We start from the raw sequence: 144179 nt of genomic DNA, 5'->3' as shown, positions 1-144179 counted from the left end.
AAAAAAAAATCATTTAGTAAGCTTTTGGAAATGAATTTTGATCTGTATTTAACTTCTTATTAATTTGTTTGTTGGGATCTTTATTTTGCTAGGAGAAAATGTAAAACCCTTTTTCCAAGTGCACATACTGGATTCAATTTAAAGGAGAAAATCCGGTAAATTACATTTTTAATCTTTCATAAAAAAGATAATAAGTTAGAGGAGTGGGTGTTGATATTCCTGAGTACCATTAGTTGGATTCTCCAGGTTTTTTTTTTTAAACTTTATTTATTTTTGAGACAGAGAGAGAGACAGAGAGAGAATGAGTGGGGGAGGGCCAGAGAAAGAGGGAGAGACAAAATCCCAAGCAGATTCCAGGCTGTCAGCACAGAGCGTGATGTGGGGCTTGAATCCATACACGCTGAGATCATGACTTGAGCCAAAACCAAGGGTTGGATGCTTAACCAACTGAGCCACCCAACTGCCCAGTTATTTTTTTTTTAATATACTTGTCATATAAATTTAAATTTAAGGTGTACAGCATGTTAACTTGACACATCCATGTATTATAATATGGCTGCCATTACAGTGATGATAATTAACACCTCTATCACATTACATAATAAACATTTATTTTTAGTGGTTGGAATATTTAAGTTCCACTCTTTTAGCAAGTTGGGAATTATAATACAATATGCACAATTCATGATATAATATATTCATGATAGTGTGCATTAGATCTCTAGGATTTATCTCTAGGAACAAACTCATTCCAAGTTTGTTCCCTGAAACACCATCGGTTCTACCCTTCAATCCCCCATTTCCTTATCAACACCATTTTTACTTTTTGTTTTTATACATTTTTTTAGATTTTAAATATAAGTAATATTATATAGTATTTGTGTTTTTTGACTTATTTCACTTAACATCATGTGCTTAAGCTCTATCCATGTTGTCAAAAATGGCAGAATGTCCTTCTTTCTCATAACTGAGTAATATTCCTGTGTGTGTGTGTGTGTGTGTGTGCATAGATGTGTGTGTACACACACACACACACACACACACACACCACATCCTCTTTATCCATTCATCCATTAATGCACATTTAAGTGTTTCCATATTTTGGCTATTATAAGTAATGCTGCAATAAACATGAGAGTGCATATATCTATTTGATATCTTATTTTCATTTTCTTTGATTATACACACAAAAGTGGAATTGCTGGATCACATAGTAATTCTATTTTTATTTTTTTGAGCCACTTCTATACTGTTTTTCATAATGGTTGCACGGATTTATGTTCTCAGTAACTGCACAAAGTTTCCTAAAACACATTCTCACCAATACTTACTGTCTCTTATATTCTTGATGATAGCCATTCTAACAGGTATAAAGTGATATTTATCGTGGTTTGCTTTTCATTTACCTGATGACTCGTAATGAACATGTTGGTCATTTGTTTCATGTACACGTTTGTCATTTGGATGTCTTCTTTAGAAAAATGTCTCTGCCATTTAAAAAAAAATAATGTGTATTAATTTGTGAAAGAGAGAGAGAGCATGAGTGAGAAGGGGCAGAGAGAGAGGGAGATACAGAATCTGAAGCAGGCTTCAGGTTCTGAGCTGTCAGCACAGAGCCTGATGTGGGGTTTGAACCCATGAACCTCTCAATCGATTGAGACACCCAGGAGCCCCTCTCTGCCCATTTCAAAACTGGATTTATTGTTGTTGCTATTGATTGGTCTAAGTTCTTTATATATTTTGCATATTAACCCTTTATCAGAAATATGATTTGCAAAGATTTTCTCTCTTCTGTAGGTTATCTTTTCATTGTGGTAATTGTTTCTTTTTCTGTGTCAAAGCTTTTTATTTTTATGTAATCCCATTTGTTGATTTTTGCTTGTGTTGTTTTTATTTTTGGGATCATATCCAAAAAAATATTACCAAGACTAACGTCAAGGAGCTTCTTCCAATTTCTGTCTCTTGAACACAAGTCAGCTCTTTGACTTTTGCCAAGTCTCACTACTCTTGTAAGGACGGGAAAAATGAAAACAATGGAAAGTAAAAAGTGCTCAGGGAGTATATAAGACTCACATGTACATGACAAAACAGATAAAATAAAACTTCCAGCAATATTTCAAATTGTTTCAGTAAGGACAGACACTTGATCTTTCATTTCCTTGTTAAGAAATGATGGTTAAACATGATGAGAAGAGAAGTTGGAAAAACTGAGTTTCCGTACAGTGTAATCTCAACCAATCAATCCCATGAAAGAAACAAAATTGGAGATAAACAGGAGACTTTTGTGCTTTAAGGTTCAGTTTGGCAAAAGAAATCTCAAACATTATCTGGAACAAGGTTGTCATTGTTAATGGCAGAAGAGATGACTTTACCAAACCTGAATCATCATTGATCTATTGTCATGGGTCATCATAATATTTAGAGATGAGTTATCCTTAATCAGAAATCCAGCTTATTTAATTAAACAAACAGAAACAACAACAGGCACTAACTATATGTGAATATTCCTTTTATACTTTTCAAGGTATGATTTTTTTTTCCAAAATGTAATCTAGAGAGTGGAAGCCACTTGTGAACAATAATGGCCGACCCAAAGAACATTAAAGTAGTAATGAGGAAAGATATATAAGAATGGCCTCAGCATTTATCTTTTAAGAATTAACTCACAACTAGATATGAACTAGATAATCTGTTCATAAACAATAATATGTTTTTGTTTTAATGTTCTAAGTTCACATTCAGGAAACTTACAAGTTAACAGGTTACAAGTCACTTTTCCTTGACTCACTCTTAAACTGACTGAATAGAAAAAATGGAAGTATTTACCTCTCTTGATTTCATTCATATGGTCAGTTGCATTTATAAAAATGAATCTTATCAAGTCAAAAAACGCTGCACTGACAAGCTGTGAGCAATGACAATAATTCCACTAATGCAGTTGCCAAGGACACTAATTATCCTAATGATGATTCAGTCGTCTGATAATCACATCCCCCAAGGACCATATACAGTCAATCCACACAGCTGCAGAGTCCTCTCCAGGCTCATTTTGCTTTTTCCTGTTTCAGTAGAAACTACATAATATTACTTATTAGCATAAAATAATCATCATAGCTGAACATGAGCTGAACATACAGACAGCTAGACTGCTGAAGGGTAATCAAGGAGACTCCTACATGAGGTACTGTCCTCTCATTCATTTCTTCAATACTTGCTAGAGCCATAATTTAGACCACAAATCTAGGCCGTTTAAAGTAATGGTGTGGCTTTTGAAGGAATAAGAATACTGAAGTGATCTATTTACCTAAATCAATGGGCACACTGCTTGATAAAAATATTTTGAAAACATAACTAAGTGACGTCTTTATAGGTTTGCTTGCAAACGCTTTTTCCTTTCCTTCCCGAATTCTCAAGTGGCAACCACAAATGGCTTTCACAAGTCTATCAAATGTTAAAGTATAATTTGCAATGAAGGAACATTTACCTTTTCATAAAGGTAAGATAGCAAGACGTGTACTTGAGGAAAGGGAGTTTAATGGTTATTTGTTCCACATGCAATAATTTGACAAAATCATTATTTTTTTAAATTTTTTCTTTAAATTAAGCATTTTGATTAGACTTTTTAAGAACTGGAGAGGGTTTAAGATTTTGCATTTTGTGTGCTAGCAAGTTAGTCTGTCAGTTTTGTGGTTTGTGGAAGAGGCTCGTTGGTCAGAAACAAAAGACTATTATCCATGGCACTGAATACAGCAGGAGCTGCGTGTTTGCATCCATTTTTCTTGTTCCCTGTGCCCTATGGGATGGTGTGGAGCTACCTAGGTGGCTGCTGTCCACACAGTTGGTTTGTGTCACAACTAAGAAAGAGAAACTTAAGGGGCACCTGGATGGCTCAGGTGGCTGAGCGTCCGACTTCGGCTCAGGTCATGATCTCAGTTTGTGAGTTCGAGCCCCGCATCAGGTTCTGTGCTGACAGCTCGGAACCTGGAGTCTGCTCCACGTTCTGTGTCTCCCCATCTCTTGGCCCCTCCCCTGCTCATGCTCTGTCTCTCTCTGTCTCTCAATAATAAATAAACGTTAAAAAATTAAAAAAAAGAAATAGAAACTTAGAAAATCCCAGTCTTTTAAAGGATCTACCATAGGGGTGCCAGTGTGCCTCAGAGGGTTAAGCATCTGACTCTTGACTTGGACATCATGTCATGATCTCATTTTTTGTGGGTTTCAGCCCCATGTTGGGTTCTGCTCTGATAGTGTGGAGCCTGCTTGGGGTTATCTCTCTCTCTCTCTTTCTCTCTCTCTCTCTCTCTCTCTCTCTCTCTCTCAAAATAAATAAAATTTAAAAAATCTTGAAAAATTTTTAAAAATCTAAAATAAAATAAAGGATATACCAGAGACCCTGCCCAATGTTTGTCCCAGAGAGAGAGATTATCATTATTATCTTGGACAGCCATCAAATCTACTATCTGCCCCATATGGAGAAATTATCCCTATTTTCAGCCTTGAAAATGTAGTTCACAAAAATGTAGCAGAATAATGTCCCCGCTTACAAGATGTGAGGAAACACAAGAGATTAATAGATATAATCTCCCAACAGATTTTCCAAGCTATAATCCGATAGATGATTTTTAGAAACCGTCCCTCTCCATATATGCTTTATTTTGATAGTATTTATAACTTTCCTTTTGCTTTTATTTCTTTGTTTTGAGTAGAATGATAACATACGGCAAATGGAAAAAAGAACAAAGTAGGAATGTAAGTTCGGGTCCTCCAAAAATAGATACCAAGTCAGAATTAGACATGCCAGATATTTGTTGAAAGAAAAGGCTTTTGTAGATAAACAGAAAAAGAAACAGAGTTAGGCAGAGAGAGCTTTCAGAAAACAATGTGCGTGCATCTAGCACCTGTGAAAGAGCAGAGAGGTAAAAGGGGGTGGATGGGAAGAGACTTAGATTGCAGTTGAAATTCTGAGAAATACTCATCCGATTCTATGAGGAGCCTCAGAGCAAAAATTATCTGGTAGAGGAGGCTAACTCTAGTACTCATGCTAATTCAGACATTGACTGGGAGCAGTCTGGGGAGAGCATGGGCACATCTTATGTGCTTGGTTTATACTCCATGTTGGATCCTGTACCTGATAGCATATTAGCTACATATTCACCTAGAAGCAAGATCTCTCGTGAGAGATCTCATCAGAACATTTGTACTGTTGCTGTAGCAAGGATAGTGATACTTTCAAGGATTGTAAAATAGCCACAATTTACTTCTGCCTTGGAATATCCTCTGTTTCATAAATGTTTCAAAGGTTTCCATCCTGGGAAGACATTATTAAAGATGAATGATGTTATGGTTTGTAATCGGAGAATAAGATAAAAATCCACAGCTCCCTGTGATATAACGTATCAATGAACAGGTAGCAACAAAATGAAGAATAAAAGCAACTTCAGAGTTATAGACACACACCAGCAAACTTCTTTTCTAATGGCTAGATATTTATTTATTTATTTATTTATTTATTTATTTATTTAGCTTTTATGCCACAGAGTCTCTGTGGCAACTACCTAGCTCTGACTTTGCTATGTGAAAGCAGCACAGACAATATATAAACAAATGAGTGTGGTTGTGTTCCAATAAAACTTTTTCCAAAACCAGTGCTGGGCCAGATTTAGTCCATAGATCATAGTTTGTCAACACCAGGTGTAGAATAATGTGCTCTGTGCTCTGCACCAGTTTCTCATCTCTGTACATGACCAGTGGTACAAATTGACCACAGATGACAATTCCCATCTAAGATATACAGAAGCCACACATCGGAAACATATGTTTTCCTTGAAGAGTTATAATGTTGCCTATTGAAGAAAACATATTTAGAACATCACAGACACATCTGCTGAGGTCTGAAATTCTTCTGTGTTTTCAGGGCACAGAAGGTTCACATAAAGGCCATGCAACCATTTATGCTTAATAGAACAAGAAACATGAACGGCTGGATTAGGGGTGTAGAAATGAATCATACACAAATTTATACCAGTGTTTTCTATTTTTGTTATGTCATGGAATAAAATAAAACTATTTAATAGAAAAATAAGTCATATTACTTACTGGTGTAAGAGGTTGTGATAAAAACTAGAAAATAAAATAAGTGCCAATAATGTATAAAGATTTTCATTTTATTCTTAGGCAAAAAATGTCACTGATTACTCAAGTGAATATACAATCCTCTAATTTAGTTTGTGTGCTTCTGAAACAGTACCCAACCCAGATGTAGGTATGAGAAGTGATCCCAAGAAGTCCAGATAGAGTGGGCTAAAAGAGAAAAGTTTCATACGAGTGTGAAGTTGTCAAAGCTGCTGTGGTAGGTAACAGGGACTCATTCACTCTGGGACCATTGGCAAGTCAAGGCTTGCTACCCAGAATCGTTCCCCTTGTGAACTATAATCACCTCTCATTTCTAAGGCTCATGTGTCAAAAGCCAAGTGGGCTCCCACATGATCAGAAAAGTCTCTGAGGGAGAAAGTAAAAAGACCCACAGTCACAATGATGCTAGAAGCAGGATGCGATCAAAGAGCGATGAATCTGAATTCACAGGACATCATCTACAGGTGCTGAGCTGAAATCAGAGATAGGCCAAAGGTATGTAATGCAGGGCACCAAAGGCATTTTTCTACACCCTTGTACTTGACTGCTGTGTTTTCGTTGTTTATTCAGAGGATCATATACCTTTTCTCTTCATTTGGGAGTTATTTATACTGCTCTCATAGGTATAATAAGGGTACCTTTAGCTGGTTTACCTGGGATCATTAGGACTATAAGTTGAAATGGTATTTTTTTAAGGTTAGGGTTTATTCGTTATCATAGTAAAGAGAACAGGTCATACATCTGTGTGATGTTACAGAACTGCCAGGGACCAACTTTCACAGAATTATTCTTATACTACAAACACCACCTTTATGCCATTACATATGCTTATACTCCAAGTACACTGTACTGTATTTTGAGAATGGTGTTAAATAAGAAAAGCAAAGATGTAAGGATTATTTTAATGGTATCCCTGACATCTTTGCTACTATATTTGCAATGTTTCTGCACTCTAATTTTATAATATAGACACGTTTTTGTAGTTATGAATAGTCTTTTTTCTTTTTTTTTCTAAGTTTTTATTTATTTATTAAATTAAAAAAAATATTTATTCATTTTTTGAGAGAGACCGAGCATGAGCAGGGGAGGGGCAGAAAGAGAGGGAGACACAGAATCCAAAACAGGCTCCAGGCTCTGAGCTGTCAGTGCAGAGCCTGCTGTGGGGCTTCAGCTCACAAACTGTGAGATCATGACCTGAGCTGAAGTTGGACGCTTAACCTACTGAGCTACCCAGGTGCCCCTCCAAGTTTTTATTTAAATTCCAGTTAGTTAACATAGAGTGTAATATTAGTTTCAGGTGTAGAATTTAGTGATTCATCACCTACATACAATACCCTGTACTCATCACAACAAGTGCCTTCCTTATACACATCACCCATTTAGTTCATCCCCTCACCCATCTCCCCTCCAGTGAACCATCAGTCTTTTCTCTATAGTTAAGAGTATGTTTCTTGGTTTTCCTGTCTTTTTCGTACACTATGTTCATTTGTTTTGTTTCTTAAATTCCACATATGGGTGAAATCATATGGCATAATATTCTCTGGCTCCATCCACGTCCTTGCAAATGCCAAGATTTCATTCTTTCTTATGGCTGAGTAATATTCGTGTGTGTGTGTGTGTGTGTGTGTGTGTGTGTGTGTGTGTGTTTGTACAGCTCTTCTTTATCCATCCATCAGTTGATGGTCATTTGGTCTCTTTCCACAATTTGGCTATGTTGATAGTGCTGCTATAAACATTGAGTGCATGTATCCTTTTGAACTAGTATTTTTGCATCCTTTGGGTAAATACCTAGTGGTACAATTACTGGATCATAAGGTAGCTCTATTTCTAAATATTTGAGGAACCTCTATACCGTTTTCCAGAGTGGCTTCACCAGTTTGCATTCCCAACAACAGTATAAGAGGGTTCCCTTTTCTCCACATCCTTGCCAATACCTGTGTTGTTAATTTTTGCCCTTCTGACAAGTGTGATGTGATATCTCATTGGATTTCCCTGATGATGAGTGATGTTGAGCATCTTTTCATATGAATATAGACACTTATTGATGAACCTAGTTTGGTTTTCCTTTTCATATTCTAAATGTCTGAAATAAAATTTCATTTTCTGGAAATAAACAATATCGACTTAGTTTTTCTTGGAGTCCTTTTAACTAGCAAAGAGTAATTCCATAAATAATCCACCTTTTAAAAACTATTTTATTTTTTCCATAAGAAACCTTCCTAATACAAAAATGATGGCAGGGTACATAAGCTCCACTTAAAAGCAATGACTAGAAAGCATTAATTTAAAATATGGGAAGCACTTCTCCTGCTGTCCTTATTCATGGCCAAATCAATTCCGTCTTTCACTACTTCACATGCAGTTGGGTTTTAAAATCCCACCTGAAACTAGACCAAATGCAGAATATGAATGGGTTTGGCTAGAGCTAGTGGGCTAGTTAGTAGTTATACAATAGTGCTCATTAACAGAATTATATCCTTTTAGAGCCAGATGATAAACATATTTCCAATTGAATACAAACTCTGATTAATTGGTAGTGGCTGCTTACAAGCCTGTGCTAAGAAGACTTTCCACTTGTGGGCTAAATGAATAAGTACTCCTTCGCTAATTATTGACATATGCAAGGGCACAGCATAGGCTAGTGGCTATTTCTGAGCTAAATGTTCACATACCTTGCCCTTGAGAAATTGTAATGAGGCTATCAGAGAACCCAGTTATACCATAACTAGCTGTGTAAATTTGGCCAATTAACTCCCTTGTGTTTTTTTTTTTTTTCTGTATTTATTATATAGGGCTAATACTAGTATCTCCTTGAGGATTTGTGTGTGTGTGTGTGTGTGTGTGTGTGTGTTTATTTGAAGGGAAGGGGTGGTGAATAAATGAAAAAAAAAAAAAAACTTAAAATGTTGCTTAACAGATTACCTAACAAAAATTAAGGAATCATAAATGATAATTGTCAAAATTATAACAACCGTGGCCATGCAGGCCATCAGCATCATTTTTGCCTGTGTCACTCACTGTGCTAAGAACTTTACATCTTTTATGGGATTTTTGTCTTTTTTTTTCTTTCCTTGCAACACTAATATAAAATAGTTCTCTTTACAAATAGATAAATGAAGACAACTAATTGTTGAGAATGCTTTGTTGACTTACATAAGGTCAACAAGTTAATTTGGGGAGCAGAAGTAAAACCAGATATCTGATTTACTGAGTATGGTAACTTCTGTTGTCCTGAGGATGTGTGTATTCATTATTGTAATAATACCATGTTTTGTGATATAAATAAAGCTGATATATTTTTGTTTGAGCAAGCTATTCCTTAAAGCTCTATTTGTAATTATATGAACTTAGGATCAGGTAAATGAACATAGATATTAGCCTATGAGTGGAAATTTTCTTTGAAAAAAATTTTAGGAAAAAAGGTAACAAAGTCATAGTAACCATTTAGAAAGATAAATTTTAGGTATGCTCACATCAAAAGTTTTCAGAATGTTAGTCATAAAATGTTTTTTATTGTTCTCACAGTCAACAATACAATACAATTAGAACAATTTCAACCTTCAAGAACACATCAAATAAAGTATACCAATAAAATGTATCAATCATACACTGTTCAAAAGGAAACCCTCCACATACATATTTTGTTGGAAGGTATAGTAGGACCCCTTTACACCACCTTTGCACCACTACAGAAGGAGCATTCTTTCCCATGGCCTTGTTATCTGGCTTGACCTTGTGGTTTGCTCTGGTCAATGACCTGTGGGCAGAAGTAGCAGTTTCCATATTCTTGTGATTTAAGAAAAGAGGTTGGTAAAAGCATGGGAGTGATAAACGGTGGCCAGACAAGGGGTCATAGAATTAGAACTCATAGATATCTCTTTTATATTTCAAGTTATTACTAGCTACAATTCCCTTAACTACAAATATTCTCTAGGGTTGAAATTTCTTTTGTACCCATGTTATAACCTTGTTCCAGAATGTAGGAACTGAAAGAATATATAATTGGGAAATTGGCCAATACCTCTAAGTTTGAAAGCCTGTTACTATCTTCTTGGTGAATCTCTACTCAAATTATTTAGACTAAGGGGCGCTGGGGAGCTCTGTCAGTTAGGCGTCCAACTTCAGTTCAGGTCATGATCACATGGTCCGTGGGTTAGATCCCCCCATCAGGCTCTGTGCTAACAGCCCAGAGCCTGGCGCCTGCTTCGGATTCTGTGTGTCTCTCTCTTTGCCCCTCCCCCACTCATTCTCTGTCTCCGTCTCTCAAAAAATGAATAAGCGTTAAAAAAATTTAAAAAAATTATTTAGGATAAAACTCAAAAATGTTTATTTGTGTTCAGAGAAGGCTTCAAATTATTGCACAATTTCACTTTCTTAATTCTCTCCATTGTCATGAGACCACTTTTTTTTTTTTAAGAAAGCACACATTTCTATCAATTTCCTGAAGGATATTTTGAATGTTTCTATTTTTCTGAGCAATTTCTACTTTTACTCTCTACCTCTAGTGAATATTCCATATTTATTTTAGCTTACTTCCAGATACGCTACCTCTCTGTCACTTCTTGGCTCCTCTGGAAGCCAGCCCTTCCAAAGAACTTCTAGTGCTTATTCTCTGTGGAAAGCTTTGCCAACAATGCAGGGCTGAATACAGAGGTTACATTATCACAAATAGCTGATTTTTAAAAAGTAAAATTAAATAATAAATACCCTTGATCTTAAAAGTCTCATGGTCACCTCAACTACAGGGTATGCCTGATTTGGAATCTCTTTCCTTTGTTTTCTCAACCTGTTTCACTTAGGCTGGGTCCAGAAGTGGAAAGTTCCTCCCAGCTTCCCTAATTTATTCTGTTCTCTCTTTCCCCAATGTCAAACAAAATTCTGGAACTTCCTTTACATACCTCAAACATTGTTAAGGAGCTTAACTAAATTCTACCTATCTACTTACGTCGTAAGAACTTTATCTGTTAGTAATAAAAAATGGCAGAAACTTTAAAGTAAATGTCCTCTTAGCAAAAAAGCAAGTTTGAAGAGTGTAGCTTCTTTCTCATTCATTCATTACAGGCCTAAGAGAGCACTTTATAGATTGATTTTGCCTGGTACAAGCTATCCTTTTATTCCCCTTTTTGAAAGCAGAAGTCCCCACAGGAAGGTTTGGTTTATTTATTAATACTGAAATTTGCTTTTCCTTTCCTTGGATTTCAGGTTTACAAGGGACCTTTGAGAGGTGATCTAAAATAATACCTTTCTCTCTTTCCCCAAACAGAATTGCCAGGTCTTGCAGTGGATGATAAATTTCAGAACTTCGGATTGTTTAGTTACCTCACATGCTGACTTCACAATGTTCAAATATTACCCGTTTTAATGGATGTTTTAATTATATGTTTGGATTTTAGTTACATGCATAAATGGCCTCCACTTATGCTTCTAAAGCTAAAAATAAGAGCAAACTAAGCCCAACACAACTTTATTTCAGAAGTTATAACAATGTAATTTAAATCCCGCATGTTTTTTTAGAAAAGCAATAGCTATATATGTACAGTAGGTGAAAAATAATTGCAGAAGGGAAAAGTGTGAATGTGTTGTGTAAAATTACAATGAACACTGGTGAAGATATAAATAAATAAGCAATAGTCAGAAATGGTGTGAGTTGATTGGCAAAGATGTATTACAGTAGGATTAGTCACAGATGCAAACAATTTACGGGATAATTAGAAATACTCTTTGGCATATTGACTGACCATTAAAAACTAAATTCATTTTAATAAATCTATAATTATGATTCTGTGTATGATGGATTTGTTTCTGAGGCTCCTTCTCTTTCATCTCCATACTCATACATGCATGTCCTTCACAGATAGAAAAGCACAAAGGTGCTTCTGATTTTAGTGGTTTCCTGTTGTTGATGATGTTGTTGCTGTTGTTATTGTCAATATTCTTAAGCATTATGAGAAAAATTGAGTGGTGATTGAAATTAACAAGCATATTGACCAACATTTTTTGGAAACAAGTAAAAGTGCTTACGTATGTCCATAGGTCATTTAAAACTCATATCCATTTGACATTTTTGCATACAATGATATAAAAGTTACACAAAATGTGTTAAAAATTATCAAATATGTAGAGATTTTTGAAATATTAATCTTATGATTTATTGGTTGACCTTTCTGGTGGCTACATAATTAACCAGGTCACAACGATATTTTTCCCTGCTTTAACATCTAGTGTTAAGATTACAGTGTTCACCAGAAGACAGCCTCTTTTCCATCTTTTGGTTCTACTATGCTTTATGAAATTCAGAAGAATTAGTTGACCAGTTGACAACGTGATGAATCTAATACGTTCAGCATAACATTCAATTGTATTCAATTTCTAACTCTTCGTGACATGTGAATTTGTTGGATTGGTAGATTAGGGAAATTTTGAAACTTCATTCATCTAAAAATGTTTTGACACTGGCTTTAAAAAGCAATATAGTACCTTTTTTGAGAAAGAATCTGATACGGAGACACATCTGAAACTACTAAGACGATTTACACTTTTGTTTAACCAGAAGTTCTAAATATTTTATCTGAACGTGAGAAATCTTCTTACTATGAAATGTCAATTAGGTATTATACCAATCTTGGTGCTCAGAAATATATGTGTACTTTTAAGTACTTATTTGAAATTTTTGAAAGTAGAATTATATTTGGAGAGACATTGGGAAAGTTACTGAGTATTGATATAAAAATTCATCACGTCTCTCAGTAAAGATTTCTTTTAGAAGTACGTAAGATTTTTTATAACTCTCTTTAAGAATAATTTTTAGATATATTTTGTATGTTTATATATACTATGGACAGTAATTTCTTTTTTGGCACAGTAATTTCTAATAAAACACAATATTAATCACAGATGATTATTTTCAAATGTATAATCAATAACCTTATTTTTTAACGGAAAAATTCTATATGTTGATAAAGATAAGATGGTCAGATGATGAAAATAGGAACATTAACAATAAAATGGGTTATTACTCAGAAATATACACTATGCGTTTTGTATGTGTACTGTTTTCATTTCTAAATAATTTTATATCAGATAAAAAATTTTCAAATATTAAAACACTGGTGCCTAAATGCTATCCAGATGTAGTAATCAAAATTTTAGAGCACTTACTCAGTGTTAAAGTAAGTGAAAAGAATCCAAAACAGATTGAAAACATGACGATTTTGCTCAAAGCGATTTACTACGTTATAAGATAGCGATAACTGGTTTAGAAACTATTTTGGAAAAATACATTAATAAAACATTTCTGCTGGAACTTTTTTTTTCCCAAAAAAAAAAAAAAAAACTCACTGTTTGGACAGACCTCTTTTTTTTTTTTTTTTTTTTTTTAATTTTATCACAGTGATCTTAATTGTCAACTGTAAATGTGTAAATGTTGGGTGTGAAAATTCTTAATTATAAGCATTTGAGAGTTAAATGCAAAATGTTAAAACTTTGTACCTGGAAGAAATCTTAGCAGTCTTTTCAAAAACATGTACATTCACATCAGTATTACTAAACAGAAGCCTCAAGTAGGGCACATCTATTCAAGAGCTTCCTTTCCCTCCCCCCCCTTCTTCCTAGCAATCCCACTGTGTTAAATCATGCAAAGAGAAAACGAACAAATAATTCACTCCGAGGCTGGAAATCAATGTTGCAGAATACCTGAGAGAGAGAGGCCACTCATCAGCAAGCCCAACCAGGCATTAAGAAATTAATGCTGAATAACCAAGAGGATAGGAACCTGCTGTGGCTGTTTGGTTCAACGCTTCATGGGGTTTGGCGCACACAGAGCACATATACTTCAGAAATGTGAGGTGGATGGTGCTTTCTTACTTAGTCTTCGTTGTGTCTCTGAAACAGTAATTGGTTGTTGAAATGAGTTGCTCACAATACACTTAGAATTTAATATCCCAAAGTGTAGGCTAGAGAAGACTGGCTGTTATTTTTTGCTTTAAAATTGGTGGCTTAGTTTGTGTTGTTGACATTTAAAGTACTCTTTTGGAAAAACAGAAAATTCTGGGACTGGAACAAAGAATTACAATTCCCCTAGAACATATCTGGGGTGGGGGAAAAGAGATCTAAAACTTGAAACTCAAAAAGGGTTAAAGCAGACAGTGTATCTGAAAAAGCTCAGAAGACTTCTTTTATTCTCTCTCCAAAACCTCCCTTTTGTTTTGTTTGAGCTAAAAGTCCCAGATGGGAAGAAGTGCGGCATCAACTCAAAAGAAACCACAGCTCTATTTATTTTTCAATCACTACACAGATGCTTTTAGATTTCTTCGGAGTATGGGCATCTTTCCACGGAATTCAGAAATATTTTTAATAAGATGCTACACAATGTAAGTATCTAGAAAGAAATCCAAAGCAATTAATGTGTGCAAAATGTGTGTCCTTACTTATTTCCATACTCCTAAACTAATTCAGGATTTGTTTATGCAACCTCATTGCACAGATCACAACATGAATATAATTAACCTGCAGAAAATTTCTTCTCAAATACTAAATGGAATAATGATATATAAATCCCAATGTGTGGTATTTTTTTTTTGTCATCTGTGTTTATCTAGCCATATCTGGTTTCAAAAATGGCAATCTTAGTAATGATAAATGTTCAATGTGACAAAGTTTGAGTTGCATAGTGCAGAAAAAAATAAACAGAATAATTTCTTTTTTAGTGTTCTAGAATGTTAGAAGTGTCAATTTGGATCAATACGTAATCAACATAATTGATTGTGGATGATATTTAAATGTATCCAAATATTTACTGAGCACCTTTCAGACACACTGGCTTCTCTGATGATACACAAACATCTAAACCTGCTTCTTTCTTAAGGAAGACATTTGGGTCCTCTGCCTAGAATTCTCTTTTCCAGATAAGTGCATGGCTTTCTCCCTGAACTCCTTCGCATCTTTATCATGGCCCTACCTACAGCTGCATAGTTTGTGGCCTGCACACCCAGAGGCATTGTTCACATAGATTACAGAGTGAATGATGCTCTCTGAAGCTGTGTGATGCTGCAACCCCTATATAAATATATAACATATATAAATATATGTATATATATTCCTATAAAAGAGACCTGCCCAAAGTACTGTTTAAAACTGAAACTCCCCTCTCCAATATTCCCTTTTCCCTTCCCTTCTTAGGATAAATCTTCATAGTACATACAATATATTTTTCTTAATGCTTTTGCTTGTCTCTTCTTTTAGAATATAAACTCCATGGGGTGCCTGGGTGACTCAGTCGGTTGAGCATCCAACTGTGGCTCAGGTCATGATCTTGTCTCTGTGGGTTCGAGCCCCGCATCAGGCTCTGTGCTGACAACTTAGGTCCTGGAGCCTGCTTCAGATTCTGTGTCTTCCTCTCTCTCTCTACTCCTCCCTGGCTCGTGCTCTGTCTCTCTCTGTCTCTCAAAAATAAAATAAAATGTTAAAAAATATGTTTTTAGAACATAAACTCCATGAAAGTATGGATCATTGCTTGTTCTTCTGTAGATGCATTTTTGCATCTATAACCATTGTAAGCAGTCAACAAGTGTTTGTTGAATAAGCAAACACTTAGTGCCAAATCTTAGACTGGGTGTTTAATTGATGGTGAGGCAGAGTAAGAGAGACAGAGATAAGGACAGAAAATAGAAGAAGCAGAAGAGTGAGAAATTTAACTTAAAAGATCTTTTGGTGCAGATAAGAAAATAGATAACAAACTTTATATCAGGAAGACAAAGACAAATCAAGTAAGTTACATGACAGAGTAACAGAAAGTACTGTTAATGTATAACAAAGTTAACAGCAACACAGGGGCTAATCCTTAGGTTACAAATGGAGAAACAGTGCAGATAAAAAAAAATGAGTATAATTTAGGATAGTCATCCTGCTTAACATAGTCACTAAAAAAAGATTCTGTTATCTTGAAATTACAGTAAAAGAAGAGGTTTATAATTGAACAGAACTGGCAAGTTCATTTCTTGGTCAACTCAAGCATAGGCTTGGAAAAAAAAAAAAAAAAAACGTTTTGACCTCGGCTCCTGGGTGACTTAGTTGTTCAAGCTTCCAACTCTTAATTTTGGCTCAGATCATGATTTCATGGCTCATGAGTTCCAGTCCTGCATCAGTTTCTGAGCTGAAAGTGCAGAGCCTGCTTGGAATTCTCTCTCTCCCTCTACTTCTGCCTTTCCCCCACCTCAAAAATAAGTAAATAAACATTAAAGAAAATCTGATCCTTATTATATTTCTCATAAGGGATTCTGTAGTCAGTAACTGGGTGAGAACAAGTTTAAGGAATCATTAAAATGTGTATTTCATTGATTAAAAAAAAACCTTTTAGATAATACCGATTGCCAATTACATGGATATATTATAGTTAAAATGGTCAGTCAGGGATGCCCCGGTGGCTCAGTCAGTTGAACCTCTGACTTCGGCTAAGATCATGATCTCACGGTTCGTGAATTCCAGCCCCATAATACTTGCTGATGTCAGTGTAGAGCCTACTGTGGATATTCTATCCCCGCCCCTCTCTCTTTCCCTCCCACACTCATTCTCTGTTTCTCAAAACCAAATAAACATTAAAAAAAAAAGTACTAAGTCAGCCTTTCACTGATTTTCCTGGTTTCTACTCATAGGGCACAGAGTATATCTATGTCATTATTTTCATTTTTTCTACATGAAGTGACTGACTAATACTAACAAATATGAGAATTGAAAAATATGTACATTAAACTCAATTAAATTTAATTTTTCAATTAAAAATCCTTCCTATGTGTTAATTATTAGAGATTTTGTAACTTGGGGGTAGCAGCATGATACATTTCAGAAGTAACTTAGTCAAAACACAGAAAATGATTAAACAAATTTAGTAAAGCGATATAATGATTTAAATACCGTTTTCAAAGAATATTTAATATCAAGCAGTCTTTTTTTTTATTTAAAAAAAAATTTTTTAACGTTTATTTATTTTTGAGACAGAGAGAGACAGAGCATGAATGGGGGAGGGTCAGAGAGAGGGAGACACAGAATCTGAAACAGGCTCCAGGCTCCGAGCTGTCAGCACAGAGCCCGACGCAGGGCTCGAACTCACGGACCGCAAGATCATGACCTGAGCCAAAGTCGGCCGCCCAACCGACTGAGCCACCCAGGCGCCCCATTTAATATCAAGCAAACAGTCTTAAAGAATTCCAAAGAAAAGGGCACCTGCATGGCTCAGTTGGTTAAGTATCCAACCCTTGATTTCCACTCAAGTCATGAGCTTGTGGTTTATGAGATCGAGGCCCAAATTGGGCTCTATGCTGACAAAGGAGAGCCTGTTTGGGATTCTCTCTCTCTGCCCTTCCCCCTCTTCCTATCTTCCTCTCTTTCTTAAAATCAAGAAACTTAAAAAAAAAAAATTCCAAAGAAAAATAAGAAAAAGTGTATACAATATGAATATCTTTTTAAAAATAGTAATATATACACACATGTGTATGTGTGTGCAATGTTAGGGATATATCATTTCTATAGGGCTACTGCTTACAGTTGTGATTTAAAACAATGATTTTCAGTATCTTTTTGTTATTCTTCATTGCTTTGTGTGTTTTAGTTTCCACAAATTATAAAAATAAGTGTTTTAAAAATTGCCCCATTATTGCAAAACATGTGTGTTTTTTTCCTAAACATTCTCCTAAATTCCAACAGATATTTATCTAAGGGCTTGAGACTTTCAGTTAGAGAAGTAAGTCAGAAATACTTCAGAATTAATGCTATGAAGATTATAACTAGAACAAAATGTCTAAAATTGCAATATTAAAGCCACATTGATAACTGTATTTCATGTATTATAAATTTGTGTTCTTTTTACATGCTTGAAGTTATTGACCTCTTCAAAATTTTAAATAATAATGTTGACCATTCTGTTAAAACTTAGTATGTGCTATGCCTCAGGTAAGTGATTTACATATTTTAATTTATCTAAATCTTAGGACAATCTTAGGAGACAGGTCCAGAGCTAGGGTCAGACCAGTGAGGTCCTCAACTTTGTGCAATATAGAACAGGTCATGCAAATAATCAGTAATTAAGGTAAGTAATATTTTATTGCAATACTGAAAAATAAAAATCAATGCAAGAATACTCAAAATGAACAAAATATCAATATTTTGAATAAAGGCAGTTTCAATATTACTGATTTTTCCTTTTGCTTCAGACTCCATCCAATATGGCTTGACATGGCACTACTAACAAATATGTACTTAAATTACTATTGGCATTTTTTCCACTTAAAGAAAGAGAAATAATAAAGATTAGGTGACTTGCCATGATGGCACATCCAGGTAAGAGTTTGACTGAAGACAAGAAACTCAGGCAGTTTAGCCTGGGGCCTTTCACTTAATCCCTACACTAAAGATTACATCATTTTAACTGCTTACTTTTAATGGACCATATTTTACCTTATCCTTGTTTGTTTCTTTGTGGACTGTAATAGACAGACTTCATATTCTTTCTTTCATCATTTGTGTTGAGTGTGTGTGTGTGTGTGTGTGTCCACGATGCTATCACCTTCTTTTTTTTTTTTATTTTTTTTTTCAACTTTTATTTATTTTTTTTAGGACAGAGAGAGACAGAGCATGAACGGGGGAGGGGCAGAGAGAGAGGGAGCCCCGCTATCACCTTCTTTATATTAGAAGGTGGTAGGTGTCATGGTCCAAGAGTATTCACTTCAACACAGGATTATATATTAAAGACTTTTCAAATGCCTATTTTCCTGGTAAACAAAAACAAAAAAAAAAAAAAAAAAGAGAGAGAGAGAGCGAGAGAGAGAGAGAGAGAGATTAATCACTCCCTCCCTTCCAGAAAGGAGTTATGGAAGTCACTCTGGGGAAATATATAGAAATAATGTGTCTCAAAACATAATCAATTAATAATATTAGAAGTTTAGATTTTAACTAAAACACTTGAGCATATTCTAGAACTATAGTAATAAATATTGTGAGATGCCTGGGTGGCTTAGTTGGTTAAGCATCTGACTCTTGATCTCAGGTCAGGTCATGAAGTAACAGTTTGTGGGTTCAAGCTCTGTGCTGATAGCAGAGAGCCTGCTTGGGATTCTCTCTCTCTCTCTCTCTCTCTCTCTCTTCTCCTCTCTCTCTCTCTCTGCCCCTCCCCTGCTCATGCTCTTCTCTTTCTCCCTCTCTCTTTCTCTCTCTCTCTCTCTCTCAAAATAAATGAATAAACATTAAAAAAATTTAAACAAAAATCTCAGAGACTTGGCATGCTCTATTAGATTAAGACAACTTTGAAGACGGGGAAAGTTCTCAGATTGAAATAGTACTATGGTCACTGTTAGGCAATGCTTTATAAAAAACATTGTTACTGTTGTGAGAAAGAAGTGTTCAGAATATTGTAAAAGTGGCCAATTATCTTAAGGTAAAAGATATCACAGAAATTCATAGGTATTGTGGACTATATGACATTTAAAAATAACTTGTGAGAGATAACCAATATATATTCAGCTTTTAAAATGTATAAGTAGGATAAAGTAGCATGCAATTCAAAACTAGAAGTGGCAATGCAGAAGTCAAAACCTTATTAGATTAGAATGCACCAAATTAGATGTAAGGTTTAAAATGTAAGATTTATTTGAAAAAAAATTCCCAGACTGATAAGTACAATTATTTTTTTGCGCATGTTAAACGTCAAATGTCTAAGTTGTGAGCTGATCCTTGCCCTTGTTCATCCTTCAGTGTGAATAGTAAACAAGGAAACAACTTTTTCTTTGCAGGAAATTTGAAGGGTTTTTTGTTGTTGTTGTTGTTTTTGTTTGTTTGTTCGTTTAAGTTCGAAGATACTGTAGTCATTGTGTAAGAAATTGGTTTGTTTAGGGACATCTGGGTGGACCAGACAGTTAAGAGTCTAACTCTTGGTTTAAGCTCAGCTCATGACCTCCCTGTTTGTGGGTTCATGCCCGATGTAGGGTCCTGTACTGGCAGGGCGGAGCCTGCTTGAGATCCTCTCTCTGCCTCTGTCTCTCAAAACAAATAAATAAATAAATGTAAAATAGAATACAGAAATTGTTTTGACTATAGCTTAAAGAGCTATGATGTAATTTTGGTCTGCTGTTTAGTTTTACATTAAAGTAACAGCTGTCCACATTTTTCCATTTTAAAGCTACACATTTATATGTACCTTAGCAGATTAATAAGGGTTTGACTGTAGTTGAGCCCAGTCCTGATTCAGAATGTCTTTCTTATCATTAGACACTATAGATTAGCTTCAGAAGAATAGAACGAACATCAAGATTTTTTTAAGTAACTACCCCAGTAACTTAATTTTCAACTAATAACTTAATTATATTTGATTAAGTAAGAAATTCCAGAATACCTCATGGGCCCTAAATATTAAGCCAAGTATTTTTTTTTTTTAATTTTTTTTTCAACGTTTATTTATTTTTGGGACAGAGAGAGACAGAGCATGAATGGGCGAGGGGCAGAGAGAGAGGGAGACACAGAATCGGAAACAGGCTCCAGGCTCTGAGCCATCAGCCCAGAGCCCGACGCGGGGCTCGAACTCACGGACCGTGAGATCGTGACCTGGTTGAAGTCGGACGCTTAACCGACTGCACCACCCAGGCGCCCCTAAGCCAAGTATTTAAAAAACACAGAGTTATGCAACTCTTTTAGATCATTGTAGTACTATTTACTAAAGCAATCTGAAGGAAAAGAAAAAATCATAGACCAATGATTACTAGATTAGCCTTCAAAGACTAAATATGTGACACATTCTAAGTGAATTGAAATATATGGTTTATAGGATCTTACTATACACCATTCAAAAATGCCAGTTTTTATTGTCTAATGATGATTCCCTTAATGCTTCATAAAGAACTGACTTAGCTAAATAGGTGTGGCTGGCCTATGTCATGTATTTTTAGGAGTTCTAGGAACACCGTTGCCTAAAATGTTAACCCAGCCATCTATTTGATATTTACTTAAATTATATCAAAGTGAAATATGACCTTTAATTTGATAAAGAATTATATATACGACCTTTAATTTGAGAAAGAATGATGTAGCTAAAATTTTAGATAGTCTTTGAAAACAAAACTTAATGACAATAACATACAATGAGCTGTAAATAGAGTAAGGTAGAGAGGAGGGCGATATGGTTGCCTGATGAATATGGATTTCTTTGTGGGTAAATCCATTAAACTTTATCTTGTATTACTACTTTCTTGTTCAAGAATGCTCAAGATTTTTCTGAATATAAAATAACAAAGTTCTAACATTCTGGAGAGTGTATCTGCTCAATGAGACCTTTAGCTAAGATAGCAATATTATAGCTTATAAAGGAATTAAAATTTATGCTAATCAAAAGAAATAGGGATATATATATCGACTCATTTCATGCACTCTGTTTAAGGAGCATATAGGAAGTACTTACGGCACATAACTTCTGTATATATTTTGCATTGTGAAATGCCAGTCAGCTGGCTTCATTACAGTTAGAAATTATTTGTACACACATTTTATGCAGCTAGCACTTTGCAAGCCATTTTCAATGAATCAACATGTTGAGTTACAGTTTACAAACACTGGCAGTGCAACCCTGCATGAGTGTAAACGGTTTATAAACTGGTAAGCTTCTATGGCATGGTACTGGCACCAACTATTTTTAAAACTTTTAAATAATTCTGAATAAAATTTAAAGGCTGTGATGTTCAGTTTGGGAAAAGAAATTACCACCTCCCTATTTTTTTGAGCCAGGGTAACTTGAAGATTATTTTTGGAAATTGATTTTATTAGTCTAATTTATCTGTTTGAAAAGTGAGGGACAATTATTTCATATAATGTTTGTTAATTTTGGAGAGATGTTAAAAGTGTAGCGAGTTTACAGGAATGTGTGTGATCATTATAATTAGAACTTTGTGGGCGCCTGGGTGGCTCCGTCGATTAAGTGTCTGACTTCAACTCAGGTCGTGATCTCACACTCCGTGAGTTCAATCCCCGCGTGGGCTCCGTGCTGAGGGCTCAGAGCCTGGAGCCTGCCTCAGATTTTGTGTCTCTCTCTCTCTCTCTGCCCCCCCCCCACTCATGCTCTGTCTCTCTCACTCCCAAAAATGAATGTTAAAAAAAATTAAATACATAAAAATAAAAACTAGAACTTTGTATTGAATATTCAGGAAACTGGGGCAGCGTTTATTTCAATGTACTTAAAAATTAAATGGAAGAAACAAATATTTATCTTGAACAATGTGTTTGCTCTTTTACTGTTCAACTGTTTTAAAAAATAAATACATTTATAGAAGAATACACATTATTTTTTCCATTTTCAGCATATTTTTCCTAATATGTAAAAAATGTAAGTTTTTTAAACTCTTATTAAACAAACAAACAAACAACACTTGTATTTCTCTAAACCTCTCAAAAAACCATGACTATAAAATTTGCTTAAATTAGCCTTTAGCATTTATATAGGCACAATTCTGCAGATATTCAGATTTGCACACACAAAAATATTTTCCCCTAGGAAATACCCTTGAGCCTATTCTATTCTGAGTTCCTTTTTTTTCTAAGTTGTATGAGTCCCTTTTTCTTGTTCCCGTCAATAAAACACTGCCTTCGATAGTTTTCAGTGAGCAGGAGCGTGGAGGGTGATCTATGGCTGAAAATATATTTATCTTACCGTCACATTTCCACCATGTGTTAGCTGGGTGAAGAATTTAGATGGGAAATAATTTCCACTCAAGTTTGGGCAGGAATTGCTTTACTATTTCTAGTTCCCATGATAGCAATTTGTGTCATTGTCGTTCTCTGTATAATGCATGCGTGCTGTTTTCTTTTTCTTATTTATAAGCTCTTAGAACATATTCTAAAACATACTTGCTTATACTTGATAATTATGTAACTTGGTGTTAGTTTTATTTCATCCTTTATGTTGCATCTTTTATGGACACTTTTCAATTGGGAAATCGAGTCCTTCAGTCTGAACAATTTTCCAGTACTGTATTTCTTCGATCATTTTTACCTCTACCAGTAAATCCACTTTCTGAAATTCCCATAGATCAGTTTAGAACACCGTATCGGTTCCTAAATTTATATATATATATATATATATTATGCCTAATTAGTTCCATTGTATGTTGAGTGAAAGTAGCTTTCAATTATTATTGTGATTTTTTTTAATTGAAGTATAGTTGACATGCAATGTTACATTTGTTTCAGGTTTACAACATAGTGTTTTGGCAAGTGTATGTGTTATGCTTTGCTCACCACAGGGTAGCTACCATATGTCACCAGACCCCATTATTAAAATACTATTAACTATATTCCCTATACTGTGCTTTTCATCCCTGTGACTTATTCATTCCATAGCTGGAATATTACGATTTTTAAGGTTTAATGACATAATTAATTTTCAAGAATTATTTATTTCATGAAATGCCTCTCTTTCCTTTCTACATAGCACTCCTTTGTTTATGGTTACAATATCTTCTTTGAACTCTAAGGATATTAATTATAGTTTCTTTGAAGTTTTATTCTGCATTCAGAATTTTTGCTTCCATTTTGATCTCTGCAAATTCATGTTAAATCTCTCTCTCTTTTTTTTTTTTTAACAACTATTTGGGAAGCATGAGAAGTAAGCAATAACCAAAGGGGTTTTCAATAAAGTTGTGACCATTCAGGGAGCCTGGGTGGCTCAGTCGGTTAAGCGTCTGACTTCGGCTCAGGTCATGATCTCGGGGTCTGTGGGTTCGAGCCCCATGTCGGGCTCTGTGCTGACAGCTCAGAGCCTGGAGTCTGTTTCAGATCCTGCATCTCCCTCTTTTTCTGACCCTCCCCTGTTCATGCTCTCTCTCTCTCTCTCTGTCTCAAAAATAAATAAATGTTAAAAAAAAAAAAAAAAGTTGTGACCATTCAACCGGCTCTCACTATGGCAGTATTGCCTCCTTTAACTGGCCAGTTTGCAGTGGGGGCCCAGTTCTGAGACACCAATGGAGAGAAAGGAAATAAGAGAATGTAGGTTTTCTCTTACTAAAGGAATGCATGTTACAAGTATTTAAAATGATACTTAGAGGGTCGCCTGGGTGGCTCAGTCGGTTAAGCGGCCGACTTCGGCTCAGGTCACGATCTCGCGGTCCGTGAGTTCAAGCCCTGTGTCAGGCTCTGTGTTGACAGCTCAGAGCCTGGAGCCTGTTTCAGATTCTGTGTCTCACTCTCTCTGACCCTCCCCTGTTCATGCTGTGTCTCTCCCTGTCTCAAAAATAAATAAACGTTAAAAAAAAATAAAAAAAAAATAAATAAATAAAATGATACTTAGATCAAGTTTCCCCATTTTCTTGATATCCTCATCTCTAGAATTTTGTTTTAGTTCACTTTTTATGGATCAGTATCATCAGAAATTAAATCTCTTAACTTTAACCGTAATGGCAAAGAGGTTTTAGTCTTTTTTTAAAAAATTTACGTTTATTTATTTATATTTCTTTTAGAGAGATGGGGAGGGAGCATGGATGAGAGGCAGAGAGAGAGAACCCCAAACAAGCTCCTCACTGTCAGTGCAGAGCTGGACATGGGGCTCGATCTCACTAACTGAACTGTGAGATCACGACCTGAGCCCAACTCAAGAGTTGGATGCTTAACCAACTGAGCCACCCAGGTGCCCCAAAGAGGTTCTAGTCTTGACACAAAGAGATGAAGGAAAGCATTTAAGGGTCTATTCCTTGTACAATAATTCACTTCCACTGTTAACTCCATACATCATTCACTTTTACTGTTACCTTGTACCTTCACTTTCTAAGACTTGTTGGCATTTTTTGACTTCCCCTTTATGTAAGTCTTGTTAGCTTCTCCTTCTGTAATAGATGAAATCACTTTGTAAATCCTGAAAAATTGCCATTTTTCTTCTATTTCCAAAGTTTTTTTGATGTTCCTTATCTCCTGTGTTTGTCCTTTCCTTTTTCATTATTCTTGTGAGTTTTATGTATTTTTATTCTTACCATATTTTTAGTTGATTAATTAGGTAAGTGGAGATAACAAATTCTATTCCATGTACTTAATATCTTTTTCATATTTCATTGGATTCTATAAGGAAAGTAGAGATAATCAAATGTATTCCATGTACCATATAAATTTTTATATATTGCAATATATTTATTATATTAATATATTAAAATGATTTTCCGTTTATTCTATGCAAAGTTATACATTTGCATATACAACTGTCTGTGTTTCACAAGTTTGTGAAACTATAAGTTAGTGTTTCAGACAATCCAATGTTAAATTTTGCCTTTAAATTGATACCTTAAATCTGACCTTTTATTTATAAGTTTGAGAAATTATCTCTTAAAGCCCTTTAATGAAAAATGAGACAATCAACTTGTCTATAGTAACTTTCATGTCTCTTTTCCCAGACTTGCATTTTGTTAATTTTATTCTTTTAACTAAAGGTTCAAACTCAACCTTTCTCTTCATTTCTCTTGATCTTTCTACATCGGTGATTGTTACCTATTTCTTTTTTAAATTGTGGGTTATTTATCTGCCTCTATAGACAGGGTTTCTTTGTGATACACGCAAGATGAGCTCAACCTTAAATGATTAAAATTAAGAAATTTGGAAAATTAATAAATTTTTATACTTGTCATTAATACAGTTTTACAGTTACCCTAACGAGGTGACTTTGCTATTTATTTGATGAGAATAACAATAGAGGATATTGTGATTAATAAACTCATATGCATTATAAGGAAAACGGGTCAGGTATGTTCCCAAAAAGAAGTGGTGTGGTTTCACAAATGTTACACATATTCACTGTTTTTAACAATGTGCTTTCAAAAAAACATTTTCGGGATGCCTGTGTGGCTCAGTTGGTTAAGCATCCAACTTCAGCTCAGGTCTTGTCCTTAGGGTTCCTGAGTTCAAGTCCCACATTGGACTCTGCTGTCAGCACAGAGTTCATTTCAGATGTCTGTCCACCCTCTGCCTGCCTCCCCTCCACTTACGCTCTCTCTTTGTCTCAAAAATAAATAAAACATTTCGAAAAAGTAAACAAAAGCATTTTCAAGATTTATAAATATGTAATATACCAGGTAAACTACAGTGTTTCTGGGGTCCGCAGAACCAGCTCTAGGTTTGATGACTCACTAAAGAACTCACAGGACTCAGTAGATAGTCCCACTTATAGCTCAGATTCATTACAGTCAAATGATACAAAGCCAGATCAGCACAGGGGAAAAAAGGTAGATGGGGCCAAGTCCAGAAGATATTAGATGCTAGCTTCCAAGAGGCTTCCCCCCGTCGAGTTAAAAAAAATGTGTTTAATTCTTCAAGCTAGAAGTAGTGACAACACATGTGGAATGTCCAGAGTTTTTACAGGGGACTGGCCACACAGGAACACTTAGAATGATACCAAAATTCAAGACTCCCAGAAGGAAGGCAAGTAGTCACTATATTCACTATGACACCATATTTTTTGCACCAACATTTTAGGCGTAATGTAAGCAAACTCTTATCTGTTCTGCAAATAGTTGGAATCCTCCTGAAATCCACGTTTCCATATGCCAGCCACAGGCCAAACTCGCAAGCAGGCCTTCCTTAAAATTAGCAGTCTTAAGCAGGCTTTAGTAACTTTCTTCTATACACAGTTTCACTAGTTTGAGTTTAATTCACCAATGAATGAACTTTATCAAGATGTCTAATCCAAACGAATAGGTAAAACTGTATAGAACAAGGCTTTGGAACACTGGCCCCAGAATTCTAACTTTATAAGACAAAACCGTACCTTTGGGGGATACTGGCCACCTAACCTAAACTCTGAGTTGCTTCACTAATGGAATGAGGTTAATAACGGGCTTAATTTTTCTTTCATTTCTTTTTGTTTTTTAAGTTCTTTTTTTTCCTAAGTTTATTTATCAATTTTGAGAGAGAGAAAGAGAGCATGCATGTGAGTGAGTGGGGGAGGGGTAGGAGGAGGGAAAAAGAGAATCCCAAGATGCTCAAACTCACAAACCATAAGATCATGACCTGACCCAAAGTCAAAAGCCAGATGCTTAACCGACTGAGCCACGCAGGCATCCCAAGTTCTTTTTTTTTTTTTTAATTTTGTATGTACTTTTTTAGTATAGTTGACATAACTGTTACATTATTATCAGATATACAATATAGGGATTCAACCTCTCTATACATTACACTATGCTCACCACAACTGTAGCTACCATCTATTTGAATATCATTGACTATATTTCATATGCTATACCTTTTATTTCCATGACTCTCATTTTTTTATTGCACCATGTCTATGAGCTAATAAAACCACAATATATCTTTGAGATACCAAGAATTTTTTTTCTGAAATACACTCTGCATTTTTAGGCCCTCCTTGTGTGTGTTTTAACCAACATTGTTTGCTAGATCCTTTTATACCTTTAATTTTCTTTTTTGTAGTGTCTATGAACATGCTCCTTCTCTTTCTCTCATCCTTTTCTGAGGCCATGTTTCCCTGGACCTCTGGCTTGCTCACCATAATGTAAGTTCAGGTTGAGGAGAACAAGTGGGTTTCACAGGCATCTTTAATATAGGTACTTTCCAAATTTCCCTACCACAATTGCTGAGACACCTTTTCCAAGAGTGTGTATCTGTGCAATTCTCAATGTCTCTCCTGTTAATAATGATTACAACCTAGATCTTACCTTTCCAAACCACTGATGGCCTTAAAATTCTCCTCAGTTGGACTAAATTGTAGAGAAGTTTTTTTTTTTTTTTTTTTTCCACATGAGAGGCCACTGACTTGCCTTTTCTTAGAACATTTACTTTACAAAACCTACAATTGTAAATGCACTCTCGGATCCTTTAAGATGTAAATTTTCTCCCAGCTCTTGCTAGTTTTACAACACAAAAATATCTTTCTCAAGGACCTGGGAGCTATCCCTTTGAAATGTAATGATCAAGATAGTGCCACTACCTACCAGTCTCTGTGGGAGGGTAGGAGCCTGACATCAATAAGTACCAATTAGCAACACAGACAGCCTAATGTCATTGACCAACAATTCTTCCAATATCCTCTAGCACTTTTCCACTAGCTCACCTCAGCATTTGTTTCAACACAGTTGAGTTCAATCTCTCTCCTCTACTGGGGATATAACGTACAGCAATAGTCTAAAATGAAGTCTCCCTTGTCAATTTAACTCTGTCAGATGCAATCTCTCTTTGACACCACCAGGAACTCCCCATCCAGTTTTACCCTGCTATACTTTCCCTGCTTCACATCACTGGTCATCTTTTTATATAATATATAATTCACATGATCATAATGCTTATTATGTTCATTGTTTGTTTACCACTTATTAAAATGCAAGCTTTGCAAGTTTTGGAATCTTTTCCTAATTTTTTTTAACCCTTCTGATATATCCTGAATGATATAAAAGTACCTGGAACAAAGTAAGCACTTAATATTCATTTTATTTATTTATTTATTTATTTATTTATTTATTTATTTGAAATTTATTGTCAAATTGGTTTCCATACAACACTCAGTGCTCATCCCAAAAGGTGCCCTCCTCAATGCCCATCACTCACTTTCTCCTTCTTCCCACCTGCCATCAACCCTCAGTTTGTTCTCAGTTTTTAAGAGTCTCTTATGCTTTGGCTCTCTCCCCCCTAACCTCTTTTTTTTTTTCCTTCCCCTCCCCCATGGGTTTCTGTGAAGTTTCTCAGGATCCACATAAGAGTGGAACCATATGGTATCTGTCTTTCTCTGTATGGCTTATTTCACTTAGCATCACACTCTCCAGTTCCATCCACGTTGCTACAAAGGGCCACATTTCATTCTTTCTCATTGCCACGTAGTACTCCATTGTGCATATAAACAACAATTTCTTTATCCATTAATCAGTTGATGGACATTTAGGCTCTTTCCATAATTTGGTTATTGTTGAGAGTGCTGCTATAAACATTGGGATACAAGTGCCCCTATGCATCAGCACTCCTGTATCCCTTGGGTAAATTCCTAGCAGTGTTACTGCTGGGTCATAGGGTAGGTCTATTTTTAATTTTTTTGAGAAACCTCCACACTGTTTTCCAGAGTGGCTGCACCAATTTGCATTCCCACCAACAGTGCAAGAGGGTTCCCGTTTCTCCACATCCTCGCCAGCATCTATAGTCTCCTGATTTGTTCATTTTGGCCACTCTGACTGGCGTGAGGTGATTCATTGTATTTAAAATATTCTTTTTAGTTTGAAATATGAAATCTGAGATGCTTTCTAGTTTTACTGAAGCTAGCTTTATCTTTTTTTTTAAATCATATTCTTGTCTTCAATTGGTTTCATAGAACAGAGTGAATAAGAAATGTCTTTAATACCACATTATTAATACAAAGACTACTATATTTTAAAACTAACTTTTTTATTAAAATATACTTAAGATTTATCTAATTTACTTTTGATTCATTAAGCAACATTTATTATTTTATGTAATAGTATTTGCTCTAAATAAATACATATAAGAGGTGTATAGGAAGCAAAATAATTTATTCATCTTCTTTGACTGAACCCATGCACCTAAGTATTCAAAATAATCAGTAAGGTTATTCAAATTTGTTTAGGTTGACAACTTTTCATCTGATCTTAAAATCACCACCAATAAACCAATGCTCTGGTTAAGAGTGCCTAAGGAATCCCAGCAGCAGAATCCAGCTACAGTTACATACATACAGTTACATACAGTCACCTCCTAGCCATAGGAGTGGCTGCACTTCAGTTCTACAGAAACACCCATTATTCCTCTTAGAGAATATTCCAGTCTTTGTAATACTAAAAGATGTTATGAATCAGAGAAATATTTCCCATTGTTAAATTTCATTTGAAGCTACTAAACTGATATAATCAGAGAAACTCTAGAATGCCTTCTGCTCTGGGGTTCAGGTCATTTCAGAGGGTAAACATGAGGTGCCATGATGGATTTGGCATTTTCCTTGCCAGGCACATACATTAGAATGGCACATGCCATGGGGCGCCTGGGTGGGTCAGTCGGTTAAGCGGCCGACTTCGCCCCAGGTCATGATCTCGCAGTTTTCCATACATTTGAAAACTAAGAATCTCTGTTGTTTAACATCTACTACTCTTTAAAGATCTAATTCAAATATCAACTTGTCAGTAAGTCTTTTCTCATTCATTCTATTAATCCTCCCCACATTTTCCAAAGTTCTCTAAAATACCTACTTACCATCTGATATATATATAAATTATATATAAATTATACATATATATAAATTATATATAAATTATATAAATATATAAATTATATAAATATATAAATATTATAATTAGATGTGCATGTGTATATTTTTCAAGTCAAATCTCTCTGAGGAGAGAAAGCACTCTCTGACGACAGAAAGCTATATTTTTACATTATAGAATAGTGCCTTACCCATAGAATTAACTTTTGAAAAAAGTATTTTTGGATGAAAAAATGAGTAAAGGGAGCTATATTCATTCATTATTTAGTTTATAGTAAATGATGTTGGGGTAAATAGTTATGAATCACTCAGTGAACTTTATTTTCACAAATGTAATACATAAAGTTGTGCTTGAACCTAAGTTATTGTAGTTGCAGTTAGAGCTACCAATATTTGAAAAGAAGCTAAGAACAGTATTAATTTATCTTAATCTCATTTTATTTTTTGAGTATTTGAGGCTCTAAATTGTTGGGTGTGCTATTTTTTTTTTTTTCTATTACACCTGCTCTTGAATTGCTAAAAGACTTGAATGTGCAATGCAAAAAAAAAAAAAAAAAAAAAAAAAAAAAGAAAAGAAAAATTAACATTACCTTTTTCCATATGGGAAAACATTTCTTTGATATCCATGATGAGATTTTGCCAATGTATCATTTGAAATGTGCTATAGAGTGAATGTTTTTGTCCCAACCCCTACCTACCCACCCCCAAAATATATATATATGTTGAGAGCTAATTCCCAGTGTGAAGGTATTTGGAGGCAGGACCTTTGGAAGGTGATTAGTTCATGTGGGTGGAACCCTCCTGAATGAGTTTAGGGCCCATATAAAAGAGGGCACACAGGGCTCTCTCATTCTCTCCATCATGTGAGGTGGCTCATTTGTTAGCTATCTGGCTGCCTTGGAGGCAAATGTTGTAGCAACAATACAAACACATTCAAGAGAAAACAGGAGTTAAGACAATAATTCCAAAAATCAGTGACAACTTTTTCCATCAAGAGTCCTATGATTCAAACCATTGATTTATTAAGTCTGCTAACCTGGGGTTTGGATCACCTAGGGTATTCACTTGTACCCTCATGTAATTTAATAAAGACGATACATTAGCAGATTCATCAAGTATAAACACACACACATACTGTTAGGATAATGACACAGGTGCCTCCTTGTGGGCAGTAAATGACCATGGTCATCCTATTTTGGAAGACAGCTTTTCTCATTGGAGACATTTCAGTGTTCAGTAAGCACAGGCTTTGTGGCCTATTATTTAAGACTTTCTGGGTGACCTAAGTAAAGGTTTCTATAATATCATCCAGGCCTATGGAGGGGACAAAGATGGTAACTAAATGATTGTGTTAGTGAATACAGAACGTGTCCACCTGGCCTTGAGAAGAGGGAAATTAGCAATTGTTGTTACCGTGGGATGGAATCTCCTTTGTGCCTAGGGAAAACACAGGGTACAGCAGCGTAATCACCCACATGGAAGCCACAGCCAAAGATCTGTATTACGAAACCATCGGGTTCCACTGAGGATAACCCAATAAATATCTAGATGGTGCAACCAGTGAGTGCCAAACCAGTTGCCATTCTTTAATAATACAGAATGACAATGCAGTTCCGCTCATTTTCATCCCATATTCTTGGTATAATTGGGTTGGTTCTGTTCAGAATAGTTTTTTGTTTGTTTGTTTGTTTCTAACATAGAGGTGCCTGGGTGCTCAAATACCCACAACCTAGGGTAAGATATATAAACCCATCCCAAATCTGAGCATAACCACCCACGGCTCAAATAGTGGTATTTTTAGGACCCTTCCAGTCAGAAGTTTAACAGATTGCCTATGTAGATTGATTGACAGAAAAAGAATACCCATGCCCAATGTTATTAATAGCATGTGACACATGAGGTCTCTGGATCAATATTGGTAATATCAGATGAATTAAGATTACTAAATCTAGCTTGTTCTTTCTTAATACACTGCTTTAGGGCCTTCTAGTCACCTCCTTGGATTTGTGATATACTCATCATGGCAGTCTGATGAGCTAGAGAAGGGCAGCTGCCCCTAGGCCTACCAGTTGGATTTATTTCTTTATATAATAAAAGAATTATACTTGTATCCTGATCCTTGGATATCAGTGTGACTGCAGCTTTTAGAATTTGGCCAGATCATGCATACCATTCATATTTGCCAGGGGAGGCAGCACTGGCCACATTGCCAGATCCAGACTCTCATCTTCTCTTCGCTTTCAATGGCACATGTTCCATTTCAGGTAGAATACATTTCAACATGCCCAGCTTACAGCAGTACAACAAGCTCCTAGTGGAGATGAAGTAGTTCACCCATCCCAGTGGGACATCCCATTGCAAATTAATTTCACACTTATGATGGTTTTTGGTGTTCTTAGCGGCATAACATTTTGATCCATGGTGAGCATTGTGGCAATGGCTTTGGTCTGAGTCTTCGATACCTTTACAGAATTAGGTGTTTTGTCAGAGACCCCCAGTCTGGCATGTAAGGCAGTAGGCCTCACTGGTTGATCGTTCAAATATATGAAATCTTGAGACACTACTTTAGTCCACCTGGTCAAAGTTTTACCTGTTATTAATTTAATCTGCTCTAATATTCCATTTTTCCTTTATGCCAGTCCTGTTGTTTATGAGTCATAGGGGAGATGGAACCTCCATTCAATATCATATTCTTTTGCCCAGTCTTGTACATCATGACTTTTTAAATGTGACCTTTGATCACTATCCATTTAATGAGAATATCCACACGTGGCACTTAATTTCTCTAATCCCCTAAAAGTGGCAGCCTGGTTTATGAAGCAACAAAGGAAAGCTTGAGTTAAACCACAAGCTGCGTCCACACAAATCAGGGCATATTTAGAACCCTCACTCAGAGGGAAGAGCCCAATATAATCAATATGCTAATCCCTCACCAGCTGGAAATTCCAATAGGTGGCCTCAGACTCCTTTGGCAGTTGCTTTGGATATTGTTTAAAACACAGAAGGCATGCTGTTACTGCATTAACCAAGTCACTGTATTTCAAGGGCAATCAAGCATTCTTGGCAATTTGCCATCTCACCCAAACACTGCAGTGGCCACTCTTTCTATGCACTCAATTTTCATGGCTACAGAAGGATGGGTTGCTAAGGCTTGTACCTGAGCCAGTGCATCACCTTCCGGATTAAAGGGGTTGTCAGTGACTTATGAGCAAGGACATAGAAAACAGAGAGGACTACATCAGACTCTCTTCCAAATGTCTTTCCGCATATTCTGACTCCATGAAGGTTATTCATGATCATCCAGTCATCAGCTTGTCCAAGACAAAGGGTTAATCCTTTTAGAATAGTACAACTGTCAGTGAAAGGGTCAATAGCCAGGGCTCATGAGATCACCAGCCACATTGCTCTGAGTTCTGGCTGTTGTGATTTGTTCCTGTTTCCACCCAAATGGTGTCAGTGTTGGGCTGAATAGCAACTATAATCCCAGTGGCCAGGTTGCCTCCACTATCTCCATCTATATACCAGGCACCAGTAAGAATTTCTTCCATTCCCTTTCTACAGGTTGTCGTAACCACTACAAGGATAGAGGTGGAGGATTTTTACAATCTACGCTTTTTCTTTTATTCTTTTTTTTTTTTTTTTTTTTGAGAGAGAGAGAGAGTACGAGAGGGGGAGAAGGGCAGAGGGAGAGAGAGAAAGAATCTTAAGCAGGCTCAGGCTCTTCACTCAGCATGGATCCTGCTGTGGAGCTTGATCCCATGACCCTTGATCCCATGACCCTGGGATCATGACCTGAGCTGAAACCAAGAGTCAGATGCTCAACCGACTGAGCCAGCCAGGTGTCCCTGGACAATCTACATTTTCTATGGGGCCTAGTAGTGCTTGCATTGCTAGACAGTGGGCCAGTGGACAGGGTGCTTCCCTGTTACAAATAGGCATAGCATTTAGCAAAGTAGGAATGTGAGCCATAGCAGAAGGGGGTCATATCCTCAACCTACCCCCCTTGATAGGTAGGGAAGTTCTTACTATGGTATGCTATTCCTGTGTGACAGTTTATACCTGCAGGAGCCTTCCAGAGCTGAGATCAAGATCCTAAGGGCACTCTCCCCTTCTGTTTTCTCTTCCATAGTGCCTCACCCGTAACTTCTGGAATCACAGATATATCTGTTTCAAAAGGTAGCTCTTCTTGGGAGATACCCAGAGCTTTAAACTGCTTCAATAGTATTTTTGCTTTTTTAAAGGTAACTTGCTTCTCTGACCCTCAGTCCCATGTTTTCCCTTTCTTTGCTAGGTGGTAAGATACTCAGGCACTGTGCCAGGTGGGGAATAAAAGTCCTCCAAAATGCACAAATCCCTGCAAAGGCCTACACCTCTTTCAAGTTATCCAAGGTTTTGAATAAACTTGCACCTTATCATAGTTTCTGGGACAACACTCATCTGACTGGATGACTCCCAAAAACTTTATGGTAGGGCCTGAGACTCACATTTTCTGTGGATTCACTGCCCATCCTTTCCCTGGTAGATGTTCTAGCAGAGCCTATAGATTGTCCTGTAGCAGAGGCAAGTCTTCACATGTTAATATTATATTATCAGTGTAATAGGCCCATTTTACTGATGTAGGAAAGGGGAAAGGAGAAGTCTCAAGCTACCATCCATGACATATGGTGAGGCTTTACAAGTGACCCTGGGGAAGCAGTTTAAAGATCTATTGTTGCCCGTCCCAAATGAAGGCAAACTGATCTTGTGATCCAATGGCCAAGGATATACTTCATTTGTGAAGTCCAGTACAGTATGGCATACTCCTAGAACCATGGCCAATATATCTAAGATGGTGGCGATGTTGACCACAGCCACATGGATAGGGAACACTATCTTATACAATTCTGGGTAGTCCTTGGTCATTATGTCCTTGGTCGTCATGTCTGCCATGAATCATCTGGCTTTTTTACTGACCATACCGCTACTGAAGCACAATAGAAGGACACATAATACCCACTCAGTGCAGTTCTTGGATAGTTTCTCCTATCTCCCTATGTCCCTCAGGCATACTATTGTCTGACAGCTGCCACACTCTTCACAGGGCCGGCGGGCTTACCAGTTCCCAGTTGGCATTTCCCCTCAGTGCTTGTTTGATTATTCTAACCTAAAGGTGAAATTAACCAATAAAGTTTTCTAGTTTGACCTTATAGAATATCAGTATGTTCTCTGGTATTGAGAAGATAATATCCTCATATTCTTGGTGGAGAGAATGCCCAATTTGCAGGGCCAAAGGACCTTCCTTTCCATCATTCTTTGCCCTCCATAACCACCAATTATACTGAGAGGGTCAGGAAATTTCTAAGGCTTACTGTGTATTCGAGCACATTTGGATCCCATAGCCACCAGAGCCATCACCTTTTGTTTGTTCCTGGAGGACCAGTAAGTAGTAAGGTCAACATGAGGACTCCAGCCTTGGCCTGTATCTTATACCTGGGGTATGAGAAGCACACACCCCAAACAAGACTGTATCTATAAGGCCTATGTAGAAGCATATAGAGCATCAAGGATGATAGCGGCCTATGGGACAGGTCTGAACTGTTCAGGTAGTAAGGCTTTCCATAGGTCAACCAACATAGTACTGGGTTGTTGGTTTCTCTATTCAGGGGGGGTCCTGGCAGCAATTAGGTCAGACTACATTCGACTCTGGGTTACTTTTACCAAACCTTTCACAGCTGATTCAAATAGCTCCTTGGTTTTCCAAAACTCCCATTCTATCTCGAATCTTTACCATAGCCCTTTCTGTTTCTAGGATTTGTCAGTTTCTCCCAGATCAGCAATGGATTGTCCAACATCATAAATGTCTTGTCCCATAACTGGGCTCAGCATGGATATCAGTGTACTATACAAAGTGATGGGGTGGACTAGAGTATCTTAACTTCATTCTTGCAGTAAATGAGGACCAATCAGGGCCTTCAAAGACAGGGGTGTAAATGGTCTATCTTATTCCCAACTCCCTAAAGATTTGATGTACCTCTTCTATAATATGTGAGGGTCCACATGCCCAGGGAGAACTTCCTCATTGGACCAAGCCTCCCTGCAGGCTAGAATAATCCAATCCATAAGGGAGTAAGTACCTTGAAATCCCAAGAGCCATGCAGTCACTGGCAGAGGGTAGGGTGTATGGCATGTTGCTCATTTTCTCTGCCTCCTGCCTGGTCAGAGATATGCCATCACCCCCCTGTAGCCTATAGCCACACTATGTTGGGATACTTTTCTGAGCCTTTTGCTGGAACTGGACAGCTATGCAAATAAACTAGGCACAAGTGTTTTCTCTCATCACAAATGCTTCCTCAATTGGAGCTGATAAACTGGCTGGGGTTGCTATTGCTGTGCTTTTGCTTTCTTTTGTCTTAGGGTCGCATGGCACAGGGTGTTTGGTCCCTTTCCTTACCAATCACTGTAACATCCTCCTCATCACTTGCCCAGGGATTCCACCTTTTAGCATCCTAATCAGGATTTATCACACATGCTTAGACTTTAATCTACAAATTGCATGCTAAGGTCTCTAACTTCTTGTTGTCCCACCTCCTAAGCCAGCTCAGAAGCCAGAGTAGTGATAGACAACCGCATGTCCTTCTCTAACCTCAGCTCTTCTAATTTTCTGATTTGAGTTTCAACTTCTCTTTGGGCATCAGAATCCAACTGAATAGCCCACAGTAGAGGCCAGCCAACTGTGGAAGTCCTTCATCTCCCTTCTTTGTCACAGTGTGCTGGGCACAGTTCCTCAAACATTAGACCAACTAGCATTTTCAAAGTGTTCCCATACTCACACAGTGGTCCACAAGCACCTAACATATGAGCCATCCTTCCCTACACAGAGGTCGATGGCCTACTCAGAATGTCTCCCATGGATGCCTCTTTCCCAAAGCATTCTTTTGGTCTCCTAGCTGGCTGTGTCCAACACAGCCCAGATGCACTAAGACAGAATGGAAACAATGGATTCAACCTACAAGTCTGATCATAGTTTGATGATGCAGTGAGGCTTGCTGACTTAGAAACAAGCAACAAGTATATGCCATAAACATCTTAAGAGAATTAACACAAACACAAATTGAGTCCTAACACAAATGGCTTTCTTATCATTTTTAGTCATCCATTTGTTTTACAAATATTTATAAAGAAATAATACAATTGTGGTTAAGAAAAAGAACTTGGGATAAGAGTGCAGATAAAATGCAGGACACCTTTACAACATTTGGGAGAAACAGACACACACACACACACACACACACACACACACACAACCAACTCATCCATCATTTATACACAATTCAAATTAACTAGCACCCTGAAGTTTTTATTTGCTAAATCTGACAACCTTAATCCTGGACTAAAAGGCTTAGTTGAAATCTTAGCTCTACAACTGATAGTTTATATAAACCTAAGTATGTAAAATAAACTCTATGCCTCAGATTTGTCATATGTAAAATTTAGCTGATAGTAGTATCTACCTCACTGATAGATTGAATATGTTATCCTCACTATATATATGATAAATATGTAATGTAGCATGAACAGTATCTGGTTTATAGTAAACATTATATAAGTATAAATTACAGTACTTTGTAGCCTTTGCTTCGATAATGCAGTATAACTACCCTAAACTCATTGACTTACCACAAAAAATATTTATTTCTTAGGATGCCTGGGTAGCTCAGTCAGTTAAACATCCAACTCTTGATTTGAGCTCAGGTCATAATTTTGCAGTTTATAAGATTGAGTCCCTCTCAATTTTGCAATTCATGAGATCTCTCTTTCTCTCTGCCCCTCCCCGGCTCTCTTTCTCTCTCTCTCAATAAATAAATAAACTTTAAAAAAAATATTGTTTGTTCACTGGTCTACGGATCATTTAAAACCCTTTTAAAATGGGCCAGCCAACAATCTATTCATATTATTTTGGCCAAGGCAAATCATGTGACTAAATTCAATAACAAGAAGTAAGGAAGTATACAATTCTCTTACAAAAGGGTGTGCTGAAAGGAGTGAATAGGTATTGGGAACACTATCTACCACAGTTATTATTTTATTATTGAGTATATACTATTTATAGGCACTGGGAACTCAACACTGAACAAAAAAAGCTTCCTGTTTCTGAAAGCTTACATTTCAGTGTAGGATAGATAGACAATAAGCAAATATATATATATATATATATATATATATATATATATATATTAAAAAGAAAATAAGGTGATGTTATCAACTATGGGCAAAATTAATGGACACAAAAGGAGAGAGTATGCTTAGATGTGTAGCAAAAACAGCATACAAAAAGCAAACCCTACTATGATGCTACTCACTGAATTTACTTCAATATGTTCTGCAATACCTATTCATAATTCCATCTAATGAAACTGCAGTTTCACTCAACTCTTTTCACTATGTCTTCGGAAATGTTTCTTCTATAATAACTTAAAAGACATAAAAGCACCCAAAATGTAGCCAATTTTGGTGAAATGACAGTTTCAAATATAACCTGGAAAAAACATCTTGATACTTATATACTTTGGAAATAAATACATTTGTCCATGAACTCTTCTAAACCTTTATGTAGATAATATAAAAAGCTTTGTTTATTTAGTGAATGTGTTACTAAACAAACTGGCTATTTACAAAATAATACTACACAGTGAATTGACATTTTGGTGAATTGTTTTTTGTCTTTCAGCCACTTGATTGAAAGACATACTTACAATTCTCTCAACAGCACATGTGAACACACACATGCATACATGTGCACACACACACAGACACAAACACACACACAATTATACAGAGTTAAAACTATCAAGAACACAGTAGGGCAAGAAATGGAGGGAGATGTTGGTGATGAGGCATGCATTTCTGAAGGTGTAGTGCTAACATATAGAGGTCAATTAGGATGCATATTAATCACTAGAGTATCCAGAAACCTCTGATCTGGAGCATTTCACATAATCTATTGTGAATTTCCTTTTTTCTTTCAATTTATTTAAACTAAAAAACAAAAACAACTCACCTATTTGTCCTGTCTCCCACCCCTGCCCCTGGCAACCACCAGTGTGTTCTCTGTGTCTGTGAGCTTGTGTTTTCTTTTCTTTTGTTTTAAGATTCCACGTATGAGAGATCATATGGAATTTCCATATCTCTGTCTTACTTATTTCACCTAGAATAATGACCTCAAGGCCCATCCATGTTGTTAAAAACGGCAAGATTTTGGGGCGCCTGGGTGGCGCAGTCGGTTGAGCGTCCGACTTCAGCCAGGTCACGATCTCGCGGTCCGTGAGTTCGAGCCCCGCGTCAGGCTCTGGGCTGATGGCTCAGAGCCTGGAGCCTGTTTCCGATTCTGTGTCTCCCTCTCTCTCTGCCCCTCCCCCGTTCATGCTCTGTCTCTCTCTGTCCCAAAAATAAATAAATGTTGAAAAAAAAAATTAAAAAAAAAAGGCAAGATTTTAACTTTTTAATGGCTTAATAATACTCCATGTTATACACATATCACAATTTCTAACTTTAAAAATATATATATTTATTTATGAGACAGAGAGCACAAGCAGGAGAAGGGCAGAGAGAGAGGGAGACACAAATTTCGAAATAGGCTCCAGGGTCAGAGCTGTCCGCATAGAGCCTGATGCGGCGCTTGAACACAAACTGTAAGATCATGACCTGAGCCAAATTTGGAAGCTTAACCGACTGAGCCACCCAGGCTCCCGATGTGTCACAAGTTCTTGATGCATTCATCCATTGATGGACAGTTCAGTTGCTTCCATATTTTGGCTATTATAAATAATGATGCAATTAACATAGAGGTGCATCTATCTTTTCTGAATTAGTGTTTTCATTTTTCTTCAGATAAACACAAGAAAGTAGAACTTCTTCATCATATGGTAGTTCTATTTTTAATTTTTTCTGTGACCTCCATACTGTTTTCCACAGTGGCTGCACCAATTTGCTATCCCAGCAGTTTCCTTTTCTTCACATCCTCACAAAACATTTGTTATTTTCTACTCTTTTTAAAAAGGTTTTTAGTGTTTATTTATTTTTGAGAAAAAGAGAGAGAGAGACAGGGCATGAGTGGGGGGAGGGGCAGAGAGAGAGGGAGACACAAAAATTGAAGCAGGCTCTAGGCTCTGAGCTGTCAGCACAGAGACCAATGTAGGACTCGAACTCACCAACCATGAGATCATGACCTGAGTTGAAGTCGGACACTTAACCAACTAAGCCACCTAGGCGCCTTTATTTCTAGTCTTTTTGATAATAGCCATTCTAACAGATGTGAGGTGATATCCCACTGTGGTTTTAATTTGCATTTCCTTGATGATTAGTGATGTTGAGCATCTTTTCATGTACCTGTTGGCCATCTGCCTGTCTTCTTTAGAAAAAATGTCTATTCAATACTTCTGCCCAGGGACCAGGGCAGTTAACAGGTCCCTGATGCAGGACATCTGGGAAAATTGACCTCTATAGAGGACCTGTGCAACTTCTGTGCACATGGCCAAAAGGCTCTGGCTCAAATGACCTTCCCTGCTTATATCAGGAACATAGTGTAAGGGAAACTGCTGTTCCCAGAAAATGGCTTGCAGGGCTGGGGCAGTCCCTGTACACAAAAGCTTAAAGGTCCCGGATTACTCCCTAGGATTGGTCTCCAGGGCTGAGCCACGTATGGATAGATCTGACCACATGTGTGAACTTCTGGGAGACACAAAATTTTATTTATTTTATTATTTTATTTTATTTTATTTTATTTTGGAGAGAGAGAGAGAGAGAGAGAGACCCTGGGGAGCAGCAGAGAGAGAGAGAAAGAGAGATATTGAGAGAAAATCTCAAACAAGCTAAGCATTGTCAGCTCAGAGCTTAATGTGGGGGTTGAACTCATGAAGCATGAGATCATTACCAGAGCTGAAACCCAGAATTGGACCCTTAACTAACTGAGCCACCTAGGCACCCTTGGGGGATACAAACTTTTAAGTAAAAAGTTTTATAGATAAATTTAAGGAAACAACACAGTTGAAGTAGCAATTATGAATTGCACATAAATTGGATTCATCACTTCCATTAATGAAATAATAACTGATTATTTGTATCAGAGTAAAATCTTTCTTTTTTTTTTTTTAATTTTTTAAGTGTTTATTTATTTTTGAGACAGAGAGAGACAGAATGCAAGTGGGGGAGGGGCAGAGAGAGAGGGAGTCACAGAATCCGAAACAGGCTCCAGGCTCTGAGCGGTCAGCACAGAGCCCGACGCGGGGCTCGAACTCACAGACTGTGAGATCATGACCTGAGCCGAAGTCGGACGCTCAACCGACTGAGCCACCCAGGCGCCCCTAAATCTTTCTTATTACAGATATCAGTGTTCTCCAACTAAAGATCACCAAGAACACACATATAGTTTAAAAAAAAAAAAAAAAAGTTGGCTATTAACTCATTGCAGTGAAAGAGGAATGAACACCATGGAGAACTGTGGGGCTCCTCATTAAGAGGATACCAGTAGATTTAGAGAAGTTTTCAAGAAAGCGGTGCTTTGTTTTGGATTGGATGTTGTGTGGAAATAGTTGTATTTCTATGATTGAGTATTTTAAAAAGGCTAACCTAGAAACGTTAGGAATGAAGTGTGGGTAATCCTGTAAGGGCAAGTATAGTCAGAGGGACTTTTAATTGGTGAATAAGCAGTAGCCATTTATGTTAGGACAGTCATTTTTGTGATTTATTTTTATATGAGTTCAAATATGACAATGGGGTGGTCTTATTTTGGTCTTCATTTATCAAAGAGTGGTCTTGTCTTTTGTCTGTATCCTGATAATTTTTATTTTCAATAAAACACAAAGGTTAGCTGTACTTACTTGGCTGTGAATGTCAGGTTAGCTCCTGGCAACAAAAGGCCAATTCCTAACTGTTGCAACTACATTTTTTTATGTCCTTCCTCCCTTTTCTGACCAAAGACAGATGAGGTCAGACTGTAGGATATTAATCTAGGATATAAAGATCTTTACCACTGCTGAAATTTTGCTGACTAGAAAACAATTTGGAAAATGTAGCTTGTAGTTGTATTGATATTTGTCTCTCCTGCTCTTTTTGTGGCAGAGCGAGTTGATGAATGCTCAGATTTGACAATGGATGTGTAGTAGCATTTAATATTCTGAGAAGGATATATCAGCCAACTTCAACACAGGCAATTATCAGAAACAACAGTGTTGGCTTCAGGTAAGCACATCCTGGTTGCTCTTTCTCTCTGGGTGTGCTTGATCTCTCCAAATAATTGGGATGGCTGTTGGCCAGGAAACCGTGATTCTTAGACGGATCCAAGAAAAATCATTGATTTTGAGTCTGTCCAACATTTTCTAATGTCAACTTTCAGACTCTACATCTTGGAATTGAAAGTGAAAGTCCATTTAGGTATTAATGTGTAACCTTAGGTATCTACAGGTTTTCCAAGTACACAAGGAAATCTTGGAACTATAGGAGGAACCCAATGCTTGATTTAATTTAAACTGATTTTGCAAGCAAGGCAATTACCAATCAATCGTAGTACTTTTACAAATTTGTAAAATACAAACAAAACCAAATGTTTGGGATGTAATTATTTTGGTCAATTTTTTTTATCAACTGTGTCAATTTCTGTAATTCATCCACTTCCTTTTTGATTATATCTCCTTTCATTTTGATTCTCATTCTCTATATTTGTTTCATTGTTTTGATTTTGTTGTTTCTGTTTTGAAAAATTCCCTGTTTTTCTTTTTTTTCTTTTAAATGTATTTCAATCCTAATAGAACTTTGAAAAATTTAAAAACTGAAACTTATTTTATATTTCTTGGCTCCAAAGTTGGTATTAAATTGTTTGAGATTAATGATGTTTCTAACTTCAGAATCCTACGTTATGTGATGTAATATAGAGCCCGCAATACATAAAATAGAATTAGCAAGTCTTAATTTATTATCTTGAAGAGTAACTCTATATCCTTTTGTCTCTAAATCTATTATTAATTATTTTATTTTATTTTTTAATGTTTTTATTTATTTTTGAGACAGAGAGAGGCAAACTGCTTTAATATTTGAAGATTAAAACACAAAATACATTGTTTATTTTACCATAGCTTCTTGAAAACTATAGTTTATTAAGCTGTTTTTCACAGATGCCGAAAGCTGATATATCTAGATAATAAGCTAAGTCACATTATTAAGTGAAGAATTTGCAACTAATTAGATTTTCTTATCTTAGGTAAATGTATGATATTGCAAATACTAGTTTTTGATATATAAAATACTATCCAAAAAACTTTATTAGAAACTAGCTATACATAGGTGTGGTATGCCAATCACATATGTGCACATATGTACATATATGCTTCCCTTGACTTGTGATTTAAGGTCTTTGATTCTTGGTATGTAGGCCTTTCAGATCTTTATATTGGTTTAGTTCAAGTACTACAGTGAAAATTACAGATGTAGACTATTTGAAGAGCCTATCATGGTAAGTTTTTCAAATTTGAATCACATTACTAACCTTATCAGGTTGTCTGTTTGTATGCATGCTCTATGTCGTGCTTCCAGAAGAAATTACTTTCTGAGTCTGTGTACATGAGTTAAAGTAGCATCTTTCTATGAAAGCAGCAACTAACTAGAGGGATCTGGTGACCAATAACAGTTGAATGAGGCCTTATGTAAGAAAAGATTACCAGAATGTAGTTCCTATCTATAAGAGAATGTTGGATTTAAAGAAAGTTAGATAAATGAAAAAAGTTTAAGATAATTTCGATTAATTCTTTCCAGTTAAAATGAGGAAAAGAAAACAGAAAAAATGATAATATTAAGTGACTAAGTCACAGAGAGAAAGCCAGTCAGATTGAAGTCAAAGTTTGTATTTAATCTTAGAAGCTGTCCTAGCCAGCAGCAATGTCAACTAAAATATGTCTTCAGATCTTGTATCAGTATTCACAAGTAGATAGCAGGACTCCAGGGTTTAATCTCAGATATGGCACTAAGGAGGGGTTTTGGAGATGGTGGGGGTGGATGCTTTGGTAACTGGTACATAGCATAACAGAATGGAGGCTAAAAATATCCAATATAAAATTAGTGAGAAGGAAATTGCTCATCTATTGATCATCACAAATTATTTTTGTCCCACCTAAAACCACAGAAATCAATAAAGCTCTTATACTACCTCTCCAGAATTCTTCTGGGGAGGTGAGTGTATAGTGGTATTTTTTTTTCTTTCTTTCTTAATTTTATCAAATATTCTCTATTGTAGCACTTATGCACATGAGAGCAGAAGAAAAAAAAATACATAAATAACCAGCTAACAAAACTTCTGATAAATATCTTGTAGAAGATATCTACATTTAAAGGCATTTTAATAAATTACAGATATGTGAGATATAAATTGTTTAGAATAAATATGTGAGAATAGAATAAAGGAAAACTAGATTTAGGGGTGAGAAATGCCAACAAGTAACATAATTTTGGAAAACTAAGAAAGAATTCAGATTAGCATCAAGATGCAATTAAAATGATTTCTGAATATCATGGTCACTAATTATTGGATAAATAGTAACTACGAATTAAACCAAGAGCCCACTTATAGCAATGTCTGTGCATTGATTGAGACGACTGTACTACCAGTGGTTTACTATGCTGTTTAGAGTTTAGTCTGTAAGGTATGCTCATTAGTCACTCACTCAAGAAATATGTACCAGGTGTCTATTATGTAGCGGAGATTGTTCTCTGCAGAATACCCCAGTTAACATAACTAAGTTATGCATACACTTGACCTGAGTATGCATATATTCCAGAGGGTAGAAACAAAGCAGGCAATAACAAAAAAAAAAAGAGTAAATTATTTATTGAGAGGACACAGTTATATAATAAGGAAAGCATATTACTTTTAAAGATTATTTATTTATTTTTGAGGGAAGGAGGGAGAGAGAGAGAAAGAGAGAGAGAGCAAGGAAGTGACAGAGAGAGAGAGAGGGAGGCAGAATCCCAAGCAGGCTCCGTGCTGTCAGCACAGAGCCAATGTGGGGCTAGAACTCACAGAACTGTGAGATCATGACTTGAGCCAAAATCAAGAGTCAGATGCTTCACTGACTGAGTCACCCAGGTGCCCCAATAAGGAAAGCATATTATAAATATAAAATGAAAAGGAGAGTAGGGTAAAGCAATGGAAGGGATGGTGGGCAGGTTTCTGTAATTCTACAGGGAAGTCAGCACGAAAATGTTATGTGAGCAAAGATTGAAGGAGGAATAAAATTGAGCCAACAGGTATATGGGGGAAGGGCATTCCAAGCAGGTGAACAGCTAGTGTAAAGGCCTAAGGTTGGAGTATGCCTGGCATGTTTGAAGAACAGCAGGGAGTGGCTTGTGGCTGACACGGAGTGATCAAGGAGGAGGATAACAGATAAGTCCCTACTACTCATTGGGTCCTCGGTTCTTGATCCCAGTGTCCTTACCTCCTCCTCAGCTTCAAATGTGGTCCTAGAAAGACTCTGCAACTGCCACTTCTCCACATTAAAATTAGCATGTAGAGGCTTTGCTTTGATCCACCCAGGCACTGTTTCTGGATCCTGGAGACTCTTTCTCTACTTAGGAATTTCTTCACAACTTTTGAAATGATTGCTGCCTCAATACTTAAATTTAAGGTATGAGGATTACAATTACTTCTATAAAGAAATATAAATAAACATGCTTCACAGATCAAATAAAACAATATTTCCAACTAAGTTAAGTCTAATATATATATGTATATATGTCTAATATATATATATATGCCTAATATATATATATAAGTCTAATATATATATATATATATATATATATATATATATATATATATATATATGGCTTTTAAATACATGGGAGGTTTGGGCTACCTTAAATGATAAACTATGATATCCAAGTTGTTTTGAAAGTGCACTGATTTCTTGATGTTCCTTAGATCTCATTTTTCCTGAAATGTGTTCTCTTTGTACATGTTGTTTGAATCAGTCTTACTATTCATGTAGATTTTTAAATGAGTTTTTCTTTCTAAATTTACTATGCTTTTAAAACATGTTTTTTGAAACTCCAAGTAATAGGGCTTATATTTATTTTCCTCGCAAGGGTCCTAATGACATCCCTGTGGGAACCCACTATAACTTATACATTTTTAAAGGTTTCAAAAATTAAGCTCCATATGAAAAACTTAATTATTGCATTTCCTTCACTCTCATGTTATTTCTCCTTATCTGAAATATCGGCATACACACTAGAAAGTTGAAAGAACATATTCTGAATTATATTTTTCAAACATCACCTTATGGTTTCCTCAGCATCACTGGGAAAGCTATCAGTACTACTGGCAGTGGGAAATATTTTGGCAATGAAGAAGCATGATTTCCTACTTGCTCTTAAATATGAGCCAAATGGGTAAACAGCTGGGAGCTCCTCGCCTTGGAGAAGTCTATTCACAAGAGATCAAATTACTGGCATAAGCATAACATAACATTAGTAGGGCCTTGACTTTTGCTGTGTGGCATAGAAGAAAAGAAAAATAAATTAAAATCCTAAAATTAAGAAAATAAAAATCAATGCTTTTCATAATTTTGTAAAAGTTTATTTTATATATCTCTTCGTAAATCCTAAATCTACAATGAACAGACAAAATAAAGTAACTATAAATGGATGCATGTGAGGCATATTCTCAGCATACGTATTTGACTATACTTTATGTTTCATTAAGATTTATGTTGGTCTGAGTGGTTAAGAATAAAATAAAAATATCTTTAAGATATTTTGTAGCTTTAGGTAGAGAAATTATTACAAAGTCACGCACTAGGCACTTATTTTTGTGTTTCCTACATATATCAAAACAGAATACTGAAGTCTCCATGTAGCTAATGATTCTATTTCTATTTTCGTTTCTAAACATTTTAGTTTTCATATTTAAATATTCAACACGGACACAAAATCTGTATAACAGGGCTCTTAATTTTTATTATAAATACCTTATATTGCTTAATGCATATTGCTTTAAACTTCTTTAATATTGATTTTATTCATCACTTCTGTTTTATAATATATTTCTGGGTTTACATATCACTTTTGGATTTATTTCTTATGTTGTGCAATTACATGCTGAAGACAGATATTTTTATAGTGGAAATCTATAATACTTTCATTAGGTTTTAATTTCTCTACTGTGCTGTAATATAACCTATTTCATTGTAACTCCCCAAATTTCCAATAAAATGAATACCTTGCAAGATAAGCCTATGTAAGCAATGTTTAGTAGGAAAATCAAAGAAATTGGACATATATTTGAATTAATTGTGAGTGACATCAAGCGTTTAATGGCAACATATATACAAGCAAAAACGGGATGAAATTTTAGAGAAAAAATTGGATATCCAATTTTTGGTATTGGTATTGGTATCCAATACCTAGGATAGTATTTATGATGATTTTACATAAATCTCTAAGAAAAGCAATCTATACTACTTTTATGTCTTATTTAATCATTTGCATAAGGACAGCCTTGAATTAATTATCACACTTCTCTTCTTATGAGAGCATATCTTTAAGTATTATTTTACATAAAATATTCTCAATCTGTGCATATTGTGAAATATCTGCATTTTTCTTTAAAACTTTAATGATACATTGAAGAGTACAAGATTCTTTGATCAAAACTTTTAAAGTAAAAATATATTTGTCACTACAGTTTAGTTTCAAATAAATGTTTTATAGGTAACCCATTTGTTCTCCATTGATGCTTATATTTTCCTAAAATAATACTTTTATTATTAAAAGTTAATATATGGTGGACTTCTTAAATGTCTCTGTACAGAGCTCAAAAAAAAAAAAAACCCTCTAGAGTAAAGCAACAATAAAAGTAGACAAAATATTCAAATACAAGCATATAAAATCTCTGGAAATTCACCAGAGAGAATACAAGTTGAAAATAATTTATTCAAAAAATGTGCTGATTCTCAGTAAAAACAATGAAGTCTATGACAATTAAGCCAAGGGTTTCTCCTTTCTACTCTCCCCCACTCCCAGTATCTTCTTGGGGATATTATGTTCTGGGTCGTGCTCCCAGTTTCCTTCCTCATGCCATAACTCTGACTGAATGGTATAGTAAATCCACTTCAGACAAGAAAGGAAGGCCATGAAAAATGGCAGTTCCCTTTCTACTCCCTCCTGCACTTATTTGTAGCTTCAGTGCACAGAGATTCCCTTCTGGGTGGCCATGAGGATAGGCATTTCACATCATCCTCACTACAAGCACTATGTTGAGAAACGTCTATTCATGGATTTACCTTAGGTGTTTGACTTTATGTAGAGCAGAACATCGAAAAATCAATTTTGAAAGACAATTTGTAGAAATCACAGTGGAAAACAATTAGAGGGGGCTAATATCACTATGATGCAAAGTGGGCAAGAGAAGTAATGGCATACTGATCAGAAATTTAACAAAGAGTGTTAAGTATAGATATAATCATAGAGAGTTCTCTTAATGTCAAATTCCATCCCTTCTGGTGCAGAAATGTATTCACCTGTGCAACGCTGTGCCTATTCAGGAGACACCAGAGAGAGTTGTGAGCAATTCTCACTGGTTGAATGTAAGGCAGATTTTTAACTTCCCCCAACTGTGGAAGCATTCCTAAAGTTACAAACAGGCATAATTCAAAAGGTCAAAGCCTTATGGCTCAAGGTTTAAGCATAACCTCTGGCCAATCACTGATTGACCACCAAGCTAGGCATACCTGGGATAATCCTGGGAAGCATGGCTAACATAATGAATTTAGCAAACAAAGACTTCAGAGTGCTTTAAATATGTCCAAAAGACTAAAAGGACTTATTTTAAAAGAATTAAAGGAGAATACAATGATGACAACTCATCAAATAGAGAATATGAATAAAAGGATAAAAAATTATATAATTTAATCACATGGAAATTCTAGAGTTAACAAATACAATAACTAAAATGAAAAAAATACTAGAAGAGAGCGACAATAGATTTGATTGGCATAAAGAAAGCATAAGATTTGAAGATAGATCAATAGACAGTATTCATTTTGAAAACAGAAAGAGTAATGGAGAAAAAAAAATGGTGACTCATAGACCTAGGAAGCACCACTGAGTATATCAACCTGCATGTAAAGGAGTACCAGAAAGAACAAGAGAAAGGACAGGAACAAAACAGAACAAAAGAAAAAAGAAATGTTTGAAGAAATAATGTTCCAAATCATTCCAAATTTAACAAGCTTACTTTTAAACACATCAATCTATATATCTAAGAAACTCAACAAACTCTAACTAGGGTAAAACAAAGATATAGATATATACACGTAGACACATACAGTCAACCAATTGAAATATAATGACAAAAAGAAAATCTCAAAGCAGCAAGAAAAAATTGATACATCACATACAAGTAAATCACATGAAGTATAAAAACTGACTTCTCATCAAAGATGAAGAAGGCTGGAAGGCAGTGTGATGATGTGGTAGGGTCCGCTCCCTAAGGAAAAACAGAAAAAAAATAAAAAACAAAAAACCTCAAGGCAACTTGGCTATATGCGTACATGACATCCCTCATGACCTTGTAACATGAGACCACCTAATCAGACTGCATGTTTGTGTGTTACCATATATGGGAAACAGAGAAGTAAAAAATATATTTAAAAAAACTACATCACGTGGTGTTCAGGGCTCAGTTCTTCAGGTACAAACCCAACTGAGCCATTGCTGGCAAAAATAAAGTTGCTTCCTAGACAGAAAAGCCTCCCTCAGTGTCACAGCTCTGTGTGAGAATCTTGCTACAATGACATATTCAAAATGCTGCCAGTAAAACAATAAGTAGAAGAAAAAAACAAAAACTAAACCAAACAAAAGCAAAAACAAAAACAAAAACCTTGTCAACCAAGAATCTTATATCTGGAAAAACTATCTTTCAAAAATAAAGATGAATTAAAGAGAGTCACTAGTAACAAAGACTGTTAGAATTTATTGCTATCAGAGACAGTTTATAAGAATATATATATTTTACAGATATATAGGTTGAAAAAAAGTGGGAACAGAAGTGATTCAAATAGACATGAAGAAATAAAGAGTATTGGTAAAAGTAATTGAGGAGCTAATTATGAAATACCATATAATTACATATTTATTTCCATTCACTTCATTGACTTTTTAAATCTACTTAAAGCAATAATTACAAAATTATATCTTTGGATTTATAGAGATATATACATGCTAACAGGGTAAAGGAAGAATGGGGTAAAGAAGTTAATTTGGATTGAGGAAATGACACCCAGTTGTTAAACCTAAAAGAAGAAATTTATAATCTAAGAAGTGATAAAATAAGTAGATTAATATACAGAACTCTATAAATATAGCCGTTTTGCTCTTAGCTTCTTTAAAAGGCACAGGGGTATACAAAACATTAATTATAACACAGGGTTTAGAACATATTTAGATGTAATATATACATTTAACACAAAGAAAGGGAGAGAAAAATGTAGTTCTATTGGTAAAAAAATGTTTATATTTTATAGGATCAGTGCTTTCTATGGAGTCAGGCTGGGGGAGGGGGAAGGAATGAATAGATTGAGCACAGAGGATTTCCAGGGCAGTAAAACTACTCTGTATGATACTACAATGATGGATATTTGTCATTATACATTTGTCCAAATCCATAGAGTGAACACCACCAAGAGTGAACCATAATGTATAGATATTTGGTAATAATGATGTATCAATATAATTCACCAATTGTACAAAATGCACCACTCTACTGTGGGATGTTGACAATGGAAGAAGCTGTAAGCATATATAGGGGCAAGGTAACATGGGAAATCTTTATACCTTCTCACTTGTGCTGTGAACCTGATACTGCTCTAAAAAATAACATCTATTAAAAAAAAAAATAACAAGTATAGACAAGTGTGTGGAGAAACTAGAAAATTCATACACTGTTGATGGGTATATAAAATGGTCTCATCTCTTTGGAAAATAGTTTGACAGTTTCTTAAAATATTAAATATATATTTCCCATATCAGCAAGCAATTCAACTTATAGGTATATATTCAAGATAACTAAAAATGTTTGTATACCCAAAAACTTATATGTGAATGTTTATTGCCACATTATTTATAATAACCCAAAGATCAAAGACAAATAGCAATGAATAGAATCATTTATTTGGGTATTTTTGGTTAGTGCAATCATAAGTTTTATAAAGCTCCTTAGTGAGAAATAAAATGAGACCTGTATGGAGGTCCCTGAATATGCAAGTTTTAGAACTGAATTTTCTCTTAATTCATTAGGCGATGGAGTGGAACTTTAGGGAAAAATCATGAAGGGAAAAATGAGAACAGCTGGGTTACAGGAAAATTAATTCATAACTTGTAATGCCCGAAGTTCCGAAACCTCCCACAAAGTCCACCAGAGTCGTGAGTCAAAGCCAAGCAGCGAGGGTCGTTTATTGCAGGTTCGAACCTGGTCCTCTGCGCACTCGTCGCCGGTGACGCAAGAGGCCTCGATCAGGGTTGGTACAGCGTTTTTATAGACAGAGACAAATAGCACAGGGGAGGTTTCAAATTATGAGGGGCCTGATTGGTTGATTTTAAAGTAAGGACATTTGTTGTTCTCTGATTGGGCGTCCTTTGTCTGTCCTTTGGCGGGAAGGCTTTGTCCGTTACTTGTGGCGGGAAGAAAAAGGGGGAAGGGGGAAGAGGGTAGGGTAGGTGGGGAATGTGCTAAGCAAGCAGGTTTACAGAAGCGAGAAATGCCGGTTAGTTTATGTACAATCACTCATTCCATTACATATCAGACTACATTTAGGAAGGTTTACAACCCATTCTACTACACAGCGGGTTACATTCAGGAAGGGCTTCACAATGCTCGTAGCAAACAGCAAGCAAAACAGACTTCTCAGCAATTGTATTTCTTATCAAAGATCCATAATAAGCAGAAAAGAGAACCTAGCTTTAAACTAAGGCAGGGCTGTCATTTGGATTGTTCCTTTCATTCCCCCCTTTTTCTTGTGCCTAGAGAGCCAATCTTGGATCTTTTAAGCCTCTGTTTGTAATGTCTCGAGCGGTAGGTACTGAGTTCGTAAGACCATTAATTGTATAGCATTGAACCTGTCTTGGACAAAATTAATAATTTTGTTTATGATGCAGGGGCCTAATGTGAGAGCGAGAAGTAGGATGGCTAGAGGCCCGAGTAAAGCGGAGAGCAGGGTAGTTAACCATGGGGACGCACTGAACCAGGATTCAAACCATCCAGCCTCCTGTTCTCTTTCCTTTTTTCGTTTATTTAGCCCTTCTCGGACCTTGGCCATAGAATTTCTTACTATTCCTGTGTGATCAGCATAGAAGCAACACTCTTCTCCTAGTGCTGCACAGAGACCACCTTGCTGTAGGAGCAGCAGGTCTAATCCTCTCCTGTTTTGTAAAACTACTTCCGAGAGGGAGGTCAGGGACTTTTCAAGCGAAGTGATGGCAGTTTCAATTCTTTCTATATCTTTGTCGACCGCTTCTCTAAGTATACTAAATCCCTTGTTTTGTATAGTTAAGGCCGAGATCCCTGTCCCTGTTCCGATGGCCCCGAGTCCGAACATGGTGGCTAGAGTTAGAGCCCCTGCAGTAATGAGTGCTCTCTTAGTTACTCTTTTGGGTGCTATCCACATCTGGTCTACATACTCAGTTGTGTGGTATATGATTTTTGGGAACACAATTACCATTACACAGAATTCTGACTGATTGAACATATCCTTATAGAGGCAAGGGGTTAATCCCGCCTGAGAACAAAGCCACCATGAGTTATTTGGTGGAATAATCCAGTTTTCTGAAGTATTGAATATATTTCTGTTACTTATGCATAAGTGGCTATATTTTGTTGGCACTGTTCCTATACATGTCCCATTTCCCGTAAGCACTGGTAGTGTGAGGCCGGGTCTTCTCTGTCCCCAACTGCAAGCGTCTGAGTTGTTTGCAGTGCTATAATTTCCTACTATTGCTACTGACTCGTAAAATGGAGGTTTTGTGGAATAGCACAGCCAACAAGCTTCTGTTTCACTGGGTTTAGTATGGTTTAAGGCCTTATAAGTGGTATTCATCATTACCCATAAGGGGTCATCTTTGAATGGGATTTGAATTTTTTGGGGTTTTCTTGGAGTAGTCCCGGTTACAGTGACCACCTGAGTGGCCGGAGGATTAGTACCCTTATTTGTGGACCGCGGGGTAGTATTAGGCTTACTTGTGGGCCATACTGACTGGTTTGGCCCTATTAGTGTTGGTGAAGCTTTGGGTTTTATTTTTAATCTTATCTGAATAACAGTTGCAAAGTAAGGCGGTCCCCGATACAGGTAAATTCCCCAATTTAGTCCCGTAATCCATCTCGTCTCCTTTTTTCCGTCCTCTAGAAATTTGATACGAATAAGGTTACAGGCACGGGTTTGCTTGGGACAGGGGCTGGCAAATTTCATGTCAATGTAATGGGGTTTTACCTCCCATTTCCAGCTTCCATCATTGGTAGTGACACAACTCCAAGCCTTACAGTAGAGGGATTCGATTCCTCCACAGGTTTTTTTCATTGCTCCTGTTCTGAACCCGGGACATGCATAAAACCCACTAGATCTTATGCGCTCTTTTTCATTTTCTGGGGTTCCGGTCCATGACGGATTAGGACGCTGGCGGCTTTCATTGGGGGGAAGTACCCCCATGGTTATGGCTACGTCCTCTAGGTTAAAATATAGATCAGGCCACCAGGCATTTAGGGGAGTATCGTCTACTGTAGTAGTATTATAGACTTCATGGGTTTCTAAATTAGATATCTCCCAAGTTAAAGTATAGGGTGTATGGGGGTTGCTAGCAATACTTATCAGTCCGTAGGAGGTGAGCAGGAGCACGCTAATGAGTGTTCCTCCGATCATGGTGGGTCCGGAGCTGCTGCAACAGTCTTGGTATGGGACACCCAGGCCTTTGGTCTCAGCCGGTTTTCGGGGTCAGGTTTTCGACGCAGAGTCAATTTTAAAGGGTGGGTCTTACTCTGGTCAACCGTCCAGGCGGTGTTGGCTTCCAGCACGAAGTCTTCTCGAACCGCAAAGGGATCAGCTGGTCGGGCGTGGGTGTAATGGATCCAGGTAGCAATCCCGTCGACTTTGAGAGCAGTGGGTGTGGTTAGGATCACAATGTAGGGTCCCTTCCACCGTGGTTGGAGGGTCTCTTGCTTGTGTCTCCGCACGTATACCCAATCTCCGGGTCGGTAGTGATGCGGCTCAGGAGGGGGCCCGTTCTCATAAATGGCTCTCAATCTGGGCCAAACTTCCTGGTGGGTGTGCTGGAGTTCCCTCAGGGAAATAAGAAGTTTATGATCATCAAATTCAGTTAACACATTAGACTGTAGGTTGGGAATTATAGGGGGGGGCACTCCATACATGATTTCAAAGGGGGTTAATCCCAGTTTGTAAGGGGAGTTCCGCACCCTGAACAGAGCGTAGGGGAGTAAGACTACCCAGTTAGCGCCAGTCTCTATGGTCAATTTGGTTAGGGTCTCTTTTAGGGTTCTATTCATTCTTTCTACCTGTCCTGAGCTTTGGGGTCTATATGCACAATGTAGTTTCCAATCGGCCCCAATAAGCTGCGCTATCCCTTGTATTACCTTTGAAACGAATGCTGGTCCGTTGTCTGATCCTATTAGGGTAGGAAATCCGTACCTGGGCATGATGTCTTCCAACATTTTCTTTGCTACTACCTGCGCAGTCTCATGCTTGGTGGGGAAGGCCTCTGTCCATCCTGAAAAGGTATCTATAAACACTAACAAATATTTGTATCCATATTTTCCAGGCTTTACCTCGGTGAAGTCTACTTCCCAATAGGCTCCCGGCCTGGTTCCGTGGGTTCTGGAGCCAGGGTTTTTCCCGTGGTTGGAGGCGTTAGTTAGTTGGCAAGCTTTACAGCTAGTAACTATCTGTTCAATTTTTGTCCTAGAGTCTTTAATGGTGATCCTAGCATGTCTTATTAAGTCTTGCATTTTTCTTGTGCCCATATGAGTGGCTCGGTGCATCTTGGATAAGACTTTATTTCCCATTTCTTCTGGGAGGATTATGCTACAGTCTGCTGCTCTCCACCATCCGTTAAGGCACTGAGTCATAGGCAATTTTTGGATCCAGTTTAGGTCTTCTTTAGTGTAGGTGGGACTTTCTGGTAAACTAGCTGAACCGGGGTCTGGTAGGGTGGTCATTAAAGCACAGTCCACCTGTAAGGCCACCTCTCGGGCCACCTGGTCAGCCAAATTATTTCCTCTGGCCACCGGTGTGACCGGTTTTTGGTGGCCTGGGCAATGTATGATGGCTAGTCGTTTAGGCAGCCAGAGTGCCTTTAAAAGAGCCAATATTTCTTCTTTGTTTTTGATAGTTTTCCCCTCTGAAGTTAACAGTCCCCTCTCTCTGTATATAGCTCCATGTATGTGGGCCGTAGCAAAAGCATATCTGCTATCGGTATACACGTTTAGTCTCTTGTCTTTTCCCAAAGTCAGTGCCTTGGTTAAGGCCACAAGTTCAGCCTGTTGGGCAGAGGTGCCAGCTGGCAAAGGCTGTGCCCAAACAGTCTCAGTTTCAGTTGTGACTGCTGCCCCCGCATACCTTTGACCCTGATGTACAAAGCTGCTGCCGTCAGTGAACCAGGTAACTTCAGCATCTGGTAGCGGGTGATCCTGTAAATCTTCCCGAACTCCATGAACCTGTGCCAATATCTCAGCGCAGTCATGGAGGGGGGTATCCAAGTCCGGGTCTGGTAACAGGGAGGCAGGGTTTAGTGTTCGGGGGGGAGCATAAATGATTCTGAGGGGATTTAATAATAGTCCCTGGTAGTGAACCAGTCGGGCGTTACTTATCCATCGGTCAGGAGGTTGTTTGAGGACTCCCTCGATGGCATGAGGGGTTGTAACATGTAACTCTTGTCCCATAGTTAACTTATCAGCATCCTTTACCATTAGAGCTGTAGCAGCGATCATACGGAGGCAAGGGGGCCAGCCAGCCGCTACTGGGTCCAGTCTTTTTGAAAGATAGGCGACAGGCCTGGGCCATGGGCCAAGGAGTTGCGTCAGCACTGCTTTGGCTACCCCTTTATTTTCATCTACGAAGAGATGAAAGGGTTTGGAGACATCGGGGAGCCCTAAGGCTGGTGCCGACAACAGGGCGAGTTTAATTTGCTGGAAAGCCTGCTCAGTTTCCTCTGTCCATTCAAAGGGCACCTGTTCTCGGGTGACCAGGTAAAGAGGCTTAGCCATCTCGGCGAACCGAGGTATCCACAAGCGGCAGAACCCGGCCGATCCCAGGAATTCTCTTACCTGCCTTCGCGTTGTGGGTCGGGGGATGCGGAGGACGGTTTCCTTCCGTGCATCAGTGAGCCATCGTTGGCCTTCTCTTAACAGATACCCCAAGTAGGTTACCTCGGATCTGCAAATTTGGGCTTTCTTTGCTGAAGCCCGGTACCCCAGGGCACCAAGTGTCCGGAGGAGGTTTTTGGTGCCTTGCAAGCAAGCTTCAGCAGTCTCAGCGGCAATTAAAAGATCGTCAACGTACTGCAAGAGAGTCACTTCGGGGTTTTGATTCCGGTACTCACCCAGATCCTCGTGAAGTGCCTCATCGAACAAGGTGGGTGAGTTTTTAAATCCTTGGGGGAGCCGGGTCCAGGTGAGTTGTCCATTTATGCCTCTCTCAGGGTCGGACCACTCAAAGGCGAAGAGCTCTTGGCTTTTGGGGGCCAGAGGCAGGCTGAAAAAAGCATCTTTTAAATCAAGGACAGTATACCATTGTCTTTCTGGGCTGAGGGCATTTAGGAGGGTATAGGGGTTGGGTACTGTTGGGTGTATGTCCATGACTCGGCGGTTAACTTCTCTCAGATCTTGTACCGGACGGTAGTCCGCACTGTTAGGTTTTCGTACAGGCAGCAGGGGGGTGTTCCAGGCTGAATGGCAGGGACGCAAGATGCCTAAGTCTAGGAGGCGATGGATATGTGGTGTGATGCCATTTCTGGCCTCCATTGACATCGGGTATTGTCGGACCCGAACTGGATCTGCCCCCGGTTTCAGCTCTATGAATAGAGCTGGGCGATGTTTAGCCAACCCCATACCCCCGGTTTCAGCCCATGCTTCTGGAAACTGCTGGAGCCAGGGCTCTATGTTTTGACTTTGTGAGGGTGGCCCCTGATGGAGTCGATATTCATCTTCTAATCTTAGAGTAAGTATGGTAATGGGTTGGTTGTGAGGGCCAGTCACTTGGGGGCCCCCTGGCGTAAAATGAATCTGGGCCCCCATTTTAGTGAGTAAGTCTCTTCCTAATAAGGGGCATGGGCTGTCGGGGATGACCAGGAAGGAATGGGTGACCTTTCCATTTCCTAGGTCCACAGTCCTCTGGGTGGTCCAGGGATATTTTTTTATCCCGGTAGCCCCTTGGACCCAGGAAGATTTTTCAGAAATTTTTCCATGGGATCTGATCAAGGCCGAATGTTGTGCCCCTGTGTCGACTAGGAATTGAACTGGGTTCCCCTCCACTTGTAGCGTTACCCTAGGTTCGGGGAGGGGATCCGAACCCCGTCTCCCCTATTCTGCATCTTGAGTGAAGAGGGCAGGTGTGGTTTTTGGCCGCCACGGTTTTTGATCATGACGTGGCTTTTTCTTTTTAGGGCATTCTCGGGCCCAATGGCCTTTTTCTTTGCAATAGGCACATTGGTCCTTATCTAGGGGCTTTTGTTTACCCAGGGGCTTTTGGACAACAGCGGCCAGGACTTTGGTCATTTCCTCGGTGGCTTTAAGTTGCCTGTCCTCTGGAGTCTCTCTATTATTATAGACACGCTGGGCAATGCGGAGTAAGTCCTGAATCTGTTTTCCCTCCAGGTCCTCTAGTTTCTGGAGTTTCTTTTTAATATCAGTGGCTGCCTGATTTACAAAGGCCATTACAACAGCAGCTTGATTTTCGGGGGCCTCGGGGTTCATGGGGGTATACTGTCTGAAGGTTTCCATTAATCTTTCTAAATAAGCAGCAGGGCTCTCTGTCTTACCTTGTATTACTGAATACACTTTTGCCAAATTAGTGGGCTTGCGTGCAGCAGCCCGGAGACCCGCCATTAGAGTCTGGCGATAAATGCGCAGCCGTCCCCTACCTTCTGCCGTGTTGTAGTCCCAGCCATCCTGTGGGGGTCGGGTCAAGGGAAAAGCTGCATTAATGAGATCAAGGTTAGCAGTGGGTTGGCCGTCATCTCCAGGAACCAGCTTTCTTGCTTCCAATTGAATTCTTTCTCGCTCCTCGGTGGTGAACAGGATTCGGAGGAGCTGCTGACAATCATCCCAGGTGGGTTGATGGGTAAACATAACGCTGTCTAAGAGACTTATTAAATCTTTAGGGTTGTCAGAGAATCGGGCATTCTGGGTTTTCCAGTTATATAGGTCACTGGTAGAGAAGGGCCAGTATTGAAGTCGGGGGTTCCCTGTACCATCGGGAGGCCCTATTTCCCGTAAGGGTAAAGCTACGGTGGAGTCAGGAAGGCGGAGTCCTGGCTCATGAGGGGCCCGCCTACAGGTACCTCCGGCCGGCCTTTGGACTTCTCTCCTACTAGGCATGGGCGCGGGTTGAGCCTCCCTATTCTCTAGTTCTCCTATGGGCTGGGCTACGGGAGGCTCTGCCGGCGCAGCAGGGATAGGGGCAGCTTGCGGAATAAGAGGAGGAACCTGGTAAGGGGGAGGGTCAAGGGAAAGTAAATCTTGGCTGTCGGGGAGAACAGGGGGTGCAGTTGGAGTTGGCGGCTTGGGAGGGTTGATAGGTTTAGCTGCTAGAATTTTGCATGGTCCTGTTGTTAAGAAAGAGGCAATCCAGGGAGGTGGGTTTTCTACTAAATCTTGCCACACCAGAATATAGGGAATCTGATCCGAGCGACCTTCTTTCCCTGGTAGGAAAATTTTTGACTTTACTTTAAGGACCACAGGGAGGCAGAAGGTTCCCTCTGTAGGCCAATTGACCCCAAAGGTGGGCCATTCAGAGCGGCAATAGGTGATCAACTTCCTTTTGCGAATGTCTAGGCTTAAGTTGTGTCCTCTAGCTTTTACGTCCCTGAAGTTGGCGAGAAGGAGGGAGAGAGGGGTACTCTGCGTTTGGCCCATGTTATGATTCTGAGGAAGAGGAGAAGAGAAGGGGGCGCGGGCAGCACGGACGTGGGGGAGGGGGCGCTGCTGGCCAGGGGGCGGGAGGGAAAGCCGCAGGGAGCTGAGGAAGGAGGAGAGAGGAAAAAGGATGGAATAATTAATTCTGATCAGCCGAGAAAACACTTAATTCCAATAAAACATCCGACCCATGAAAGAAAAACAAGAACTAACAAGAATCTTTCGCAGCGGTTCCAACTTTCTGGTGCCGTCTCGGCCAGCCTAACAGAAAGGGTTATGGCTAGGACAGCGGTAATTACAAGGGCCCAGGGGTGACAATACATTTAGACTGACATAGAAGCACTCGCGTACTCGCCCGTCCGCGTCCCTCGCGGGAACTTAGGTGCCTCTTAGCATGGGCGGACAGGTATAAACCCCCTGCTCGGATCAAAATAAATTTTGACCGCCTTAAGCCGTATGAGGATCACCGCGGAAGTCGGGTTAGAGCCCACTCGAATCCCGTAGCTTATGCCGTGGGATTACACATAGGGTAAGTCAGGCGCGTGCCCCTGACTCCCAACAATCATTCCAGTCGATTGCACAGACAGACACACAGACACACATCACATCAAAATACGGGTAACAATTGGCATGCCTAGATGGTTTTTTCTTTTAGACGCCTAGAGATATTTCTTAGCACTCTGGAAGTTCATAGAGAAAATGAAAGTATTTAGTTCGCAAGCGCGTTGGGCGTAAGCAGCCCGCAGAAAAGAATCCTGATGGGCCAAAAAGGCCCCCCGATGGACCAAGAAGGTCCCCTGATGGACCAAGAAGGTCCCAGATGGGCCAAGAAGGCCCCCAGATGGGCCAAGAAGGCCCCCAGATGGACCAAGAAGGCCCCCAGATGGGCCAAGAAGGCCCCCAGATGGACCAAGAAGGTCCCCAGATGGGCCAAGAAGGCCCCCAGATGGACCAAGAAGGTCCCCAGATGGGCCAAGAAGGCCCCCAGATGGGCCAAGAAGGCCCCCAGATGGACCAAGAAGGTCCCCAGATGGGCCAAGAAGGCCCCCAGATGGGCCAAGAAGGCCCCCAGATGGGCCAAGAAGGTCCCAGATGGGCCAAGAAGGCCCCCAGATGGGCCAAGAAGGCCCCCAGATGGACCAAGAAGGTCCCCAGATGTCAGTGGACGTCTCCAGCTGACCCCGGCCGGGTGCCCTATAGCGCGTCCGCCAGGGTCACACCAGCTTCCAGACAGAACCGGTTCTCCAGAGAAGAAACACAGATCAGAGAGAAGAGGAAAAACTTTAGAGCCGGCTTACTTACCGATCGGAATCAGATACGACCCGTTGACCAGAAGTCTGGTGGGCTCGGGGGAGATCTCGGTGGAACCTCCAAATGTAATGCCCGAAGTTCCGAAACCTCCCACAAAGTCCACCAGAGTCGTGAGTCAAAGCCAAGCAGCGAGGGTCGTTTATTGCAGGTTCGAACCTGGTCCTCTGCGCACTCGTCGCCGGTGACGCAAGAGGCCTCGATCAGGGTTGGTACAGCGTTTTTATAGACAGAGACAAATAGCACAGGGGAGGTTTCAAATTATGAGGGGCCTGATTGGTTGATTTTAAAGTAAGGACATTTGTTGTTCTCTGATTGGGCGTCCTTTGTCTGTCCTTTGGCGGGAAGGCTTTGTCCGTTACTTGTGGCGGGAAGAAAAAGGGGGAAGGGGGAAGAGGGTAGGGTAGGTGGGGAATGTGCTAAGCAAGCAGGTTTACAGAAGCGAGAAATGCCGGTTAGTTTATGTACAATCACTCATTCCATTACATATCAGACTACATTTAGGAAGGTTTACAACCCATTCTACTACACAGCGGGTTACATTCAGGAAGGGCTTCACAATGCTCGTAGCAAACAGCAAGCAAAACAGACTTCTCAGCAATTGTATTTCTTATCAAAGATCCATAATAAGCAGAAAAGAGAACCTAGCTTTAAACTAAGGCAGGGCTGTCATTTGGATTGTTCCTTTCAAACTCATTTGTAGTTCTTTTGAAGTTATATAGTAAAATGTACATCATAGCCAAATAATGCACAGAGCGTACTTTTTTTTTTTTTTTCTTTATAGTTGTCCTTCCCTGAGCTCACAGGGTAAGGAACTGGGCTGAACAATAGAGAAAAAAAGGCTTAGTATTTTAACCAGGAAAACTAACAAGAAAATCTAATTTACTTTGGATATCACTGGTCACAGTGCTAAGGATTTTTCCCACATATTTTTATAACAAAACCACTGTTTTGCAGACCCAAATAAATATTAAAATTTTGGAATATGTATGTATGTAGTATTTGTAGATTTTATTCTAGATTTATTAAAAATGTCAGCAAAATAAACCTGATTTCAATGTTTGTTCTTCATGTATATAATAATGGAGGCTATTTGGAGAAGGAAATGTTACTAGAATTTATCAGGACTTCATTTACTGGAAAGAAATTATAGTAACCTGTGTTTACTGTAGCTTGGTAAGTGCCTTGAGAGTATATACAGTAGTTGGCCTGTGGCATATTTTCAAATCATTAGAAGCCCCAGGGTCTTCATAAATCACCAGTTAGGAAGCATTCATTCAACACTATTCTTTAGTAGCAAATGTGATAAGAGCTCATATTTTAATTTTATTTGTAAGAGTAAAGCCCTCTAGTTTTTGAATACCCAATTTATGCATCTAAATCCCAGGTTAGCTTTAAGTATTGTTCAAAGAGTTGAACAATATCCATGTTTACCTTAATAGGCCTGGAGGAAGAAAATGAAAAGAAAATAAAGGGATTGAGGAATGAGGGGAAAAAAAAACTTCATGCAGTTTGATGAATTCCAAATTATAACTCCAGTTTATTAGCATGTAAATGGATTGATAGAATATGTAGACCTAATCCAAAGTCAAAGTTAAATTTTATGAAATTTTTAAGCAAGGGAAGCAAAGAAGTCATAAAGTAATTATTGAAATATTTTATTAGATTAAAAAAATTTAATTATTTTTGGGTAAAAGACAATGTAACTACAGTTAAAAGCTAAAAATGAGAACAAGAAAAGTGTTTCAGCTTATATGAGTCTAATGTTAATATAGCTGTGATGGTAATTGTATGTGTCATCTTCCCTGGGGTCATGGAGTACCCAGATATTTGGTTAAACATTATCTAACAGTGTGACTGTGAGTGTGTTTCTGGATGAGATTAACATTTGAATAAATGATTTGAATTAACATTTGAATGGTTACCGTTTGAATATGTAATTACCATCTGTATAAGTAATTTGCATACGTAAAGCAGATAGTTCTCCCCATTGTGGGTGGGCCTCATCCAATCTGTTGAAGGTCTGAATGGAATAAAAGTGTAAGAAAGACTTCTTTCTCTCTGTCTCTCTTCCAGCTGAAACATTTGTCTTCTGCCTTCAAACTCAGACTTTCACTATAACAATACCATTGGCTTTACTGGGTCTTCAGTTTGTCACCTGTACATCTTGAATTTCTCAGCTTCCATAATCTAATGAGCCAGTTCCTTATAGTATATAGTAATCATATATATCAGATAGTAATCATATATTACCCCAAAACAATTTGAAAGCAATCAATCTAATTCAATAGAAAAACAGGTAAAAAGTTTAAAAAAGGAAAAGGAAAAGAATTGAAAAAAAGAACATAGGGAACGAATACACATAGGAAGTCACACACACACACACACACACACACAGTCAATAAATATTGAAAAAGTAACAAATAAGTGATCAAAAACATAAATACTGAGAAATTTATTGTTGCTACCAGATATATAATATCCAGTGTAGATAAGAGGGAAATTTCTCTCATGCAAGGTTAGTATTTTATAAACAGTGAAATGGTACTCCAGGCAATCCTCTTTCTCTCCAACTGAACATCATGAGAAATCAGAAGATGTAGCAATGTTTAGGTTCCTTAGCAACATGGGCTATCACTGCAATGTGGATATGGATGTTATAGCACAACCTATGCAGGTGATAAATGGAGGCTATATAATCAATTGCAATTACTCATCTATATGGAAGAATAATGTCACTTACAATTACTTTTGCCACTGAGATAGACATACGAATGTTGTATATGTAATTTGTAGTAGATAAATCTGAAGGAAGGTAGAGATAGGAGCAAAACTGAATGAGAGATCTTTGTGTCTGTTTCCTTATAGAAAAGGAAACCAGTTTAGACACCTTAACTTAGCTGAAAAATATCAAGAAATTCCAAGTATGCATGTAGGGGCTCTGCTGTTTCACTTTAACCTCTAAACAAATAATCATGAAGGAATGTCGCGGTGGGCTTAAAAGAGGTAAAATATAAGAAGAGCAAATAGGCAAACTTCTCCATGCAGACTTCTCTTTTAGTGTGTTAATAAAATTTCAAATAACACTAAGGTTTCGGTAGAACCTATTGCAAGCATATGTGCTTGCATAAGTACTAAATAGGTCAAATTTACACAAAATCTAAAGTATATAGTATTTTATAAATAAAAATATATAGTTTTTTATAAATACTATTTTATATATTTTATACTATTTTAAATATTTTATAAATATTTTATAAAATATATATTTTATACTATTTTAAATATTTTATAAATTTATTTTATAAATAAAAACTTCCTTTTTTTTCTTAATGTTTGTTTATCTTTGAGAGAGATAGAGAGACAGCCTGAACAGGGAGGGGCAGAGAGGGAGAGAGGGAGGCACAGAATCTGAAGCAGGCTCTAGGCTCTGAGCTGTAGGCACAGAGCCCAACGTGACACTTAAACTCACAAAGGCAAGATCATGACCTAAGCCTAAGTCAGATGCTCAACCAAGTGAGCCACCCATGCGCCCCAATTATCCTTCACAACTTTAAATACTGTCTTGCTTGACTCCTCTTCTCATCAAGGACACTGCTTTAGCTGAGAGAATTCCAAATGGCCAATTATATTTATTCTCGCTGGAGGAATTTTAGTAAACCAGCTTTCTAACTTGACATAAAAGGGAAAAGGAAAGGAAAGGAAAATAAAATGCCTCTTGTTGCTAAGTGTATTATACACACACCAATGCATATGAAAATTATCTGACCAGTTTAAAGGAAAATCACACACACACACACACACACAAAACCCTCCATAGCCACAGCCCAATTAAAAAAAAAAATAAAACAACAAAAAAAACAAAAAGCTTTACCTTTGAAAGTCCCTCTCTTTATCCTTGAAAGTGTCCTTTCTCTTTGAAGGTATCTCTATCAGAAGATTCTTTAGGTTCTCTTCCTAAGGGGATAGTTATGGTTATAAGTCATATTTAACTGTACCGATTATGATGTCAAAAATTAGACTCTACAAACTGAATAAAACAAAGGGGGAAATATTCGTTTATTGCAAGAGTTTCAATCTGCAGTCAGAAAATCAAGGCCATAGGAACAATGAGTTTCGAATTGCTCAGAGTCTAAAGGATTTTTATGGGGTAAATGTGAAGTTAATTTGTTTTTTCAGCTGAAAGGTTGCATAGTGGTCTTTTTATTTATTTGGATCAGGGTAGCTAAGTCAAGGGAATAAGGAAGTACAGAGATGATAAGAGACTTGGCATTTGGGGATTGGCTGATATCCTCTGCTGATTTCTGAGAAGAACTGTAAATTTCTAGATGGTTAGGTTAAGTTTCCTTAATGTGCCTGCATTGACTGTATCCATTTTGTCCCTGACATGACTCCATTTCCGTTTGGTTTTACAATGCCAAAATCTCTTCCAAAACGGTTGCCCTCATTAACAGCGGATGAGAGACTCCATATCTCACAATACTCCCAAAATTGCTTTTACCTAATTTTTAATCTTTTCCAATTTGGCACATATAAAATGGTTTCACATTGTGGTTTCCATTTTCATTTCACTGATGACTAATCAGGTTAAAGGAGTGGAGAGCAAGTGATTTCTTAGTTTTAAGTTTAATAACATATCTTCAGATGAAAGGTCATATTTATGCTAGTAGCCTGTATTTATCTAACACACGTAAGGCTTCTGATTTTCAAATTAAACTGAAAAAATTTTAAAGTTCTTTCAGAAATGTTGAAACTTTATTAACTGAGACCTTTGGTTTTCATTGTTCTTTAGGGAAATCTGTAGAACTTTTCAGAAGCAAATTTACTTAAGAATAGCAATCAAGACATTTTGTAGGACAATAAAGACATTAATAATACTTTGTTATTGCACATGATATTATTCTCTCTCTCCAGTTTAATGGCTTACAATGCATTTTTTTTTTTTTTTGGCAGTATGAGGAAATTAGCTCTGTTTCTTGGCACAATTAGTTGTAAGTCCTTTATTTTCATTCTGTTGAAGACTGAAGGACAAATCAGTGATAACAGAATCAAGCACTTGGGTAGTCAGCTAAGATTCTTGTCTAGGAGTAATTTATCATGTAAATGGTGCCTGCTTTTTTTTTTTTTTTTAATGGATTTGAAAACAGCTTTCTGCATGATTGAAGCCTTTGTCAGTAGCCCACCCCAACATTTGACAAATGTTACTTTTCTCTACAAGAGTGTAAGTAGATCTGTGTGATAAAATTTTGAAATGGCATAATTAGTTTATGTGAATTTTTCTAAACCTTCTCTTGCTCATTTAGAATTTTATATATATGTTATATTTGCACTCTAGATAAAGCTTAAAAGATTGTAAAATGCATATTTTTTTGTGAAAAAAGAATAGTTTGGGAAATCAAATGTATAAAGTATATGTGTGTATACATTTCCTTCCTTCCAACCTATGCTTCTTCAAGATATTAAAATAATACTTATATATTAAGGCAGTGTGCGCATTGAAAAATGTGTCTATTGAAAATATCAGAAAATGTCTAGGTGATTATTGGTATGATACCAGACAACTAGATATCTTAAAATGTACAGAACATATATTTTTTAAAATTCTTCTTGGGGCAGTTGGCACTGTATAAAGAACTAAAGTGCTTTCATCTAAATATATAGTACATGAATATTGATATTGCAGCCAATACCTAAAAATATGGATATGCTCAGGTATCTGATATTTATCCCTAAGAAAAAAAATATGCCAATGGATCCATGCCTGTCAAAGGAAAATGGTAATTTTTAAAGTAATATTCAACCCATCCTGGAGGAAACTGATTTTTTTTTTAAATTGACATAGTTATTCTTTATTAAAGTCAGCTATTACATTCAATTGACCATATTGAGTTTTATACTATGATATTATAATCTTATGGAACAATTTTTTTATTTTTTGTTTTATATTATTTTATTTGTTGTCAACTTATTCAAATGAGTTCTCCATTCTAGTTGACCTAAATCTAGGACCTATTTAATCATATAATACTTTATTTCTCATTTTAATATGTCTATACTTTCTATTCTAAGATAATTCTCAAATACTTAAAGAAGAGTACTAAAATACTATCTTAACTAAATTTGGAAGTATATACATGTGCACTAACAATGTCATCTTCTGACTTTGTGTCCATTTCATGGTGATCCTCTTTGGCCACCACAGTTGGCGCCAGTAGTCTTTTCTTAGTATGTCTCTTTCTTTTGGTCTCCCCTGTGTATTTGTGTATGCCTGCACATCCATTTGCATGGTTTCCAATTTCAGAATGCCAGTGTCAGGGCCACGTATCCCTGAAATTATTGTTGTTTCCATGTCACTGCAATGCCAACCTTTTGGAACTGATTTCCCAGCTAGGAAGCCCCTAAGCTGTCACAAACATTTCCTTCAAGAAAATAAAATGCAAAACAGTAGCAGTGAGTGCTATCTTGGGGCCTAACAAATCCCTAGTTGCAGGATTCAATGAGACCTCTGTACCTTCCATTGTTTTAAAGTGATGGGGGGGAGGTATGCAAAGAGGGCAAAATGCCTCTTGTTATGTGTCCATCCAAAAATTTAAAGCACTTTACAATTATAAAATATTTAGTTATTCCTCATTAACAGGTAGGCAGAGCTAAGCATCTCCCTTAATTTATTGGGTGGGAAAATAATACATTTTGTATGATAAACCTAATGCATGATCCATCCTATTTTCTCTTGAAATTTTTAATTCAGTGTTACCTTTTTCACAATTATTATGTGTCTCTTCTATTCAAGATATTCTGCTCATCACTGTCGATATGGATATTACAAGTGCATTTCAGTACTAAGCAATGTACATGACTCTAAAGAAGTATGATTCATATATTTGCTATACATTCATGGACAGAATATTCCAATATATAGAAATGGGAATCTAAATTAACTGTGTTGAGCATTGTATCTTCATGGATTTTGTGGATACATTTAAAGACTTTGGATCTGTATAATCGAAATAAGAAAAGACAAAATAGTCTTTCCTGAAAAAAAAATTCATAAGTGATGTCCATCTGTCTGTCTTCTATGAATAGATGTGCACAAGATAGGTAAGAAGTTTCAACATTTCCGTTTGGTCTGGAGCCAATGATAGACACAATGTTTTGCATTTAGAATAAGAGTGATTGGGGCGCCTGGGTGGCGCAGTCGGTTGAGCGTCCGACTTCAGCCAGGTCACGATCTCGCAGTCCGGGAGTTCGAGCCCCGCATCAGGCTCTGGGCTGATGGCTCAGAGCCTGGAGCCTGTTTCCGATTCTGTGTCTCCCTCTCTCTCTGCCCCTCCCCCGTTCATACTCTGTCTCTCTCTGTCCCAAAAATAAATAAACATTGAAAAAAATTAAAAAAAAAAAAAAAAAAAAAAAAAAAGAATAAGAGTGATTTTGGAGACATTAACGAGAAGGTGAGTTGAAGATGTGAAAAGCCTCGGGAAGAGAAAGCAATAGAGGTGCGTTAAGACACTCATTAATTCGTTTATCTACCCAAATCCCAGAATGTAATTTACTCTATATCAGAATATGGCTGATTCCCCAGTTTAACTGCTGAGCCTCAGCAACTGTTGTTTTTCACCTTTCTTCTAGGAAAGACTGATAAGCAGTGAAACTGACTATTGGGGACATTTTAATATTCAGTTCACCTCTTTCACCCTTTGCCTCGGGGCAGCCAGCACACTTTGCACAACCTGGACTTTAGCAGGATTTGGAAGAATTCACCTTAGGGAAATTAAAACTGCGGATACAGTCAAGGGACCTATGATTACGAATAATCCACACACACTCATTATTTGGCAATGCTGAGCTAAATTGCTACAAACCCAGACGTTTGATTTTTCAATGTTTCTTGGGTAACCACATGTACTGTAATAACTTTTAAGTGAGTCATCTTTTTAGCCTAAATCAACGTGAATATGAAAAAAGCAGTTTGGCCTTTGTTTTGTTTTAATAATGGACAGGACTCTAATAGATATAATTAGATGTTTGTATAACCCCTCCCCACACATACACATGCACACTTAGAGCTGGTAGTTCTTCATTGTTGTAGATACTTGGGCAGACCACCCAGACTCCCTTTCAGAGCTCTTCTCCCCAGGGCAGAAGTGTTGCCTGCTGGTAGCTCACAGCCCAGACTCTCCCTAAGGGAATCCTCTGTGGAAGGAAGCTGCTGAGTTCCAGATTACCTGCTCCACCTCTCCCACGTGGCCTTCATCCAATGATTGGTCCATTCAGGAGTTCAAAGGCCCACCAGCTACATCGGTTTCCATCTTCTCTGGAGACTCATCCTAACTCCCATTCAACTTTTCCATCCATACAGTCTCTTTTCCTTGCTCCGTCACAAGGATGTCTTCCCAAATCCCTTGCCAAGAAATATCCCTAATGCAAATATTAGTTTCAAAGTCTGTTTCTGAGGAAGCCGAATTTATGTACGATGATCAAATAAATAAGACTAGTTTGTGAGAGAGGAAGGGGCAAAGAACAAATCCAAGTTCTACTCTTCTACTCAGATTGCTTTCTTGATGTTGAGAGATTTCAATGAGCCTAGTGCTCCATTTCCAGGAAGAGAGATAAGATCTGGAATAGAAGGTTAAAGGACTTCTTCAAGATTGATCTTTAAGCAAACTTGGGATGGATTGTAGTTTTCTAGTCGACATTTTATCTTAGTTGGGAAAAATCTTGCACCCCAGCTTTTACCTGACAATAACCTGGTAGTAAAACTAAAAATGACATATTTGTTTGTTTGTTTGTTTTCTTCAGAACATTTCTATTTGCATTTTTTTTCCAGTTGAGAAACTACACTTTTTGTGGTGTCTTACAGAAAAGCACGGCCTCTGCTAAGAAGATTTGGACTTCCTCTATCGGAAGCAGTCACTGTTTCTTCAAACAGAAGAACATCAGGATCTAAGAGCTTCATCCCCAGGGCTAATACAGGACTATGCATATTTGGCTTCTGAAAGTCTAATGGCCAATACATGATTTGGGACCTAGTGAAGAATCAATATGCCAATTATACTTTATGTTCCGCAGAGTATTTAGTGACCATCTTCACTTTTTTTGCTCAATGAAGTGTATGTAGAGTTGTTTTTTTTTTTTAAGATTATTTTTATTTTTGAGAGAGAGAGAGAGACAGAGAAACAGAGAGTGAGTGAGGGAGGAGCAGACAGAGAGGGAGACACAAAATCTGAAGCAGGCACCAGTCTAAGCTGTCAGCACAGAGCCCTGTGTGGGGCTCAAACCCATGAACCGTGAGATCATGACCTGAGCCAAAGTCAGACACTTAACTGACTGAGCCACCCAGGTACCTATATGTAGAGGTTTTAAATTGTCCCTTTTTATAAACTTTTTCTAATTTCCTCTCTAAATTCCATATACAACTACTCTGAAAAAGTGCATAACTGTACAGTAGCTAAGAGTATAAACTTTGAAATCAGTCATAACTATCCTACATTACTGTTATGCCATTTACTAAATGATAATCCAACATAAGTTTTCTGAGAACTCAAAGGGCCAATATGCTTATCTGTACAGTAGAAATAGTAATATGACTTATAGCCAAGAATAACATAAGGATTTAATGACATAATTTATTCAAAACACAAAACATGGTATTTGGCATGTAGTCAACACTAAAAACAAATAAACAAATAAAAAACTATGATAATAAAATGATTATTAACTTTATCAGTTCACTGAAAGGTGTTAAATAATTTTTTATTTCTCTAAACTCTAACCACAATATGTCCTTCACCAAAGGCAACATTTTTAAATTGGCATAATTGGGGCGCCTGGGTGGCTCAGTCGGTTAAGCGTCCGACTTCAGCTCAGGTCACTGATCTCACGGTCCGTGAGTTGGAGCCCCGCGTGGGACTCTGGGCTGATGGCTGGAGCCTGCTTCCGATTCTGTGTCTCCCTCTCTCTCTGCCCCTCCCCCGTTCATGCTCTGTCTCTCTCTGTCTCAAAAATAAATAAAGGTTAAAAAAAATTAAAAAAAAATAAATTGGCATAATAGATCTTTAATGAATTCAACTCCTTTGAAGTTAAGTTCTTGTTTACATGGATCTTCTTTCCTCTGTCCTTCAGGCCTTCCTGCTCTTTCTCACCACCTCTCCCTTCTCCACTCGCTCTACTGATAAGCTCTTAAACCTATTCAATGAATCATTTACACCTAGTCGTGCATGTTCGGTGTATTATCTATTACTAAGATATCTAGATTAGAAAACTTATCTTTAAGAAGTTTGAAAACGATTGTCCTTTGCTGAAAAACTTTAGGCACAAAAAAGCAGACAGGGTATAGTGTAAGTGATGCTAAGCTTTTGATTGCCAAGGCATCCATCTCAAATAAGCACATTGCCAGCACACAACTGGATGAAGAACAAGGCCATCCTGCCCATGAAGCTCCCCTTTTTAGAAAGCCCTGGGTGACACAGTTAACTGACTGATTTCTTGAATGAACCTGGGTTTCCCTTCATGTGCTTTCATTCCTGCCATTATGTTTTAAATTCACCAATAAAGAGTGAAGCCTCAAAACCCTGGGTACTTCACCCTCTGATCCAGTAAAGGAAGAATCCCAGGTCCACACACACACACTCTATCTATGACCTGGTTGTATGGCCCCAGATGTGCCGTGTATCCTCCACGAATTGTGAGTCATGAACATTTTTTGTAAAGTCCTTTGATGGTTGTTACAGAGGTGTCTCATGCAATCATAATAAGAACCACAAGAACCGGTCTAGTCATTGGCTTCAATGGGGAAAATGTCTGTGCGAGTTTACCACAAGCAGAAAAAGGTCGTGGGGGGTGCCTTCACACACTCATAGCCAATAGCACTGGATTAAAATCCAATTAATTGTATTTGAAAGCTGAAAAATATTAATTTTATTTGATCTATATATAAATAATAATTTAAAATATAAATGGAAAAATCTCAATGTTTATTATTTTATTTAATCTTTTTCAGACTTTATTTTAGACATGATAGAAAGCTCTAGGGGAAAATAAAGGATCTGGTTCATTATGTATGGTTCACACTATTATTCACAAAACTTCTTTTTTTTTTTTTTTAACGTTTTTATTTATTTTTTTGGGACAGAGAGAGACAGAGCATGAACGGGGGAGGGGCAGAGAGAGAGGGAGACACAGAATCAGAAACAGGCTCCAGGCTCTGAGCCACCAGCCCACAGCCCGACGCGGGGCTCGAACTCACGGACCGCGAGCTCGTGACCTGGCTGAAGTCGGACGCTTAACCGACTGCGCCACCCAGGCGCCCCAACAAAACTTCTGAGGAACAGAGACCAATTTCATTTGCACCTATTCAAGATTGAATCTTTTTATCCTGCTCACCCCTCAAACTGCAGATACACAAATATTTTGTTTGAGATTAAATGGAGACTGTGAAGATATATATACATATTTCCAGGATGTAGTTATCAAATCAGCTAAATGAAATCACAAAATATATTCAATCAAAACCAAAGCAAACAAAAACCTTCTATGAAGACTTCACAGTGATTTCCAATTCTATGTCACACAAGCCCTAGAAATCCCATAAATGATAGATTTATGAACTACATGCCATGCTTTATTGACCTTAACAGATATATATCTAGTCAAATTGACACAGCTAAAGGCAAAATTATTTTGCTCTGGTCTAAATTTATATTGATTCAGAGTCATAACAATACTAATACAAGAAAAACTTAATTTTCCATTTCTTAACTATCCCAGCCTGACTGAAATAATATTTCAGAACATGAAGTCATTTGGGGGAAAAAAAAAGGCAAAAGGTAAAAGGAGCAATTAAAATGAATTCTCATGGTTATTTTTTGTATCCCTTACTGATATTTGCACCATAATGTAGATAATACAAATATATTCCATTGATATTTTTACCCAAATTGGAATATATAAATCAGGACTTTAGCAAACTCTTTAGCCTTGTATGATATTGATAAACATAATTCAGTCATAAAAAAAAGGGATGAAAAAAATCACCCAGAATTTCAATGCATATAGAAGGCACTAATTTTCTTGTGGCCTATAGTTTTTTTGTTCAGATGCTCTCCATAAAAGTCTTTCAGATTACTCTCTCAATCATCATGATAGGCGTCTGTGGTTTATTTAGTCCTATCAAGCTTTAGTATTGGAGAAGGAATCAGAGACACATCCTGGTCATTAAAATTCCTCCTCGATAGTTGGAGATACAAGCCTAAGAACATGAAACAATGGGAAAGTTTTAAAAGCTGAATGTAACTACTATGCACTATGAGCCAATGTAGTATAAGAATCAAGAGAAAAAAGAGGATAAGGGCTGGAACAGACAAGGACACTGGGGAGATGAAAATAAACTAGATTCTTAAGATTGTAAAGAAGTGTTAAGATGAAGGATTGAGAAGAAATTATTTGATCAGGAGAGTGAAATTGAGACCCACTTTAAATTTGAAATGTAATAGCAAAATTTGGGTCATAATTAAGCCTCTGTCAGAAATAGCGTTGGTAGATTTTTTTTTTTTTAGCCTTAGAAATATGTGTTAAATCTTGCCTAACTTTGTAACTGATATTTCATTTAAATCCTGAGGCTATTATAAATGAAGAAATGATTGGATGATAGGGCTCTAAATCAGTAATGTCATTTTTTTTTCCTTGAACTGAAAATAATGGTGGACAAAAGCTGCTCAGGTAATTTAATGTTTATGCCTGAAACTTGACTCTGATCATCTTTTAATTTCAAAGCATCTCCAGCTACAGGTTCTTAGTAAACCATTTTCATAATTTTAAGTCTTGTATGCACTCTGAAGTGACATTTGAATAAATGGAATCCTTTTCATTAGCCTTGTTGCTCTTTAAAAAAAAAAAAATTCTAAGATATCAGACACTGAACATGCTTTAGAATAAGTTAACCTTCACATTCCTTAAAAAATATAGTAAATATGCAAATGTCCTTCCTAAAACAACTTTTATCTACAAACACATAGAAGAAAGCAATCACTAGCTTCACAGTTTCTCAGTCTTAATTGGATTTGAAAGCTGAAAAATATTAATTTTATTTGATCTATATATAAATAAAATTTTAAAATATAAACAGCAAAATCTCAATGTTTATTGTTTTATTTAATCTTTTGGGGACTTTTTTTAGATGTTATTTATATGATAGATGCTCTAGGGGAAAATAAAGACATATGTGGTTATAATCCGGAGCATACACTGTGGCAACATTTCTTATTTCAAATGCACTTTTCAGCACGAGCAGATAAACCAACAGAAGATGCCTGGAGGAAAACATAAAATCACATTAAAATATTCTCAATTTTAAGACATAAAAACTCAACGCCAATGCCTGATTTATTCCAATATCACCATAAACTTTTCAACATTGTTATCAATCAGTGTACATTTAAGTATGCTAATTTTTATTTATTTTTTTTTAAATTTTTTTTTCAACGTTTATTTATTTTTAGGACAGAGAGAGACAGAGCAGAACGGGGGAGGGGCAGAGGGAGAGGGAGACACAGAATCGGAAACAGGCTCCAGGCTCTGAGCCATCAGCCCAGAGCCTGACGCGGGGCTCGAACTCACAGACCGCGAGATCGTGACCTGGCTGAAGTCGGACGCTTAACCGACTGCACCACCCAGGCGCCCCAGTATGCTAATTTTTAAAAGAAATTGTATTTGCACACATGCTATTATATTTATTGCATTATTGGTTTATATCTGAAGTATATACCTATTAATAGAGTTTTTTGGTATATTATATAAAATATGTAGATTTCCTCCACTGTTACGACTTGTTAAATTAGGAGTCAACATTTTTATTAGGGTAAAAGGAAAAGAGACCATTTCATTCAAGAAACTGAAAGAAGCTACTTATTACTGAAGCCCTGAAATTGATGAAGGGCAGGATAAAACAAGAAGTTAGAGAGAGCTTCTCATCAGATTGTAGAAGATTACGTTAAGCAGGTTAGTCTTCAAATATAGTGAATATGAAATCACATTTGTATTTTAGAAACAGCATACTAAAATGGAAAAGCTCTATGATCAATAGTAAAATTAAAAGTAAAGATTTTTATCTGTATAAGTAACATGATAAAATCACTTTGCGATCTACTACAAACCAACGTATCTGATTTGTTTATATGTGATTATTCATCTAGAATTTTATGTTGAAAAGATTGACTATTAAAATTCATGTTCAAATTATTTTAAATTAGTTATATATTCCCATAAACTATTGGTTAAACTTTATTTAATTAAAATAAAGAAAATTATTTATTTCCAACTACATTTGTCTGGGCATCTTATCATTATTATCTTAAAAATTATTACTGGACCTAAACCCAGATATTCTGATTTAGTAGTTCTTAGAGGAGATGATGAATAAAACCAGAAAATATACAAATTTTAATAAGTAACCTAGGTAGTAGTAGATAATATTTGCAGGTCAATGAAAGAAAAAAAGAAACTATTGGAGTGACATATTTAAAAGGATCCAATTATTTGCTGAGTCACTCCCATATGTATATTTCAAGATGTAGGTATACAAATAAAATAAATGTGGGCAAGTGGCTATTTTGGAAGAAAGATCCAGTGGAGACCAAGAATGATTTTCTTTTCAGTGAAGAAAAATATGAAAAGGAAAAGATAGGACTTCCAAGGGCTTGAATAACAGTAAATAGAATTTTGTTCCATGGTGAATGATAAAGACATAGTAGTTTGAGATATGCCTTTTAAAGCAAGCAGGAAAGGCTTCTATCCATCTAGATAGCTAACCATAACTAGATTGCATTGGACCTAAAAATGTTGGGAATTTTAAAGGATTTCAATTAAAGTATCAGAATGATCGTTTCCATAAATGAAAGCTAAATTAAAACTTGACATTTTTTTTTCTCGGTTCAACATTCTTAAGATTAGGATTTGAAGAAATAAGGGAAGGAAGAATTTTCCAACTTCATTTTTTTTTCCAATGGCTGGTTACTGTTTTGTTATATAAGTAAATTATGTATTAATTTTCTCTGAACAGTTATTTCACTCCTCTTTGCAGCTTAACATGAAGATTGTCTATCACATGCCATGTGAATAATTAACTCAAAAATACCCAGGTTTGGATGTTCCTTGTTAGAACTGAATTAGAATTCATAATGTCTAACCTCACATCCCACTGCTTCACTTTCTTCTGATGATTATCATTACTTATTAAAGATATACTGTGACCAAATATTTATGTTTCAGAATCTTTCAAAAGGACTGTAATTTAAGACACTAGACTTCCATCTTCTAATCAGGAGATTTATTTCACCAACAAAATGCAGAAGTACTTTATACAAGGTGGAACTGAAATAAAGTTTAGAAATAAAGAAGTTATACCAAACTCTTTGCTTTTCCTTTTAATATTATGACCCTAGAAAAGTTACAAATAATTTTAGCTACTCATTTTCCTTTTTCCTACAATGAATGCAATCACTTTTTACATATCATTTTTCAAGCATAACAGATTATGTGTATTAAACCTTTTATAAGCACAAAAGACTATTGAAATACAGCATAAAATGAACCGAAAGCATATATCTTTTCTAATTATTTTGGAATTATAAATAAAATATCTTAGAAATTAACCCGACTTTTTAAACCAAGTTAGGAAAATGCAGCTTTTATGTGAAAATGTAAAATTGACCTTAAAATATTTAATACTAATAACGGTAATCATTTGCATTATTTGTGTTGGCAAAGTGTTTAAAACTTTTATGTTTAGCATAATATTTTGAAACTATAGACATTTTAAGAAACTAGGTATATAAACTATGTTTAATAAATATCAGTGCAATCTAAATAGAATTGAATTAGGACTTTATTTTTATACCCAAATGTTTCAAAGCTTAAAATATATGTTTTTTATATATATATATATATAGGGGCACCTAGCTGGCTCAGTTGTCAGGGCATACAACTCTTGATCTCAGGGTCATGACTTTGAGCCCCACATTGGGTGTAGAGATTACTAACAACAACAACAACAACAACAACAAAATATATGAAAACATAAGTAAAAAAGCTTTAAAAAAGTACTGGTACTTTGCCAATCAAAACCAAGTTCTCAATGTTGAGATTGTTAATCAAAATTAGTTGAATATATGTATGCATAGATTTTATTCTTGAAATAATATTTGGATTGAATATATCTATCTATATCTATACCTATATCTAATCTATATGTGTGTGTGTGTGTGTGTGTGTGTGTGTGTGTGTGTGTGCATTATATAACGTAATTATATTTCCCTGAATCAAGTCTTTCGGTGTAGTATCTTCTTTCTGACACTTTTATTTTGGCCTTTAAATTTAGGCATCTGATATTCCAAATATATTTTATTACATTTTCACATCCTCTTTCTCCTCTCCCAATCTGTTATTTGGCTAAAATATATATAACATATATAATATAAAAAATAAAATATAAATATAATATATATTCCTATGCTATCAGCAAACATGCTGAGAATATGTGATATGAAATTCTAATAATATAGGTCATTCTGAGTTCTTTACAAATGTTCATTGAGTTAATGGTGTCTTGCACAGACGCTTTCAATTCTGTCAGTAGACTTTTTCTAGAAGTTCCAGTATATGAAATACTATGTCCAGATTGACCATTCTTTCAATTGAGAGATATCTTAAAAGTAATGGGACATGACTCTGAACAACTCTCCCAAACAATACACAGAACAAATGGGATAGGCAGATAGAAGAAAGATCATAAATATAAATTTGAAAAATAATGGTTTAAGCAGCTAAACATTTTTTCTATTTCAAAGATTTATTTCATAGAGTGCTTATTACACTACTGTATATTATACATATTAGAAAAGTCATAATGCACAACATTTCTCAAATTAATTGCCCAGGAGTCTATTTTACCTAGAACATTTCTATGTGTCTAGAGTTGAGCTGAATATACTTTGGGAAATGCCACACTAAAAGCAAAAAGAATTACAAGGGGGAAAAATGGCATGCTTATCAGCTTTTAGATTCTGATGTTAGAAAAGTTAATTAAAATGTCAGATGGTTAGAAAGTGGGTGACAAGGATAATTATGTTGAGAAAGAAGAGAGGAAAAGAATGGAAAGGCAGTGGGGTGTGCTAGCATGAATATTAGAGTGAGTCAGTAGACCAAAATTCCAGTCCTGACCTGAAATAAATAAGCTACGTGATAATGTGAAAGCATTTAACAATTTCTCATCCAATGTTTAAAATGAAAAAGTTTAGCTGAAATATCTCCAAGATCTCTCCTACCATTTAAAGTTAACTCAAATATGTTCAGTCACTGGAACACGTTTATTTCAGAATGAGAAGAATGTCCAGATTAATGCATTTCTGGTCATGGGACAAAGACCTGTGCAGAGCTAATTCTTTTTATGAGTTATGAATTTCATGTTGAATTAAAGAGGATTCCATCTATGTAAGCATTGACAAGCCAAAGAAAAGGTAATAAAAGGACAATAAACAAGAGTCATAATGTGATATATTCAAAATGCTTGGGTTGCAGAGAATAGTTTGAGGATTTCTGGATAGAACCTCTCTCCCATGATTTTTTCTTCTTTCCATACTATTCACTAAAAGTATTGGTTTCTGGATGACATCTTTAATCTCTGCATGCACTTTTATAACAAGACAATATTTTTGAAGTTCTAATGTTTTTTGTCCCTTGTCTCTTCGGCCCTTCTTTCTTACTACTATCCCTCTCACCGGAGTGGCTAAGATACTGATTCAGAATAGCATAAAATACAAAAGTCTGATTTTAGTTCCTAAATGCCCTCCTGGTGGGAATATTAAAGACTAGATCCATGGAAAAGTATCCATAATAGTTATCATTTGAGGAGAGTATTGTTTCCCTCAAAGACTAGAATGTATTTATGTTGAGCCTAAGGAAAGTAAAGAAAAAGGACAGGTGATGAAAACAGAAAATCCACTGGTGAATTTTCCAATGCAGCTGCTAGTTTTCCACCCAAATCCAGTTTGTTTGTTTGTTTTCTTTCATTATAACATAGCTCTGGTCAGACACATTTCTGCCAAGTCAGATACTTTGTACCATCTTCCCTTGTAATGAGTTACGAGCAAGTAACCAAAAACTGCTGATGGATTTAAGTGATATGTGCCATTTCTGGTCTGGTGACAAAGATATCGAAAGTAAGTCTTCCACCCACTCCTTCTCTTTCAAAGATCAGGACAAAGTCCCAATGGAACTTCAATCATGAAAAGGATGACAATTTTCTCAAGTATGGTAGATCAGCGGCTTAGAAGGAGGCTGGATTCCCAAATAACTATGAAGAGCATAAATGTCCTTGAAATGGGAAACATTCATACCATAACTGTGACATGAGAGAAAATAAAACTTACTGTCTTTGTGCTACCGTAATTTTGGATCTTTTGTCATAACTAAGTTTTCCCTCATTTAATGTACTCTAACACATAATTTTTTTTTTTTGAAAATTTCAGGCACATATTGAGTATTGAAAGTTTTACCCATTACTATCATTATTAATAATGTAGTAAGGGGGCGCCTGGGTGGCGCAGTCGGTTAAGCGTCCGACTTCAGCCAGGTCATGATCTCGCGGTCCGTGAGTTCGAGCCCCGCGTCAGGCTCTGGGCTGATGGCTCAGAGCCTGGAGCCTGTTTCCGATTCTGTGTCTCCCTCTCTCTCTTCCCCTCCCCCGTTCATGCTCTGTCTCTCTCTGTCCCAAAAATAAATAAACGTTGAAAAAAAAAATTAAAAAAAAAATAATGTAGTAAGTATTATTAGATTGTGTGTAGGAAGGGTCTAACTGAAATAAACTACAGAGAAAGGAATTAAGAATTACTCATGACAGAAATAGGAATTAGGAACCTTGTAGCAAAGGGCAAAACACAGACGGCAGTGTTCTGGAGCTAAGTCTGGTCACCACCACTAGGTCACTCAACTTCCATTCCAGTGAGGATGTTTTCTTTATCAGCTTCTAGAAGTTAAGTTGAGAAATGGTCCCTGCAAACTTCCATCTTGAAAGATGATCACATACATAACCTGCTCCCAGGCAGCTACACAAACTCTATTTCCCATAATGGAATCATGAGGCATTTTTCTTGGACAGCATCGAGCACTTCTCGCAAGAACTGCCCAGTAATAGAGACATCTGTCTAAGCCCTAATATGTTACATGAGTTTCACTGGACATACTGATGTGATCAACCCTTTTGTCATTTATCTAGACACTAAAACTCCAAGTGTATGCTGTGCTATGGCACATGGATTTCATTCTCAGCTAAATCCTTCTCCAGGAATTATCCTCAGCTTAAGAAATCCAGCTACCTTTCCAAAGGTTATGCACCCCTCCCCGGAGGCAACACACAGCTAAGGACTAGCCAACAGTGGGTTATAAGAGCCCACAGCACTCTTTTCATGACTGAGACCACTCTGCAGGACCATTCCAAATGGTCCAGCACCCCTTTTAGATGAATTCTCCATAGCAACTGTATCACAGCTCAACTTCTCCCTCTGTCTGATATTGCTTCCTTCCACCTGCACCGTATTTTTCCTTAAAGAACATTCTGATTAACATACAGAACAACAATCTCAGAATCTCAGAGTTTGTTTCCTGGAAATCTAATTTACAACACCACTAGTAAGAGAGGGATGACCTGTAGACTGTGGAAATAGTGGCACCAAGTTTCAAACTGGCAGCTGCAATTTTGTAGGGGAATAGGGTACTGATGAAGTGAACAGCATCAACTTAACATTCCACTGATCAAAATAATCTGCTTTCATCGCATGTTTTTCAATTTTATTTCATGTCATGCACATAGGTTTTGATTTTCAGTAATTAATGTTCCGAAGGAGCATAAACTTGAGTTTGTGTTTTTATTTAGCTATGTGGTTTTCATCCATTCACTTAATATACAAATATTTTTAGATGTCCTTAAATATGGAAAACACTATGAAAGTTTTAAGGAAAATATACCAATAGACATTATATCCTTCTTTGTAGTCTGTAAAGCCTGAAGGCTAATTTTTAACAAGCAATTATAAGCGCTAGAAATCAATGGTTACTTAATCTTCAAGTCTTAAGTTATTGATTGATTGATCTATTTTGAGAGAGAGAGGGAGGGGAGGAGAACAGCAGGAAAGGGAGAGAGAGAATCCCAGGAAGGTTCCACATTGTCAGTGCAGAGCCTGATGTGGGGCTCGAACTCACGAACTGTGATATCATGACCTGAGTTGAAATTAAGAGTCAGTTGCTTAACCAACTGAGCCACCCAGGCACCCCTTGAAATCTCCGTTTTTAATGTCAAAATAGAAATGAGTTTAATGTAAAATTGTTGTTATGATAGAAATATAAGCATATGAAAGTGATTTGGCACAAACCAGGATTTAAGCAACATCAGAATATTTCCTGGTTTCTCTTCCAGTTTTGAAATGGATTCCAAGATAAAGGTATTGCGGTTGAAAATTAAGTTTTATCCATTTATATACACATATTAGAAGAAGGTTTTTAAATTCGTTTCTGGTTAGAAGCCCTTCCTATGAATGCATTTGTTCAACACATTGCAAATGGAAAATATGTGAGAATAAAGAAAGGTCATTATATTTACTCTATATGAAACTCAGTTGTAAGGACACGCTTTTTGCAAAGGTTGTATGGCAAGCCAAGCTTTGACTTTTAACACAGAGGAAAACAACCAAACCCACTACAAGCTTCATGATCCTTTCTAAAATCTCTCTATAGGTGTAATGTATTACTTAAAACAACTTAGATGCTTGCGAAAGCAGATTCAAACTTTATGCGTGCATGCATCATCACTATCACTGTAGCAACATACATTAAATGTTGATCATGTGTCAGATTCTATTCATCCCTTTCATTTGTTATAGACATGACCGTATGTGGTATGCAATACTCTCAGGAAAGGACATTTCTATAGTGAAATTTAATTTGTCTGTTTAGAGGAAGTGATTCCCATGGTCTTTATTGATGTTTCCTGAGTTGTGTATTCTTAGAATAGTATTAAGTACGATTTATTGTTCTTCAGCTGTAAACATGTAAACATAGCCAATCACCTGTGTCTTCCCAGAATATGTGAATATATAATTTTTGTATCCTGTTGATATTTGTTTGAGAGTTCCATGGCATGTTTTAAAGAGATCTTAGATGATCTGACTCAAGCCTGCCCTATTGCTTGAAATAACCCACATTAGTCACCACAAAATTTAATGGAAAATGCTACGTTATAATGGGAAGATGAATTATCTAACACAATTCAATATCTTTGATATGTGCTTTCTCAAGTCCATTATGATGTATCAGAAGAAATTTAAGAAAGAAGGGATTTGGGAAAGGTGAATTGTGGGCAACAAAGCTCAGAAGGTGTTATTATGAACAAGTACTCAGTGAAAGGTGATACTGCATAAGATAATGCTATTACTGAAATAAGGATTACTTAGTGCTATGTGATGGTTCAAACTCTAGCTTCCAGGAGGAGTAACTCTGGATTCAAACCCTGGCTGTTTCATATGTGATTTGAGGGAAACTATCTACCCTCTCTGAGCTTCAATTTAGAATTCAATATTAGAAATTTCTTTAAAAAAATCTTAATATTAACTACCTCAGTTTGTCTTTACATTTGTAAGTTTTTCTTTACATATGTGATTTTGCGGCTGGCATTTACCCTGTCTCTGATGTTTCCTGAGTTATGTATAATTTTCTTTTATAGAAAATAATCCTGGGTCTACTGGGTGGCTCAGTTGGCTAAGTGTCTGACTTCTGCTTCAGGTCATGATCTCATGTTTGGTGAGTTGGAGTCCTTGCGGACTCTGTGTGGACAGTGCAGAAGCTTCTTGCGATTCTCTTTCTCTTCTTCTGTCTCTGCCCTTCCTTCACTTGCGTTTTCTCTCTCAAAATAAATAGATAAACTCAAAAAAAAAAAAAAAAAGCAAAGAAGAGAAGAATCCTAAAAAGAACCACCTTTCTGGGCTAAAGTAAGTACTGAATGCAAAGCACTATTTGAGGAATCCTTGCCAAGTAACAAGCACTATTTGCTATGACTCATATTCGTTCTAAACAGGCGTTAGATAGGTAGGTAGGCATATAGATAAATGGATAAGCAGACCTAGCCAGTTTATTTTCTTTTTTCTGTGTTTCTGAAAGGCCTCTCAAAGTTCTCTAAAATATTTTAAGAAAATTTTAAAAGTTTTTATTTTTCATTGATTCACTTATTCTCTCCTAAAAATCAGAATAATTGTCATATGGATACAAATTACTAAAATGTAACTTTTCTCTCTGATTATCTTATTAGTCGGTGTCATGTAGGCTGAGATCAAGGATGTTGCCAGAGCCTATTAGATACACCAGCAGCAGATATAACCTGTTTAATCATAAATTGGAAGAAGCAATTGACCTTTTTTTGATCATTATCTGTATGCCAAATTCCGACGTAGATTACTTAGGTGAATGATACCTTGCCTAAAAGAAAATCACTTACAGTGGCTAATAGTTGCGAACAATCAACTCTATTTCATAAATGGGGTCATTGAACTTAAGCAAGTTATCTACAGATCTCATAATTAAAGAAGACCTCCGTAGGAAAGCTAATACAGAAAAACTGAAAAGTTGAAAAGGGCTAAAACATAAACATTTTCTAGTAAGCATCCTGGTACTTTAACCTGTCAGTGGTATGGTGAATCCTGAGTTCTGACTCTAAAGTGGATGGCTCAGAGCAGAGAGATACATTCCTGTGAGAAGTTAAAATACTTTTAGTTTTTATTTTTTGCATTGTAGAATTACTGTAATGTAGTGAAAAGAGTTGAAATTTCTAATTTGTGTCTATTTCTAACTTTGAGGCTTATTAAGTATGAAAAATGTAATTCATTTTGACAGATATTTTCATTAGAGGTGTCCATTATACCTTTTAAAGACTTCTGTTTCATTTATCTGAAAAATGTACTTCATTAGAAATATTTTGCAAGTCTGTGGCTGCATATTAATGATTGTTCACTAGGGAATAAACACCTAAATATAAACTGTGGCAAACTGGGGCACCCAGGTGGCTCAGTTGATTAAGTGTCCAACTTCAGCTCAGTTCATGACCTCATGGTTTGTGGGTTCAAGCCCCACATCGTGCTCTGTGCTGACAGCTTGGAGCCTGGAGTCTGCTTCAGATTCTGTTTCCTTCTCTCTGTGCTCCTCTCCTACTCATACTCTTTCTCTCTCTCTCAATAAATAAATAAACATTAAAAAAATAATAGGGGCACCTGGGTGGCTCAGTCAGTTAAGCGTCTGACTTCAGCTCAGGTCATGATCTCACAGATTGTCGGTTCGAACCCTGCATGGGCTCTGTGTTGACAGCTCAGAGCCTGGAGCCTGCTTTGGATTCCATGTCTCCCTTTCTCTCTGTGCCCTTCCTTCCCCTGCTCACACTGTCTCTCTCTAAAAAAAAAAAAAAAAATAAATAAATAAATAAATAAATAAATAAAACATGGAAAAAAAATTTTTTAAGTTAAAAAATTATAAATAAATAAATAAATAAATAAATAAATAAATAAATTTGTTGCAAACTTAAGAAAAAATTACCTAAAATTCCTACTTAATATATGGGTTTTATGCAAAGTAGAAAAATCTGAATTTTCTATTAATTATGTTAATGGAATACAATTTTTTAAGTGAGAATGTATCTGAAAATATATTAAACTACCTCTTGAATGGTGTATAAATTTTTATAATGATTTCTGATCACAACTGGGATTAGGTTTTTATATTTACCTACATACTTCTAAGTATCTTTTGTAATATATCTACTTCTATACATGTATCTTTTGAAACTTTATATGCAGTAGGCATAATGATATATTTAGCAAAAAAAAAACCCAGCTTGTGTGAAAGACGTCTTGTCATATTACTAATTTTTAAAAACATCCTTATCTATTAAAAGGACTTGTCAGGAGCCTAGACACAAATACATAGTGGGTTTTTCCTCTTAAACTTGCAGGCTATCTGAATTAATTTTGTTATTCCTATAAATGTCACACAGTCAATTGAAATGTTTATGGAAAGTTTTATATCACATGAAGGAAAACACACAGATTGGCAAAAAAGAAATGTGGGAAAAATAGGGGTAGTACTTGGTAGTATGTTCAGAATTTTTTGGATGCTGTTATTCACCATTTGAATTCTGAAAATTGTTTTATCATGAATATATCTAGTAGGTGACACTCTATTTCTCTGGCTAGCAATCCTGTATTTACAACTATTAAAATGCACTATTTGGGGCATGGCTCAGTTCATTAAGCGTCCAACTTCAGCTCAGGTCATAATCTTGAGGTTTGTAAGTTCGAGCCCTGCGTTGGGCTCTGTGTTGACAGCTCAGAGCCTGGAGCCTGTTTCCGATTCTGTATCCTCCCCTCTCTCTGCCCCTCCCATGCTCATGCTCTGTCTCTTTCTGTCAGCAATGAACGAACGTTAACTTTTTTTTAAATGCATTACTAGTTCATTGGTTCAGATAGAATTTTCTTGTTTAATCAAATTCAAATGTATATAGTAATTAAGATAGCGATAAACTAGAATATCTCTTATGTTTAAATCTTCCTATGGTTATGATGTAAGTGCAAAGAATAAATATTAATTCAGTTTACCAGCAGATATCATCTGAGGCACCACAGGTAATAGTAAACTAATGACGGTCCCCAGGCCAGTCTCTTGGCCAATGTTTGAAATTTGGAATCCGTTTTTATTAATATAACAAATATGTGTTTACTGCTTCTGCTTTCACCACTACTACCACTGCTGTTGATATCTGTCATCATGAGTGCTGTGATTTCCCAGGTAAGTGGATAATTGTGCATTAACTCATGTAGCTCTTGACAAAGACTCTTTTCTTTCTCTTTGCGCTAGTGGATTTAGAGTATCCCTGAAACTCTGTGTTTATCCTAAGGAAGAGTATATTTGAGTATATACCTGACTTTAACTCAAAGAAACATGAACAATGGGAAATGCATCACTGTGTATTAAAAAAAAAAAAAAGATTGAACTTCACTGTTAACTCAGGCAAATTATAAATCTTACTATACATCAAGCTTTACTAATGATTCAAAGGTTGCAAACATGTATCATGCACAGATGTAACATGTTTTTCCTGAAGAAACCCGAAACATGTGTTCTGACTCCATTAAAAAGCTGTCTTTTTTTCCCTTGCAGTTCCCCCGCCACCTCCACCCCCCTATTTTTTTCTTACTTTGGGAAAAATAGACACGTTTTTGAATTTCATAAGCAGAAATATTAATATAGAGGGAATATACTTCAATTTTGGCATACTTTCATTTTATTCTCAATTTAATTACATTGCTCGTATGACCACTCCATTCTATCTGCTCTATAAATTTGTTCCAGGTTTGTTTTCTATAAAGGGTCCAGATATTTCTGTAACCTTACAGAAACATTTTATAGCCACCCTTTTTAGTAAATACCTTTACTTTGTGTACAGGGATGTCTGATCAAAATCACTCGTTTCCCCAAAATTCCTAGCTTTGGAGGGAATGTGCACTCGTCTGCTCTTGACCTTTTCCTTTCTGCTCTGTACCAAAGAGTAGTAGACATTGAAGGGAACAAGAATAACTTTACCCTCACCTGTTGTGTAAAAAGCAGAGTGCAAGGCAATTAAGCATTGCTTAATTTGAACTTCTTGGGAGTTTAATCTATACTGAGGAACTGAGACTCAAAGATAGGGAGATAATCCTAAAATAAACTCAATTTTTATCTAAGTGCTAAATATCATGATTATTAGTGATAGAGTTTAAAAGAAGATAATGCCTTAGAGGTACTAGAGGTTAATAGAGCTAAATTGGAAAATAGTGATCCCTATAAAAGATTGAACTTCTTGGGTACTTTTTCCTTGGATTGTATGAGAATATTGGCATAATATATTTAAAAAAACAGCTATTACAATTTTTCTTCTGAATATTTTTTATAACATTTGAGCCTGTAGTAACATATTATACATCCAAGCATTCTTATGCACTAATTGTGTGAGACTAAAGAGACTGAACAATACTGCGACCTGTAACTGTGGGCAATCACATATTCAATTACCTGCTGCTCTACTATAACATACTATGATATCAAGAGGATTTTCTTCCAGAGTTCAAGATGGTATCAACACTGATGTACTGAGCAACTCTCAGTAGAGCAGGACAAGAGCCAGTGGGGAGCCATGTTCATTCGGCAAATCAGAAGAGGAACATAGTAATCCTGATTTGTTCCAAAACCAAAGTAGTGAAAAGTGACCGCGGCACAGGAAAAAAGTAGCTAAAATACGAGTTCTGTAGTTTGTCAGCTCCCTCGATTTATTTGTATTGATTAAGGTATCTTAAAAAAATGATTTGTTAATATTTTTATATCATATACTTATAGAAATATTTGATTATATGAAATGCTTGATGCTAATAATGAACAAGGGGAAGCTAGTATTTATTATTGAGATGTGTAAGACCTGCTCTCAGGAGGTCAGCTAATTCATGGTTCACTTCTACTATTTCTTCATTCACACTTGTATTTTCAACATTGCTTTTCATATGCAGAATATATCCAATATGTCCTAGTACATAAGAGAGAGATTAGAAGCAACTAACTTATTGGACACACACAAAAATAAATTCTATTAATAATATGTGCAATTCGTTAGGCTTAACTTCTAGATATGATGTCCAAATCTGGCTATCTAGAATCCTTGGTTTTAGGTAGGATAAAGGAGCTTACAGGATACATGATGAATTCAGAAAAAGAAATTGTATTTATATGCTCTTTAACTGAAAAAAAATCCAATTAGAAAATAATTTTATTTCCAATACTGTCAAAAAGAAAAATATATTTAAGAATAAATTTAAGAAAAGAAATTTTGAAATTTATTTTGAAATACTGAAAACTAGAAAACATTATTGAAAGAAATTAAAGAAGACCTAAATAAATAGAAAAACATTCTATGTTTATGGTTCAGAAGATAATCTTATTAGATGGCAATGCAACCAAATTAAATACAGATGCAATGAAGCCACTATCAAAATACCATGTTTCTACCAATTTTTCTGAAACTATCTAGTTGACTCAAATTAATACAAAATGTAAGTAACCCAGAATAGTAAAAAAAAAAAAAAAAAAAATCTGGAAAAAGAAAAAGTTGGAGCCTTACACTTCTGATTTCAAAACTTCTCATACAACCATTGTATTTAAGGCTATGTAGTATTGGCATAAACACAAACATATAGATTTAATGCAATAGAATAGAGAGTCCAGAAATAAATTCTAACTTTTATCATCAATTGATACTTGACAAGGTGCCAAGACATTTTAGTGGGGGGGGGGGGGAGAATTCTTGTTAGCAAATGATTCTGAAACAATTGGATATATACATGCAAAACATGAATTTGGATTCTCAAATTATACCCTGCATACACACAAAAAATATTCAAAAGGATCATAGATCTAAATATAAGAGCTAAATCTATAAAACCCCTAAAACAAAAAAATAGAAGTAAAAATTTTTTCTAGGCAAAGGTTTCTGGAAAAAAAAAAAACAAAAGCAAAAGTGAAATAATATTTTATCATTTTTTATATTTTGATAAAGTCTAATTTATACAGTCAAAAGATAACTCACAGAATGGAAGAAAATACTTGCAAATTATATTATCTGATAAAGGACTTGTGTTTGGTACATAAAAGTACTCTTAGAACTAAGTAAAAGAGGTAAATATCACAATTACATGTGAGAAAGATTATGAATAGATATTTATTTAGGAGGGGTATATAATTGTTGATTTGCAAACCTCTAGGACTTCCCTGATATAATTTGAATTTGGCCCCTGTATTCAGATGGCAGGGAGAAACCAAGGAAAGAGTCCAGGTTGGTAGTTTAAAAAAACATTTTTTTTTAATGTGTATTTATTTTTGAGACAGAGAGAGACAGAGCGTGAACGGGGGAGGGTCAGAAAGAGAGGGAGACACAGAATCTGAAGCAGGCTCCAGGCTCTGAGCTGTCATCACAGAGCCCAATGCAGGGCTCGAACTCACAGATGGTAAGATCATGACCTGAGCTGAAGTCGGAAGCTCAACCGACTGAGCCACCCAGGCACCCCCAGGTTGGTAGTTTTAAAAGCAAGAGTAACTTACATATCATGCTTGACTTGAATGTAGAAAGACAAATGGATCCCTGCACTCAGACTTCCAAATCTTAGAAGTTTATAAAGAGGCCTTAACTGTGCTCAGTCACCTATACCATGCAGGTGTTTTCAACACCGTATCTCACCATCTCAAGCCTATGTCCTTGGAGCAGCTTCTGAGAGAGGGAAAGACATGCAAAACCTATATTCTAAGGACAGAGGAGGGGATGAGAAGCCTCCAGTTGCCTCTGTCCAACTGAAGAGTCAACTAGGAGTCTTGTCTTTTTGATGACAGTCCCCAACAGTTCACCATTCGTGACTGGTTATTACAATCTCATGTCCCCCCTCTTCTTCAATGGGCCCTGAGTGGTCAGTAAGGGATTTCATGTATGTGGAGGACTCTCTTTGGGCAGCTATCTAGCTTCATTGGAGGTGGGTGCTCCAGCAACAATATAGGCACATGCAAGAGAAAATACAGATTAACACAGTAATTCTCCAAATCTGACAACTTTTTCCATCACAAGCCCTGGGATCTAAACCATCAATTTATTAAATCCCCTTGGCTGGGGGTTGGATCACTTAGAGCATTCATTTGTGTCTTCCTGTGATTTAATAAAGATGATACATTAACAGACTCATCAGGTACAAACACATAATGCTCTGTTTGGATAATGGCATAGGTGCCTCCTTGTAAGGTAGTAATAATGTCCAAGGCCATCCTGTTTTAGAGGACAGCTTTTCTCATTAGAGTCATTTCAGCGTTTAATAAGGACAAGTTTTGTTGGCTATCATTCAGGGCTTGCTGAGTGAATTTATTAAGAGCTTCTATCGTGTGCTATAACATCCTTCAGGCCTATGGAGGGAACAAAGACATCAGCCAAATGATCATACCAGTAAAAGAACATGCCCATATGGCCTTGAAGAGAGGGAGATTGACAGCCATTGTTACTGCTGGGCAAATTCTTTCTTGTGCCGAGGGCAAGCTCAGGGTGCAGCAGCCCAACCATGAAGGTGGAATCAATGGCTGAAGATTTAGGCCATACAACCATGGGGTTCCATTGGTGCTACCCAATAAATACCTGGGTGTCACAACGAATCAGTGCCAAACCAGTCATTCTCCCTTAATGTGATAGGATGACTAAATAGCTCCAGGGATATCCACTCCACGTTTGTAGTATAATTGGGTTGATTCTCCTTAGAGTGACTTGGTCCATAACCCTGGGCAAACCATATAAGCCCTTTCCAGATCTGAGCATAACCACCCACGGCTCCGATGGTGGTATTCCAGGATCCTTCTGGTAAAAATTTGGTAAATAATTATAAAAGACTACTTTTATACTTTGTTGGACAGAAAAAGAATACCTATGTCCAGTGTAGCTTAGTCTTCAATATACTATTTTAGTGTCTTCTAATCCCTTTTCTAGGGCGGATGTGATACCAACCATGGAAATCCTCAGGAACTAAAGAGGGGCAGCAACCCAAACACTCAACAGTTGGATTGATTTCTTTGATGAGCATATGAGTAGGCCTGTTGTACAAAGATATTTCCAAAAGTTTTTCATCTTGTGATTGGATACCACAGGAGCAGCAGAGGTGCAAGGCTGAAAAGACAGATATTTAGTAGAAATGTATATGGGCAGATCTTCTGCTTCTATAAGAATTACACTTGTGGCCTAATCTTTAGATGTTAATGTGGCTGTAGCTTTAGGAATCTAACCTGGCTATGCATACCATACATGTTGGCTAAGAGAGATAACACTGCCAGGAATGAGGAGATGGACTGGGGGCAGGATATGCCAGACCAGGACTATTATCTTCTCTCCTCTTCCAATGGTAGATGTTCCATTTCAGGTATAGTCCATTGCAGCAGGACAAAGGATCCCAACAGAGATTGAGCAGATCCTGCTTACCCAAGGGTGCAAAGATCCCAAGGGTGGGATCTTCCACTGCAAATTCCAGTTGATGATTCCTTTTCTAGGTCTGATGGGGCTTGGTATTCTCAGCAGCATAGCACATTGATTCACAGTGAACATAAGGGCAGGGCTGCTTCCCAAGACTTCCACATCTTTATGGTGTTGGGTGCCTCAGCAGGGGCCCCAGTCTGGCATGTGTGGCAACGGGCCCTACTGGTTGATCAGTCAAATGTCTTAAAGACTGGGATAGTACTTTAGTCTCCTGGCCAAGTTGTTTTTACCTATGAACAATTTAATCTGCTGCTTTAATGTTCCTTTTTTTTCCCCTTTCTACCAATTCTGCTGCTTGTGGGTTATAAGAGACATGGAGCCTCCATTCAATGTCATGTTCTTTTGCCCAGTCTTGCATTTTATGACCTTTGAAATGTGACCTTGATTACTGTTTGATGAGGGTTTCCACCCATAGTTCTCAGGTTTTATTGCTATTTTTTTGTTTTGTTTTGTCTTTGTTTTTTAAGCTTATTCATTTATTTTGAGAGAGAGAGAGAGAGAAAGAGAGAGAGAGAAAGAGATGGAGAGAGTGGGGCAGAGAGAAGAATCCCAAGTAGGCTCCACACTGCCAGCTCAGAGCCCAATGTGGTACTGGAACCAGTGAACCACAAGATCATGACATGAACTATAATCAAGAGTCAGATACTTAACTGATTGAGCCACCCAGGTGCCCCATAGTATTCAGTTTTTTAATCCTCTAATAATGATTCTGTGTCTCCCTCTCTCTCTGCCCCTATCCTGCTCAAACTCTGTCTCTCTCTCTCTCTCTCAAAAAAATAAATTAAGCATTATAAAAATTTTTTAAAAAGTTTCTCACATTTCATACTAAGTCTCTTTTTGCTGAGCTATTAGTCTTTTTCTTGATTTCCTGTGGGTAAAACTTAGTTTTACCCAATAAGACATTTTCCCCAAAGTATAATGACTTGTGTTAGTATAAATAATAAATGCTTACTACAAAAAAGCAATACATAAAATACTAATTAATAATAATAATTAACAATAATAGCAAAATAGGTAGTAGTGAAAAGTATAAGCATAAATAAATTCTTTCATCTGCTCATGAGACAATGTTCATGAATGTTGCCTACACTGATTATTCCTGGGTGGGAAATATATGTGAATATTTCTAATTATTGTTCTGTGATTTAATGGGAAAGCAAAATAAACTGGAACTGAATGAGTACAAATATACACAGATACAGATGTAGACACAGTGAATAATTAAAATAATAATAAGGGGCACCTGAATGGCTCAGTTGGTTGATCATCCAACTTCAGCTCAGGTCATAATCTCATGGTTTGTGAGTTTAAGCCCCACACTGAGCTCACTAATGAGTCCACCTGAGATCCTCTGTACCCCTCTCTCCCTGCCTTCCCCCTTCCCTGCTCACATCCTCTCTCTCCCTCTCTCTCTCTTTCTCTCAAAAATAAACAAACATTAAAAATACATAAAAAAATAAATAAAAATTTTAAAACACTTTTACAGATACATTTGTATCTGGAATGGAGTCATCAAATATTATTTTCAACTTTACATACAAAAGTGACTTTCTCATTATGAAATATGAGAGTCATCATGTCCATATTTTAGCCTTATGGAGTTCATATTTTAGCCTTATTTTAATCCTGATAAAAAAATATGCAAACTTTATCATTACATGTGTGCATGTGAGTGGTGGTGCAGAGGGTGTACTAGAAAGAATTAGCTTATATACATTAATTGTCCCATAATTTCATAGGTTTGTATGGGTTTACAAAATCATTACTTTTTTTAACTTTACTTTGATGATTAGTTTCTTTTGTCTGTACTGTGTTTTCTATCTGGAATTTATTTATATACGTACTGGATCTTCTGCATGTACTCTTTGCTTCTCATCATTTTGTTTATCCTGTTAATATCATTTTTATTTATATAGGAAAATTTATCCCCTGAGCAGCTAATAAAGTTTTCCAGTTTCCAGATGTATCAAACCTGTGAGTCACTATTTTACTTGACAATCCTGCTTTATGTATTAAATTGATTTTTCCCTGGGCTCATTATTTGATCACTACTCTCACAAGAACACTCATTAGTCTCCTGTGGCAGCAATAGCCCACATCACACAGCCTACTATCCTTTTCCATCTTCATTTGAGTTTGCTACTATGACCTCTTGTTCTATAGATTAGCATTGTTAAGCCTCCCAAAATTGCCTCTGCATTTAATATTTGCCCTAAAATAGCTGTCATGTTGCCCACATCTCTTCTAGTCCAGATTTGGAGCTTGTATTAGTCAGGCTTCTCCAGAGAAACAGACCTAATAGGATGTGTGTGTGTGTATATATATATATATATATACACACACATATATATGTATATATATGTATATATACATATATATATGTATAGGCAAAAATATTTATTTTAAGAAATTAAAAAAGAAGGGACACCTGCGTGGCTTAGTTGGTTGAGCATCCGATTTTGGCTAGGGTCATGATCTCACGGCTTGTGAGTTCGAGTCCCACATAGGGCTCTGTGTTGACAGTTCAGAGTCTGGAGCCTGCTTCAGATTCTGTGTCCCCCTCTCTCCATGTCCCTCCTTCGCTCATGAATGGTCTCTCTCTCCCTCTCTCTGTCTCTCTCTCTTAAGAATAGATGACATATTAAAAAAATAAGAAATTGGCTCATGCAATTATGAAGGCTTATAAGTCCAAAATTTTTAGGATAGGCTGGAAGTCTGGAACTCAGGGAAAAGCCAATGTTGCAGTTGATCTGAAGACTATTGGCAGAATTCCCTCTTGCTTGGGAGAGGTTAGTCTTTTGTTCTATTCAGGTCTTCAAACAATTGAGTGAGGCTCATCTACATTATGGACAGTCACTGCTTCACTGAGAATCTATTGATTTAATTATTAATGTCATGCAAAAACACCCTCATAGAAACATCCAGAGTGATCTCTCTCTCTCTCTCTCTCACACACACACACACACACACACACACACACATACACACACTCCACTATTAGATCTAATAAATATATTAAGCAAACTTTAAGTATAGAAAATCAACATGTAAAAATCAGTTGCATTTTTATACAATGAAAACCACAAAAAGAAGATTTAACAAAATTCCTTTAGCAAGAACATCAAAAAGAATAAAGTACTTCAGAATGAACTTAAGGAAGCAAATGACCTGTACACTGAAAACCATAAGGCATTTATGCAGGTAATTAAATGTAAATAATGAATAAATGGAAAGACATCCTATGTTCATGAATTGGAAGACTTATTATTGTCCGGATCTCAATATTACCCAGTGATTACAAATGATCAAAATCCCAATGAACATTTTTTTCAGATACAGAAACACTGTCCTAAAATTCATGTGGAATCTCAAGGCACATCAAATAGCCAAAATAATCTTGAAAAATAACAAAGCTGGAGAAATCAAAAGAAAAACAAAGTTAAAGAAATTAATCACACTTCTAATTTCAAAACCTATTACAACCGTGTACTAGCATAAAGATTAACTTGAAAATGAATGGAACGGGAGGGAATGGAATGGAGAACCCAGAAATAAATCTTCACATACATGGTTAAATTATTTTGACAAATGTGCTAAGATGTTTCAAAGGAAAAGCAAGTCAAATAGTGCTGGGAAAACAATACCATTATTTAAAAGAATAATACCTTACACTATGTGCAAAAATTAACTCAAAATGCATCAAATACCTAAACATAAGAGCTAAAATTATAAAACTAGAGAAAAACATAGAGAAAATATTCATCATATTGGATTCAACTATTAATTCTTGTATATGGCACAAAAAAGAATAAGAAAAAAAGGAAAAAAATGTAGCACATCAAAGTTTAAACTTCTGTGCATGAAAGGACATTATCAGCATACTACAACAGCAACCCACAGAATAGAAATAATATTCCTAAGTCATATACCTGTTAAAGGATTAAATTCCAGTATGTACTAAAACTCAGCAAAAACAACAACAGTAACAATAAATTCCTTATAAAATGGGCAAAGGATTTGAATAGACATTTCTTCAAAGAAGATATACACATGTATACAGCACATGTAACATGTAAATACTGCTTAATGAACATGTAATGATGTTCAAAATCACAAATCATTAGGGAAATGCAAAGCAAACACACAAACAAACAAAACCCAAAAACTAATAATAACAAGGTTTGGTTAGGTAGTGGTGAAATTGGAACCCTTTGAATTGCTAGTACCATGTAACATGGTGCACCCACTGTGGAAAAAGTATGGTGATTCCTCAAAATAAATAAACAAACAAACAAACACACAAACAAACATAGTATTCCCGTAAGATCCAACATTTCCACCTCTGAATACATACCATCCAACAATTAAAGCAGGGACTGAAACAGACATTTGTGCATCCATATTCACAGCAATATTATTAAAAAAATCCAAAAGATACGACAACCCAAATGTCCATCAATAGATGAATGGAGCAACAACATAAGGTATAGATAGATAGATAGATAGAGATAGATAGATAGATATACAATGGAATATTATTCAACCTTAGAAAGAAATGAAATTCCAACATACTACAAGGTAGATAAATATTAAGGATATTATGCCGGACACAAAAGGACCAATATTGTGCATTTTTTTTTTTAATGAGGTAATTAGAATAGGCCAAATTCACGATACAGAAAATAGAATAGTTGTTACCACCCACTGGAGAGAGGGGAAATGGAAAATTATTATTTAATGGACAAAGAGTTTTTGTGATGATAAAAATATTCCGATAAAAAATGTTCTGCGGGGCGCCTGGGTGGCTCAGTCGGTTAAACGGCCGACTTCGGCCCGGGTCATGATCTCGCCGTCCATGAGTTCGAGCTCCGCGTCGGGCTCTGGGCTGACAGCTCAGAGCCTGGATCCTGTTTCAGATTCTGTGTCTCCCTCTCTCTGACCCTCCCCCATTCATGCTTTGTCTCTCTCGGTCTCAAAAATAAATAAACATTAAAAAAATTAAAAAAAAATGTTCTGAAGATGGGTAGTGGTGATCATTCACAACAGTGTGAATGCAGTTAATGCTACTGAAATATACACTTAAAAATGGCTAAAATGTTAATTTTATGGTATCTATGTACATTTAACAACATTCAAAATGAATAAAAATGCCTTTTCTACTTTTTTCTTTGCTTCATAGGTTAATTTTTTATTATCAGAGTAAGAGGTGATATGAATGATGAATTCACTGCTAGTTTTCCGTTCTAAATTGCAAAAATGTGTTCCTTATTGCCACCACTACCCTTGCCTTCTCAGTCCTGATCTCACTTATCTAGCTTTATTCATTTCCAGAGCATCTACCATTTTCTGAAATGCTGTATTTATTCATTGTATTGTACATTTCTCCCCACTAAGCTCCACAAAAGCTAGACTTTTTTTGTTTTTTCTGTTAACAGTTTTGTTACTAGATCTTAAAACTGTGGCTTTTCAACTACCAGCATTTAGAAGACTATTTGACACATAGTTAACATTCAAGAAACCTTTGACAAACTCATAGATTTACCTAGGATCCTAGACACCATGTATTGTAGTGTTTAGGAATTATAATTCGGTGTCAACCAATCCGGGCTCTGCCAATGTCTAGGTGATTGTCCTTGGCCAAGTTAATTGACATCATCAATCCTCATTTTCTCCATCTGGTAGCATTGTAGGAAACTAAATGGTGATACACAATTTTAATAACTTTACCCCTACCTAATGCATATTGAATGTTCTTTAACAGGTAGCTATTTTGCTGTTAGTAATAGGTTTCAAATATACATCTCTATTAGAAAGCGATATTATGTAGTTTTATTTTTTTTAATAGGCCTTATACACCTGTCTGTATATACTTCTTTTTTATTTTGTAGGGTATGTGAGAGGAAACCTCCCTTTGTTTTCATTTCTCCTTTTGCCTTGCAATCAAGATAACATCCATGAAAGTAAAGCAGTTGTCTGCCTCAGTTTTTGGAATATGTGTTTATACAATTTTTGACAGCATTTAACATGCTAATGTGCACATGACTATCCAAAATGAGCAATATGGTGGACATATTACCACTTTTATAGAGAATTCCTCCTTTTTGGGGATGCATCTTGTGAAAATGATGTTTCCATAACAAATAAAAAAAACTATTTAATACTAAAAAAATATAGACAATACAATTGATTTTAGTATATTTGTTAGCTATAAAAACAGTACTTAAAAATAACACACTAGTAAAATATCAAATTAGTATTGACTAAAATTTTAAATCAATTATCCATGATATTTTTAGCACATATCACTATAATTTATTTGTTTCTTTAGATCATCAAGATCTATTCCTAAATATTGATGAATTATTTGCAGCATTAATTTCCTAATAAGACAAATGGACTATTTTAAGGTAAACTTTGGATTTCCCATTTAATCCAGATATAAAAGTATTTTCATTTTAACTGTTAGAATAAATTCCAAAGCCTCATATTACCTTTGGCCAATCCAGTGATGAGCCATTTCTTTTTTATTTCCCATGAGAAAATTAGGGCATAATGTAGAATGATACTGACCTTCAGGATTTGGTTATATTAAAAAATAATTGGGAATAAATTTATATAGGCAAGTTGGAGAAAATATATTATTTTTCATAAAATCTATAGCTTTTAATTTTATATTTATTTTTCTAACATTAAAATTTTGAATTTAAGACTTAAGATTTTTAGTTATTTAGATAGACTCATGAGGGGCTTTTAGGATTAGATTTAAAATTCAGAAACAGTTGCCAGTATGGAATAAAAGAATGTCTGGAGTGTCTCCACACCTATACATCATTTTTAATATTACTCTTTTATAGAAAGATGTCTTTTCTGCTGAAAAGCCGGGTAAGATCTACAAGGAGTGCTCCCAACCATAATAGACAATTAAAAAGGTGGTAATCATTTTCAAGTTGGAACAGAAACTTCAAAATTATGGAAAATATTTTAAATAATATGTTTATGTGATTTATGATTCATTTTTCTCTTGGTTTGGGTTTAATGCTATATTTAAAGCACTCCCAAGGCCTTGCATAAAATGTAACCTCAAATTTTTATTGCCAAACTTTGATCAAAAGCCCCTTCGAGAGAAATTTACAGACAGCATATGAAGGGTATCGTCAACCATTCTTATAATTATTTATTATGCAAGGATCAAGCTGGAATTGCACCAAGATGCAACTTAGATCACCTTGTCTTGCATGTCCTTCCTTCATGCCTTACCCCCAAAGTATTCTGCTCTTGAGTTATGCTTTGAAATTAAATTTTGAAAAGTTCTACAAAACCAACCATTATAACCATTTAGATAAATTATTGCACATAGTGATTAACATTGTCTTCTCCTTTATGAGAAGCCTTTAAAATAAATTGTCTCAGTTATAAGTGCCAGAAAAAAAAATATCTATGGTTTTGTGTCAATTATCAATTCTTGCATTACTTGCTAAAATTTTATTGATTTTTTTATATATGTTGGATACTACTTTATGTCCAGTGGTCTCATCAAAACAGAAAAAAAACAGTCCCTTAGCTTCTAGGGCTTAATTCTAATGAGGACACTTTAAAATCAATAAACATACAATAACGAATCACATTAAATGCTGTATGGAAAAGCTAAGTGGGGTAAGTAATAGATGAGAGAAAGACTAAGGTTGCTTTAAAAAAAAAATTTAGTTTTTTCATTCAGCCAACGAATGTCTATTGAACACCTACAAAGTGCTATACACTGTGACAGGCACTGGCGACACCGTATGGAACAAAGAAGTCAAAAATTCGTTCCCACAAGAAGCTTTCATTCTAGTAGACAGAGAGAGAGAGAGACAAACACAGAAAAAATAATAAGTGAAAAAGTATATTAGAAGTAAATGAATGCCATGAAGATATATAAATACAGGAATTTGGACAGGGCGAGCCAGGGTGGTCAGAGGTTTCACTGAGATGATGTTTGCACAAGGCTCCACTGAGGTTGCTTTTTGAAAATACAGGTTTGTAAGGAAAGACTCCTGACACTTGAGATACGAAACAAGGAAGTGAGACATTTGCATATCAGAATTAAAAGTGTTTCATGCGGGGATCCTTGGCGGCTCAGTCGGGTAAGTGGCCAACTCTTGATTTCAGCTCAGATCATCATCTCATGGTCCTGACAGTGAGCCCCTCCTTGGGTTCTGTGATGACAGCGCAGAGCCTGCCTTCTTGGAATTCTCTCTTTCCCTCTCCCATTTCCCCTCCCCCTCAAAATATAAATAAATAAATAAATAAATAAATAAATAAATAAATAAATAAACAAATAAATAAATGTTTGTTTTAGGGGCGCCTGGGTGGCGCAGTCGGTTAAGCGTCCAACTTCAGCCAGGTCACGATCTCACGGTCCGTGAGTTCCAGCCCCGCGTCAGGCTCTGGGCTGATGGCTCAGAGCCTGGAGCCTGTTTCCGTTTCTGTGTCTCCCTCTCTCTCTGCCCCTCCCCCATTCATGCTCTGTCTCTCTCTGTCCCAAAAAATAAATAAACGTTGGAAAAAAAAAATTAAAAGAAAAAAGAAGAGGGTTTCATGTTTCTGTCATAGCATGTGTCCAGTCCTCTATTTAAGAGTTTTGTGAAGTGTTCTAGAGTGGTAGAAAGGTTCAATATGACTGGAATGGAAGAGATGGGATGTGTTATTTGAGCCACAGTGGTCTTCAATAGCCTCATAACATGAGAACATACAAGTCAGAGTAAGAAGTTCATATTGCATTCCAAGGGTTTGAGATAACCATTGGAAGTTTTCTGGGAAGCAAGCATACAAAATCTGCTCATTCTTAAAGGATCACACTTCTGTGTGGAGAACATACTGCTATGTGTGTGTAGAAGACTAGTAAAAAGTGGATGAAAAGACCAACAGGAAAATGTTTTATTAGTCCACAGGCAAGATGTTGGTGACTTGAGTTAGTCTGAGACAGAGAAAGAGAACAAAATCGTTTAAATGACTGATGTGCTTTGAAGGTCTCTCTTGGGAATCAGCTAGAAATGACTTTCATTTTATTCAACATCAATCATATAAATTATTGTGATTCCTGTTCTGCTTTAAAAGCTCAGATGAAGAGAATAAAACATTGCTGCCCAAATTTTACATTGAGTGGAATCAGAATTAAATTTACTTTTTTTCTAAGTCCTCAATGTTATGTCTATGTTACTTTTTCAGATTTTAACATGGTGTTTTTTTTTTTTTTTTAATGTTATAGTTACCTGGTAAACTACATTAAAACCTTTGTGGAATTCAGTTAGGCCAAAATAAATACAAAAAAGTAGCAGTTATTTTTAACTTTGGTGTTTGAAAGAACTATGATTAAGTTTTGAGGAAAATTATGTCTTGGCAGACTCATGTTCCAAAGGCAACATTAAAGAAAATACACTTAAACAAATAGCATCTGTCTGAGACAGATTATATGACATTGAGTTACTCTGTTTTCTCTTTTTGCTATATTTCATACATGGTTTTATGGATGACTAAAACAGAAATGAAAATTAATTCTAATCTACATTAAAATAAATATTCATTTTCCAACTAAAATAAATGGCAACACTACTTGCAACTGAATGAACTCCTTTGATGTTCCAAATGATTTGTTCATTTACTCACAAAATATAAAAATACCTGGCATATTGTTAAAACGACAAAGGCATATATCACTGTAGATATGCTATCCTTTTTCAGATTGTACTTTTCATCTTTATCGTTCTGGAATATGAATGGTCTCAATAAGGCAGACAGCCTCTCCTCTGCTGTCTTCGCCACTGCTTCCTTGCAGGGTATCCAATAAACTTCTACCTCCTTTAAAAAAAATAATGGTTACAATGAGTTATAATTTGAAAACCTCCATTTAATAAAAGCATGAAATCACCACAAAGATATGCTGATCTATATAATACAGTTAATCAACACTTTTTAAACTAAAATTACATTAATTCATCACTTCAATAAGAGTGACTGTCATTTACTTCATTTTATCCATTCTACCTTTCTTATTTTTGTACCATTGCTGTCTGAATGATCATCATCTTATTTTTCACACCATTTAAAAAGAGCTGAGAGAGGGGAATGAGGGATGAATAAGTGGAGCACCAAGGATTTTTAGGGAGTGAAGCTTCTCTGTATGTCGCTATGATAGTGGATACATGTCATTATGTATTTGTCCAAACTTACAGAATATGCATTAAAAGTGTGTAATGTAAACTATGGATTCTTGGTGATAATGATGTGTCAGTGTAGGTTTATTGATTATACCAAATTTCCCACTCTGTTGGGGGTGCGTGAATAGTGGAAGAAGCTATAAATGTGAGGGGGCAAGAATATATGGAAATATCTGTACTTTCAGCTCAATTTTGAGGTGCACTTAAAACAGTTCTAAAACTAAAGTCCATTTGTTAAAAGAGATAGTGTGTGCAAATAAGTATGTAACCATAACTATGACTTTATATTTGTGTCAACAGACATCCAGCAACTGATAATGTATTTTGCCTACAGAAATAAGCTTTGGAAAATTTAATTGAATCACATATTTCTTTACAAACATCTGAAAGATATAACAGGCTATCATTCACTGAATTTTGCTGTTCTAAAGCTTGATGTCAAAGGCATAGAAAGTAACAGTGGAACATTCAAGCGCATTTTTCTCCAACTGGTTTAATCTGACAGCAGATTAAAAATGCTTATCTTCCCATATAAATGTTGCAATGCAATCATCAACATACTGTCAAGATATCATTAAATACATTATGGTATCTCATCTGTCTGCAAAAAGTTTGGCATTACTAATGTTAATATAAACTTCATGACATAGTGTCAAATAAAACAACAATCAGAGAAAGTTATTCCAACCTTTATAGGATGATTGTGTTATTTTCATATTTATTCTTCACCAATACAGATTGCTAGAAATTGCTGGTAAACATACGAACATTATGAAACATTAGGAAAACATTATTGATAGACTTTTAAAGCATATAACTTTTCCATCAGCTTCTACTATAACAAGTTATAATTAAAAGTTTATGATGTTTTGCAAAGATCGTTTTCATTTAACCATAATCATCTGTGTCTTTGTCCCTTTCTCTTCCAGGTGAGCAAAATCTATCAAAATATTTCCTTAAAGGTATTTGTATAGAATTACTCCTAATAATAACATTTTTCTTTTTCCCATACTATTAACTTTGTAGACTTTTATAATGGCCAGTAATCTTGCAGCATGTGTGTGCAATATATAAACTAATAAGTGTCTCTCAACTTACCTTATCATTCTTTCATTCCAGAACACAGTTTGGCAAAAGTCTCCATCTTGCTTCCTCACCTCCAGTTTTTATTTCAATGAATACAGATATCACACCATCTGACACTTAGCCGTATAAATCCAGATAATTCATATCTCATAATTCCCTTGTTCGTGGTTCTCTCACTACCCCAGCAATACCTAAGTAAGAATGATTAAACTAGTCTGTATGCTAAATTCAATGTCCAGTAGAAACCTGTTATAATTGCTCTGGCCTTCTCTTTACACTGTTTCTTTTCACTAAGTTTACACTCATCCACCCTGAACTACTTTTATGGATATGAACTGCATTTCCACAACTCAATGAATTTACTCAAGTTATTTCCTACAGTTGATGTGCTTTTTATTTTAAAAATAAAACATTTGTCAAACTTGAGTCAAATTGACAAGATTGAGTTTCCCTGAGACCTCCAATTTTCTTTTCTTTTCTTTTTTTTAAATATATGAAATTTATTGTCAAATTGGTTTCCATACAACACCCAGTGTTCCTCCCAGCAGGTGTCCTCCTCAATACCCATCACCCACCCCCCATCAGCCCTCAGTTTGTTCTCAGTTTTTAAGAATCTCTTATGCTTTGGCTCTCTCCCACTCTAACCTTTGTAGCAATGTGGATGGAACTGGATAGTGTTATGCTAAGTGAAATAAGCCATACAGAGAAAGATACCATATGTTTTCACTCTTATGTGGATCCTGAGAAACTTAACAGAAAGCCATGGGGGAGGGGAAGGAAAAAAAAAGAGATCTCCAATTTTCTATGGGTAAATTAATCTCTCTTGTCTTCGTATTCCAAGAATATTCTCTTCCAATCCGTCTACCTGGTAATAGAGGTAATTTTTTTCAATAAATGATTTGTTTCTCTATATTTTGAACTACTTACAATAGGGGATATGTCTGGCTTATATTTGAATGCTCCATACCCATAGGGGCACCTGGGTGGCTCAGTCGGTTAAGCATCCGACATTGGCTCAGGTCATGATCTCCCAGTCCATGAATTCGAGCCCTGCATCAGGCTGCATCAGGATCTGTGTTAAAAGTATTAACTGAATTGTGTGTATCATTTTTTAAAAAATTACCATTATGAGGTGTCTGTTACTAACCTGTACCTTATAGAAGAAAAAGTGAGTCTTAGATAGTTTTAAGACTTGCTGAAAGCCAGACGTTTTCCATTCAGGCTGTTATACTCCATAAACCACACTCTAAGTATTTAGACACCAGGTGCTATGACAGCAGAGCAGAAATATCAAAAGGCCAACTGGTGATTGAGAAAAGGTTCTAGAGTATTGGAACAGGGAAAACACTGGGAGAAAAGAACACATGAGGTAGAAGTAAAACAAAGAGAGAATGGTCTGTAGAATTCAAGGGGAAAAGAATTCTAAGAAAAGAACATAGTATTATAAAATGGCAGTGTGTAGTTAATCAAGTAAAAGCATGTAATTGGAAAACTCTGGAACAGTGGTTTCCAGTGGGAAGATATATTAGAATTTCCTGAAAACAAAATAACAGACACAAAATTAGAAGTGAGGTGCCTAGTAGCCCAGAGAGACAACTTATCTTGCCACAAACTTCCCCCCATAGAATCCTAAAGCAGTGATTTTCAATTGGATTGTTGTTTTTTTGTTTTTTTTCCTCCTAAAGACATTTGACATAGAGACAAGGATGCTGGGTGCTCCTGGCATTTTGACACTACTAAATAGCATACAATTTCCAAAACTGCCCTTCACAACAAAGAATTATTTGACCCCAAATATTACCGAACTTGAGAAACTCTGCCCCAAGGAAAGAAACTCAGCGCTGGGTTTCTCCTAAGAAATTCTCCTAAGAAATTAATCATAGGCAATAAAAACCACCAAGCATTTTCTCACATTTTAAAGTAGCTGAATTCACCATGAAACCCAGACCAGAGGCAGGCCCTAGGTCAGGCTGTCTGTCAGGAGAGTCCCCACAAATGCAGAGATAATGCTGACACTAGAGGTGTTTGACAAGGCCCAAAGTGTCATCCTTTGATCCTGTTTCCAGACTTGATTGTCTACTATAGCCACTTTAGTACTTGAACATACATACTCTGGAAGTAAAGCGCCTGTAATCAGATTCAGTATGGGCTATCATGCAAACAGGGATACTTACCTGGACTGAGAAATCAGACTCGAATTTCCTAATCTGGTTAAACTAGCCTTTTAAAAAATATGGTGAGCAATTATTTTAGGGAAGACAGTAGTTTGAGAACACTGAAATCAACAAAATTAATCCTTGAGAATTAATTTATTATATTAGCTAAGATAGTTAATATGGAGAACAAAATTAAAGCTCTAAACTAAATATGATTAATAAGAAGATTATGAAAAGTATTGTGTTCATTAAAATAAACGAAGACAATAAGGCTCGATAAAAGTTTTAGTTCAACCATATGATGCTCATTTTTAAATTGCACTCCTCAACGTATTGAACAACAAAACAGACACAGGCTGAAAATTATTCACTGGAAGAGCTAATTTAAGAATTTCTCCAAAACACAGAACAAAGGGGAAAAAAAGAGGAAAGATATGAGTGAAATATAAAATGGCACTAATGACTTATAGCGCGATCTCAATATATTTCCAAAGACATGCTTAAGAAGAGAAATAACAGACGCTATTGATTATTAAATAGTTTAGTGATTCTAGATCACTGTTTAAATTCCTTCAGTTCCACATTTGGTATTTTGCCATAATTATTATTCTTTGGCATACTATCTTCATCAATCTATGCACATAGTTTTTGCATAGATTGCCAGATAGTCCCCAAATCCATCCATTCTTTCATATTTAGCAGCAAAACCCTGAAATTTAGCTGTTCACATGTTAATAAAGGTAAAGATTTTACTGCCTAGACTTTCTTGCCACAGAACTGTCTCCTGAAAAATGGTAACTGGTAATCAGACTTTGGAAAATCTTTACTTAAACAGAGTAAGAATGCTTTTCACATTCTCTTTTTCCTCCTTCCCACCCCCTCACACAAGTGGTGAGCCATCTTGGAGCATGGAGAGAATTCAAAGTGAACATACTGTAGTTTTGTTGTTACCCGTTATCCAATCTATCATCTAACTACGCATCTATCTATGTCGGGGGAATATTTATGCATCTATCTATGTACATAGACAATCTATGTAGACTATGTATCTACTTATTTAAATGGATGGATGGATGGATGGATCGATGGATGACTAGCCAACCTATGATGACACATAATGCAAACTGTGTTTAATTAAACAAATTCAGTATAATTGATAAGGGTAAGAAGGAAAAGACCTATTTCTTGGTGTTACATTAAAAAACATGTTTTAGGAGCGCCTGGGTGGCTCAGTCGGTTAAGCGTCCGACTTCGGCTCAGGTCATGATCTCACGGTCTGTGAGTTCGAGCCCCGCGTCGGGCTCTGGGCTGACAGCTCGGAGCCTGGAGCCTGTTTCCGATGCTGTGTCTCCCTCTCTCTCTGACCCTCCCCCGTTCATGCTCTGTGTCTCTCTGTCTCAAAAATAAATAAACGTTAAAAAAAATTAAAAAAAAAAAAGAACATGTTTTAGGTAAAGAGAAAAAAATGATATATAACTTGGTACAAAGTTGCAACTCAAAATATCCACATGGTTATACTTTCATGCATCTATTTCTCTCAAAATCAGCATATAGGTTTGAGGAAAATTATTTTTCCTCATACTCTATACAAAACCAAATAATGCACTAATAATTTTTTCTGATTTCAAAGTTTTAATACTGGATCTCTGGCTTTATGATGTTCTGTTAAATACCAGATAATCAGGTCAACTGTTTCATTTCAGATGATGAGAAAAAATATATGGCACATTAGATGTGACTCACATGGCTACTCAGCTCAGCATTCTTATCACACCAAAGAGACCTCAAATGCCCAATTTCCCCTTCCCATAATATCTGTATCATTTTTTTTCCTGTATGAATCTATAGGTCTTATCGCCTAGACATATAAACTCTTTGGCATTCTGCAGCATTTCACAAGATCCCTTGAGAAATTATATACATTTCTGAAAGAGAATGCAAGTTATGTGGGTCACAACAATTTATTTCAAGGCTCTGTAATAGAGTAAACTCAGCTGCGCTTGCTTCATGACATGAAGCTTCGTGCACATGAGCAATGTCTCTGAAGAAATAAATCCCACCGTGGCTTTCAATGCATTAGAAAGTACACCAGATTTTAGAGCTGTCTTCCAAATCCCAGTATGGAACTCCCTTATAGATGAAGCCAAACCATAATGATGGCAATTTGTTATCTCAGTAACCTATCTTCCTAAATGTGATTTAAAAGGGATCAAATTCATATTGCTCATTTTATAGTGAACAATATGAGAATCAGCAGTGTACATATTTTTCAACCCAACATACAAGAAAGCACACTTACTGTTAATTTTATATTTTCTTTAACACATTTAGTATTCAGCTTGAAACAAAAATGTATTTTTATAATGTAAAGAGCTATAAGTGATTCTAGTTGATGTAAACAATAATAATTACGATTCTACTGAATAAGGATAAGTATATGTAATTATAAATATATATTTAACTATATACATATACCAATATGGACCAATAATTTTTGTCTGGCCAAAATCAGTATAATATGCCTAATATAATTCAGTCATGGACTTATGTATGTGACCAGAAATAAAACATAGAAAATGATTGATTTTATTATCATAGGTGCTATCAAAGAAGGTATAAAGGATTATAAAATTATCCATGGAGAAGCAAAGTGATCAGATCATGAATGATTATGTATATAATTTTAAGAGGTTCAAACTTTACATGGAGAGGACACAGTAGGTTCTTAATAATTTTAAATAGAGCAATAGTTCAGGGCTTAGAAGGATTAAGAGTACACTTACCATGATGAGCACTGAGTAATGCAAAGAATTGACAAATCAGTAGATGGTACACCTGAAACTGATATAAGACTGAATGTTGACTAGACTGAATTAAAATTTAAAACAAAACAAAACAAAACAGAACAAAACAACACAAGCATATGATAGCAATATAGACTAGCACATAGCCTGGATAAAGTGTCCAACTGATCTCCCTGCTTCTGCCATTTGCATTCTACAATGTGTTTCGATAGAGTACTCCCAGTAATCGTTCAGTTTTTTTTTTTTTAACTTTACTTTTTATTTTTCAGAGAGACAGAAAGAGTGTGTGAGACGTGTCCCTAAATAATCCAGGTTTCTGTTACATTTTCTGTCTCCGTACTTCATTGTAGCCACATGGATCTCCAAACTTTTCTTTAAGTACATGAGGCTCACTTCAATGTCATGGCTTTGGGTTCGCTGTTTTCTGACTGCAGTTTCTCCCACAGAAATCCTGACTGTTCTTTTCCTCATCCCGTTCAAGTCTTCTCCCAAGTCTTTGCCTGAACTTGGAATTTAAGAGAACAACTCTCTCCATCCCACCAAGATACTACTTTCTCTTCCTCTTCCACCTTTATTATCTTTTTTCTCCATATACTTACCGACCCTAACATTATACACAGTTTCTTTGTTTATTTTCGGCTGTGTTCAGCAACCATTGAAGCAGTGAAAGAGAGTTATATTTTTGGCCAGAGCTTTGTATCCATGGACTAGAACAGTACCTGACACACAAGAGTCATTCAGTGTTAAGTGGGGAATGCAGGAAGAGACAGACTCATTGATAACAACTTGATGGCTTTTCCAACTAATGGAATCTTACTTTTCTTTCTTTTTCTGTGAAGTAATACACAAAGGCATCTACAGATGGTGAAGGGTTGGAGGCTGTAGGAGGTTGGAGAAGAAAGGAATCCATTTTCACTTAAGTCTTAAATCAGAAATGGCCCATCACGTCAAAATGCAAGTGTAATGTAAAACTCCTAGTTGCTCCAGAAAAGGAAAGAACCAGCAGTACAGAAAACACAAGTTTTCTTAATTGTTTCTTTATCAGAAAGAACACTGGAGAACCAAAGAACAGGCCACAGCCCTTTCCAGAATTTCCAAAGATCCAGGCAGCCAGCTTTTTGCAGAGTATATCACAGGGTAATAATTGATGTAAAAGAAATGTTATCCTTAAGAAACATAAGTGCTCATTAATATTTGAAGATTTAAAGATCACCAACTGTAAAATGAAAACATTAAAGCAAATAGGTAACATTTTAAAAACAAGAATGATGTTGGGCAACACCCATGCCATATCCCAGAGAAATGGTAGCAGATATCAGGGCATCCCTAGAATGAGTAAGACACAGGTTGGACAAGGGCAAAAATTCTGCTGTCAGAGGTCAAAATCATAGCTCTATATTCCCCAGCAATAAATAAGTAAAATAAATAAAAATAAAAATTGACCCACAAGTGTCTTAGGGAACTGTGGTAGGCAGAATTCTACCAAGACTCCCTTCTTAATTCTAAGACTAAAATATGATGGATATCACAATCATGATCATAAGTTACCTTACATGGCAAAAGAGATTTTTCTGGTGGGAGAAATTTTTCAGATATAAGCAAGTTGGCTTAGCTGGCTAATTTTTTAATTAATCAATAATGAGATTGTCTGGGTGAGCACAGTCTAATCACAGGAACCTTCTAAGAGGAATGTCCCACATTGTAATTTTCTCCATCTGGTAGCAGAAGAGAAATTCAGAGAGATTCTAAGTGTGAGAAGGATTTGACCTGAAATTGCTCACATACAGATGGAGAGGTCTCACTTACAAAATGAGGAATGTGAGTGACCTCTAGGTTCTAAGTATAATCCCCAGCTGACAGCCAGCAAGGAAACAGCAACCACATACCATAGCCACAAGGAAATGAATTCTAACAAAAATCTAAATGCACCCTGCAGCAAATTCTTCCCCAGAACCTCCAAATAAGAGTCCAATCTAATCAACACCTTGATTTCACATGTAGGAGACAATAGGCAGAAAATTTTAATGCCACTGACTTCTGACCTACAGAAGCGTGAACTATCAAATGAATGTTGTTTAAGGCACTAAGTTTTGAGGTGATTTTTCATACAGCAATACAAAACCAATGTAATGATTTTATTTAATTAAAAAAAGAGTTTTGGCTTTACTTGAAGAATTTAAAAATCTGGAGAACTTGGACACTTTTCTGCATGGCATATTAGGATGTTCACTTTAACAGAAACGTGATCATAACAATTGTCACACTTCCACACTGGACACTCCATTCATTTAGTTTAAACACGCAAATGTTTGCTTTTCAGTCTTTTCTTTAAACCATAGTGACCAGGGATTCTTCTCTTTTTCTTTACAGATGGAGAAAAATAGTCACTGTAGTAATCCATTGTATATCCTTTTAGTAGATGTAAGTATGTATGCTGACTAATAAATATTTAAATCTATGTGGTCCACAAAGTCTTATTTCCAGACTATCCTATTCCCAAAGGTTTTAATCTTGAGCTTTAGTAATCTTTAAAAGTCTCAAGGTTTGTCATAATTAACTGATCGACCCTCATTTCATTACAAATAAAAAAGGGTGTTCCTTTGTGAAGGGTCTGCAAAACCAGCTAAACAATACTCACACAGCGTTTTCCGTATGAAGTTTTAAAGTAAGAATTTACCCTAACGAGTTTGGAAAATAACGTTATCTATTTTATGAAAGGCTTAAACTTTATAAAAATTCAATTTGAGGGGCGCCTGGGTGGTGCAGTCGGTTAAGCGTCCGACTTCAGCCAGGTCACGATCTCACGGTCCGTGAGTTCGAGCCCCGCGTCAGGCTCTGGGCTGATGGCTCAGAGCCTGGAGCCTGTTTCCGATTCTGTGTCTCCCTCTCTCTCTGCCCCTCCCCCGTTCATGCTCTGTCTCTCTCTGTCCCAAAAATAAATAAACGTTGAAAAAAAAAATTCAATTTGAATACTTAAAGATCAATATTCTAGATCAATATTTTATAATGTTGTATATATTTACAGGGAAGTATAAAAGATTAACTTCAAATCAATGAATCTCAGTCCACAAGTTTACAGGGAAAGGAAAAGTTCACGTGCAAGAGAACAACACTGTCTGCAAATCTTAAATTAAATGGTGTACCTTAGTAGTAATGAGATTCTGGTAAGTAGAGAAATGTTGTCAAAGTTGTTCAGGTTGCATGATAAGAAGGGTGCCAGGAACATTTAAAATGTGGGGAGGGGTGCTTTAACCTACATAAAATGTTCGATGCTGAGCTATTCATCTTGGTAAGGAGAAAAATATCTATGAATTTTAAACAGGCTTGACCATACCATCTTCAGGGCAAAATGCTTGTCAATGTGTGATCTGAAAATAGTGCAATCAAGCACATTGAAAATTCAGCAGTTTTTCCTCATAGGAATGGATGTCTTCCTGACAAGTGAACACTGGGTTTTATTTTGGCCTGGGGATTTGTTTTGATAGAAAACTTTATTTACTCCAAATACATCTTATAAACTATGGAAATGAATCAGAACTTCAAACAAGGTTAATTTCTATGCAAAATACACCAATGGCCTGATTGTTCTTTATGATTTCCCTCCTTGAACAAAAACATGATCATTCATCATTCAAATTAGTTTGAGATTCCTGTGTGCTTAATTCCTTAGTTAGCAGAGACTTTATAGCAGCACATGATCCCGTGCCAAAGCAGTAAAAACTATTGAGTTCCATGTGAGTATTTATCAATAAGGAAGTGTACCTTTTTTTTCCTTTTTATTTTTATTATGTAATAACCATATCTTCAATAAACAAAGTTTTGGATGTTTTATGAATTCAAAAAACCATTTAGTGTTTTAGTGTTTAAGTATTAACTAATGACAGGTGCATGTATTGACAGAGTTTCTCCTCGGTTTTTGGAATGAATTACTGTAAAATGGTATTAAAATGCTCACTGTTTGTGTATTGAAATGATAGTACCTACACAGCATAACTTTGTTGTACTATATTCAGGTGATGAAGGGTATTAGCATAAGAAGCATGGACTAAATATTCCATAAAGTAAAAGTAAGGTCAAATAACAACTAAATAAATTGCAAGAGCAAAAACAAAAACACGTAAAACAAAAAACGATTGTTTTAAGGAAATGTTTTCCAGGGGGAACAAGTGGGTGATGTAGGTAGCACATTTTCCATTTATACTGTAGTTCTAGATCTGACCTAATTAAAAAACAAAACAAAACAAAACAAAACAAAAACGCTTTTAGTTACTGTGATGATATCACATCATTCCTTGGTCAAATACTCCACGAGGAAATCTCATTCAGAATCAAAGCCAAAGTCCTAGTTGTTCACAGGCTTTGACTCTTGCGTCTCTGACTTAATCTGTTGCCTCTTTCCACTTGCTCCCTCTAATCCATCCATCTGGGCCTCCCTGCTATCCTTCCAGACTCAATGCTTTTTCTCAAAGGGTCCTTTGAACAGGAAAATATAATATAATATAATATAATATAATATAATATAATATAATATAATAATATAATATAAATATAATATAATATAATATAACATAACATAACATAATATAATATATATCCAAAGATATAGTAGAATGTCAGCTCCAGGACTGCTTGTCCAGTAATCACCCATTAAATGTTTGTTGAGTGAATCACTAAATGAATGAATTTATATTGGGGCACAAGTGGCTCAGTCAGTTAAGTGTCCGACTTCAGCTCAGGTCATGATCTCACGGCTCATGAGTTGGAGCCCCATGTCGGGTTCTGTGCTGACAACTCAGAGCCTGGAACCTGCTTCAGATTCTGCATCTCCTTGTCTCTCTGCCCCTCCTCCTCCCACACTTCGTCTCTCTCTCTCTGTCTCTCTCTCAAAAATAAATAAACAAAAAAAAAAATGAATAAATATGTATCACTCTCTTTGAAATAAGTGCCATTTTAAGAAGTGTAGAAATGTTCTTATTAAAAAAAAAATATAAAGCAAAATGTAATGTATGAACGTGGTGCTTTTAAAAATTAAGGATATAAACCAGACTCTACAACAAGATGTGCTAAACTCAAATATACATGTAAACTTTCCTTTATCCCCAGATTGTCAGGAAGGGCAAATAGGTACCTTATCAAAAGTCAAAACATATTCTCCCTCATAGTTGTTCAAGAAAATACTTTGTGTGGGAGGGAAGGAGCAAGCAGTAACTTACAGTTCTTGATAGGTGGCCTTTCAATTTCTACAGTGTTTTATAGAGCCCTGCAGAAATTACTTCCAAAGTCTCCTTGCCTATTCCCTTTCTGATCCGCTTCATTCAGTGTCTCAGCTTAATTACTCTAAAGATACTAGTTTTCCAGCATATATTATTTTCAAGCTTGACCTCTTATGTCCAGGTATTAACGTGTCTGTTTTGGATTCTCATATTATTCAATCTGGGTAAATCAAAGACAAGCAACCTTTTTCCTAATAATGTTAGTTGCTTTCCAGCTAAATTATTCCTGCTCTGCCCTAAGTTTTCACTGGGTTGAATTATCTCTTTGAAGTATCATTGGCAATGATAAGAATGCTTTCTTTTTTTATACCTGTTCAGGAGATACTTTCATGGAAATGAAGCCTCAAAATCTCTCTCTTGTCACAATGTATGTGAGAATGGGGTATCAAACTGAAACTTTACCTGTAGACCCACTACCTCTGTGGATTCTTTCTGATTTCTGATAGAATGTACCTATCATAATGATTGAAGTGTTTAGTTATCATCAAATGTGTTACTAGATTTGGACCCTTGGTTTCCAAAAGACAAAATAATATATATTTTATTAGCAAACAAATATTTCTGGGGTGCCTGGGTGGCAGCCAGCCTTTCATTTCAGCTCAGGTCATGATCTCACATTTCATGAGTTTGAGCCCTGTGTCGGCCAGCTTGGGATGCTGTCTCTCTCCATCTCTCTCTGCCTCTCCTCCTGCACTCTGTCTCAAAATAAATAAATAAACAAAAAAAGGGGGAAAAAGAAAACAAATATTTCTAACCAGTTGTCTCAGTCAGCATTGTTCTGTATCCTGATGTTTCAAATAGAAGCAGCCCACATTTGGTCATTCTTCTGCATGCATTCCTGTCATTGACTTCCTGGTCTGGAGTTCTCTCTTATTCAGCAAGAGAGTGAAGGCAGGATTGAAATGCAAAAGAGGCTAATGTCCAGGAGGAGACAAGAGCCCAGAGTAAGGGTCCTTTGCTCCGTTTTTATTAAGATTAGAAGACTTAAAAGCATAGTGGGTATGCACAAAGAGACAATGAAACTGTGAACATTACCACATGGGCATGAGGGAAAGGGGGTTTTGAAGATATGCAGTGTTAGGGGTTTGGGTCAATACAAAACAAAATCTTGGCTGGGCAGAAGGTTGTTTACAGCAAACATGAGGCCCCACCTTTGTTTACCTAAACTGGCCTAGGGGACTAGAAAGAGCATGCATCTTCAGGAGCAGAGGCAGAGACTGGAGTGATGCATGACCTCAGGGTCAAAGAGGCACCTTTCTTTTGCTACTTAGCTCCATTCTGGGCAACTTCACCCTGCAGCAATCTAAAGTCCTGTTTTCCTGTTTTTGTCCTTCCTTCCTGTGAAAGCAGCTTTCTACTATTGTACAAAACTGGAGGGCTTGTCTGCCCTGAATACCTAATCGTATTTACCTCATCTTGGATGTTTTCATCCTGAGATTTCCTATTCCTATATATTTGTCCTATACTGGGACCCTTTGCTCTGTTTACCTAATCTTATTTACCTAATGTTGTTTACCTAATCTTGTTTACCCAAACTTGGGTGTGTTCATTCTGTGGCTTTCTAATTCTTTATGCCTTAGTAACCCATCAGTGCAAGCTCAGGAAATTCCTAAGCTTATTCCTCACATAGTCCCAATGCCAAGTGTGCATTTGTTTCTTGTGGCTGCTGTAACAAATGACCACCAACTGGGTGGTCTAAAAACAATAGAAGCATATTCTGTCACAGTTCTGGAGTCCAGAAGTTAGATATCAGTATCAATGGGCCAAAATCAAGGTGTTGGCAGGCCCACACTCAATCTGCAGGCTCTAGAAGAGAATTTGTTCTAGTTCCTTCCAACTGCTGGCATTCCTTGGCTCCTGGCTGCATCCCTCCAGCGATGCAGTGCCTCCATCTTCACATCATCTTCTCTTCTTTGGCTTGTGTGCATGTCTCTAACTATATTCTAGAACACTACACTCTTCTACATTATACTTAATGGATTGGGCATAATGTCTTCTTTTTATACAGCAAGATTTTTCTCCACTTACAGAGTAAGCATATACTCGTATAAACTTTGTTTCTGAACTTTCCCTTCTTCTGTTGGTATCTCTAAAGCAATCTCTGCAATTGAAAACATCTATTATCTCTACATGATAGCTGGTTTAGAGTTTCTGTAATCTAAGATTGCTTGGGTGCAGCCTCAAAATTTGACACTAGGCTGTTTTCCCTATTCTTCACTTTGAAGGACATGACCCGTTATCTGCAACCCCTTCTTTGACTAAATATGGTGTCAGGAGAGCTCTGCCTGTAGCATATAACATTAGTATCTTTCTTGCTTACCTGAGTCTATATTTTATGTACAAAGTCTGGTGCAATGACACACTAACTCCGTGCTGTTTTAGACTCCACCTCATGGTTTATGGAATTATTACCTTCCATCTATCAAAGTGTTTGCCTTACATTTTAAAGACTTATGTATTTAAATGAAGCTTACTTCATTTCCAAACCTGTGACCCTGGGATTTTTTGGTAAATAATGGAATGAGATAGAGTTGGATTAGCAAACGCCATGACTCTATTTCTATAGTAACCTTCCTGATGTATTACTTTATGAGGGTCTGGCAAACATAAAGGACTTTAAATAAATTGACAATATTCTATTTCCTCAGCTCGATGATGAGTAAATGAGTACTTACTTACGTTCTCTGCCTCTCCATATGCACTGTATGTCTTGTTTTACATGTATAATACCTTTTACAATTGAATCAAATAAAGTGAACGCACACTTTAAAAAGGTGCATTAACTAGGCTTATAGCTATGGGAAAAAGCACAACAATCGTGGTAAGCCCAACACTGTCACCTTTATTAGACATTCCTGAGGATACAGTACTCTGTAGGGATTCTCAACACTGTCAACTCTGACAGCTTAGACACTTTTTAACAGTAGTTCCTGTCAGATTTTTCTCCATGGCTTTTTCATCTTTTCCTATGCTGATTCTTTGTTTAAACTGTTTCTTTTATGCCTCTTCTCTTACTTCTTTAAAAAAAAAAAAAAAAGAAAAAAAGAAAAGAAAAAGAAAAAGAAAAAGAAAAACTCTTGAAAATCAAGCTGGAGGAAAAGAATAAACAGCCATTATTAGAGATGTGTGAAAAACTCCTGTATACATCTGAGATAGGGGAGAGGAAATAGGGGAGATAGGGGAGAAGAAAAGCTTTCATGGGCGTTTTTCCCCCATATAATAATGTCTCAATTATACGAATTTCTATTTATTTTAGTGTTCACATAATTGTGGGTAAGAAAATTATTGCCAATCCTTAAACATTCATGTTGGCTATGTTCATTTCTTATGTGTTAATCTTTCTAAACAAAGATATAGGAGTGTATAGGAAATTTTATAAAAATTTTGAAATATTGAATTGAGCTTAAAAACTATCAAAGATTTTAAAAAGACATCTCTCTTTTTCATGGTATATAGTATTATTTATTCAGAATTTTATTTTTGCTAATAGTTCGAAGTTAATAATTGCACATGCTATAAATACTGTTCAGGAAATAATGCTGCTATTTGCAAAGAGAGTTGAATTCTTTCGAGAAGGATGGAACAATAGCAGGAAGTGAGCTAGAGACAATTTTATCAAAAAGGTTTCCTTCTAAGGGAGATAAGGAATACAGTATGACATAGCAAGGTAAGTGATTTGAAAAAATAATATGAGGGGCGCCTGGGTGGCGCAGTCGGTTAAGCGTCCGACTTCAGCCAGGTCACGATCCCGCGGTCCGTGAGTTCGAGCCCCGCATCAGGCTCTGGGCTGATGGCTCAGAGCCTGGAGCCTGTTTCCGATTCTGTGTCTCCCTCTCTCTCTGCCCCTCCCCCGTTCATGCTCTGTCTCTCTCTATCCCAAAAATAAATAAACGTTGAAAAAAAAAATTTAAAAAAAAATTAAAAAAAAGAAAAAATAATATGAAAATAAACACAGTAAGTCATGATTCTTGCTTTTCTTTTGACTTTTTGCTCTTTTACTCTGTAGGTTTTTATTTGCCATTTTAATTACCCTAAAATAATTGTTATATGAGTGAAATATCTTTGTTTGCAGTTGTATCACATTGAGATTTATCATGACTATGAAAAAAAAATCTAATTAAAGATTATATTTGGGTGATTAATAACACAATGTAGTAATTATGGGATCTGGACCAGACTTACAGTTATATCTTATGTCTTAGCTCTTTACTTATTAGGAGGTGGGAAAATGGAATATATAAAATCCGTCTCTACCTCAGTTTCTTCATCTGTGAAACAATAACAATAACAATAATATTTTCTAACTGAAGTAGTCATTGTCAGGAAGGAGTCACTGAAATAATATATTTTATTTATTAATTTTACAGAGATTCCTCGTGACTAACATAATTTTATGGCTAAGAATTAGAATTTACATAGAATTAAATGGAAATTCCCTGAAGTGCTCATTATTAATTTTTATCAGTGCAAAATTATTGAATCAGTAATTTTTACTAGTGTAACACATGCATTCTCAAGGTTGACATCACCCACAAGGAGGCAAAAATTGGTTCTGGAGGTGTAAAAAATCCACTCTCTTTATGTAGAAAGCACAAATACACATATAACATATAAACAGATATACAGTACATCCATCGTATTAAAATTTGATGATACTATGTTAATAAAAACATCCTAAATAGCACCTAGGGGGTAGAGTGATAATGAAAAAATAATAATAATAATTGAGGCCAATGGTGTAACACAAAGCAAAGATAGGAAATTTCTATAAATGGACCTATAAAAGACAAAACTTCTGTTTTTATTATTTATTCAGTACAAACAATACACTAGCGAATAACACGCAAGTGTGGTAGGTAGACAATTCTCCGTGGGTCTCTACACTTTTGCACACCTTGTGAGCAGAAGTGGACTCTCTTTTTTCTTACTTTTCAGTAATGTATATATAGTGAGCAGCCTCGGAATACAGAGTGTCACCATTCGAAGCAGCAGGCATACTGGCTCAGAGTCCCTCTCCTGTACTGCAGTCCACTGCATGTGCAGGTGCCACCTGGTCATTTTGGTTTCATTCTGTGCATATTGGGACTCAAGAAATTGGTGCCATTTAAGAAATTGCTGATTCTATAGCTACTGCTATTGCTGTGAGTAATAAAACCCTTTTTCTTTGACCTTAGTGTCTCATGTCTTCTGCCAGCCTCCATGAATCTGGGGCTGAGACACTCGCCAGCTTACATGTAGAGTAAAATCTCAGACATTTTAGTTTTTAACAAGTATAAGTCTCTAATTCTAGAAATTTGTTTTGAGTTGCCTATAGCATGAAAAATTAAGTAGATTTTTTTCTTACAAGTAAACCACTTACTGTGTCAAAATAGATCTCAGCCTGATGTTAATTTCTACTGTTTTAGGTATTAGGGGGATTCATAGTCTGACCGTTGCCTATTGATATCACAGAACAATATATTCAATATTTTAATATCCTTATTTAAAAGAAGTAGTCTATAGATTCTGTATGAGGTATCTGTGCTTTTAACATTGCTTAAAACTATCAAAATCATTATTTCATTGTTTATTGTTTTAAAATACATTATCCAGATAATGTCATGCTTTTAAATATTTCAAAGGAATATATAGATTATTTTCCCAAATTATTATCTATTTTAATCACACAAATGATTATTCCAGTAAGCCGAAATAATAATTTGAGATTTCTAATAATAATTGTTCTTATATAGGATCCAAATACCAAGAATGGAAATAGTTTTCCATTCCCTCCACCCTAGGGAGAATTATGCTTCAAGCTTATGGTCCCGTCAGCTTTCTCTAGCTGCCTAATTGATAATCACCAAACTTAGATTTCTCATGTCAAGGAAAATTTTGGTTTATTGCTATAGGTTTTTTCTGCTGCAATGATCCCGCTTGTCTACACTTATGTCAAATTCTGTAATAGTTATTCCCATGACAGGGTTCATAGGGGCTTTTCTATTAAGTTGAATTCAGAAGTCAAGTTTCCCCTAAGGATTACTGAATGCCAAGCTGACAAAATACCAGGGAGAATTTCACTGTTTTTTTTTTTCCATAGTCTTCTTTCACTTTTGTCCCCCTTTTTTTTTTAACTCAGCAGAAAAAATGTGATTTGAAACTGATATACAGTGTGTAGCTCCGTAAGTTTATTTTAAACTAATGGTACTATTAGAGTAAGCAGGTGAAATCTAAATAAAAAATGTATACTGGAGATAATAATGGGCAAATATCACATTTCTTTTAGTTTTGTTGTTGTTGTTGTTGTTGTTGTTGTTGTTGTTGTTCTTCTTCTTCTTCTTCTTCTTCTTCTTCTGATATAAAACATCACATTAAATTCCTTATTTTCAAGTAAACATGAAGTTACCAACTGAAAGTTAAGCTTTGCACTTATTGGAATCTATCTATAGAATGTTCTCAGGGCATGGCATTCAATGAGAGAAAGAGACTTGTATTAAACTCATCTCATATATGGATTCTTCATTTTCTTGAAAGAATATCATCCATCTTTCAATTATGGTCAAGACTAAATTTTTCCACTTCAATTTCTTTTTTTTTTCTTTCAAGCACACATAAATTTATTGTTTTCAAGTTTTTATTTAAATTCCAGTTAGTTAACTTACAGTGTAATATTAGTTTGAGGTGTATAATATAGTGATTCAATACTTCCGTACATCACCTTGTGCTCATCGTGACAAGTGCACTCCTTAATCTCTATTATTTATTTAACCCATATCCCTGCTCACCTACCCTCTGGGAACCATTAGCTTGTTCTCTATAGTTAAGGATTTGTTTCTTGGTTTGCTTTGCTCTCTTTTTTTCTCCTTATGATCATTTGTTTTGTTGCTTAAATTCCACATCTGAGTGAAATCATATGATACTTGTCTTTCTCTGACTGACTTATTCCCCATAGCATAATATTCTCTAGATCCAACCACGTCTTTGCAAATGGCAAGATCTCATTCTTTTAATGGGAGGGTAATATTCCATTGTATATACAAATGCCACATTTTATTTATCTATTTATCAGTTCATGGACACTTGGGCTGTTTCCATAATTTGGCTGTTGTAGATAATGTTACTATAAACATTAGGGTGTATGTATCCCTTTTAATTAGTGTTTTTGTCTTCCTGGGGCAAATACCTAGTAGTGCCATTGCTGGATTGTGGAATAGTTCTATTTTTAACTTTTTGAGGAACATCCATACTATTTTCCAGAGTGGCTGTACCAGTTTTCATTCCCACTGACAATGTAAGAAAGTTCTGCTTTCTCGACATCCTTGCAAGCTCCTGTTGTTTGTTATATGGTTGGTTTTAGCCATTCTGACAGGTGGTTTTGATTTCCTTGATGATGAGTGATGTTGAGCATCTTTTCATATGTCTATTAGCCATCTGTATGTCTTCTTTGAAAAAAAAATCTATTCATGTCTTCTGCCCATTTCTTATCTGGATTATTCCTTTTTGGGGTGGTGAGTTTTATAAAGTTATTTCATATTTTGAATACTACCCCTTTATCAGATATATCATTTGAAAATATCTTCTCCCATTCCATAGGTTGCCTTTTAGGTTTGTTTATTGTTTCCTTTGCTGTGCAGAAGCGTTTTCATTTTGATGACGTCCCAATAGTGGATTTTTGCTTTTGTTTCTCTTGCCCCAGGGGACATATCTAGAAAGAAGTTGCTATGGCTAATGTCAAAGAGGTTACTTACTGCCTATGTTCTCCTCTAGGATTCTGATGGTTTCCTATCTCACATTTAGGTTTATCATCCACTTTGAATTTATAGTGTATGATGTAAGAAAGTGATCCATTTCATTCTTAGCATGTTGCTATCCAGTTTTCCCAGCACCATTTGTTGAAGAGACTGTATTTTTGTCGTTGGACATTCTTTCCTGCTTTGTTGAAGATTACTTGACCATATAGTTGTGCATTCATTTCTGAGTTTTCTATTCTGTTCTATTGATCTATGTGTCTATTTGTGTGCTTCCACCACACAATTTTGATCACTACAACTTTGTAATATAAGCTGAAATCTAGAAATGTGATGACTCCAGCTTTGCTTTTCCTTTTCAAGGTTGCTTTTTGGCTATTTGGAATCTTTGGTGGATCCATACAAATTTTAGGATTGTTTGTTCTAGCTCTGTGAAAAATACTGGTGGTATTTTTTATAGAGATTGCACTAAATGGGTAGGATGCTTTGGTAGGATAGACATTTTAACAATATTTTTCCTCCAATCATATTCTTGGAATGTCTTTCTATTTCTTTGTGTCCTCTTTAATTTCTTTCATCACTGTTTTATAGTTGTCAGAGTACAGGTCTTTTACCTCTTTCATTAGGTTTATTGTTTTGGGTGCAATTGTAAACAGGATTGATTCCTTGATCAATATTATTCTGCTGCTTTTCTATCCTACAACTTTCCTGAAATTGTGTATCAGTTTTAGCATTTTTTTGGTGGAGTTTTTAGAACTTTCTATATATAGTATCACATCTTTGGCAAAGAGTGAAAGTTTGACTTTCTTCTTGCCAACTTGGATGTCTTTTATTTCTTTTTGTCTTATTGCTGAGGCTAGGACTTCCAGTATTATATTAAATAACAGTGGTGAGAGTGGGCCTCCCTATCTTGTTTCTGAGAGTAGAGGAAAAACTCTCAGTTTTTCCCCACTGAGAATGATATTAGCTGTGAGTTTTTCATAAATGGCCTTTGTTATGTTGAGGTAAGTTCCCTCAAAACCTACTTTGTTGAGAGTTTTTATCATGAACAGATGGTGTACTTTATCAAATGCTTTTTCTACATTTATTGAAATGATCAGATGGTTCTTATCCTTTCTTTTTTTAATGTGGTGTATCATGTTGATTGATTTGTGAATATTGAATCACCTTTGCAATCCAGGAAAAAAATCACATTTGATTGTGGTGAATTATTCCTTCAATGCATTGTTGGATTTGCCTGGCTAGTATTTTATTGAGAATTTTTCCTTTCATCTTCATCAGGGACACTTCAATTTCTTACTATAATCTCGCCTTGTATTTCCATTTGCCTTCTTTTCCACACCTCCAAAACCAAATGGTGTTTTATGTTCCTTCAAAGACCTTTCTGTTATTCTTTTCCCCCAACTCACAATCTGCTTGGGGTGCATGGGGTGGGGTAGGTGGAATATTTTATACCATAACTCTTACTTATCTAGAACTGATAGGTGTCCATAAAGTGTGAAAAAATGCTTTAAGCAAAAGCTATTACTATGCTTATTTGTAGGGATTTCTTAAGAAAATGAACACAGGAAATATTGCTTATAGAGAGTAGTGTTTAGCCCATCCCATCTTACTTCCTCTTAAAAGAAGAAAAGGAAGTAGGATTCAGAGAAGGAAGTGAGACATTTATTCTGTAGGGAAAAGGGGCAGGCAGCACCAAGATAGGCTGATCTGATATAAATATTATTTTATGTTAAACACAACCAAAACCCGGCAGATTCAGGAAAAGTCCTTTACCATGCCCTCAAATATCTTCCTGTACCAGGAAGAGAGCTGTTATCAGAGACTCCTCTTTACATAAGAAATTTATCTGCATAGCAAGGCAAACTTTGTTTTCCAAACATCTCCTCTCACCTTTCTGCTAATGCTCTTCTTCCCCTTCATGTTCTTGGATTGTATCCCTCTCCTTCACCCATCTAAGCATCATATCACCTCTCTCTTCTTGTAACTTCTTGTCTGTGTGGATTCCTTGTATTTACAAAAGTAAATATGATTTTCTCCTGTAAATCTGTCTTATGTCAACTTGATTCTTAGTCCAGCTAGAAGGTCCTTGAAGAGCAGAGGAAATTCTTCCTCCTTAACAATTCTCTATGATTAAGTAGTAGGAGGGGCCAAGGGATATTTTTGTGTCTTTCCACAGTAGAATCCTGGGCTCATGGAGAAAAATAACATAGAGCATTGCAGTTTGTACTGCACACTACAGTGACTGATTGAGGAATTTTGCAGAGATTAGAGTGGGTGATAGAATGAGGGATTTCCACTGAAAATTGATCACAAATGTTATAGAGAATAAAAAAAGCAGACAGATTTTTTTAGATTCAAGAGTAGTGGTTTTTAAGCTACTTTTTGACTTATATTAACAACAAGAAAAGGATTTCACACCACAACCCAGAATACAGACACACACTTATAAAAACAGCAAAGGAAAAAGTACTTAAACTAACTCTGTGTTGCAATCTTATATTCCCTTTTCTATTCAATTCAAATCTATATAGTGACCAACTAAATTGATTTCACATCCTGTGGATGGTGTAGGAGCCACGGGTAGGCTACCCCAAGATGGACCACTTTGGTATAAAGATTTTTTTTAAGTTGAAAGCAATCAAAACCTAGCAGATTGAGGAAAATATCTTTACCTCCCCTCAACCGCCTAAATTTACATTGGAAAAGAGAGAATGTACCGGGAATAGCTATTAACAGAGATTTCTTTTTGCTAAAAAATTTATCTGCCCAATGGTGAAAGCTTTGTTTTCTAAACATCTCTCACCTTGCTGCTGATAGCCTTCCTCGTCTTTTTATCCCCAGACGCCTTCTCCTTATATGTCATATAAGCCTCCTGTTGCCTGACTGTCTTTGGAATTCCATGGTTGGATGGATGTTCCATAAATACGAAACTAAATTTGATATTCTTCTGTTAATTTCTCTCACACAAATTTAATTCTTAGTCCAGCTAGAAGAACCTTCTATGGGGAAATTTCTTCCTCCTCAACAACAGCAACTCATAATTTGAACAATGATGCTTTAATGGAGACTGGATCTTGATGCTTTTGCTAATGAAGGTGTACCCAGTAATTATAAAGCAAATCTACGGGACAGAAACTAATTGAGGTAGGTTTGCTACTTTATGTGTTTCTAGCAGAGAAAATAAGATGTATTAATTTTTGTGGCAAGGCTAGAATCATTTTTGTATCAGGTACTGGTGAGGGGAACTGTGGAAAAAATGACATAAACCCCAATGAGAGCAGTGGGACAAGCCAGAACTGAGTTAATGCTGCGTGTAGTGAGGTCTAGACAGATTGCCACCTCTCCTCAAGAAAACAAAATTTCAGTGTTTTTCTTTAACATAGTTCTCTATTACTCATGCTGTCTTATATGTGTCAAGTAAAACAGTTATAATAGGTAGATGTTTTACATAGTTTTGTCACCAGCTATACCCCAAGACCTGACCTTTACTGGTCACCCTCTTATACCCACCAGCCTTTGTCCCACATTTTTCCTTAAGCCCTTCTTTCCAGCCTATCTCTTAACTCAGGAAAAATACCCTATGGGCATGGCATCCCATCATGGAAACCAAAGTACCTCTAAAGTACTAATAACTGCCTTGACAAAGAGTTCCAGCTGGCACAGACCACCTGAAATGGCCTCCAGTCTCAGCTTAACCTCCCACTAACTTCTGCCTAGATGGACAATGGAGTGACCCACAGAGTGAGTGACCTATAGTTACCTTTAGTTCATTATAACACACGAAAATCTTCACCCAAGGAGAAGCACAGCCTCATTTACAAACATACGATGTATGTGCAGCCATGTTTCCTTGAGAGGCATGTGTGACCTTATGTCTGCCTCTGCATACAATGACAAGGCTCCCTTCTGCATCTAAATACTGGAATCACCCTTGCTCAGGGAGTCACGGCTTTGGAAGTTATTCCCCGTGATCTTTGCTGCAAATAAAGTTTACTTTGAGTGTATGACTCCATGTGGTGTAGTTTCTACCCGTGACTCACCAAGCAGTGAACTCGTGCTAGTTCAGTTACAGCTTCACCTGACAGGTGAAAGTTTTAATTCCTATCACTGGATGTTACTATATCTAGTGAAGTAAAGGGACAAAGAATTCTTGGAGCAAAACTAATCCCTGAGTGAGTGAGTAGTAGACTCAGACAGGCAGATAATCCGCTGTGAGAATCAAATGCTGGCACCAGAACATAATCTGCTTCATGTTTTCCAAAGCTCCATTCTAATCCCTGGCCTCAGTTCTGTCTTCAGAGAGAACCAGGTGCCAGCTGAGCTACCTCTCACAAAATCAGAATAGCTTCCTTCCCTGGAGTCCTGGAACTTACTGAACTGGCTTTGGATTCTGCATTATTGGCTGCATATCCCTTTTAGGTATGGCTATGAAATTCAACTATTTCTTCAAAAGCAAAAGTTGGATAAGTCAACATGAAAGGACTGCACCAGTGGCCTGAGCTGCAGCTACTGAAATTCTCTGCTCTCTGCGAAAATGTAGTTTGTAAACTCAGGGGACAACAAAGGATCTTAGCGATAACCTTCTGTGATCAGGTCACCTATTCTGTATTTGTCTCTGAAGATGTTTTATCTGACAGGTTTGTGGCTAAGGCCTCCATATGTCTTGCTTTATATCTGGTTTTAGTTGGAGAGTTGTTAATTAACCTGTGAAAGAACTATATGTCATACAATCTTCAGTTTAAGAAATTGTAATCATCAGGGTGCTTGAGTGGCTCAGTCTGTGAAGCGTCCGACTTCGGTTCAGGTCATGATCTCATGGTTCGTGAGTTCGAGCCCCACGCTGGGCTCTGTGCTGACAGCTCAGAGCCTGGAACCTGCTTGGATTCTCTCTCTCTGACCCTCCCCCACTTAACCTCTGTCTCTCTGTTTCTCTCTCTCTCAAAAACAAAATTAAGAAGAAAAAGAAATTTTAATCATCAATACTTTTTGAATATATACAGTACTTAAAAATCTTGGCTTTGCTCCAAAATCCTAAGGATTTCTTCTTGAGATTTTTCTGTTATAAGTAGACAAAAACTCCTGATGCATAGCATCCCTCATTCTGTGAAGCAATTTTGGAACTGCTGGATCACATGATCATGTAGTAAAGTAGATTTTGTGAAAGCATGGAATGCCTCCAGAAAGAAGATTTGGTAGTCATGCAGGTAGGTTGCATCTAGGACCCAGAGGGGGTCCCTCAGGAGCAGCCAAGAGGGTCCTTGGCTACAAGCAGCATATGAATCATATACAAGCCAGCAGGAAGTGAAAGCAGAGTTTGTTGAGGGTATAGAGAGAATGCAGGTCTAAATGGAGCATCTGGGAGACTCAGAAAGAAAAAGAGAGTCTCAACTTTTCTCGGGGTCTGGGGTTTTTATTGAAGGTTGTCGTCTGATTTATGTATTCTCTCAGGCATCCATAAGCCATAGAACATTCCAGTTGTCCCTTATAAGTCACTTATGCCTTGGAACTTGCCATCAGGATGTCTAGTGTCAGTGGTCTGGAATACACATATGATGGCTTCGTCTGATCATTCTTGGCCAGTCCTTCCTTAAATGTTATCTATTGTACTGAAAGCCTCTAAAGAAACCATTAACTCCTTGACGTTTACAGGGAAGACACATTACAATGCATGTGGAAGGTAAGGCTGCAGGTCCCAGCAAGACTCTAAGTAGAAAAAGGAGAAAACAGCCAATTTTATTTTATTTTATTTTATTTTATTTTATTTATTCATTCATTCATTTATTCATTTATTTATTTATTTTTACAAAGCAGATTTTTATGGCTTCAGTTTCCCTATCTCAGTAGCAAGAAGTATAGACTTGGCAATACACCTCTGAGAAATGTGGCCCAGGTGGATATTAAGAAAACAAACAAAACGAACATCTTGGTATTCAAACAAAACAAAACAAGACTTGGGTGCCTATAGGGCTCTTCAATGATACTGTAGGAAATATTGTTTATTTTTTACTGATGTCTAATAATGCCTATATTTTAAAATTTTTCTTATGCATACATGTATTCTCAAAACTCTTACTTTTTACATTATATTAAAACATATTTTTTAATGATTTATTTTTTTGAAGTTTATTTATTTATTTTTTTTGAAAAAGACAGACACAGGAAGAGTGGTGGAAGGGCAGAGAGAGAGGGAGACGCAGAATCCAAAGCAGGCTCTAGGCTCTGAGCTGTCAGCACAAAGCCCAATGCGGGGCTCAAACCCACAAACCCTGAGACCATGACTTAAGCTGAAGTCAAGCACTTAACCAACTGAGCCACCCAGGCACCCCACTTGTTACCTATTTTAACATAGCATCTTAAATTTCTTATAGCTAAGTTTAAATAATCATGTTTTATTTTATTTATTGAAATTGTTATCTCAATTATAAAATATATTCTTTAATATTTTAGTTCATATCAAAGAATAATCTATATTTTAACAATATTTTTGAAAAAAAATATTAACGATTGAGAAACAATTAGAAACCAAAACCCTGCAACTTTATTTATAAAGAATTTTATTTGAAGGGTGCCTGGGTGGCTTAGTTGGTTAAGCATCTGACTTCAGCTCGGGTTATGATCTCCCAGGTTGTGGGTTCAAGCCCTGCTTCAGGCTCTGTGCTGACAGCTCAGAGCCTGGAGTCTGCTTTGGATTCTGTGTCTCCCTTTCTCTCTGCCCCTCCTTTATTCTCTCTCTCTCCCTCTCTTTCTCAGAAATAAATGAATGTTAAAAGAAAAAGATGTTAAAAATGTTTAAAAAAAAGAATTAAAAAAAGAATTTTATTTGAACCTTTTGTTGATTTCTAAGCTCCTCAGAAGCTTCCCAGATATAATCTGAAATTGGTCCCTGTACTCAGAGGGCATAGAAGGGACCAAAAAAAAGAGGCAGGCCACTCCAGGTTGGCAGGTGGCAGTTTTAATAGGCAAAGTCAACTTACATATGAGACTTGTCTTGGGTGGCAGCAAAACAGTGGATCCTTGCATCCATTTGCCAAATAAAAGTTTATATAGAAGCCTTAACTAGGTTCAGTTAAGTTTACCATGCAAGTGTTTTCAAATCATATCATTACCTCAAAGCTATATCACTGAGCAGTCTCTATGAGTGGAAAAGCCAAGCAGAACCTACATTCTAAGGTCAGGGGAGGGGGTGAGGAGTCTCTGATTGTCCAGGGCCAGCTCCTGGTTGATGAATCCTCCAACACTCCACCCGTCATGACCACCTCATATAATATCACATGCATCCTCTTCTTCCACAGTGTCCTGACTTGTCAGCAAGGGGTTTCACTAGTATGCACGTGGGTCCTTATGCAGATATCTGGTTATACTTTAGCTATGACACAGGTATATGTATGCAGAAACACAGATTAAGACGATGATTCCAAAATCGGTGACAACTTTTTCCATAAGACCCCATGATCCATACCACTGATTTATCAAGTCCTCGAAGCTGGGGGTTGGGTCACTCAGGGTGTTGACTTGTGTCCTCATATGATTTAATAAACGTGATACATTAGCAGATTCATCAGATATGAACACACAACATTCTGTTTGGATAATGGCCTAAGTGCTTCCTTTTTAGGTAGTAATAATGTCTAAGGCCATTCTATTTTAGAAGACAAGTTTTCTCATCAGAGACATTTTAGTGTTCAGTAAGGACCAGCCTTGTTGGCTATCATTCAGGGCTTAAAGAGTGAGTAAGGGCTTTCATGTGTGTTATCACATCCTTCAGGCCAATAGAGGAAACAAGACAACAGCCAAGTGATCATACGAGTGGAAAAACAGGACATGCCCACCTGGACTTGGCACTTATAGAAACTTGACCTGGTTCTATATTCCATGAATTTTGGCCAGAGTAGGCAGCACTGTCAGGCAGGAGGAGAAGGACTGGGGGAAAAGTATGCCAGAACAAGACCCTCATCTTCTCTTCTCTTTTGATGGTACATGTTCCATTCCGGATACAGTACATTTTGACCGGTCCAGGCTGCAGCAGGATAAATGGATCACAGTGGACACTGAGGAGTCCCCTTTCATCCAGGGGTGTAAAATAGCTCACCCATCCTGGGAGAAGTCCCATTGCAGATTCCAGTAGATAATTTATTTCCCAGTTGTGATGGGATTGGTAGTTCAACAGCAAAGTGTGTTGGACACAGCATCAGGACAATGGCTGTGTCCCATGACACCCCCACCTTTATAGTATTGGATGCCTTGGCAGTGTCCTCAGGCTGGCATATGGGCAACAGGCCCAGTGGTTTAGCATTCAAATATATTAAAAGCTGGGACACTACTTTATCCAGCCAAGGTGGTTTTACCTGTTACTAATTTCATCTGCTGTTTTAATATTCCATTTTTCTTTTCTGCCAATCCTGCTGCTTGTCGGTTATAGGGGAGATAGAGCCTTCATTCATTGTCATGTTCTATCACTCAGTCTTGAATGTCGTTTTTTTTTTTTTAATATTTATTTATTTTTGAGAGAGACAGATGGGGGAAGGACAGAGAGAGAGAGGGAGACACAGAATCTGAAGCAGGCTCCAGGCTTTGAGCTGTCAGCCCAGAGCCCCACATGGGGCTAGAACCCACAAACTGTGAGATCATGACATGTGCCGAAGTCAGACACTTAAGTAAGTCACCCCTCAGTCTTGCATTTCTTGACTTTTGCAATGTACCCCCAATAACAGTCTCATCAAAGAGAGTATCAGGACATGGTACTTAGCTGTTCTAATCTCCTAATGGTAGCAGTCTGATTCACATAATGTCCAGAGAAAGCTTGGATTAGGTCAGATACAGTGTCCATTTAAATCAAGGGATATTTAGAACCCTATTTAGAGGGAAGGGGTCAATATAACCAATAGACTAATCCTCACTACTTGGGAATTCTGGTGGATGGACTCAAACTCCTTTGGCACTGCCTTCAGCATTGTTTAGAATACACAGAGCATGCTGTTGCTATTGCATTAACCAACTCATTCTACTTCAAGGCTTTCTACTAACCAACCCAGTATTGGATAGTCTATCTATTTCTCCTTCAGGCTGGATCCTACAGCATTGGAGTCATACCATATTTGCTTCCAGGTTATTTCTATGGGACCCTTCAAAGCCTATTGAGACTGCCTTCTGGCTTTCTGAGCTTCCCTTTTATGTCTGGGCTTTCCCACAGCTCTTAACTGTTCCTGGGATTTGTCAATTTCCTTCAGATCAGCAATGGATTTCCTGATATCATAAATATTCTGTCTCACAACTGGGCTCAACAAAGATATCAGTGTTTCATACCAGGTACTTCGGGTGGACTGGATTATCTTAGCTTTCATTCCTGCAGTAAATGTGGCCTGATCAGGGCCTTCAAAGGCAGGAGTGTAGATGGCTTGTGTCATTCCCAGCTCCCTAAGAACTTGATGCACCTCCTCTAGAAAATGCCAGGGTCTCATACTGCAGAGAGAACTCCTCTTGGCTAAAGTCTCCCTGCAGGATAGACTGTTTTAATTTATAAGGGGGTGAGTGAGTACCTTGAACCCCTTGAGCATCATGCAGGCACTGCTGGATGGCAGGGTGTGTGGTGATGTTTATTTTTGTTTTGCCTCCCAACTAGTCAGAGAAATGCCATTACCTGCTGTATCCCATAGCTGTACTAACCGGGATACTTTCCCTGGTCTTTTGCTGGTATTTAACACCTACCTCAATAAGCTCACTGGGAGTGTATTCTCTCATTATTTCCAGAATTGGGGGCTGTCCTGGTAGCTAGTGTTGTCGTTGCTGTACTTTTGCTTTCTTTTGCATTAGGAGCAAGATAGTATCGGGCATTTTGTCCATGTCACTATCAATCCCCATGACATCCTCCTTTTCATTCTTATCACTTTTCCAGGGATTTCAAGTCTTAGGGTCCCAATTAGAGTGAGTCACAAATGTTCAGACCTTAATCTGCCTTGGTTTATGCCTTCCTAGCTTTGCAAAACAGCACGCTAAGGTCTCTAATTTATTATCTGGCTCTCCCACCTTGTTTGCCAGCCCCGAAGCCAGAGGGCTAATGGACATTCCCATGTCCTTGTCTTATCTCAGCTCTTTTTTTAACTTCCTTACCCGAGCTTCAGCCTCCACCTGGGCATTGGTGGCCAGTAGAAGTGCCCCCAATAGAGGCCAGCCCATGGGAGCATCCATATGCTTTCCTTCTCTGCTGCAATGTGCCATGTGCAATTCCTCCAACAAGCATGTTACAAGGACTGGCATTTTGGGAGCATCCCTGTACTCACACGGTGGCCCACAAACATCCAACATATGGGCCACCCCTCCCCTATAGAAGTTGATGACCAACGCATGATTTCCACCACAGATACCCCTTTCCTAAGGCCCTTTTCTCTGGTCTCCTGACTGGCACACCAAATGTTGGTTTGCACGCATCGCAGGAGCTTCCCAGGTACAACCTGAAATTGGCCCCTGTACTCAGAGGGCAGAGAGAAGATGCCAGAAGAAGAGGCTGACTGCTCCAGGTTAGTAGGTAGCAATTTTAATAAGTGAAGGAAACTTAGGTATGAAGTTTGTCTTGAGTGGCAGTAAGACAAGTGGATCTCAGCACCTGCCTTGATGCATGCCTTGATCAATTATCCTTGATAAAACATCATAAAAAGACGTCACTAAAAGTTCATGGAAGGAAATGAGAAATAAATAGGGAATCAGAATGGGATAGGGAAATAATCACAAAGTTAAATTAATTTAGAAGTGAAACTAACAATTGCACTTATATTTAATAGACTGCTAGAGGAAAAGCCTACATACTATGCACTTCTATTTACTGATAGTGTCTAGTATAATGCCTTGAATTAAAAAAAAAAAAACTATTTAATAAATTCATCCATGAAGTTTTGAGTTAAGTAATGCCTAATAAATATTCTCAAAACCTCATTTTAACCATGTATTATGAAATTCCTATTTGGAGCAAGCAACTAATTTGGGGTAACAATTTGTGTGTTCAGCTATTTGTAGGCTAGTACATAGTGAAGAGAAAAGCAGGGAAAGGTGGGTAGGATAGAGAGAAAAGAGAAACGAAAGCCAAATGTGCTTACAACTCACAACATGAATGAAAAAAATATATTTCTTTAGAATCTGTACTCTATTGGCTTAACTTTGTATTATTGTATATTTTCACATTAAGATTATTTGCATCCTTTTAACGTTTTATCTTCTTGGAATTTCTGCTCTTTTTAGAATGCTTTGACCTTGTTGTTAAGAATATTTGCCCTCCTAACTGCCCATGAGATACTACCAGCACGTTAAATTTAGCACCAACTAGCACTTAGTAGCTGTGTGCCTCCGCCCTCAGTCTGCTCATTAACACGTAAGACATTTGTGAAATAGAAAGGGCGTAGCAGATTCAAGCAACTTAATGCACTTGGAGGATTGTCATTAAGTAGTCTGTACATGTCAGTTGCCTTTATAAAATTTATAATTAAAGTGAAAATTTAAAGATCATAGAATAAACGCTGAGGGTCTAACCTTAGAGCCTCATTTCCTAGCCATGTGGCTTACACCGAGGTATTTAAGCTTCTTATTTCTTGATTTCATTATTGGTAAAATAAGACTAATGGAATCTACCCTGCTTGTCTCACATTCATCTAATGAAAATTCAAATAAAATTTTTGTGACACTTTCAATGTTATCATATCATAGTGGAGTGCAGAGAAACACCCAACTACTTTCTAAAGTCCCATGGAGCAAAGATAAAATGCAATTCTACAATGACGTGATTGGGAGTGCATACCGGAGAGCAGAGCAGTTAATTTTATTTATTAACAGATTCTGTTCAATTGCATCTTCCTAACGATTGATCTCAGATTCCCCATCATTTTCTTGCCCTCACCTGTACCGTAACTCATTGACTGTATAGAATGACGTCTCTCTGCCTCAAGTAGTTTTGGGTGGAAATTTTATTCAGTGTTAGTAATGCCTTTATTCCCTTATGCAATACACATTTCAAAGAAAGGTAACTGACAGATTCTTTGGTTTATTCAACAATGTCATATTTCAATGTAAAAGGATTGAAGTTCCATGCCATATATGTGCTTTCTTGTAATCTTTCACATTATTTTTATTTTAAGGTGGAAACGGTATTCTATTCAACAACAAAAATCACAAACTATTACTGTGCTGGGTATCAGTTTGTATTTACATATTTTAGTATTTCATGAATAAAGAACATCAGTGAGGTTATGAAATCTGCATTTTCTTTGGTTGATTTTGTTAAACATATATCATTACCTATGGCAATAATCCTGAGATATTAACAAACTTTGTGGAAATTTTGATAAAATAATTTTTGCACTGAATGTAAATAGAAATCTTAATGAGAAGAGAAAATAAGATAATTTCATTTTCATCAAAGCTATTATTTCACTATATTTATCCATTTGAAAATATACAATTTTTAGAGCAGTTTTAGGTTCACAGGAGAATTGAGAGGAAGGTACAGGTATTTCCAATATACCTGCTACCCCCACACCTGAATAGCCTCTCCCCTTGTCAACATCACTCACCAGAGTAGTACATTTGTCACAACTGATAAACCTTCATTGTCACATCATAATCACCAAAGTGGACAGTTTACCTAAGGGTTCACTCTTGGAGTTGTGCATCACTTATGCATTTTTGGAGCCACACTACTTTGCAAATTCTAGTAAGCTTTTGCTGCTATATTTTATATATTCCTGTCCTAATTCTGACTTTTATAATGTAAGGATGAAGAGGTCGGCAATGTTCACAATAGTCCTTAATAATATTAAAGTCCGTTTTAGTGTCTGTGACACAGACACATTGTCAACAATTTTATCATTTTGTACAAGTTTTACTTTATGGTAAGTTCAGTGTGCAACTTAAAGTCTGCTACAGAGCCCGCATACATTTCCAAGTCCTGAAACAGACTGAATATGAATTCTTAAAAGCAAAGAGTAAAACTGCATACACCATTGCCTCATCTCTCACTGTTTCCTATCCCAAAAGTGACTTATATCATAATCCATTCTTTTTAGTACACTTAAGGTTCAAACTTTATTACACTTAAGTTCAAACTGTTAGTGCTGTAGATGTAAATGAGATTCCTTCTTAAAAGTATATACTTAATGTATTTTAATGTGTTCAATGTTTTCTATTATTTTATTTTTTTCTTAGGTTAACTGCTCAATTGTGCATAGTAATGACAGAAAAGTTGAAGTTAGTAAAATTGCTTTGCAAAGTAGGCAATGAATGCTTATGATTTGAGTAGTAAGAGTTTGGGGAAGAGTGATATCTATGTATTACCAAAAAAGATCAGAACCACCAATAAAGATATATTACCGCTGCCACATGTAAAGGCATATTATTTCATTTTATAATAACAATGATAAACTCATTATATGAGTTAATATAAATAACGGCGTATTTATGAAAATTAGACATATTTTTCCAAACAAAACCCATTTAGTGAGAGGAGGGATATCAATGTACCTTTTTGTGGATTCCTTTAATGTCTTATGGAGACCACTGCATCTCACATCTGGTCTGCATTCACACTGTTGAGATAGAAAATGTCATATAAGTCACTTTTCTCAGGATATATTTCTGGAATATGAAAGGAGTTATGCTAGTATTGTTTTAACTTGACAATGTACTATTAATGTTTGAAATAAATTTAAACTGTATTTTAAAATTTAAGAAAATGTCATATAAGGTTTAGAAAGTTCCACTTACATTTATGTTAGTAATTGTAAGTCAGAATATAAAAAAACAGATATTTCTATCTTGCTATTAGGATGAAAATAGTTTTGACTTTGATGCCCCACTCCCCCCCCCCCCCTTAAGGGTCTGAAGAACCCCTAAGAAACCAAGAAAACATATTGATAACTACAGTATAGTTACAGCCATGCTTCAAAGTTTATTTACCTCATCACAAGTTTAAACATTTTATCAATTACATGACTACCAAATTACATTTAAAACCTCTTGGAAATTTCAAAATAAATACTAATGTAGCATTGTAGGGGGAATCAAATGAAATAGAACAGAACATAGAATTGGTATGATGACTAAAAACTGATGGAGAAAATTAAAGGAAAAAATGAACAGTAGAAAACGAGCAGGCTGGGGCACCTGGGTGGCTCAGTTGGTTAAACATCAGGCTCTTGATTTCAACTCAGACCATGATCTTCTGGTCATGATCGCATGGTTGCGAGATCGAGATCGAGCTCCACATTGGGTTCCATGCTTTAGCATGGAGCCTGCTTGAGATTCTCTCTCTCACTCTCACTCTGCCCCTCCCTGCTCATGCTGTCATGCTGTCTCTCTACTCTCAAAATAAATAAACATCAAAACAAACAAACAAAAAAAGAACATGAGCAGGCTGGCTTACTGTCTGAGTAATCTTATGGTGTTCAGACCTAGCTACACATTTTAATCACCTGGGAGATTCGTTAATGTACCTGTAGCCAGGCCTTATTCAGGTCCACGAAGGAGAATCTCTGTGGAAGAGGCTTCCTTCGAACAATTAAAAATTAACTCCAGAGAATCTCTAACGATCAAGCAAGGTAGAGAATGTTTTGGAGTAATAACACAGAAGTATCCCATGCAAATAAAGCATAAAAGTTTAAGGCAGGAAATATGATAAAGCATGATCACTGTTGAATAAGTATGTGAATTATATACAAAATGTTTTATTAAGTATAATGAAAATATATCTATTACATTAAAAAATCTGTAGCATACATTCTGTTTTGCCTTTTCTCCGAAACCAATCGGTCACAAAGAAAGAATTTTGACAGAACCTTCATAAATGTATTTTTAGCAGCAATACCTATGTGTTGTTCTCTCAAAAATTTGATCAATGTTTTGAATCTGCTGAGAAGAAATATATTGCTAATTTGTTGCCTAATACTATATGGATAGAGTACTAAAGTGTGTTCATCACTATATTAAAACCAAACTATTAAAAACTGAGAGAAAAGCCACACTTTGCACCAAATCACACAGGAACATTTACAAATAATTCTCAGATACTGTTTTATCCAACAGTTCATTAATTCATTTAGAAGTTACTCTTTCATCCCATTGTGTTATTACAAAGTCATGAGGATAAAAGCTCACCTGCCTTCTGATTGTGTCACAATATCTAAGCAGTATTAAAGATATTTGAAGTTTTGTAGTACATGCCCATCTGTATACATTGTACCACACAACTAAGCAAGAGCTTTGTCTGCTGCGGTCTAATACTATTTTTTCTCTTCTTGCTAAAATATAAGTTCCAAAAGAATATGAATCTTTGTTGTGCTTAGCTAATATATTCCAAATGCTTTAGAACAGTGCCTGGTACCTCGTAGGGGTTTTCAAATATTATCAACCAAATGTATAAATAGGTGATTATAATCAAGCCTGAGAATTTGCAGAAGGCTTGTATAGGAGTTGACCTACATTTTCTCCTTTTTTCAAAAAATCTCATTTCTAGAATGTACAGAATCTGAACAAAGAATACATGAATTCATTATGACATACCGACTTTAAAAAATATCATCAATAACTTCACTTCCAAGCATTTTTAATTTGGCCGTGTGTTCTTTTGTTAAATAGGAAATACTTTATTACTCAAATAAAAATGACGTGGCACAGTAGACTTTAAGACATGCTTTTATGTGTATTAAAATTATAACATCTCCTGACAAAGAAGTTTTGTCACCCTAACAGTCTTTCTATTTATCACTGATACAAGGAAAATGAAGGAATTACTAGGAAACATACCTAAGGGAGAGTTTTTATTTCCTACTGAGCTATCATTTTCTTTTCTTTCTTTTTTAAAATATTCATAACAAATTAAAGCATGATTCATGAATATGAGAAAACAATGCTCCTAATAAAATGTGGGTATTTTTTAAGAGTCAAAATATTCCCTTGGAATTTACAAGCATGTAATATTATAAAATCAAATGTGAATGATGTATATAACCAAGTAATGGTGTATCCATGCTCACTATTTATTCAGAAAAATAACAAATATTTTAAGCAATTAAATATTTCATTTAGGATTTAAAGTTAAATACCAGACACCTAAACTGCTCAATGGCCTCAGGTTCTTATTTTTCATGTAGTGTTAAATATTGACTTTTTAAATGCAGAGTTTCCCAAGACTTGTGAGATATATATATATATATATATATATATATATATATATATATATATATACATTTTTTTTTTTTTTTTTAGTTTCTCCTCTATCCATGGACCGTATTCTTGCTTTACAGCACAGTACAGAGCTGCCATAAAATAGTAGCTTTTTCAAAATCTTCTGTTCCTTGATATGTAGGAGGGTTAGCAGGCTCTTGATGTAAGTTAAGGAGCCAAGGAAATGTTGTCAATGCCAAATATCTGTTCACTGGGTGATATGACGGTTCACTGGGAACTGTTTATAGTGCCTTAACTTTCCAATATTAGCATCCTTTTGGAGTAGCAAATATGTCATCGATGAGGTTGACGGAATTCCTCACTAACATGTTACTAAGAAACCAGCCCAGTATCTTCTGGTTTTGCAGTTATTGAAAGAAAAAAGGGAAGGAAAGTTTTAAGAGTTCAAAGACTGTTGAATAAGGCTGGTACTGAATTCTAGCGTAGGTCCTGTAGCAGCTGTGTAATCTAAAGCAGTTAAATTCTCTGTCTCTTATGTATACGAGACATTTCTACCTTATAGCAGACATTTATTTCAGTTAATTCAAGGGAAAGGACTTAATTCTTCGGTGGTAAAAAAACAAAACACATCAAAAACAAGAGCAAATCCCACCAGCTTGTTCCCTGTGTGTATGATTCTCTCTTTTTTAAAAAAGAATTAGATTCCATGTAAAAGTAAAATCATGTGACACTTGTCTTTCTCTGTCTGACTTATTTCACTTGGCATAATACCATCTAGGTCCATCCATGTTCGTAGCAAGATAACATAAGGTGTAGAATTGTTGAATCTCTGTGTTGTATACTTCAAACTAATATAATATTTTATATCAAGTGTACATCAATAAAAAAAGAAGCAAAAAAACCCAAAACACTTAAATTGGTCAACTAAACTAAGTAGAACTATTCCTTTTTAAAAAATTAATGTTTATTTATTTTAGAAAGAGAGAGAGGGACAGAGTGTGAGCAGGGGAGTTGCAGAGAGAGGGAGACACAGAGTCTGAAGCAGCCTCCAGGCTCTGAGCTGTCAGCACAGAGCCTGACGTGGGGCTCGAACTCATGAACTGTGAGATCATGACCTAGCAGAAGTCAGACGCTTAACTGACTTAGCCAACCAGGCACCTCAAAGTAGAACTATTCTTTTTTTTTTTAATTTTTTTTTCAACGTTTTTTATTTATTTTTGGGACAGAGAGAGACAGAGCATGAACGGGGGAGGCGCAGAGAGAGAGGGAGACACAGAATCGGAAACAGGCTCCAGGCTCCGAGCCATCAGCCCAGAGCCTGACGCGGGGCTCGAACTCACGGACCGCGAGATCGTGACCTGGCTGAAGTCGGACGCTTAACCGACTGCGCCACCCAGGCGCCCCAAAGTAGAACTATTCTTAAAGCCTAAGTCTTAGTAAATAACGATTATGCATTTGAATGAAACATTCAATAGGTTTACAGAGGCAGAGAAACTTAGTGTATGTGACCCAGCTAAAATTTACTTGTGCCCCAACAGAAACAAGGTTTTATTTCCATGTTTTCCTTTTTATGGTTACAAGGCAAAATTTAAATAAACTGTACAGCATACACTATACTTTTTTTTTATAATCATGCAATGATTTTTTAAATCCAAGTACTAATTCCCTCATGTCAGCACGTCTCTTTAATTCAGAGCAAATGATCTACAGAATTTTACCAACACAAAGGCTATGATTTAGTCACACAAGAAATCCTATAGTTTATCAAAATAGCACTTCCCACTGGGTTAATCTAAATATAAAAAAATCTAAAAAATTATAATGCTTTTGGAAATAAATAACTTTTTTTGTACAAGAATGTTTTATAGGCTCCTATACACATTAAAATACATTAAAGATATTTTTACATTTCAGTGTTTTATATGAGAGATTATATAATTTTGGAGCTTATTTTTATCTATAATATCTTAATACTGAACATAGAAGAATATTGAAGAGAACATAGCACTCTTAGTGAGATTATTGGGATGGAGTCATACCCAGATAAAATTATACATAAACATATTACATTCATTTAGTATATGTAATATATTTTATATTATAGGTGTAATCTTTACTGTATTTATATGACATGCATTATAGTTTAATTTCCAAGAATAAAAGTATAATGAAATCACAATGTTAATGTTAATAAATTTGAAGCCAGAAAGCAACAAATCTTTCTACACACAAAGCATTATTGAAGTCAAAATACAAAATGAAAAAAGCTACGATAATCCAACAGAATATAATAGCCTTAAGATGGAAATATGTATTCAAATTGATGAGCAATTCACTAGGACTTCACATGAAAAATAAGTAGAATAAATTAAATATTTTTAAACTGTTGTTTTTCAATTTGAAATTACATAGAATCTAATGACTCTGACAAAAGAACACTCCAGTATGTTTCTCTGCACTGAATGGAAATTATCAGAGCAGAAATTTGGGGAAGAAATTTAGCAGTATAAATCAGAATCCATGCAAATATTCAAACTATATGCCCCAGGGATTTCATTTTCAGTATTTTATATAAAGTATTCACAAAGTGTGTACTAAAATATTTCATTGAACACTGGCATGTATATTTATTATGGCAAAAACAAAGAATCATAATAACTTTTATTGAATAATTACTCTGTCCTTGGTATTCTTTTAAGTGATTTAATTATGTTAACTCATTTATTACACACAGAAACACTTCTCTATTTCAGATATGAGAAAATGAAATTCCAGACAGGTTAATTACACTGAGTTAGAATTTGTAGGACATAAAATCTAGCTGTCTGGCTCAAGGGATCAAAACTCCCAACAGTTATGCAGTGTTGCCTCTCAACTAGCAGATATTATAACAAGATACAAAAACTTTTATGTTAGAGATGTAATGTACAGCATGGTGACTATAGTTAATAATATTGCATTGTATATTTAGAAGTGGCTAAGAGTTCTCATCACAAAAGGAATGATTGTGTAACTATGTATGATAACAGAGACTAACTAGATTTATTGTGGTGATCATTTTGCAATGTATACAACCATTGAATCGTTATAGTGTAAACTTGAAACTAATATAAGGTAATATGTCAATGGTACCTCAATTTAAAAAGAAAAAAAAAAAACACTTCTATATAATAAAAGTGTATAGGGGCACCTGGGTGGATCAGTCGGTTAAGTTCTGGCTTTTGGTTTCAGCTCAGATCATGATCTCACGGTTCGTGAGTTTGAGCCCTCAGAGCCTGCTCTGAATCTCTCTCTCTCACCCTCTCTCTCTGACCCAACCCCACGCATCCTCTCTCTCTTTCTCCCTCTCTCAAAGTAAATGAATAAACTTAAAAAATAGTGTATGTAAAACACTTAGCTCCAAGCTGACAACAATTACTGTTGTTATTATCATTATTCAATGTTAGTTATTAATATCATCATTATAATTTTTCCTAAGCCATTAAAATAATGCTTCCTGACAATATTTGTTATAATCAGAAAGCTTCTGAAGATGTTATTTAGAAGATCTAGATATAGAATTATAGATAGATGTGATTTTTTATTTACATTCTACATCATATGACATTTTTTACATTATATTTTTTTCTTTTTTAATATTTTGAACAATAGTTAAAAGTACCTATATACAGCTAAGATTAAACACAATAATTTGATGATGTATTATAAAAATAAATTGTGACAGGCTCTGGAACTTTTAGGACTTCTAAAACCAGGCAGACCATGATGAAAACTAGACCAAATAGGAAGATCCTCTCCCAATTTAGTGTCCTCCTAAATCTGCATAAATATAATTGTGATCAACTTCTATAAATGTGTCTGTTTCTTTCACTGAGAGCTGCTTCACTAACTTTTTTTTTTCCCTTAAGCATGTATCCCTCTGAAGTGAGCAATTGTTAGGAATAAAAAAAAAAAAAGTGCTTGTTTACATTACGAATAGAATTGTTTTTTTCCACGATGTCTGTGCAGAAAGAATTGCTGGTGGAATAAGGAAAGAAATTAGCAATTGGTTGCATGGGAATGGTTGTTGTCAGAATTTCATATAACAGTCGTGTTGCGTTGAGAGAACACATAGCATTTTATTTTCAATAGTTATACATGTTTCTTAATTTTTTTTTTCAACGTTTTTATTTATTTTTGGGACAGAGAGAGACAGAGCATGAACGGGGGAGGGGCAGAGAGAGAGGGAGACACAGAATCGGAAGCAGGCTCCAGGCTCTGAGCCATCAGCCCAGAGCCTGACGCGGGGCTCGAACTCCCGGACCGCGAGATCGTGACCTGAGCTGAAGTCGGACGCCCAACCGACTGCGCCACCCAGGCTCCCCTAGTTATACATGTTTCAATGATTCATTCTGTTCTTTCTTCACAGTCCAGAAGGACACTCGGATCAGACCCTTCTAGATTTGGAGAGACAGAGAAAAAAGACAAAAAACAAAACCAAAAACAAAAACAAAACGACCTCCTTCATTTTTCTCTCAGTTTTGTTAGTAAACCAAATTATTGGTTTGGTAGTTGAACCCAGCAACAGAGTCTTCTTGATAACTTCTGTGGAGAAAATATCTCTCTTCTGTGGCATCTCTTTCTCAGAAGGGAAAAAAAAATGTCATCCCGTAGTCACCACACACATCTATATGTAGAAAAGATATCTGTAAGCACCTAAATCCTGCCTTCGACATAACACAGCAAAGTTATTTTTCCAATATGAATAACATATTTTCTATTTCCTAATTAAATAAGCTTTAAAACTCAACACTTACGTTATTTTCTCGGGAAATATTTGCATATGTTTGTCTGTGTGCTTTTGCATGTAAAAATTCTTCTTACAGGAAAGCCTAGGACTTCGTTGCAGTCCTTAGAAGTGGGTTCTATGTAGCAGCACCTGGGTGTCTCAGTTGGTTGAGAATCTGCTTAGGTCAAGATCTCATGGTGGGTGGATTCGAGCCCTGCATTGGACTCTGTGCTGACAGTTCAGAGCCCGGAGCCTGCTTTGGATTCTGTCTCACTCTCTCTCTCTCTCTCTGTCCCTCTCCTGCTAGTTCTCTCTCTCTCTCTCTCTCAAAAATAACAAAAAAATGTTAAAAGAAAAGAACAGAGTTCTATGTTATTTTCCCAGATAATCTCTCAGTAAATAACAACAATAACAAAAAAATGTTCCTTAGCTTAAGTCATTGTAGTTTTATATCTGAATTAAATTTAAAAACCTATTTTATTTCAAAGGAATACTGAGATTGTTTTTCCTTCTTAAATCTTAAGGTTTGACTTGAAATGGGTAACTTTCATTTTCTCACATAGATTCACATATTCCAAAAGCCATATTGAATTGATAATATTAGAATAATAATATGGCATTATAAAAATGGGTTTTGAAAAATATATTTGTAATGAAATATTTGTTTTCCTAAGAAAAATCAGTGACTCAAAAATTAAAATCATAGACTAGTTATACTTTCCCTCATGTTCAATTACACTTACCATTCATACTTGAATTTGATATTCTTATTTTCAGTTGATGAATAGAAAGGAGAAAATTATTTCCAGTTGGAAAGCACTTATATTTTTTATGCATTTCAGTTCATAAACTTAAATTTACTCTTACTTAAATTTACTTATAGAGAAAATAAAGGTGAAATTTTTTCTTTCATTATTTTTTCAGGTGTTTGGAAAAAAAATTAATTAATGAACCCTGACTGATATATTTTAGTACATTATAAAAATATCAGTATGACATTTTATTTAAATGACATAAACAGTAAGGCCTATATATTTGCATTACTCTATTTGTTTCTGCAGGCATTAAATAAAATAAGTGAGGTATACCAGAAAATGACATTTTAAGTTATCTTCGTCTTAGGTACTTTCTAGACCTAATGAATTTAATGGTATGGGCATGTTTCTGAAATCTCTGTTCTTCAGTTCTTTTGTGGATACGGTGGAATTTACTTCATAACTTCTCTCAAGAATTGGATAACATGAGGGGCGCCTGGGTGGCTCAGTCGGTTGAGCGTCTGACTTCGGCTCAGGTCATGATCTCACAGTCCGTGGGTTCGAGCCCCGCATCGGGCTCTGTGCTGACCGCTCAGAGCCTGGAGCCTGCTGCAGATTCTGTGTCTCCCTCTCTCTCTGCCCCTCCCCAGTTCATGCTCTGTCTCTCTCTGTCTCAAAAATAAATAAACATTAAAAAAAATTAAAAAAAAAAAAAAGAATTGGATAACATGAAACTTTAAAAAGCGTGAGACAATGGGTGGTAGATGTTAAACACTCAATAACTGTTAATAACAGCAACGATATAGAGTGTTAATGGTGCTGTTATGCTGCTCTGTCCTCTCTTTTTCAATAAAAATGGGGGGGGTGGATTGGATACACTGAGCATGATATTACTAGCTTGGTGATTATAAACAGGTCACGATCTCTCCGAGTCTCTGTTTCTGTGTAATAAAGACAGTTCAACCCATGTTCCTTGGAAGAATATTGCAACAAGTGGACCAAGTGGTTAGCTCAATGACTTGAAATGCCTCATCACTCACAGAAATATTCACATATCATATAGCTACTTTTTCAATGCGTTTTGGGGAACTAGGGGTACAAGATGAGAAGACCAAACTCCCATCCTTATGGCTTGCATAATTTAATGGATAATGTAATGTTTTAACAGGTGACTACAATACTGTGTCCCTCTCATTAACAAAGGCACATACAAAATGCTGAGGAAGTTTAAAAGCTGCAATTAGGTCTGCTTGGTGGATGAAAGACAATTTTATAAAATTCATGAAAAGGTGCCATCGAATCTGCAACCTGATGAATGAAAAAGAGCAGGTAAAAAGGAGTAGGCTATGCGAACAAATAGGTTTATGAACATGTCTCAGATGATCATGTGATCATGAGAAAATCAGGGTTAAACTTAATCAATGGCAAGACTTCAAAGGCATGTCGTAGCCAAAAATTTTACACACACACACTCACATACACGTAATACGAAAGATTAATGCATGTTTCTTTAATGCATACGCTCACACATTTATGAGTGTTTTCTACTTTTGGCACAATGAGAATTTTCTTGGTCAAAGTCCATGGGCTCTCCTGCTGCACCTGTCTTCTATCTCTGATTTTGGGCAAGTGCGGGTGTACATTCAAATTGTAGTTAATTGTCTACTAAGCACAACTTGCTCTCATCAAGGATATGATGATTTTCACTTCATACATTTTGATAAAAGTTTGAAATGAGAAAAGAATCCCAGTGTTCAAGTTTTTTTTTCAAGTTCCTTATTTTTTTTTTATTAAAACCAAATTTTCGTTTTTAAGTCCCCTTACTTTCCAGAAATATGGGAATGTTTATCTTAATCATTCTGGATGTAATCCTCTGTCTGCAGGGTACTGTAAAGAGGTGATGTCCATGATCCTACGGGTCAGGTGTGGATGTCTGCTCAGTATGAAGACAGGGCTGTATGTGGGTAGGTTGGCGTGGGGAGAGCCTCAAACTCATGGATGTTTGGCCTATGTTCCTGAAAAGTGGAGTTAGGGGTGCCTCAGTGGCTCAGTCGTTTCAGCATCTCACTCTTGATTTTGGCTCAGGTCACGATCTCACAGTTGGTGAGACGGAACCCTGTGTGTCTCTGCACTGAGTGTGAAGCCTGCTTGGGACTCCCCCCCTCCCCCGCCTCTCTCTCTCTAAAAATAAATAAATAAGGGGCCCCTAGGAGGCTCAATCAGTTAAGCATCCGACTTCGGCTCAGGTCATGATCTCACTGCTTGTGGATTCGAGCCC

The 144179-nt window shown here is 36.5% G+C and overlaps 1 protein-coding gene and 1 long non-coding RNA gene across 5 annotated transcripts; both read right to left on the bottom strand.

Moving 5' to 3' along the window:
* Window positions 1-54151: 54151 nt before the first annotated feature.
* LOC147581759 (uncharacterized) lies at window positions 54152-60910 on the bottom strand. Of its 3 annotated transcripts, none has more exons than XM_086704223.1 (2): window positions 55011-56894; window positions 54152-54689 (listed from the first exon to the last, which is right to left on the bottom strand). In XM_086704223.1, the coding sequence occupies exons 1-2, from the start codon at window positions 56637-56639 to the stop codon at window positions 54279-54281; spliced, it is 2040 nt and encodes a 679-aa protein (XP_086560349.1). In that variant the 5' UTR covers window positions 56640-56894; the 3' UTR covers window positions 54152-54278. The 3 variants fall into 3 exon arrangements, 1 of the variants encoding a protein (XP_086560349.1); XR_015250223.1 differs by lacking the exon at window positions 55011-56894 and adding an exon at window positions 60810-60910 and having other exon boundaries at window positions 54578-54699; XR_015250224.1 differs by lacking the exon at window positions 55011-56894 and adding an exon at window positions 60810-60909 and having other exon boundaries at window positions 54578-54689.
* A 1596-nt stretch (window positions 60911-62506) lies between these two features.
* LOC147581758 (uncharacterized) lies at window positions 62507-103559 on the bottom strand. 2 transcript variants are annotated; one of them, XR_015249746.1, is made up of 4 exons: window positions 103402-103559; window positions 100633-100809; window positions 64690-64772; window positions 62507-63020 (listed from the first exon to the last, which is right to left on the bottom strand). It is a non-coding gene; the product is annotated as an uncharacterized LOC147581758 (long non-coding RNA). The 2 variants fall into 2 exon arrangements; XR_015249747.1 differs by lacking the exons at window positions 62507-63020; window positions 64690-64772 and adding an exon at window positions 90376-90609.
* Between the last annotated feature and the right edge of the window lie 40620 nt (window positions 103560-144179).

Source organism: Puma concolor, chromosome B1, assembly GCF_028749965.1.
Source record: "Puma concolor isolate L17-30 chromosome B1, mPumCon1.1.hap2, whole genome shotgun sequence".
NCBI lineage: Eukaryota > Metazoa > Chordata > Mammalia > Carnivora > Felidae > Puma > Puma concolor.
Note: the sequence above shows the minus strand (reverse complement) of the source record. Positions and strands in the feature narration are given on the sequence as shown.

What these genes read in the sequence shown, in the direction of transcription:
- LOC147581759 (XM_086704223.1), bottom strand. Translation starts at nt 56,639, where the DNA reads ATGGCTAAGCCTCTTTACCTGGTCACCCGAGAACAGGTGCCCTTTGAA. An exon ending in GACCAGCATTCGTTTCAAAG is followed by an intron (nt 54,690 to 55,010) that starts GTAATACAAGGG and finishes AGGGAACTCCAG; the next exon opens with CACACCCACCAGGAAGTTTG.